This window comes from Phragmites australis, chromosome 23 (genome assembly GCF_958298935.1).
Source record: "Phragmites australis chromosome 23, lpPhrAust1.1, whole genome shotgun sequence".
In the NCBI taxonomy this organism is placed as follows: domain Eukaryota; kingdom Viridiplantae; phylum Streptophyta; class Magnoliopsida; order Poales; family Poaceae; genus Phragmites; species Phragmites australis.
Genome location: NC_084943.1, coordinates 20,559,398 through 20,702,041, shown reverse-complemented (window position 1 = coordinate 20,702,041; position 142,644 = coordinate 20,559,398). Strand labels below are relative to the sequence as shown.

Here is a 142,644-nt window from a genome sequence, read left to right as displayed (position 1 = left end):
AAATAAATAAAATAATAGCTAGAAAATTATATAGGCTGACCACGTAATGATGATGTTACTAGATCCATTATAAAAAATACATTCATAACGTATAACTCTTTCTATTTAAAATAATATCTTATATATATATTATTAGTCAAAATATTGTATTGAAGATCATATTAATATCTTAATGAACTTATATTTAGATCAGAGGGAGTAGCTCTCAAGGATTGTATACCTGCTTCAAATCAATAAAGCTCTTGTGATCTGCCTGCAAAAAAAAAAAAAAGATTTTGTTTGCCTCGGACGCCAGGTCAAAGTTCTCAAAGATTCATTCTCCAGACTCCAATTGTCCAACGCTGAAATGTCCATCAGCTTCGACTAAATTACATGTTAACCAAGAGATAACATATAGTAGGAAGGACATCAAATCTGCGTTCAAGAGCTATATATATACAGGCAGCATGCGTCGTGGAGTCGGACAGTGGTTACGAGTTCCTTCCCGTGATGAGCATGGAATCACGATGATCTCGTCATGCATGACCATTTTTTTTTTAACACTGATACCTCTTTCTTTAAAGATATCTTATAATAGGATGCGACGCCACAGTATCGATTCTAGATGGACTGGCTCCATAACAGGAGGCCAAGCCAGCCGAGCTACGCTAGCTTCGCAATGCATGACCACCCTAACGAACGCAGTATCCTAAGGAAGAAATGGAAAGAGATAGGCATACATGACAACGTTATATATGGCCTATGCATGGCTGGCGAATAAGCTCCGGCAACTGCAGCGTAGGCTCCTGCTCATGGCTTAAGAAAACTTTAAGAAAAAACGGACTGGAGAGTTATTTTCACACTGTTAAACGAAAGGTACTATAATCCTGGCGGCCTTAACTTGAACATGGAGTTTGTAATGATCTCAGCAACCATGGCATGCAAATGTAAAGTAGATTTTCTAAGATAAAGTTTGGTAGACAACTTTATTTACAAGAAAAATAGGCATGCACCAAACTTCGTGAAATAGTGATTTTAACCTTGGCGGTAGTAGGAGGGTACACTCACTCTCACCGACCGAGCTAAGATCATCCCAACCAATTTCTGTCAGGGTATAATCTCTTCACGAAGGGATTTTCGTTCCCTTCAGCGCTCTAACGGTTTTCTTTCACGGTTCCCGTCACGAAGGTATTCTCAAGATCATTCTTTTCAGAATGAGATTATCTCTTTTCCCTTCACAAATCACTTCGAAAAGAAGTTGTTGGAGATGAGAGAAAATAAAAGGAATGAGAATGAGAAGAGGAATCAGAAAGAGAATAAATAAAAAGAATATGTTTAGGATGGTGTAAGCTTAAAGCTTGCTCCCCGCACACATTCAGTGTGAACTAGGCAGAACGCACGCATCAGAAAGTTCAGGCTTGACACTGACAGTACGAGTGGAAAGTGCAGGCTTGACACTGACACTCCAGGAGGGTTGGAGTGTGGCGACCGGCCAGATCCGGAGACCGCGCGCCTCTGCAGTCTGCACACGAGCATTCATCAGCAGGCCCCTAGTGCTGCAAGCTCTTCCGGTAAATCGGATTAGGCGCCTTCTGTTCTTCCTCTCAAATAGAAATAATTCAGCTCGTACTCTAAAAGTTAATAAGGGGATTTCTCTGGTTGTAAAAAGAGAGAGCAAACAATCAACATAAAACAGTAATAATTTTTACGCGATAGTAGGGTTAACAAAACAGAGTACTACTGCAGATGTTCTATGCATAGGGTAACCGATACAGGGATGCAACTCTACAATAAGTTAAGGTTCAAATACTATTCTGGGCTAGAGTTTCTTACGCCAACATCACAGAAACACAAACAAACACTAAGTTTTAGATATTATTATCTAAACTTTATATTTTATATAAAAAATCTTAAAGTTTTTGCAACCCCTAAAGACGGTACCCCGCTCAATTTCATGGCTAGCTCCCGTATTAGAAGCTTGCACAGCAGCAGATACTCTCTTTGGCCTCGTTTCCCTGCAACATTATATTGACCAATGGCAAATTTTAACAAATTACCGATGATGGGTCCATCAACATTACATCCTGAAAACATGGCTGCCGCATTTCTTGTTTTCTGGAATGACCAAATCACATCAGCCAATCCAACTGCCACTAAGTATCTTCAAGTTTTGTCAGACTGCACTAGCCATGAACTGAATAGGAATAACTGATGCATATTCGTCGTCATAGTTCTAAAATCCAAAGCACACTCAACTACATTCTACACAAATCTGACAACGGGACAAGTAAACGACAGATGACCTGTGGTTTCAGCCGCCGAGCAAAGCGCATTTCTTCTTCTTTCGAGTCTCTCCGTGCAAGATTATCTTTGGTAAAGAAAATCTTAATCTTGAGAGGATATCTATAAATTAGTAACTGAGCTTTTTAAACTTCTACAGAGAGGCTAAACAATAACTTTTTAATCAGTTTCTCCCTCTAATCATAAATAATTGATGTTGTGGACAATTTATAATCAAACTTTTGAAACTTCAGTTATCAATGACTTTTAAAATATTTAATTTAGAAATATAAAAATTATATATGTATAGATAGCTTTTGAAAAATTATGTCATATCCAAAATGTCAAGTATTTGTGACTGAAGGGAGTATCAGCTTCGTGATACCGTAACAAAAGATTCACCCTACATAAATATTCTAGACCCAAATACAAGCACTCCCGTTTTCTTCCAAGGATGAAGCCTCAATAGCATTCCCTCTTTCTCTGGCACTAGATTATGGGCTTTCTACACCACTTACACAAAATCGCAACTGAGTTAATACGTATGTGTGATCTACCTAGTGTGTGAATAGATCTAAGCTGTTTTTAACCCAAGCCGATATAGCGTCTCTATCACACAGCTACAAATATTACCAACAGGTGATTGGTGCGACATAGTTAGATTTATACACTACTACATTTGTATATTACAACAACCCCTCGTTAATTCTCTTCGGGTAGGAGTAGGACCGAGATCACAATATCCAATTCCAACGCTTTGTGCATGCAGAAACCAAATTCTTGCCCGTCAAAAATGGCTACCGCATTGCGTTTATCCCATGGTTATTGGCCCACCCGTCTGTTGCAAATGTTCAAATTTTTTGTTATGGGCTACTTAAGAGCCGAGTCGAGCCGAGCCGAGCCTGAGTGATGATAAATGTAATTACGGGCCAAATCCTGAAGCTCAAAAGTGCTGTCCGATTTGAGGAAAGCTGGGCTTGCTGGCAGTTGGCACTACGAGAAGAGCGGTTGTGTTTGCTCATTATTCGCTTCCAACTAGGATTGTCAGGATTCAGGAAGAGGTGCAATATAGCAACGTCAAGCTCCTGCGGTATTTGCAGTGCTGCCGATGATATATGGAGCCATGCGCTCGTATCAATAGATGATGATTATTAGTGGAAAGAATGGACGACTAAGATAAGTACAAGCTCATGCGGTTTTGTATTTTCCCATGCTGCATGAATTGCACGATGGCAAGTGGGTCTTGGCTCTGATTGACGAGGAGCTTACAAGTTCGTGCTGGATTGAGGATTCCAATCGGTGGTTGTTCTTCATGATGCAAGGGAACGCTCCAGCATGGCTTGTTGGGCCATTTGGACTGCTCGCAGGCAGGAAAGCTATATATGACGCGGCGGCGGACCTCAACCGCCGCGTTGGCGGCGCTCCCCGGTTTCGTGGAGGCTCCAGCATGACTTGCTTTCTGGCTTGATAATAACATGAGAAAATATATTGAAATGCATTTTGGTTTATACATGACGAGTAATTATTAAGGTTATGGATATAGTTTGTCGAGTTTTATATTGTTTAGGATTGGTTTGAGTATTTTGATTATAAACTAACTGGAGTTGAAGTGGGAGAAATGTGTTTGCTTATCTTATAGTGTGTAGATGATGAATGTAATATGGCGGTCAACGGCGAGTGATCGGAGCTAAGCGGGTGTTTGGTGTCAGACGATAAAGGAGACCGTGCGGAGTCAAAGGTGATCCTAGCTGTACACGTAGAGGTCGAGTAAAGTATGAAACAAAGGATGGAGACGATGTGTTCGCAAAATCAAGCGAATGGGATGCCGATAAGGTGACAAGATGGTCCGAGAGATCGAAAGTAGAAGAGACTTGCCGGCGGTCAGGATTGCAAAACGGAGTACACTTGTCAACAACAGAGTGCTTGCTTAAGGTGTAAGTAAGTGGCGAGTCATGCTTTGAGAAGTGTGCAAAGAGTTTTATTGTTGGGCCTCAAAACTATGGAAGGATTGGAGGAGTATGTAGCACCATCGCGAAACTTGCGTCGAGACGAAACTAAGTTGTGAAGGCACCATGGTCGTTCGATAGACGGAGCAAAAAATTGACTAAAATATCTTTGGTATTCGATAGACGGAGCAAAAAATTGACTAAAATATCTTCGGTGGTAGGTAGGAGTATACTACAAGAGAGAGATATTTTAGTAACAAGCTAGAAAACTTAGAGGTAAGTTTTTTAAACCTATAAATAGAAGTATAAGACTATAGGAGAGGGTGAACTAGCCACTTGAGCCCCTTATGCCACCTATTTGAGAGTCTAGTGCTATAGTTTCAGAGGAGAGGAAGATGAGTGCTTAGACTATATAATAAGTGTGAGTTTTTGAGATCCTTATAATCTATTTAACATAGGATTGACCTCTTTGAGTAATGAAGTTTATGCTTTTTTCATATGCTTAAATTCCCCTCCTTGTAATCTCTATATTGGTTTCCTTGCAAGTTTATAAATTTTCTTTTTTCAGTTATGATTTTCGTTTTTTCCCTTTGAGCTGTGATTTTTCAACCTTGGAAAGTTGTTCTTCTTGTTACTAGAGGTATAAACGTTCATATACTCATGTATTTGAGAGGATCTTGAATCTACTTATCTCTAGACTATCAACTTGGAGATTTACTTCTTTCGGTGACTGCCTTTTTGCTCTTCGTTCAAGTTTCAAGCTTTTATGCTCAAAGACATATAAAATGATCTTGAATAGAGCCTATAGTTTATATTCCACCCGTGAAGTCACGTTGCTGTGGAACTTTCTTTCCCACTTGGTCTCTCTAAAATTTATGCTTCCATTTATACGTTTTTTAAGCGTTAAGTAAACAAGTAGTAGGTCATCTATTTTGCAAGAAATTTATAAGGTGCCTATTCACCCCTTAGTCGTTGTTCTCGATCTTACATGACCAAGCACGTGCAGCGTGTACTGCTGGAGGCGAAAGCAGCGAAGGAAGCCGGCGTCGATGATCACGCGATGCCACAACTTGCACATGGCCACTGCGTGGACGACACAGAGTGGCGAGCAGACACACAGGAGGACGAGCTCTAGGAGACCGTCGGTGATGTCGTGGATCTTGGTTGGCCCGGTCGGCACGGGCACACCTCCCCTGCGCTCCCTGCCGATCTTGCATGGTGGTGGACGACTCTTCTGGTCGTTTTCATGTGGGGAGGAAATCCCCCATTTGGTTTGAGGCAAAGATTTGAGCAGTCCCAAAAAATGTTCAAATTTTGGCCGGCCTAAAACTTTTTATAGCAAAGCTAGGTAAAATTTAGGTAGCCAAAATGGCGGCCCATTTTTGACCGGCCTTAATTTTGGTTTGGCCATGAACCAAGTGTAACTTTGTCGACCCCGATTTTAGTGTGACCAAATTTTGGTTTGGTTTATTGGGGTCATGAGACAAACAACCCTTATATTTCTAGAGGATGAATAGTAGGCGCCATTACAATTGATTTTCAAAAAAGGCTCTGCAGGGTTTTGCCATTTAACCTTTGGCTTTGAACTCGGTTGCGATCTTCTTGTTTCCAACTGCTTGAAATCTGTGCAATGGTAACTAAACTGATAGAACTACAAACTTCTTCAGTACTACGCTTTGTTTCACCTGAATTTACTTTGTTCCTTGCTTGCCATCATAGGCACAACGAAACAAAGATTTTCATCTGCTGTTTCCTCCGAACCACATTGTGCAAGTTGGATTCTAGCATCCTCTATCATGAGATATCTCCAACATGCTTTTTGTCGAGTCTGAAGAACTCGTACTTGTGCAGTTGAGTTGGGCCTCGCCTAGTAGGCGACTAGGCGTCACACCTTACCTTGGTCACCTGAGATGCTGCTGTTGAGCTGAGCCTAGTAGGAGACTAGGCGTCACACCTTACCCTCGGCTGCAGGTCCCGGCGCACTAACTGGACCCAAATGAGCCCAGAAAGGCCCCAATATTTGGTTGGGGCACTACAAGTTCTTCTGATTAAGTGCCTTAATTTGAGTGGCAGGGACAGCAAGGTGATGAGAAACCTCACGTCAGATATATTGCCTGCCCAACGTGCAGCACCAGCATCAGATAATTCCCTGCTTTGTGCTTCATCTGATCATCCGAGCAGGAGACAGATAAATCTGATGGACCAAGATTTGGTCTCCCAAAGCAGCAAATCTTGAAAGTTGTTGTCGAAGAGGCCAACCGTCCAGATTTCAGTTTGAAGCACTGTTTCCCTGATTGAAAGCAGGAAAGACATGCACTTGCTAGCAGCTGTGACGCTATTATTCCATTTTACCATCATTTTCTGAGCGACCACAGATCATGGCCACAACAACGCTACCTGCTGCAGTCATGTTTTTTTTTTCTATCAGGAATTCAGGTTGCTATCGGAAATGAGATCATGTTAGAATTATAGGGACCATATAATTTTAATAATTCTCAAAGACCTATATTATAGAGAGCCCATCTATGATGAGATCTATCTTCTATTAATATCATATTAATAATAGAGGTAGAGGTGAAGTTTTCTCTCTATATATATCTAAGTATCCCCTCATTAGAGTGAGAAGATAGACTACTAATAAGAGTAGCCCTCAATTTAGAAACACTCTTATTACGTGAGTCTATATAAGAATTAGAGTTTTTTTTTTCATCTTCCTCTCGTTGATTCGCTGTCACTATAGTCTACTCCATGCTGATATCGGCATGCATCGGCAATCGGGAGAGCAGATCTCTAAAACTTTAGCTCTTGAGATCTTGCACCAGGAGAGGGCGAATAAAGTTTTTGTGAAGCACTCCGTGCGACCGCTCAAACTCTTCACCACGGCTCGTCTGCCTGGTCGCTTGGGCGCCACCCGCTATCATCGTCAATAAATCCGACGTGTTGTCGGTAGGATCGATCGTGCCATCAACACGGTACAACTTACATCATCAATAATCTTCACAGCGCAGGATCGGTACGTAAAAACCATGTCTAGAGTGAGAAGATATACTACTAATAAGAGTATCCCTCAATTTAGAGTGACTGTCTAAGGATCTCCACCTCATTAGAGTGAGAAGATAGACTACTAATAAGAGTAGCTCTCAATTTAGAAACACTCTTATTACGTGAGTCTATATAACAATTAGGGTTTTTTTTTTATCTTCCTCTCGCTGTTGCGCTGTCACCGTAGTCTACTCCATCCTGACATCGGCATGCACCGGCAACCGGGAGAGCAGGTCTCTGAAACCCTCACTCTTGAGATCTTGCACCGGGAGAGGGAGAATAAAGTTTTCGGGAAGCACTCACCGTGACCGCTCAAGTTCTTCACCACGGCTCGTCTGCTTGGTTGCTTGGGCGCCGCCCGCTATCATCGTTAATAAATCCGGCGTGTCGTCGGTAGGATCGATCGTGCTGTCAACACGGTGCAACTTACATCATCAGCAATCTTTACAGCGCAGGATCGGTACGTAAAAACCATGTCACCCATTCTTTATTTTCTGCATTTCCTGATTTCGAGTATAGTAGATCTAGGCATATATAGTGCTATCATATACATGTCTAGATTCTACTATGATAATATGAATATATTAGTTTATCAGTTTATGTTTATGAATTATTTATGGATTAAATTAAACCTAAAAGGGTCTTATTTCCTAACAATCCAAAAACCTTATAATAAGTACTTTGGTTTATCAATGGATGGGTTTGTCGATGCACTGATGTCAGACAAATTTTCTGGTGTGCACTTTAAGAGATAGCAAGTCAAGGTCACTCTGTAGCTGGCGGCAATGAACAACTACTTGGTGGCTAATGGCAAGTCGGAAGGGACCCTTACTGCTGAGTAGAAAAAGGTGTTCACAGATGCCAATACACTCTTTGTAGGATGCATCCTTAGTGTTCTTGGTGACCGTCTTTATGATGTGTACATGTACATACAAAACGCGAAGGAGCTGTAAGATACACTAAATGCTAAATTTGGTGCATCAGATGCATGAAGTGAACTGTATATCATGAAGCAGTATCATGACTACAAGATGGTTGAAAACCGCTCTATAGTCGAGTAGGCTCATAAGATTCAATGCATCGTGAAGGAACTCGAACTCCTCAAGATTGATGTGCCCGACAAGTATGTGGCTGGAGATATCATTGCCAAGTTACCTCCTTCGTGGAGAAACTTTGCCACTGCTCTAAAGCACAAGAGACAAGAGATTACTGTTGAGAGTTTGATCGCGTCTCTTGATGTTGAGGAGAAAGCTCGGGCTAAGGATGCAAAAATAGGCGAGGGACATACTAGCGCCAATATGATGCAAAAGCCCTTCCACAACAAGAACAAAGGGAAAGATAATAAGTTAAACAAAACTACCACCTTCAAGAAGAAGAAGATGAACACACAAAACTACCTTGCTATGTGTGTGATGAGATTGGACACTTCGCCAAGGATTATTCAGACCGCAAGAGAAGAAAGGTTCCACAAAAGCAGAATTCAAAGACTGTCAATGTGGTGACCATTGGCGAAGCTAGAAACAAAGTTGCAGGGTATGGTAATTTACCTTCAGTGTTTTCAGTGTTTCAGTCTACTAATTGGTGGATTGATACAATGGTCAATGTTCATGTGTGTGCTGATATCTCAATGTTCTCTGCTTATCAGGTCGCCTAGTATTCTTTCATCCTAATGGGGAATGGGTCACAAGCTTCTGTTCGTAGTGTTGGCATAGTAGATCTGAAGTTTACTTCGAAAAAGATCGTGTAGTTGAAGAACGTGTAACGTATCCCTATAATAAACAAAAATCTAGTAGTGGCCCCCTTCTCTGTAGAGACAAGTTTAAGGTGGTGCTTGAGTCGAACAAAGTATTAGTGTCAAAGAATAGATAATTTGTTAGTAAAGGCTATAAGTATGGAGGCTTGTTCAATTTTTTCTTTCTGATTTCAGCAATAAGTCTATGGAACATATTTGTAGCAATGTTAATGATAATGCTAGTGTTTGGCATTCGTAGTTATGTAATTTAAATTTTGGTTCTATGTCTTGACTTTCCAGCATGAGTTTAATTCCGAATTTTTTTATGGTCAAAGGTTCTAAGTGGTATAGTTGTGTGCAATCAAAACAACCTTGTAAGCCTCACAAGTTAGCCGAGGAGAGAAATTTAACGCCTTTAGAACTCATACATTCAGATATGTGTAAAATAAATAGTGTATTAACAAAGGTTGGAAAGAAATACTTTATGACTTTAATTGATGATACGACTAGATTTTGCTATGTATACTTGTTAAAAACAAAAGATGCTCTAGATCACTTTAAAATCTATAAAGCAAAAGTTGAGCATCAACTAGAGAGAAAGATCAAAAGAATTAGATCAGATCATGGTGGAGAATATTTCTCTAGTGACTTCAATTTATTCTGTGATAAACATGAGATTATTCATGAGGGACGCCTCCCTATTCACCCAATCAAACAGGGCTGCCGAAAGGAAGAACCGCGCACTGACTGACTTGGTTAATACCATGTTAGACATTGCGGGATTATCTAAGGTGTAGTGGGGGGGGGGTTCTGTTGACTTCGTGTTATGTTATGAATAGAGTTCTTCTCAAGGATAAGTAGAAAACAACATATGAAGAATGACATATGCAAGCTTTTCGATCAATGAGGTAGATAAATATGTGTACTATAGTCATGGTAGGGGTGAGGGAGTTATATTGTGTTTGTATGTTGATGACATACTGATGGGACAAATCTTAACGTGGTTAATGAGGTTAAGTCTTTCTTGTCTCAAAGCTTTGATATGAAAGATCTGGGTGATGCTGATGTAATCTTAAATTCAAGCTAATCAAAGGAGAGAATGAGATTACTCATTCACAATCTCATTATGTTGAGAAGGTCTTGAACTGCTTTGGCTACCAGGACAACAAGCCTTCTCCAACACCTTATGACCCTAGTGTGATACTTCGAAAGAATAAGAAAAGTGGTAGGGACCAACTGAGATGCTCTCAGATTATTGGATCACTCATGTACTTAGCTGGTGCTACAAGGCCTGACATCTCATTTGCTGTGAGCAAATTGAGCTTGTTTACTTCTAACCCGCGCGATGAATATTGGCATGAGCTTGAGCGAGTCATGCGCTATTTGCTTGGTACTATGAATTACGGTCTTCACTATTCTGGGTACCCATCAATACTGGAGGGTTATAGTGATTCAAACTAGATATATGATGCTGATGAGATTTACACCACAAGTAGATATGTATTCACTCTAGGTGGTTCTGCTGTCTCATGGAGGTCATGCAAATAGACCATCTTGAGTCTTGACGAGATCAACTATGGAAGCAGAACTCATTGCATTAGACATAGCCACTGTTGAGGCAGAATGACTGCATGAGCTATTGATGGACTTGCCTGTGGTTGAGAAACCGGTACCGGTTATCCTTATGAACTGTGATAATCAGACGATTATTATCAAAGTAAACAATTCTAAGGATAATGATAAGTCTACAAGGTACGTAAATAGATGATTGAAGCGTGCCAGGAAATTGAGAAACTTCAGAGTGATAACCTTGGATTATACGCAAAACAGCTAAGAACCTGGCAGATCCCTTCACAAAGGGACTATCACGGAATGTGATAGAGAATGCATTGAGAGAGATGGGTATGAGACCCATGTGAGTTATACCATAGGGGTAACCCATCCTATATGATCAAAGATCCTGTGAATTAGGATCTAGGAAGAACAAGCTATTGATCTAACTCAAGGAGAGTACTTTACAACATACTTCAGTGAAGATAAAATACTCTCAGAGATCTGTAAGGCAAGTTGACTATTGTCTTAATGTGTTATGTTGCCTTTAATAAGCAAAGATGCTATCCTGCAGAGCATTCTTGAAACAACACACCTATATAAGCCCGAACGTTGGTCGCGGTCTATGAGATTTGGGTAATCTCTCTTAAGCTCATGAAGAGATCAAGGAGTATGACTTGTTATGAGAAACCATCCAAATAGTATTCTAATTAATCATCAAGAGGATCATTATTCGTAATCACAACCTCAATGATTAACCAGAATACCATCTCGGTAGTCCCGACACGTGTTTTGTGCCTAAGATCGGAACACATACCTTTCCAACATATAATATCACAATAAGGCTTAAGAAAGAGCGAGTAATTAACCTTATATTATAAGTTCTTAAGCATTCAACTATTTACAACAGTTTACACAAAAGATTAGATCAACTACGCAGCGAAAACAAAACTATAGACAACATAAGAAGAGTGGAGCCACATGCCCTTAGGATCAATCCCAAAAACTTCGCCACTTGAGAGTAGTTGCCTACTCAGGCCCGCTACAAACATCAGCGGGCATGAAGTAGCAAAAAACGAGCTCCTTCTCACTAGAAGTACCTAAAAGAGCAGCGTGAGTACGAAGGTACTCGCAAGACTTAATCTATATAGGGTACATATAGATAACCCGAGTTCAAGGATTATGTATTGAGCCATTAGCAAGAAGAAGGCCACAAGGTTAAGTAAATTCATATGCATAAGCAACTTAGACATATATGTGTAAGCACCTATACTTAAGCAAACAAATCTTTCTAAACCTATAAACAATATGAACGTAAATGTAAATGGAACCATCTCATGTAATCAACGAATATCGACAACCATGCCCAACAAAAACGTACCAACCATCCCACATTTGTGACTCTACGACATATGCAAATAGGCAGGGCATGCTCAAGACAGAGAGTACGGTAATTTGAATTGTTTTTACACCCTACAGGGGGTATAACTTTACCCACACGACATGAGGATCATACGGCTTGAGTGACCACACATGCCCACCCAAGGGGGTACCCGAGTCAACCTTCCTCATACTCAAAACCACCAACTTGCAATGCCCCTATGGCACTGGGGTTACCGCGAGCGTGTCCCGGACACATCTGGCTCCCCGCCACCTTGCTTCTCCTTTTTTTTCTCTTATACGTCATAGGGCCGCAAGGCAAGTGTCATCACGGCATATGATATTTAGCTTACCTTACCATCAGATCAGCATGTGGTTAGTACGGAAAGTACTAGAGCCAACTGCACCGATGAACAGTGCTTAAACGATGCAAGCGGTCTATGGTGTCTGGACTCCTCTCACAAACTATCCTGAGGAACTCCTCAGGGGCAGAACACACTTAGCACCGCCCACATCTCGCCTCAACCTCACCACTCATCTAACCATCAAAATCGTAATCAATATTTGAGAACAATAAGTAAGCCATAAGCTCGCAAATAACGGACGAACCATTGTTCAACTTCTACCAAGGACATATGTATTGCTAAGCATTTTAAACGACTCTTAAGTTAGACATCGACAATGTTATTAGGTCTGCATGGATATGGATAATAAAAAACTCAAGATAGAGATAATGCATTGACATAGATTCTACCCATAGACTCTCGACATCGACTCACTGTACATGTAAACTTAAATAAAACACAACTTATCAACTTAGACTCCACAATTCAATTAAAGGGTGTAATATGCTTAGATGCTTGCCTTGCTGCTCTAGGATTTGCCTGATACTTCCCGCACAACACTCGCAAAACTCTGGCTAGCAAAACATTTTTTCAAAAGATCGCTATGTGATTAGGGTTTCGAAGTTTGAAACCCCGGACAAGCTAACCTAAATGCACATAGCCTTGCTTGTAGAGAGTTTCAGCCTCTGGTGGTCAGACCACAGGCATACTGGCGGTCAGACCGGCCTTGGTCTGACCCCTGTATATGGTTTTTAACTCGGATTCTCTAGCCCTAGCTGGCAGTTAGACCGGCCCTATCGGCGGTCAGACCGACATACCTTGCCGGCAGTGCCTTTGCGGGGTCACGAGCGAGGAGTCCGGTGAAAACTCTGACGACAAAGGGTACCAAAATGCTCTATGGGACTAGTGGAGTGCCTCTAAAGTGATTTGGACAACATTCATCGAGCTAAACTTAAAATACCCTATTGATTGGATCTAGACTAGGTTGAACTTAGGTATAAATGATTTGAGGGTCGAATCGAGCTCGGAAACAACAGAAAAATGGTAGAGAATGCCTCACCTTAGTGTATAGCAGCTTCCTAGCGGATCAATCCACTCCGGAGAAGCTCCGGTTTAGAGATCGAGCTTCGGGGTGGCGTGCGGGCTTAAGGTTAGATGAGCGTGCCTCTGGCAATGGAGAAGAGGGAAGGAGCTTGGGGAAGTCCTTCGGAAGCTTGGGGAGTTTCCCACCGTTGATCTTCGATCGTTGTGGATGTCGAGGTGGAGCTCTCCTTCTCTGTCTAAGATGGAGTGGGGAAGAGAGTGAGGGAGTGAGTATGTGAGAGAGAGAGCAAGAGAGAGTGATCGATTCACTTAAGTTGAGCCTATGCGCTCTGGCGGTCAGACTGCTAATGCTCCCAGTCAGACTGCGATAAGTCCACGTGGTAAGCCCACGTAGCTGGACACCTGGCTGTTAGACCGCGGGTAAGCCCGGTCAGATCGCGAGGGTGGTTTTTGCTGAATTTTCCTAAGTGTCCCCTTATCTTCACTCTCCACATTTTTCTATGTATTTCGGGCTTCTCCAAAGTGCTCTAAACCATCTCTAAAATACTTGAAACACATTTTGACTCAATTTGATAAAAAAAAATATGTATAATTACATGCGATGATGATCATGCATGCTTCCTATTACATAATTAGCATTTTGGGATGTGACACTTATATGCTCCATCTGCAGGGTAGCCTACATGTAGCTAAGTATCAGTTATGACCTCTGATGAAACTTGTTTGCACACAACTCGTAATTCAAGGTGTAGTCCATTGTTTAAGTTGTGAATGAGTGTAACTTGTTGTTCTAGGTGGATGTTCAACTTAACAGTCTCCATTGAAACACTGGTATATCAAACAACAGTAGGAAACAGACAAATCTCTATAGGACTTTGAGATTTAGTGGGGGATTGTTAGAATTATAGGGGCCCACATAATTTTAATAATTCTCAATAAGTCTCAAAGGTGTATATTATAGAGAGGCCACCCATGATGAGGTCCACTTTCTATTAGTACTATATTGCTAATAGAGGTGGAGGTGAGAGATTTTTCTCCCTATATATATCTCTCTAACTACTCTCACCTTATTGGAGTGAGAAGATAGACTACTAATGATAGTAGTCCTTAATTTAGTAACACTCTTATTACATGAGTCTATATAAGAATTAGGGTTTTTTCGCCTCTTTCTCTCTCTGTTGCGCTGCCACTGTAGTCTACTCCATCCCGGTATCAACGTGCACTTACAACCGGAAGAGCATATCTATGAAACCCTCGCTCTTAAGATCTTACACGGGATAGGACGAATAAGGTTTTTGAAAAGCACTCCACGCGATTACTCAAGTTCTTTACCACAGTTCGTCTTCTTGGTCGCTTAGGCGCCGTCCGCTGCCATCGTTAACAAATTCGGCACGTCGTCAGCAGGATCGATCGTGCCATCAATACGGTGCAACCTACATCCTCAACAATCTTCACAGCGTAGGATCATTATGTAAAAACCATATGACTCATACTTTATTTTCTGCATTCCTGATTTCGAGTATAATAGATCTAGTTATATGTAGTGCTATCATACATATGTCTAGATTATACTCTGATAATATAAACATGTTAGTTTATCAGTTTACGCTCATGAATTATTTATGAATTAAATTAAAATTAATTTTTTTTTTCAACAAATCCCACCGGAGGTTTAGCATACCATGGAGTGTGTGTTTAACTGCTGACGCCGGCGCCCTCGTTTTTGATTTGGCTTCAGGTACAAGCCAGCGTGTTGGTTATCCTAAACTGCCTGCTACAACGCTTCGTGTTGATCACCTTTACTATCCTCTTACGTTTGCGTCCAAGATAGCGATGAATTGCAGCCTCTTTCATTTGATTCCTGCAGCTGCAAGGTTTGCCTGAGTTTTTTTTTTCTTCACTTTTGTACTTTCCTGAATCCTGGCTCCTACTCTCTTCTGATTTAACTTTGCTGTGACTCTTTCCTATTCTGTTGCTTTTATGCAAATACGCATGCTATTTCTGCCCTTTGCAGATTATTCGCCTTGCAAACGTGCATGTGACTTACTGTTAGAACACGACGTTGTTGATCTTGTCACCTTCGTGCCTCAGCAACATGGCCTCTTCATATGGCCTCTTCGTGGAATCTCCATATGGCCTCTTCTGAATTCTTCTGCTGAATCCAGTCCTTTTTGTTGTTGCTTTTGGCACGCGTGAATGCAAACCCTTTTCTTCTGCTAACCCAGAAAGTTCAATCACAACATCGATCATCAGAGACGACCTCCTTTTCCAAATTATGTTGTCTAATCAAAAGACCTGAATTCCATGGTGGAGACTCCACATCTATTGGCAATCAACTGTAACTTTTCACTATAAAAATTGTGCCCCCTTTTCCCTATTTACTTGGAGCATTCAGTAATCAGTATTCACTTTTGCATGCTTTCTAGTAGTTTCTCTGCACTATGCTCCTCTGCTTCTTTTTCAGTTTCACTTCTCATTGTTACCTTTTAGTAGTCTTTTAACTGCAACACCTTTTTTTTTTTCGTTTGAAACATGTAGACTTCTACTGCAACTCACTTTTTCATTGTAAGCTTGTGCCTTTGCATGCATCATGCATGAATGCAAGTATTGGGCACAGAATCTTGAAAAAGGCCAGATATATTACTCATCAATTAGCAACAGTCTGAACATTAATCAATCAGGATGCACTCATTAACATTTTGGGATCAGGATTAGAACTCAACCCTTCCCAGACTCCATTGGCGACCTAGGACAGAAGCAAAAAAAGAAAAGGAAAAAAAAATTGGAAGAACACTAGTGACTACTTCTTCTACAACACAACACAAGCTTAAGCTAGTACGCAGTGATGGATGGATGGATGACGAGCTGCATGTTCATGTCATCCTGAGGCTCAGGTACTGGTATTGCACCAGCCACGGCGCCTGCTGCCTCACCATCCCTTCCCCGAGGTCGAACGCCATCGCTCTCTGGCACGGCGGGGGCAGCGCGTGGATAGCCGCCGGTACATCGTCGGAGTAGTACTCTGCCGACGACGGCGACGGCGATAGGAGGCTCGCGCCGGAGCAGTCCGACGCGAAGGGGGAGGAGGCGCCTCCCGCGTTGTTGCGTTGTTCTTGCCTCCTCCTGCTGTTGCTGTTCCTGCGGGCGCCGCCACCGACGGCGAGCGTCAGCTCCAGCTCCGTGCCGGCGTCGTCCTCGTCGGCGCTGACGATGTACTCGTCCGCAGGGAGCTGCAGGTTCAGCGCCCGTCGCGGCTGCTTGCTGCGCCGGCGGGTGCTCATCAGCTCGACTCTGCTCAGGTCGCTCATCAGCTGCCTCTGGATGCGATACAGGCGGTGCAGCTCGTGGACCTGATCGGATGATTGCAAAGAGCAGGCGATCCATGATCAGTAACAGTTCATACTTCTCCAGCAGCATGGAAGAATTTGCAACAGGGAAGAACTGATAGAATGAGCTGAACGTGTGTCACCTGCTGCCTGAAGGTCTCTTCATGTTTGAGCATGGCCATCTTCATGACCTCCATGTCACATTGCTTCACAAGCTTGTCCATCATCATCTTCTTTACTCAGCCTATCACTGCCCTTCCCTGAAATTCATTATCCAGATTAACAAATTTTGTACCCTGCTTAAATTCGAAACAAAGATACGTACTTAAAACTACCGATCCATTTTGGACCCATCCTATACAGTGGTTCAGACTTCAGACAAGATGAACAGCACCAATCATACAACAATAAGCAAGACAGGTAACAGTTGAAGCACTCAACTCAGAGCAGCAGTTCTGATGCATGCCATCAGAACTACCAATCTCTAGACTCTAAGAAGGAAACAACATTTCAGGCAAGGATGCATGCCACCACAGAGAGAGAGAAGCAACTGACCTGCAGCTAAGATGCTCGTGTGTTGTCCCTTCTCTTGGCCTTCCTCACTAGTCACTAGCCTTGTTCAGACAGTTTCACACTCAAGCTTGGATGTGGCAAACAGGCTGCAGGAAGGAGGACACGGAGGAGCGAGCAGGTGTTGTGGTGGTTCTGAAGCTGGGGGTGGTGATTTATAAACGATACATCCAACGCCATGGGCGCCTCTCACTAGACACTAGGCCATCCCCTCCTTTTTGGTGTGCAAAGCAAGAGAGCAGGAGCCCCAGCTGCACCCTGGCCAATGGCTCATACATTGCCACTCACTAGCTTGCATGCAGATGCAGTGCCCCTCTCAGAGCAGACAGGCCTGCAGGAGTCTAGTTTAATCTTCTTCTCGTCCTCCCCCATGCATGCATGCGACATGGGACCCACCTGCAAGGAACCAAAGCAACTACAACTGCAACTTGTACTCTGCTATCCAGGAGGAGTGATTTCAAACAGTTCATACGCTTTGTGTGTGATGCAATGTACATGTGTGCCATGGTCACTGCACAAATGCACACAATGCATGCATGTATGTACCATTGCTTTGTGCAATTGTTTAGTGACAGTTTGGTTGGGTTTTGTGTGTGTGCAAGTAACCAATTCTCAGTAAGATGGAACTGTCAGCTTGTCACTGAAAACAAGAAAAGGGGCCGGCAAACGACCTGATGATAGATAGATAGATGAGCAATGAGGTTTCTGTCATTCTGTGCTAGCTGCTAGCTGCATTATTGCCACCACAGGCGAATGCATTGCGTGGATAATTGGATGCATCTATCCAAATGGATGAATCCAACAAAGTCCATATCTTGAGGGGATAAGGGGCCAATGGCAGGTTCTTGTCTGAGACTCGCTGCTGGTGCCTTCTGAAATATCTGAAGACTCTGGGCATTGCAGCGAAACCAAGTGAGCTGAGAAGGCAGCAAATGCTGGTGTATGGATGCAGACATATTTTTTTTTAGGACTTGCAGCTATCCCTTTGACAGGAAGCATCAGGCGCATGTCTGCAGCAACAATGTTGAGGCTGCGTTGCCATCGCTATTGCTTCATCAACCGAATTACAGCTGGTTAAGAATGTTAAGTGATTACTACTCAAGAATGCTGGAAGAATGCAGGAACTGCAGGTGAAATCTTTCAATAGTGAGGTTGCAGCCAGTTCAAATTTCTTCTCTGATGATAGATGAGGTTACAACAAAATTGAAAATAGAGATGGCACCAAACCTCTAAGCTTGCTAGGATGTTATATCTACGTGTCATTCGTTCGGTGTTAATTTTTCTTATTTGCAGCCATTCCTAGTTCTCTTTTTAGCTGTTGCTCTTTACCGATTTCACTCGTCAGTTTTTCTATTAGCGTAAAAACCTCTGTTTTTTAATGGATGGGTTACTGTTTCGAAAAAAAATCTTACAATAGTGATCAGGCCCCGGGGTGTAGTGATAAATAAAGTAATTAAAAAGCCTAAGCAAGGGGATGGATAGATAGGTAGTCCGAGAGACAAGACAGAGACGCACGCTTTGCCGGCGGAGGGAGGCGCAGCCGTACGCTGTGGTGGGCCCAGAGAGAGAGAGAGGGACTCCACTCCTGCTTTCTCGGCTTTTTTTTTTGGTCGTCTTCCGAGTGCAAAGTCCTTTTATGCATAAGAAAGATAAAGGGCGAATTCCCTTCGTGCCATAAAAAAAGCTTTTCTTTCTATGTCATTAAAATTTTTGAACTTTTTTATCTACCATCATTTTTATCTTTCGTTCCCTCTTTTTACTCCGTCGGCCCTCCCGCAGAACTCCAGTAGAAAATCATTGTACATGGGTATCGTTCGTAAAGCATATCCAAAGTACAAACCTGATGGCATATCCCGTTACTCCAAAAATCAGTGCTCGTCTATTTCTCCAAAAAATTTAGAATTTTTTTATGTATTTTATAATCCATGTGCAACCCATTTTAATTAGATTCACTCAAAAAATCTATATAGAAATTAAACTAAAATTATGCAAAAGATTACTTTTATAACTTCTAACAATTGATATGGACTCAAATAAAATCGTAAAAATCTTGTAAATTTCAATAATATTATTCTTATATGATGGACTAATTTTTAAAATTATTTTTAGCCATAAGTTATATGATTTTCGATAAGTTAGTGGCAAGGGGAAAGAAAGATGAAAACGATGGTAAATAAGTAAGTTAGAAATTTTTGATGAAATAGAGGGCAGAGTTATAGAGGGAATAAACAGCGTCCAATTCCCTCCAATTTCATCACTCTCACTAGTACATTTTGATTTTACGGATTGCTAGGGAAATAGTAGTAGGTAAACCCCACTAAGTCACTAACTGAGAAAAGATATACTACCAACTATTGTCTGTATTATTTTGACTGTCACTACTATACAATTAACAGTTAACTAAGTAGTAGCTGAAACCCTCAATGCAGCCTAATTCTTTTTAAATTATTCATGGCTTAAAGCCTTAAACCCAAAAGGAACATGTGAGGATGAAATAGTAGAAGCTTTGTAGATAGGGGAGAAAGGCATCTCTGACTTCGCATACTTCTAAAGCTAAAAGCCACTTCTGTCAGGGGTTTTAGGCTCTTTTTCCCCAATTACTCCATGATTTTCAGGGCAGGAAAGGAGGCCGGCCGGCTCCGCTCATCGATTGTTTGCTCAGAAAAGCAACTGGTCCATGCACGACGCAGTGGTCAGAGAACATTGCAGTCTAGTTGTACTATCTCAAAAACATACATGGCTAGCAAGACAGCATTTCTGTACTGAAGAAAAAGGGAGAAGCCTCTAGCTGCATACCTGCAGCAAGGTTATAACTCATTTATGAACTTGTTAGAGGAAAAAAGTTGTCATTCTAACGAGAACTTATAGTGCCTGAGATTATTTTCAATGCTATCTGATTCTTGCTATTAAGTGACAGTTGTTACAGTATACCAGCTGATGTTTGCCTCACAAAACCTTGTTTTCTGTACCCTGAGTATTATAAAGGTCAGGCCATTTTGGTCTGAATTATTGAAAACATCACCATGCATTCAGAGACTAGAACTCAGTAAAGTAAAAAACAATTAAAACTAAGTTGTTTAAGCATTGATGAACAAGCAAGAGATAATAAAATTAACCTGGTGCCAATGATAAAGTAATCAAGGAGAGAGCATGCATGCTGTCTGCATTCGCACGGGCTGAGGCGATAGCTAAAATTCAGTGCTGAGCTTTTCAGAGGGGAAAGTACCTCGGTCCCTGTAAAAATTCAGGCTGCAGCCTCCATTCTGTCTCCTCCTACACTGCTGCACGCACTCTCCTCAAAGTTGCGGCCTGCTCATCATTTCGGTTTCCTGGAAGCCTGTACCGTTCTAACAGATAGATTAGGATGAAGAAAGTAGTAGAGGGGGAAGGGGAAAATGGAACTGTTTGAAGAGGAGGTAAAGCTTATCATCATCATTGCGTAAGGGTGAGTGTGAGTCGACCTTTTTGTCAACACCTAAAAAAGTTGACGAAAGCCGTTGGAGATGTAAATGATGTGTTTTTAATTGATATACCTCCCTTTGATAATACAAGGCGTATTTTGTTTTGAAATAATCTTCAATGTTAGATTTTAACTATTATTTTATCATAAAATATATAGTTTATAGCTATAAAATTAATATAGTGTGGAAAATTTTTTAAAATATGAGTCTAGTTGTATAATTTTTATATACTAAATATACTTATAATTTAACTAATTATTGAACAAAATATATGAAGTTTGATTTTTTAAAACAAAATATGTTTTGTATTTTTGAACTGAGGGAGTAGTAAAATTGTTGAAAGAGCCCCTGAACTTAAACCCTGCTCCAGGAGAACTTGAGGCCCTACATAAATGCTGATGCTGAAACATAGCACGGCCAACAGTGAGAGTATTACGAAGTTATGTTACAAGCAAACAACTGCAACTCAAATCAAAATACCAAATGCAGATTAGCATAACTAATCAGCAGAAAATCAGAATTAAATAGAAGTCACCCTTGTTAAGGCAGTAAGAGCGTGGCTGGGAGCCGACAGGGTCGTCCGGCACGCACGCTCGCCACCTGAGCCGCTGAGCACCGAAAGAAGGAGCATGAGTGGTGAGAAAGGCAGAAGCTAAGCGCAGAAAAGAGGTGACAGGAGGGCCTGAAAAGACGAGTTTTGTGATGACCTCACACTAACATTTGTAGCCCTAAAGCGAGCGCATTCTCGAGGCCTCTTGTTCCCTGTTTCTCTCCCTCTCTCTCTTCCAGTTTTGTTATCCATGGAGTTTCTCGAGGCCTCAACACACACACACTCTCTCTCCTGGCTTTTCCCCTAGTTTTCTTGGAGCGTATGGATGACAGCGTGAAATAGTATGAATTGAGTTGAACATGTTTTGTTTGATTTTTTTTTTTTTTTGCCTTTGCGTTACCCTTTGTGTGGGAGAGAGAGCATGGACAGTTCTTTGCATACGTAATATGAAAGTGCACATGACAAAGCTCTTTTTTCACTCTTTTCTTTTCTTTTACAACCAGGAGTACACTACGATGCAGCTTTGATTGTTCCCCTTCCCCCTTTACCAGGACATATTTATGTCCTTTTCATGAAATTGAATAAAGCACTTTTTTACTGAATGTAATTGTAACACCTCTAGGACCACCATAAACCCTAACCTACCTACAATTCCGCCGAACAAAAAAATCAGCAGCAACTTCCCTATAACTAGAGATATAACTAACAAATACCATAGAACAAGAGGTAAAAATATCATCATACTAATAGTAGTAAGCATCCTAGACAGAGGAACAAACCTCGATCAAACTTCCATACACAACGAGGCAGACATACAACACAATAACTAAGGGGCATCAAACTGACATTACAACCAGAAAGTCAACATGTACAGGTGATCTATGCAAAAGTTATGCTGCTACCCATCTCGTATGCTCGACTGCATCTCAAGGCGCACCTGGAATGATAGCAATGGTGAGATTTGAAAATCTCATCAAGCGAATTGCTTCAACAAACTATTTAGCTATAGTTGATTAAAATTCATCTTTAACAAGGATAATAAGTTGAAATTTTTAACAATATCTTAAAAGCATGATTAACCTTGACGATACAACAACGACCACATATTGTCACCCGCTAGCTATGTTTCACCATAGCACTATCAACCAAAACAGTATTAAAGACTTCCTTGCAACATAAAAACAACATTGAAGCAATTAAAGTAAAGTCATCCATACGAAATACATATGTATGCATATGACATGCTCTTCCTCACCTTTACCCCACCTCAGGTAACGTAAGAGTGTGCACTGTACTGATCCACGGATAACATGTGGTATTGTACCACTATGGTCGCGGCTATAAGACGGTAACATAACTTCCAATGCATGAGATACATATGAATGACAAGTTTCATGCATAGCCAAACAACATAACTTCCAATATATACATAATACTTCAAGAATTGCATGTTGTAGTAAATGAACAACTTCTAAGCGAAAAATGTCACTTACTTCACATCTTAATTCAAGAATTCAAGTACATTCAGAAAGTAAATATTAAGACATCATGCATAATTGAAGAACATAGTTTTAACATAGGTATATAAGTCATGCTTCACATTCGAGGAATATAAACAACTGCAAGAGAGGGACATATCTCACTTCCTTTACCTCATAAACCAGCGAAAATATCAATTCTTCAGAAAGCAGAAAGTAAGTCACATGCACACATTTAATTTAATAAGTTATTAGTAAGTGTGGCAATTAAAAGATGGAGACAATCAAATAACAAGTTAAAGCGTAGCCATTCGCTACATTCACTTGCCATCACCAATGACGAAGGCGGGAACTAGCAGTGTCTCGAAACAGCACCACCTGAATAAGTGTATAAATTAGCACTAAAATGCCATAATAACAAAAGCAAAAATGAGACACGCTCCTAGGCCCAAAACCCTGCATAGAAGGTGATAACAAAACAACGGAGCAACATCTACCACTTGGCTAGCACGGCGACGAGTGAGATCCTCCTGTAGATAGGTCAAGGTCCGAAGACCCAAAACAAAAGCCTGAGCTAAAGCATATCGGACAACAACATTATTTATCAGTTACTCATAACCCGATCAACCAACATGAACAAGACCAATGCCATCGAAATGATGTCGACAAGACCTACGACCTTCATTTTTGTCTTATGGTTGAACTTAACACCGGCTTAACCACAATTTCCAATTTAAGTCGCTGCATAGACTAGATCAACCAACACACTAAACCGATGCTAGAAAATGACTGATCCTCACTAACCACAAGCTTCTAAGGACTATGAAGAGATCACCATTATAGCAAGATTATGAATCAACGGCGAAAATCCAATGAACTCGAGGGAATTCCTCTTCTTTTTCCCTTCTTCCTCTTCTTACTCCCCTTTCCTCTTTCTTCTTCCTCTTCTTCCTTCTTCTTTCTTATTCCTCTTCCTTCTCCTTCTTCTTCCTCTTATTTCCTTTTCTTTTCTCTTTCTTTCCACTTTCTCTTCTCCTTTCTTTCTTCTTTCCTTCTTTCTTTCCTTCTTTTCTTCCTGGCTAGCTGTCGGTGACATGGGAACCAAGGGTCCCTGAGTCCCGAGACCAGGACAGCAGAATGCCACGTGGCGCTTTCCCTCGGGGACCATCTCCCCGAAGGGTGAGAAGAGCGAGTTCCGGGAGGGGTGCTCGGGGCCATGAACAGTGGTCTCCGAGTACCCGTAGTTCCCTAAGGACCCGAGAAGGGCCAGTTCCGGGAGGGGTGCTCGGGGCCATGAACAGTGGTCCTCAAGTACTCGTAGTTCCCCGAGGACCCAAGAAGAGCCAGTTCCGGGAGGGTGCTCAGGGCTATGAACAGTGGTTCCTGAGTACCTGGAGTTCCCTAAAGACCGAGAAGAGACATATCCGAGAGAGGGCGCTCGGGGCTATGAACAGTGGTCCTCGAGCACCCAGAGTTCCCCGAGGACCTGAGAAGCCCCTTGCCGGTGGACCCCATAAGGGCTCAACGGTGAGGTGTCAGTTGGTGAGAGGTCCGATGCCGCATTTAAGAGGGAGCGTGACCTGTCACTTCCAACCACTCCCCCCCACGCCTGTCGTACTGAGTATGTCAGTCCCTGCCACCTCTTGGCAGGAAGGCGTGGGGACATTTAATGCGACGGGTTCCATCGCACGTTACCCTGCGGGGCCCATAAAGGAAATGGCTTGGAGATATCGTCGTTGTGCTCGAGGCATATCGCCTACCCCCTGCTGTGTCAGATCTACTCCGACCGAGAGGGCAAGCGGGGCAGTTCGGCGGCTGCCCGGTGGACCCCCCTGCGTCTGCTAAAGCTAGGCGTAATGGGCGACTGGACCGGCCGAAGGCGCATTTTCAACCCCTGTAACGTCAAACTGCAGCTCCATGACGGTTGCTTTCCATTTATGGCTCATGGGAACTCGTGCCCCCATTTCTGGGCACGCCGAGCCTCCCCCGATAGGATAAAAAGGGGGGTGCACTCCGGAGAAGAACAAGTCTTAGAGGTCTAACGGGTCTAAGAAGTTCTAGCACACAGCTGAAGGTCCGAGAAGTCAAGCCGGAAGCAAGGAGCAAGATCGGAGCTCAGGACTTAGACAAAAAACCTTGTAACACAGAGATCCAGAGAAAGGCATTCCAAGAGCATTAATAGTATACATACAGGAGTAGGGTATTACGCTCTGTTCGGCTCGAATCTGTCTAAAATCCCTTGAGCATTTACTCTCACTAGCCGACGATCATCCGTCCCACCTAGATCTCACATATTCGCATTAAATCCACGTACAAGGTAGATCCAGAATCAGCTCTCCGGTCGAATCTCAAAGGGGGTCCCTCAGGATCCCTGCTTGCGGTGTTCATCCACCGACACTAGCCGACCCTCCCTGCACCACACCACACCCCCTGCTCCCACAGACCCCCTGGCTTCGGCCTTTACTATCTGACGGTGCACGACGGTAGCCAGGTGAAAGTACTTGATGTCGACTAGAGGGGGATGAATAGTCGTTTCTGAAAATTAAAACTTTACAGCGGATCAGACAGTGTCTGGAAACTCTGGCTCAATCCAGATACTCCGGGTTCCAGAGTATCCGAGTTCACCCGAATTATCCGGACTATACAGGAACTCGAAATGAAAGTAAATCTAAGCAAGTCTAATTTGGTCTACGAGTTACCACAGGCTCTATAAGATGTATATACTCCTTTTCAACAACAACCTGCACTCAAATACTCACAAGCAACAATATTGAGGCAAATCCCCAAATATCAATTTGAACGAGTAAAGTGCAAGAAAGTAAATGGAGACAAGATTTGTTTCTGAAGTTCGGCCACCTCACAAAGAAGTGCCTACGTCTCCGTTGAGGAGCTCACAAAGAGTCGGATCTTTTTCAACCCTATCCTCACCCAAGTGACCACAAAGATCGAGCTAGGGTTCTTACTCAAATCACGGGTAATACAAACTTCCCGTGGGACTCCACAAAGATTGGGTGCCCTACAGGTGACTTCTTGCCGTCTAGAAGGACGAAGCTTTAAGAGTAAAGAATGCAAATCACAGCTTGGCAAGAACTCAAATGCTCAAAGATTTGCTTTTTGCTCTCTTGCTCTAGATTTCACTCTCCAAACCCTAACTCTCAAATCTTGCAAAGATCAAGCACTAGAGGGGTTTGGGAGGGCTACTGAATGCTCTTAAGAAGGTTTGTCCGTAGGTAGCTCAGCAGCATTGAATGGAGGGGGTGAAGAGGTATTTATACCCTTCCCCCAAAAACTAGCTGTTACAGTGCTTTTCAGACAGACCCGGAGTATCCGGGTTCACCCGGATACTCGGGGTAGCATAGAAACACACGCACATACCCTGTCAGAAACTAGCCATTACACTGACCCGGAGTATCCGGGTTCACTCGGAGACTCCAGGTAACACTTGAGAAAACGACCAAGAAATCAGTCCGGAGGATGCCCGGAGGGTCCGCAAGCATCAGGACCCGGAGACTCTGGACCAACTCGGAGACTCCGGCTTTAGCACCCTCGGCAGACATACTCTTTCTCGGAGTCTCCGAGACTCCGGGATACTGACAGCATTCGGAGTATCCAGGCTAACCTGGAAACTCCGAGCTCAGGCTTTTAAGCAAGACAAAGATTCTCACTCGGAGACTCCGGGACACTAACAAAGTCTGGAGTATTCGGGCTAACCCAGAGACTCCAGGCTCAGACTATAAGCCAGACAGAGACCTTCTCACGGAGTCTTACTTGGAGACTCCGGAAAACTAACAGAATCTGGAGTATCCGGGCTAACCCGGAGACTCCGGGCTCAGACAACTCTGCCCTTTTTCCCGATGTCCGTGAGTTATTGTGTCTCTCAGTTTTTGGTTCTAAAAAGATACTTTGAGCACTGAGACACTAGAAAGACTATCAAAATACATCTCTCTTAATAGTACGACATTCCTAAACTCAAAATCAAAAGTAAAATTAATTAAACCCTATTGAGTTTCTTCATGCCGCTTCTCTTTTCTTTTTGAGGGACGTCAACTTCTTTTAACCTTTTCATAAACTCGATAAACTCATTAGTCTCTTAATAATTTGTCATCAATTAGCTAAAATCTACAAGGGGCCTAGATGCACTTTCACCAGGGCACAGCATGGGGTGGCGTCGACGCCCGGGGCCCAGTGACGACGGCGGTTGGCTAGCGGTGAAAGGGTGACAACGAGATAGGGTTGGGAGGGGGCGGTGGTGTTGGGGCGGTTTGGGTCAGGATCGGGGTGGTGACCGATCCCACCCGCCCCTTATCATTCCTTTTTTTTTTCACGCAACAATTTAGATTTATTGGGCTCACTGTGAATCCACGAAGCATCCAAACGAGATGTTAGATAGCAAAATAGAATTGTCTTGACGAGATCTACGCATCAACGGTCTTCGATCTTTCATTCGAGCAACGGTTCAAAAGGTCAAAGTTTCGCACTCCTCCCGAGTCCCACAAACAACATTTGAATTTTGCATTTTGGGTTTTACATTCTCCCCTCCTTAAATGGATTCGTCCCCGAATCTACCCACTCTGAAACTATGATAAGAAAGGAGAACAAAGCAACGATACAATGACAGACAACAATTAATCCTCACCAGCTTCTAAGATCCAAGGGTACTTCTTTGAGTTCTTTCGCACTTGATCCTTTGGTTCTTGTACTTAGACTGATTCAGCTAAAGGGCCACCACATTGTAGCGAAAATTGGCCATATTAGGTCATAATTATGATTTTGGTGATTGTTGAGGGTTAGTCCCTAAAATGATTTCGGAGTATGCTGGACAGCGGGTGCTTGAACGGCATTTCAAGAATCGATGTGTGCGCGTACAATGGACTCAGGGACATAGGGAGTTATACAAGTTTAGGACTCCCAGAGGATAATAGCCCTACGTCCTGTGTGTTGTGTTATGGAGGATCTCAATTGGTTACAGAGGTAGTTCTAGCTGGCTGCCAGACTTGATCTTCCTTCTTTTACAAACGGGGTCCTCATCCCTTTATATAGTAGGGAGGATGAGAACTTACGTGTGGGTCCAAACAGAAGACCCTGCTCATCATAATATCTAACCCAAGCTATCATTACGGAGGACCATCCCCAACCATTTGCTTGATCGGACTACTGACAACGTCCCTCCGTCGTGGGACGCTGCGTCGACCTACAAAAGTCTCACTCATTAGCATTTAATGCTACGAGATGGGACAAGACAGCTCTGCACCGTCCATGACTTCGTCCACTGGAGTTGGTGCTTGGGGAAGAAAAACACTTGAGTGAATGTTAATAAATGCGATTGGACAGGTTGTGTGGAATCCGACCGTGTGACTAGTGAGGCTGATCGCGGCTTTATATGATGGTACAGGGAGACTGGTCGTGTATGTCTCATACTGGTCATGGGAACCATACCCTGGTCGCGCGATCCACCAGTTTTAGGAAATATACGCCTCTGACCGTTATATCCCTCGCGGGGCCTATTTGCCAGGGTACCCCTTTACTCTATACATCGACAGTGATTAATGACAACATAGTCATTGGGACTAACATTTTTATCAAGAATTTATGTTAGTAAGTCTCGTAGATGCAATACATGAAGAGACCATCGCAACTGGGACAAAGTTTGGTTGAATTGGACGAAGTCTCAGTAAAAATGTTCTCACTGGATAGTCCAGTGTTGAAAGAATTATACTTACTGGAGCAATTTTGTGTTCTATGCAGAAGTAAATTGACCTCACCGGATGGTCCGGTGATGGGAGCAAAAGCACACTGGAGTATTTAACAAAAGGGTTAATTTTTGAATGAAACTAAAGTTAAGTACACTGGATAATCTAGTGTTAAAGAGAGTGTGAACACCGGAGCATTTAACAAAATATTGGATTTTTCAGAGGAGAAGAAATTCAAGTCACCGCATGGTCTGATGTCGAGGAGTTCAACACACTGGAGCATTTTTCACTTGGTGACTTGGTGAAGTAGATATGAACTTACCAGATGATCTGGTGTAGTGATTTGAAGATCATCGGACTAATTGCATAGAGAAGAAGTGGCATAGTCAGGTTCAAGTCAACACACCGGATAGTCCGATGATGAAGTGAAGGTTACACCGGAACATCTGGTGTTCAAAAGAGTTGCTGAGTGGAGTTACAACAGCTAGTTGATGATGTTGTACTTGCCAGATGGTCTGATGCTTGTACTACTGTTATCACCGGATCATCCAGTGTTCACATTAAGTTTGAGCCATTGGAGCAACGGCTAGTCCGCGAGGTTGAGACTATAAATACCCCTCCACTCATTCATTTGAAGCTGCTGGAGTCCAGAGAAAGCTCATACACACTTGAGAAGATATCCAAGCCATACAAATGCTTAAAGTGTTTATCCAAGGTGATTAAGCACACCATTAGAGAGTGATTAGTGCCTATAGGCCTAGAGAGAAGTGTTACTAGGTGATGCAACCTAGAGAGTGGATCAAGGAGTGATCCAACCATATACAAAGAGGTACACTGACGTCTTAGAGTTTTGGTGACTCGCCAGTAACTTGTTGAGCCGACTCGGTGTGGAGCGCTGCAAGAAGATTGTGCGGGGATACGGAGGCCCTTGTCTTTGTGACTGAAGCTCCAAAGTGAAGACGACGTATAAGTGACCGGAAGAGAGGTTAGTGGTGAGACCTCGCCTTGGTGGCTTGGTGGCACATCATGCTTGAGGCATTGTCTTGGTGACTTGGTAACTCAAGAGCCATGACCGGAAGAGACTTTGCGACTAGGAGTATATCCTTTGTGGAGCTTCAACATGGACTAGGTGTTGCTTATGTGCCACCGATACCATGGGATAAAAATCTCTTATGCCGAGTTTGTCTTTCTACCTTATTTATGTTTTCGTATTTACATACTTGCAATTTACCTTAATAAAGTAGGTTGTAATCCTCTTAAGCGTTAAGTAGACACACTAGATAAACTTAGAGCATATTTAGATAGAAATTGAGATAGGTTTATCTTGTGAAGTGTCCTAATTCAACCCTCCCTCTTAGGACGTCACTGATCCCTACACACATACTTGATGATCTTCCTTCACATGACCCGCTTGGATGAGTCCAAGATACACACCAAACGACACTCCACGATCAAATCCTGCTCCACTGTGATGGACTCCAGATCGATCTTATGCTTAGGGTCACAAAGATACTTTTGTAGCATAGAGGCATGGAAAACACTTTGCACCCCTCTCATCGATTCTGGCAACTCCAAACAAAAGCCAAACCACCAACATGGGATGTGAACAAGAACATGCTAATGTACCTCAGAATAAGCCTTCCGGAGGTACCAAAATGCACAATGCCTTTGATTGGTGACACTATGAGAGAACCATGGTTGTGAACCACAAATCCTAGATCCCGACTCCGTTCATCCGCATAGGTCTTCTATCGACTCTAAGTGGCCAATAAATTTTGATGAAACTCCTGCACTTTCTCTGTGGTCCGCTAAACCAAGATTGGGTCAACCAAAGGCATCTCACCCACATCATCCCACCAAAGAGGAGAAACACACTTCCCGCCAAACAAAGCCTCCCAGAAGGCATCTTGATACTAGTATGATAACTGTTGTTATAAACAAACTCGGACAAAGCTAGTTGGTTCTTCTAACTGCCCTTCCAAGATGGAATACATGCACATAACATGTCCTCCAAGACCAGAATAAATCCGCTAACTGACCATCTGTGTGAGGATGGAAAACTGTGCTATGAGAGAGTTTCGTGCCCAAGACATTATGCAAACTCTGCTAAAATTGGGTCACACACTTGAAGTCATGATTCAAAACAATTGACTTCGGCACACCATGCAAACTCACCACTTCCCTGACATCAAGAAAACCACAACCTATGCCGAACTAGTTGTCTTCAACGAAAAGAAAGCATGGACTTAGCAAGCCCATCTACCGCAATCCAAACGACATCTTCCCCTCGAGGCAAGCGAGACAAACCAACCACACAGTTTTAACTCCAATCTGGAACCTTCAACAGTTGTAAGGCCATTTAAGCTCAACATAAAACTTCTCACAACAACCACATAATGCCAAAAAGCTGGGGACAACATCATGTCCTCTTTATCCTGTGGTAATCTTGCAACAGGATACCTTTCTTCACATCGATCTACCGTGACACAAAGAAGCCTTTTAAAATGTGCATCGTATAAACTGCCACATCTAAAGCTCGATAGAGCCACCTTCCAAAACCCATCTTCTGACCTCTTGAAGAAGATGATCATGTCATCCCGCTTTCTTCACACTATTAAAAGAGAAGATGAATCCAAGAACCTACGGCGTCTTTACTGGTATTATACCAGTGAAAGGACAATGATGTTGCCTAGAGGGGGGAATAATAGGCGTTTTAACAAAAGTTCGCCCCTTTTACTGTTTGGTCTAAACTTGTAGAGGAAATAAACAAATGGATTTTTTACAAGTGAAAAACCTAAATATGCTAGACTCAACTAGTGCACAATCACCCTAAACAAACGTGAATGTTACGATCCTAGTGTGTGACAAAGATTATCCAAATCTAGCAAGATAACTCTAATATGAAATTCTGAAATTACTGTTCATCAAAAATTCCAATACTGTTAATAGGAAGTTCCAATTTTTACTGTTTATCGGATATTCCAATTCCCAAAATCGAAAGTTCCAATCAGTTCAAAAAACAGATTTCAGAATCACGAAATGAACTCTATGCACATACAAATAAGTATACAAGCATGAATATCAAAGTAATGCACAAGAGTAAGTAAACATGAAGACATATAATTTATTACCGAAGTTTGGATATCTACTGATATCCTACGTCTCCGTTGAGAAAGCTCAGTCACACTTGAGATGGGTCTTTTTCAACCCTTTTCCTCACGATGTTGCACACATGCACTCCTCACCTCTACTATGGCCAACTCTTCCTCCACTCCGGAGATGGTGAGTTCTGCAACCATATTTGTATCTCCTTAAAATCTTCATTTGAGGAGATCTTCGGTAATTCACCACCGAGTCATCTAGGAGACAGTGGTTTTCAAGAGTAATAAACTCCTGAACTCGTGCACGATCAACGCCGAGTGTTCAACACACACAACTAATATGACAACAGTTTGCTACCAAAGCACCACCCTTCACACATCTCTCCCTCTATTCACTATAGAGAGGGAAAGGGCGCACTCAAAGGTAGAACACTAAGTTCAAACACCTCACACATGCAGTACAAAGTCAGCCAAGCAACCGGCCCCACTCAAGGAGGCCAAGAGGTATAAATACCCCACTCTGAAAAACTAGCCGTTGGACTCAAACTGAACATATCGGAACTTCCGATCCCATGAATCCCAAGGTCAAATCCAGACGAAACTCACTCCCAGACCTGGTAAAAACCACACATCAAAACTTCTGATTAAAAGCTAACTCCAAAATCGAGAGCACCAGATTTCTAAAACATCGGAATTTTCGATATCAGCACAGCTCACACTCTGAAAACAACGATAACTTCTGATCTCAAAGTCCGATTTCGATGATTTTGGACTCTGCGGAAAGCTTATTTAGAGGGATACACATCCTTACTGAATTTATGATATCAAACAAATTGGATCAAAGCTAGTAACACTCTGAAGATCTATTCGGATACTTCCTCTAATTTTCCAAAGCTTAATCCCCCAAGATTAAACTAGGAACCACATGGGACATGCTAAACACTACTAAGGCTTGGCTACAACCACTTTTCATCACTAAGACCAAAAACACAAAGGGTTAGATCTAAAACACCTTTTAGATACCCTGGACTCCTAAAGCGAACTCTCAACCCAAACCCATCAAGATGAATGAGCACTAAGCACACGGTTTGAGCACTCGACACAACAATCGAGCAACGCTTTTAGCAGCCACTCTTGATAGTATGGCTATCGATCCTATAACCCGCTCTCCCACCAAACTCCTTGAGATCGGTAAAACTAGAAAACCTATTCTAGTTATATCTTTACCTTGAGCAATCCAGTCGGACTTGACGAACACATCATCCAAGCCCCGATGCTTCTCATAGCTCTTCATGGAACATCATCAACTCCTCTTCTCTTGATGATGACGATCATCCTCACTTCCATCTTGATCTTCTCTTGACCTTCCGGAAGCTTGATGAAGTCTACTTGATTGCTTCCCATGCACCAAGAATGGAAGACTTCTTTCTTTTCATCATCTTCATCTGGTTCACTACTTAGGCATGGACCACAAGCATCAAGCACACAAATTGTTCACTAAGGTTGTCTTGATCTTGCTGTTCCAATTTGACATATTGAATATCTCAATTCAACTCATGTCATCTGATGGAATCTAATCCCAACTCACTCTTGAGCTAAAAGCACATGAGTTAGTACATAAAACTCAATTGACAACTATATACCTTAAGTCACTTAATCTCCACAAGTGACTTAGCTTTCACGCTTATCGTCAATCTTTTTGAGCTTGTTCTTCATCTCATGAGCATCACTTAGAGCTCATTCATCTTGATGCATCTATCTTGGTCACATGTCATTCCTCAATGAATCCATGCTTAATCTTCCATGCATCACCTATGGAACCACCTACCAACAATTCTCAATAACATTATTAGTCTATAGGTATTATCATTAATTATCAAAACCACAGCTAGATGCACTTTTAACCAGCAAGACACGAGACACTCTCTTCGACAAACTCCAGAACTAAGGCATTAGCTACTTATAAACACCCTCTTCAGTAGATGCAATTGCACCCAAAACATTGCTCAACTAACACCACAAATTTGAGTCAAACCTCGATAAGAACAAATGACTTTCTTTGCCGCATGCCTTCAAAGGAAGGATAGGCTTAGAACGCTTATGATTAGAACTAAGGGAACTTCAACACTTCTCTTCTTCCACCAACACTGCTAACTCCAACACATAAGTAGGGTATCTGCTCAAGGACGATCACAACCTTAAGGCAAAAACTTCCGCTGGTCACTCTTACATCGATGCATCACCGAGACTAGAAGGGTAAACCAGGAGGCTGCAACCACTTACCCAACTCAAACGTTCTGAGCACTCAATAGCTCATCCTTCAAAGTACAAGCTTATACATGTACTTCCCAACCCCCAAACAGTGAAAAACTTTCATCCTTAGAGAACCAGACCAAAGATTGGACCACGCAAGTTGACATGTCCGGACGATAACGAAAATGATGGAGCAACATCTACCACTTAACTAGCGCGATGATGGGTGGGATCTTCCTTTAGATAGGTCAAGGTCCGAATACCCGAAACAAAAGCCTAAGCTAAAGTGCATCGGACAACAACACTATTTATCAATTACTCCTAACCTGCTCAACCAACATGAACAAGACCAATGCCATCAGAATGATGTTGAAAAGACATACAACCTTCATTTTTGTCGTATGGTTGAACTCGACACCGCTAAACTGCAATTTCCAATTTAAGTCGCTGCACGGACTAGATCGACCAACACACTAAACTGACGACAAAAAATGATCAAGCAACACTAACCACAAGCATCTAAGGACTACGAAGAGATCTCCTTTGCAGTGAGATCACGAATCAACAGTGGAAATCTATGAGGAACCGTCCAAATTGAATTCTAATTAATCATTAAGTTGATCCTTTACATAATCATGACAACAATGATTAATCAAAATGCAAACCCGTTAGTCCCGACATGTGTTTTGTGCCCAAGATCGGAATACACACCTTCGCCACATATATCATCACAACAAAGCTTAATAAAGAGCAAATAATGAAATTATATTACAAGGCTTTAGAGGATTGTCATTTACAACAATTTGCAACACTCGAACACTAAGAGGATAAAAGAATAGTCTCACCTCCTAGCCACCTAGAGATACTACGCAGTGAAAAACAAAATCTATGGAAAACAAAAGACAGGTGAAGCCATTTGTCCTGAGGCACCACCCCAAAACCTCACCACTTGAGTAGTTTACACTACTCCCGCCCGTCACCTATATCGGCGAGCGTGAAGTAACCAAATACTAGCTCCTCCTTGCCACTCGAGTAGTTTGCACTACTTCTGCTCGTCACCTATATCGGCGGGTGTGAAGTAACCAAATACTAGCTCTTCCTCACTTGTAGCACCTGTAAAAGTAGCGTGAGTATGAATGTACTCGCAAGACTTAATACATAATGGGTACATATAATAGCCTAACTCTAAGGATTATGCATTTGGATGAGTTAGCAAGGAATCGACCACAAGGTTAAGTATATTCATATGCAAAAGCATTTTTTGACATAAAGGTATGAGCATCAACACTTAACCATATATACCCTTCTATCCTGAAATCACTAACATAAACATATCTGTAACAGAACCATCTTATCTCATCAATAGCCATCACCAAACATGTTCCAACATACCATACCATCATCCCACATCGGTACTCTACGACTGCTGCAAATGGACTCTGCATGCTCATGACCGAGAGCGCAGCAATTCAAATTATTCTTACACCCTGGAGGGGGTACTCCTGTACCCACAGGACATGACACCACCGCCCACACAACCCCTCAGTTGTGAGTAATGATTCACGTATCAGTCGTTCACGTACCCACCCAGAACCTTTGTTCCCATGCCGAGCCATGTGGAGGCCACCAAGATTCCGAGCATATGACAACTTACTGGCACAATCTCAGGCACCTCTAACAGCATTCTCGCTCACGTTTTGGCGTATGAGTCAAATGAACATGGTGACTTACGATACTTGATTTACCCATCCTATATCCAGGTATGTGGTAAGTATGGAAAGTGCTAGAGCCAACTGCAACAACGATCGGTGCTTAAATAATGTAAGCGGTCTATAGCATCCGGGTTCCTCTCCCGACCTACCCCTAGCACTGCCCACATCTGGCCTCATCCTAACAACTCATACTTCCCAATATCATAATTATCTTGGTGGACAATAAAATAATCCCTAAGATCGCAATCAATAGTTGAACCACTGCTCGACTTTTACCGATGATCTATGCATTGCTAAGCATTTCGGTCAACCTTTTCACTTAGGCATCAACAATATTCTACCCAGGCTACAAGGATACATATCATTAATAATTTAAGGTAGAGGTAATGCATCAACATAGGTTCTATCCATATAACCTCGCATAGATTTGCTAATATGCACAACATACATATTGCATAATTTATCATTTAGACTCAACATGATCCAAAATACAAGGTGGAATATACTTAGATGCTTGCCTTGCTGCTCCGACGCTTCACTCACGTGCAAATTCGGTTCGACGTCGATCTTGACCACTTGGACCGATGATGCATCACTCTCTAAACTAAATATGAATGCATCGAATAAACGAACGAACAATGGAATGCATGCAACATGTTTGATAAGAAAAGCACCATGTTTCAAAAGCAATTGTGAAAGATCGGCAACGAATGGGGTTAGAAAAGATTTGAACCTCAAATTGGACAACTAAATACTACAATGCACTGTGTAGCTGGCGGTCATATCGGAAGAAGTGGTGGTTAGACCATCGGCATGCAGAGAGTTTTGTGCTCTAGCAGTAAGACCGCACCCTTGGGCGGTCAGACCGTGTGGTCTGGCAGTTAGACCGGCTCTAGTGGTGGTCTGACTCCTGACTATGGAGTTTGACTGAGGTTTTGACTTACAACCGGCGGTCAAACTGGCATGAGCGACGGTCAGATTGTGAGTCCCTATCGACAACACCTTGGCAAGGTCGTCGGTGAAGGCTCTGACGATGCCTTCAACCGCGAAAGGTACCAAAATGCTCTAGGAGACTAGTGGAGTGCTTCTAGGGTGGTTTGGACAACATTCACCGAGCCAAACTTGGAAAGCTCCTTGTATGGGATCTAGGCTAGGGTGGAGCTTGGGTATAAATGGAATGGGGACCGATTAGGGCTCGGGAACAACAGAAAAATGGTAGGAGATGTCTCACCTTAGCGTAGGAAAGCTTTCTATTGGAGGGGATCACTCCGGAGAAGCTCCGATTCGGAGATTGAGCTCCGGGGTGGCGTATGGGTTTGAGGTGAATGAACGTGCGTAGAAACTCCTCCGACGAAAATGAGGAAGGGGATGAGCTCGAGAAAGCCTTTGGGAACCTTGGAGGAGCCTCTCCCATCGATCTTCGGTAGTCAGGGCCATCCTCTCCCTTCTCTCCCTCGGTTCGTGTGAAGAGAGCGAGTGAGCGAGAGAGAGAGAGAGAGAGAGAGGGGGGGGGGGTCGATGGCTTAAGTGGAAAGTCATTATGCACTGGGACAGAGGCCAAAATGGCTCTGCGCGTCTCTGGCGGTCAGACCGACGGTGGTGCAGTTGGACCGCCAAGGGAGGGTCTTTTTCGAATTTCTTCCTAAGGGTCTAGGATCTTCATAACCCTCTCCAAACTATTTCTACTAAAAAATAAACGATGGAAACGCGCATAGACTCAAGACACATATTTTCGAAATGTTTTTAAATACTTAAAACATGATTTTAAGACGTCATGATGATTATACATACTTAATTACGTAATTAACACCTTAGGATGTGATAAAATCTGACGAACTCGAGGGAATTCCCGTTCTTCTCCCTTGTTCCTCTTCTTTCTCCCCTTTCCTCTTTCTCCTTCCTCTTTCTTCCTTCTTCTTTCTTCTTCCCCTTCCTTCTTCTTCCTCTTCTTTCCTTTTCGTTTCTCTTTCCTTCCTCTTCTCCTTTCTTTCTTCTTTATTTCCTTCTTTCTTCCTGGCTGGCTAGCCCTCCCTACTCCACATCATGCCCCCCCCCTGCTCCCACCGACCCCCTAACTTCAGCCTCCACTGGCTAGAGGCACGCGTCGACGGCTGGGGCACAACATTGTGTCGGCAGTCGGGACCTAGCGTGGGGCGGCGTCGACAGTCGGGGCGTGCCAGGGTCGGACGACGGAAGGGCAACAACAGGCGACGACGACGCTAGGCCAGCGGCAGGCTAGTGTTAGAAGGAGGCAGTGGCATCTGGGCAATCTGGGCCAGGATCGGGGTGGTGACTGATCCCACGCGCCCTTATCATTTTTTTATATTTTTTCTCATCCAACGGTTTATATTTATTGAGCTCGCTACGGATTCACCGAGCGTCCAAACGATACGTTAGATAGCAAAACAGAATTGTCTCGACAAGATCTACGTATCCATGGTCTTCGATTATCCATCTGAGTAACGATTCAAAAGGTCAAAGTTTCGCACTACTCGCAGGTCCCACAGACAACATTTGAATTTCGCATTTTCAGGTATTACAGGTATACTTACTGTTACCCATCGTTGTCCTCCAAAAAAAGGAAGTGCAGAAAAAATAACATGATGTCAATGCCACATTGGCACTGCAAGTGTCCGAACAATACTTGGAACCTTCGACTTCGAATTCCCCGGCACGGCAGAATCAGATCATATCCATGCTTGACATACTCAGATTCGACGCTCAGTTACTGCACTAGTTATGTTCTAGTAATTCTGATTAAGTGACAGACCGATCGATCCCCTTGCTCTTTTGCACTCACATCCTCGGGCAAGTTCAGAGAAATCAGGTCAGATACCATGCATGGCCACTTCAGAATCATATCTTCATCTCTGCATATATTTTTTTGTTATCTATAGTGATTCTGACCTTGGGCTCAAGTTCATTTGTGTACTGTCCACAGTCTACCAGCAATCCCAATTTTCTCTACAAGGAGAACAAAAGATAGACTGGATAGAACGGAAGCGAATCAGACAAATGCATATAAAACTCAAAGCCTGCATCAAAGTGCATGTACATAGATTCAGGATGGCACCATATAGAAATCAAATCACCATGGAAGCATATTGAGATGTCGAGCGACGATCTATACAATTTTGTAGCTACATGCTGGTTCCCAATCTAGCTAGACTAGAGTATCAGACAGATCAAAAAAGGGAAAAAAAAAAGGTATAGATAGCACCTTAAACTCTGAAGCAACACTATCCAATGATCAGCAACAGTAACCAAGTAACAGGAATGCCTCTGCTCATGGTTCTTGCAAACACTGCTTCACGGTCAAGGGAAATAAGTTAACAAAGAATGCAGCCACAGACAAGAATAAAAGATACTCTTTTCGGCAGAGGAAAGCTAACGAATCCAAGTTATCCAACATCAACATATCCTACAAACAGAACCTGATTCTCTGTACATGCAGAACACGGTAATATTGGTCTATAAGGTGCGAAAAGAAGCCAAGACACATTGCCAGAATCTTCTTTTAATTATTTTTGTGAATAATCACAGGTAAATGAAGCTCACTGTCATGTACTGCATCCTAAGAAGTATCGCCCTGACCAGCCATGGGTACACTACCCAGCCCTACACTCAAACTAACCAACTGTAGTTTCTACAGCAGGATCAATGGTACCGCAATGTATTGCCTACACTTGTCCAACATAAGGTTTGCTAAAAATCAGCTGAAAACTAGCTGCCCTCATTTATCTGTTGAAGACATGAGAAGCAATCTTCTCACGTTGCCGAGAACATTCCAGTAACCGAGTATCGGATTGTACTGCTGTCCAAAGATCAAGCAAAGAAGCTTGGTAACAACAGCCTGATTCCAATGGAAGGCCATGATTCTGCCCAGCAGAAGCAGTACGCCCATTTGCTTGGCGCATCCTCGTGTTGTTTCCCCTTGCTTTCGCAACGCCTAAACAAGCCCTCAGCATCTGACTTATGTATGCATTCAACCCAGAGTTCAACACATCAGCACACTCTCTGGGTACGCTCAGACCTTGAGCCTTCAACTTATCCTCCAGCAGCTCTGACAGCGACTGAGAATCTGGCAATTCACCATTATTGTAGCACCTATCTTGAGAACAAGACGTCGAAAGCTGAGAATTCTGAGCCTTGGCAACTCCCAACGGAGCCCTGATCGGGCTTCGGCTCTGTACACACACCGGACTACCCCAGGCCTGGTCAACCTCTTCGCCGTCTTCCACCGAGATAACCTCCTGCAGAGCCTTGCTACCAGTTGACACAAACTCCCCAGCACCCGGATGGCCAAGAGGCGACTTCCCAAGTGGGCTTGTCTTGTCAGTAAACCTCCTCTCCCTGCTAGCCACCGGCTGCACCCTCCTCACAGGCAGCATGCCACCAGTCAGTGTCCCATTTGATACCGTGCTCGTCTGCGAGTTCCCGGTGGCTGCCTGCTTGCTCGGCGGCAACCCGACCGACATCCAGGCATTGCCCAGGATGGACCGGATCAGAGAATTATGAAGCTTGATGTTCTCCTTCCCCAATGCAGCCACGCAGATCTTATCAAACTCGTCCTTGCCGAGCTGACAACCCAGGAACCTCTTGAGGCTGCGGAAGTAGAGCTCGGCGCGCGGGTGTCCGAGCCGCTTGACGAGCTGCGCCTTGAGCTCCAGCGTGTCGACGCGAGCGAACTTGTTCGACGGCGGCTGCATCTCGGCGGCGCCAAATGTAGCTCCGCGCGCGAACTGGTCGAACAGCTCCAGGAAGAGCAAACCCTAGACGCCGCTGGCCGGCCAACCGCCCACTGCCCTGGACTCCAGCGATCCGCAGCTACCGAGCTCGCCGCAGGGACCTACAGAACCAGATCAAGAAGCAGCAATTCAGCGCAGAAAGAATCCCCTCCCGGCACGCGAGCTCGGGACACCGCTCCACGGCCGAATTCAGCAACGCGGCTCAAGAAATCGACCTCCAAGCAAGCCCCGGACGGCGAATCGCCGATCGGGAGCATGCCGACCGCAGATTTCGGAGAGCTCGGGCCGAATCGATTCGGAAACAGCGTGAATTCGGACAGGGAAACGAATTTGGGGGAAATGAAGCGGATTGTGGGGACGGCGGGGGACTCACCTCGATTAGGGTTTCGGAGAGATCGAGCCGCCGCCTAGTCAAAATTTGGTGGGGATTAGAGGTGAAAAAAAGCGGAAAAAATTATTACCTTTTTTGCGGGCGCCGCAATTGGAGTTTTTCCCCAAATTATTGGTTGGTGGCGACGAACAGTGGTTGTGCTATTTGGGGGCGCGTGCGCGATTACGCGTCCTCGCAGCGAGGCTAATGTCTCACTGACAGATGGGACCCACTGTCAGGGTGCGGTGTGTCTCACGTGAGACACTGGGTTGCTGCCTTGCTGGGGTCAGCTTGGCACGTGCGCACGTGCTGCAATATGGTGCCATATGATGATAGGGGGAACGAATTACTAGCTCTTGTTAAAGAGAATTCACACGTTATTGTTCAAAAAGAAATGTAAATTAAGACGCTGTTTGTCAAAGTTCTACTTTTCGGCTTCACATCAAATTCTAATGTTATAGATTATAATAAAATGATTTAAGTTACTATTTTTGTCTAAAATAAAAACAGGATATCTCATTAAAATACTATCAGTATATTTATAACTCTATAAATTTTTAAATGTAGAAATACCTAACTTAAACAGACCCTAACACAACGTTGACAAGGTGAATCAACACATGTTAGCAGTTATATTAAAAAAAAACACATGTTAGCAGTTTTTGTTTCCCCGTGAACGTACAATGCACGTGTTTCGCTAAGAAGAGAACAGAGTACACAACGACTTACAAGCAACTTCTAGAAAAAGCTAGGAACAAAATAAATCGTTTTCTACTACATGCATTAGTTAAAATGCAACGAAACAACAGCGCCTACTTGCATTGCTTATCCTATTTTGGCCAAACAACAACGCCAATGCAGTAGGCTAGACTAAACACTTCAGCAACTTTCTTTTTCTGAAGAATAGGATCACCTGGCGTTTCAAAAGGAGAAGAACAATAACCTCAACATTGTTTGCTGAAACTCCTATGTTTACAAACAGCCGTTTACTTTGACTTCACGATCCCATGTTTGGCCGTCATTTTTTTCATATATCTACGAGCAAATATTTAAAACCACATGTGTTCTTGAAGTTCTAATGAAACTTTTACTATTCTACTTAATAAAATGATTATAAAATAATTATTAGTCAATGTATAAATTAGAAGTCGAAAATAGTCAGGCCTTTGTAAACGACGAGAGCATAATTGTAGTAGCACACCATTTACAGTCACCTCAGTTCGCCCAGTTTGCAACTTTGCATCAAGTTCGCTACATTTTCGAATGGCAACGCTGATCCTTCTGAAGAAAATAGCTTGTTCAACCACGTGTTCTGAACTCTCAAGAAGGCGATGGCGACATGGCTGCTTGATTGGATCGGATTGTTATATATAAATCTTTATATCGTTTTCGTATAGTGCCAAGAGGTCGCACCTTATGTTGTTTCATGTACAGATCGGTGGAGTAGACAGAGACCTCGCGTAATCACCATCTTGATCTTTTTAGATGCCACTTTCATCGTCGAAACGTCAGGAAAAAAAACACCTTGCAAAGTATTCCAGAAACGTTCAGATGCGCAGAATCAAGTTGAAATAATCTGGCAGAAAACAGCCATGCCAAATTGAATGGCACATTGGCACTATTCATTCTTCAGATGTAATCAACTTCATGTAAGGAAAACATTTCTGGATAGTTACAGTACAAATTCTCCGGCACTTGACTGAAGTAAGAAGTAGACCGCAGTACAATTTATCTGTGCTTTGTTGAACAAACATGGCTTCTTCTAAGCCTGACTTCTCCCAGACTCCTACATTACACTCGAGAGTCAAAACAAAAATAACTTTGACGAGTTGAGATATGTTTCTTTCCTTCAAGGTTCAGACTTCAGTGGCAATTGGTGCGCAATTCTGAATTTCTATTGAAGACTATCTCCTGAACACCCTTCAGAATTCAGAGCTCACTGAATGGTGTACGGCCGAATGCATTGGGCGAAAAATGCTGTACAGTGAACGGCACACGGATTCGGGTTCATGTGTATGTGGAAATGCAAATCTTTTAAGCGCTACCCGACCTTGCTGCAACCTTCCTCGGCCGCCTCGTCGGCGAGCAGCACCAGCACGGCACGGACATCCTCGACGTTCATGCGCCGTGGTTGATCCATGGGAGCTGTCAGCTGGTGGCACCGGCGCCAAGAACTCGACCCATGCGTGCCTCTTGGCGTGCTCGACGCCGTAGTATAGCGCGACCCCGGCGACGGCGACGGCGGCGCTGACGACGAACGTCCTGGCCGACGCAAGGCACATGACGGTGGTGATGAGCGCGACGGGCGGGACGCACATGGCGGCGGCCCCCGCGGCGCTGACGGGTATCCGGTACGGCCTGGGGAGGTCTGGGTCCTTGACGCGCAGCTTGACGAAGGCTGCGAACACGACGAGCATGCCGAGCCCGTAGAGGAAGTTGAGGAACTCGATGATCTCCTGGAAGCTCATGAAGGAGAGGATCACCACCCCGGTCGCCGAGCACAGGATGCTGTACATCGGCGTCCCGTGCCTCGACCTGCATCACAATTCACAGAAGGATCAATTTCTTTGCTCAAATATTCGATTTTTTTTTGCTCGGAGATGGAGATTTCACCTGCGGGCGAAGATGGCTGGGATCATGCCCATCTCGGCCATGCCGAGGAGCTGGAAGGAGTCGCTGCTCATCTCGGCCTCGAAGAGGCCCATATTGGACATGGCGGCGGCGGCCTGGATCCACACGCGCAGCCAGGGCCCGCCGATCCTCTCTCCAACCTCAGAGAAGAAGCCGTCGGTCCACTCGGCCGCCGTCTCCGACGGAAGCGCGCCGGTGCCGGCCAGCAGCGGGATGAGGTACGCGCCGACGACGAGCCCCACCGCGCCGAACACCGCCTTGGGGAACGTCTTCCTCGGCTCCTCGACCTCGCCTGTGAGCGTGCTGGCCTTGTCCCAGTAGTTGAGGTTCCAGAACATGGAGTTGAAGTACCCACGCAGGTTGACGGCGCTGACGTTGGCGAGCCAACGGGACGGGCGAATCTTGGGGACGGCGAGCACGGTGAGCGCGAGGAACGGGGAGAGGGAGAAGCTGGAATCAGTCCTCGGGGTTTGCGCGGGTGAATTACAGCTGACAGTGGCCCACATGTCAGCCAAGTGCGAGTATTCACGTGCCTAATGATGTGATTACGTATAGATAACGTCACCGTTATCATTGTTTTTTGGTTATAAACTGAAAGGGAGTAAAAGCAGCATTGCATGTTTGTGTTTTTTTAAGTATAAAGTCCGATGCATACAAGCACAAACATCACAATCACACCTAGTACCCGTGGATATATCCAAATACATGTAACCTCGTATAACACAAGCACATGCTTCGATCACTAATCTAAATGAACAGATTGCACTGTAAAAATCTTAACCAACTGAATTTTACACTCGCTTCCATTGATCTCGTTATCGTTGTATCAAGTAAATGGGTATCTCGGTAAACAATAAGCGGATCATCTCTTAAAAATATTGATCGGTCGATGAGCTACCCCGATCAGTGTAAGGCCTGTAGCGATCTCGCTACACCTTCACATAAACTCACGACCAGCCCCCTTGATCGCGGGACTAGATTGGACACTCGCCTGAACGCTTCTCTTCACCATGCACCGGCCTCGACGAATAAAGTCATGAACGGTGCAGGGGGCATTGTCTCATCCCGTAGTATTAAAGGCTACGGAGTGAGATTTTACAGGTCAGCGCAGCACCATACAACAGATTGGATGTTGTGAGTCATCCAGCAGGGCAAGTGAACGGAGATAGCGTAGAGAGACAAGTGGATGGGGACGGCGCAGAAGCAAGTGGACGGGAACGACGCAGAGAGGCAAGCGGACGGACACGATGTAAAAGGGCATCGTTCCATCCTGTCGCAGTAAATGCAACAAGAAGCTGAGGTGTTAGGAGACCACGCACGAGAAGCTGGTATGCAGCTGCGTGGCGCAGAGGAGGAGCAGGCACGAGAAGCTGGTATGCAGCTGCGTGGCGCAGAGGAGGAGCAGGCCGGAGCGGCCGGCGGCGGCAACGTAGGGGTACCAGAGTTTGGTGGGGGCAGAGGAAATGCGGCGCGGCGCGGCACGGCGAGGACGGAGGCGCAAGGGAGGTCGTTAGAGGTCGACGGACATGTTGCGGTCCTCCTTCGTGTCCTCTGTGGCCACCACTTGGGGATTGCGGCCATGATGGCCCACCGCTCCTGCGCCGGAAGCTTGTACTAAACTATTCTCATATTTATGCATGTACTAAATATTTATAATGTAAAAGTTCACCATAGCATGACAAATAAAAAAAACAAGCGGTAGACACAAAAGTTAGACTAAACAACCGTTTAGTGTGAATTAATTGCAGAGTCAGGATATGGACAAAGGGCGGCTAAGATAAAATAATCTAAATCTATATTTTTAAACTAAAAAATATATATAATTGTTTATCTGAACACTCTCTGTGTATTCCTTCTCCAAGCCAAAAAGACACTCCTAGACCATTGAGTAATTTGGGGATTCAGGTAGGTGTGTCGTTGAGCGCAATAAGGTGCTCGCTGCTGGTCAGCATGACGTCTATCGTCCTCACGATCATCTTCTTTGTGCTAGGCTCATTACAAATTGGGGATTATTTGCTGGACCCTATGCTCCATCTTGAGTGTTTGTTTTATTTTCACTTTGCATTTCACGGGAAAACGTGGAGGTTCACGATGGATTCGCTTGTAGTGTTTGGGACAGGTATGGACTGTGGATCTTGCTTTTGTTAGCGGACTTTATTTAATCAAGCCAGCAAACTACTCCATGTGATCATAAACATTTATTTAGCAAAATCGTTTTCGATCCTTTTTCCGGATAAGTCCTAAAAATACAAAAATAATATGAAAATATAGAAAATGAATCAGAACAGGATGAGATTTATCCCATCCATTTTTATTCATAGCAGTGGAGACACTAGAGTGTCCAGCAGTGCATCACGATCATTCCGGCACTACTACAGAACAGTATATCACTGTCGGCTCTAAAACCTCTTTCACTGTCGGTTTTAGAGCCGGTAGTGAGTAATATGCAGTGATAATCCCCGACTATCACTGTCAGTTGGACGAACCGACAGTGAAAAGGGTATCACTACCAGCTAAAACCATCATCTGACAGTGATGCATGTGGTATCACTACCGGTAGGTGGTTTCATCCGGCAGTGATGTCCAGAGCATCACTACCAGCTGAAGCTTTTAGTAGCCAGTGTTTTGCCTCTCCTCTCTATTCTCCATGTCTCTCTCCTCCCTCAGTTTCTCTCCCTCTCAATATCTTTGTCTCTCTCCTCTCTATCCTCCCTCTCTCTCTCCCTCTCAATACATGCATACAATAAGACATATTTAATATAAATCAATAATAAAGACACATCATTAATACATATTAATTTATGTCCTTTATTAACATATAGTAATTAATAGCATTCATTAATATGGTGTCATTTGACGATATATAAGTAGTGTAACCCCCTAGTAGGTTTTCTCTTTGTCGCATACTCTCTACTAGAAGGTATGGTGTCATCTGAAAGTTTGTCCTGCATCGACGGCATGATGGTTCATGAGACTCGTCATTTGGGTTGATAACATGTTCCGGGAAGAATCCAACTATCTATTTTTAAAGGACATATATTTCTACAGATTGTAACACACATGTTCTTAGTTTGGAGCACTGCGTTTGAAGAATATAAAGAATTAGTCCTTCAACACATATATAAATTAAAAAGAAAACATCGATATGTAATTTCATACTTAAAGATCATTGTATCCCACTGATATGCTAATCAATCTCTGAACTTACAACAGCAATAATCTAGGGATTAAATTATAATAGGTAGTCCACTGCAGAGACAACTCAAGAAATATGTCTCGGTATACAAGTACAGACCAGTAAGGACCGAGGCAGCATCTATTTTATCATTTGAACACACAAAAAGACGACAAGCAGGATTTATTCTTATCATTTGAACACAAAAGCTCCACAACCAGCATTTGTTCTTATCATTCGAACACACAAAAGGATCGAGACAGCATATCTGTAGGGTGCTCCACCGCTGACTCCCTCGTCACCTAACATCGCCGCCGACGACAAGGAGAGCGAGTAGTCCTTACCCGACTCCCCAGTCCCCACCACGCGTCTACCCTAAAATATACCCAACCCAAACCACCCTACCACCCCATATCTGTAGGCCGAAATCCCCAATTCCCCTCTTCCCCCCTCATCCTCCCGCAGCAGGCGAGCACGAAGCCAGGATGTGAAGGCGGAGGGATGGAGTCAGACCAGGGCAAGCTCTTCATTGGTGGAATCTCGTGAGAGACAATGGAGGAGAAGTTGTGCGAGCACTTCTCCACCTACGGCGAGGTCACCTAGGCCATTGTCAAGCACGACAAGCTCACTAGCCGCCCCTGTGGTTTTGGCTTCGTCGTCTTCGCTGACCCCATCATCGTTAACCACACACTGTAGGACCATGATACCCTCGTCGGTCACACGATACCCTGGACCCTCCTCATCTCTCCTACCCGCGAAACCCTAGCCAAATATTCGCAATTCCAAGCGAATATTCACTTCGGTAGTGCTCCGATCTACCCCCACCGTGCGAGCTGGGTGCGTGCGTGCACCGAGGATTGCTCTCATGCGTGGCCACCTCTCTTGTGTTGTTGTTGTCTCAGGTCGATATGAAGCGGGCACTCTCATGGGAGGAGTAGCAGGCTTCCAAGGTGGCGAACCCTAGCATCATGAGGAACTCAGGTAGGTGGCGGAAGAGGTGGCGATGGGGATGTTGGTGGTGTTTGGACGAAGAAGATCTTCGTGGGTGGGCTGCCCTTCACTCTGGCAGAGGACGTGTTCCGGCGGTACTTCCAGACCTACAGGATCGTCACCGATGTTGTCATCATGTATGACCAAAACACACAGTGCCCGCAGGGGTTTGGGCTCATCACCTTTGACTCGGAGGATGCGGTTGACCGTGTGTTGCACAAGACCTTTCACGACCTAGGTGGGAAGATGGAGGTGAAGCATGCGCTGCCTAGGGAGGCAAACCCTGGCTCTGGCGGTGGACGTTCCATTGGAGGTGGGGGTTATCAGAGTAACAATGGTCATAACTCCAACTCTGGCAGCTATGATGGTAGAGGTGATGCTAGCATATATGGGCAGGCACAGCAGGGGAGCGATGGTTATCCGGGCTATGTTGCGGGAGGTTAGGGTGCTGGTGCAGCTGGTTACGGATACGACGCTAACCCTGGAGATGGATATGGAAATTACGGGGCAAGACGATATGAAGGTGTTCCTGCTGGGTATGGTGGACCTTACGGAAATCCAAGTGCTGATCCTGGTTACCAAGGTGGTCCTCCAGGCTCAAATAGAGATCCCTGGGGCAGTCAAGCTCCATCTGCTTACGGCGCTGGAAGTTATGGTGGCAATACATGCTATGGTACTTGGAACAACTGTTCTGGTGGTAGCATGTCAAATCTTTTAAATTTCCCATGACAACTCTTCTGTTCCACCAAAGCTTTTAAATTGCCGAGGGCAGCCATGTGTCAGTAAATATGTTGATGCTCAAGTGACGCTTTATGATATAATTTTATGTTGTTTCTCCTTTTGGAAATGTTGCTTAGTTAAGCTAACTAAACAACATCCTTATAGTTGCATTGCATCTACAATTCTAGACTGTTTTGTGCTTGCAATATTGCTCTGAGTTAACTTGGAACTCATGGCTGCATCTCACACTAATGTACAATTCTTCTGCCCATCATGCCAGTATGACACACTTGTTCTTAATTGGTCTTCTTGTTCATTTCTTCTGTATGTGTATTTCCAACTTTATTTGCATGTAGAAAATAAATATTCATGAACATTGTATTATTGTTATGAAAACATGTTGTATCCTGTAACATAGTACTATCAATATAATGCTTAATCATATGTTTGGCAGATTAACATGTAAAACTAAAAGTTGGTTACTTTCGGTCTTAATTTAGTGTTACCAAATTTCATATATAATGCCACTAGACATTCAATATTTATCTTTCGAATAGGTTGATGATGTTCATATCAATTTACTAGTAATGTCGATGTGATGTGATGTTCAATAAATAGCATGTTTGTAAAATTTATTACAGTTTTCAGCTTGAGCGGAGCAATCGAGCACTGCCTGCTTTTTAGCTTGTGATTTGTTGACTTTAAATTTAACATGGTTTGTCAATGGATATTAGCAGTAGCACGTCCCTATACCTAAAGATATGATCCTAGATTCGTCATCTCAGGTACCTCACGTCTGACGTCATCATAGGTACCCGTCCACCTCCACTAAAGTACTCTCCCCAAATCATGTCCTGGTTTCCTTACTGATCAAGACCTGTAGTCAGGGCATCTCCAATCCGATCCAACTCTACGTCCAGCCGTGGTGATCCACACACGGCCGATATTCCTCCTCTACCGCATCATACACACCATCAATTTCCTTTCCGATTGAGACCTGTAGTCAAGGAAATTCTACAATTTGATCAAACTCTTTGTCCAGCCACGATGATCTGTGCTCGGTTGACATTCCTCCTCTACCGCTTGTTCATACATCTCGCCACCATTTGCTCGCATCGCTCCCGCTTGGGTCGCCGCTCCGTTCACTCGCGTGCTTCGAACCTTCATCGCCCGCGCCAAGCCCTCTCCTCACTGTCTCCCGGTCTACACACGCCTCGGGAGCAATGCAATGTTATCGTGTACAAATTTTTGGCTCATATTGTAACGCACGGACATTCAACTAGTGATGAGCAAATTAAACTTATTAAAATGAGACTGGATAGATATACCTTCTGCCATGTGAATTATGCATAGATGTTCTTTGAGACGTAATTTATTAGCGAGGCTTTTCTTCATTTATAACGCCTTCAACTTCTTCCACAATGAGGTGACAGCCGTCTCGTTAATGACTTCACACATAATACATGTAGATAAACTAAGTTGCGCGACAGATATTGCTTTTTGATCCAATTCCTCCCATGCGCCGTCTAACATGTGTGCTGGTTTAGAACCTAATGTCTTTCGAACGCCAACTAGTGTAAGACCAACTTTTATCTGGACCTACCATATAGAGAAACTGATTTTACCAAGAAACTTCTCAATATCAAATTTAGCAAATAACATGATTAAGAAAAAATTACATATCAAAAAATAAGTAAAGACTAAATTTCGAGCGTACATGCATTTGTCATATAGCATGCACACTCGGATCAACCATGCGCTGGTCACACCTTTTTTGTTGCCCCACCACCCACCTCTCTCTCCACTCTCACCTTCTTCCTCCCCAATCCCCATCATCATCTCCCCATACCCATCCCCATCCCCTCCTCCACGTTTTGCATACCTCCCAAATCTTAGTCTCCTCTTCCCATTGCTCCTCTGTCGACTTTCCTTGCCGCCTCTGGCGATTGGCGACATCCCACTCCCATCTCCCTCTCTTTGACCCCGCGCCATTGCCACGAGCCCTCCGAGTCCCATAGCGATAGCGACATGGACGTTGGGTCTAGCCACGAGGGCTCCCCAAACCTCATATATTGCTTGTTGATCGCACGGGCCTCTTCCTACTGGCTTGGTGAGATTCGAGTGAGACTGGGGTGCACCTCTTCTGTGAGTGGGTCCACATGGCCACTCGTGACAACGACACCACTCCACCACCCTCCACGCCCACTGACCATGCGTGTAGGGATATCCTTGGCCACCAACTTGCTAGACTTGTTTTAATGTTCAAACAAATTTCTTTTGAATTTCATATGAATTTGCTTGTAAATAGAAACAAATGCGTTTTCTAATTTCGTATGCATTTACTTTTGTAAATGTAAATTGGAATAAATTTTCTCATCAGATTCAATGGTTGAAATTCAACAGAACCTCTGTTTTCTTTATTTAATCAAGCCAGCTAACTACTCCTTGTGATCCTAAACATTTATTTAGCAAAATCGTTTTCGATCTGTTTTCAGGTAAGTCCTAAAAATACAAAAATGACCCAAAAAAATATAGAAATGAACCAGAACAAAATGGGATTTATCTCATCCGTTTTTATCCATAGCGGCGAAGATGCTAGAGTGTCCTAGGTGGTGCACATGCACCCGGATGAAAGAAAAATTTACAAGTAATTTATTATTCATATTGACCATAGTAAATTTTATGTATTAGATATATTATGAAGCGGTGTATCACGGTCATTCCCGCGCTAGCATGGTCATTGGAAGAGAGAATGGTTGCACGGCGAAGTCAGAGACAAGGATGCGGCGATTTAAATTTGCATGGATGCACTCTTTCTCTCCCTCTATATGATTAAGCAGACGAAGACTCACGAGAGACACCGTCCTTTGGGTTCCTATTGGGTTTTTTTTCTTAGAAGTTAGAAGCTAAAATAAATAGTTTGTTTTTACTTAGTTTTTGAGAAATAAAAATAGTCTTTATTATTATAAAATTCTAAGAAGATAGACACACATCTAGATGTGCTTATATAGAAATAAATTTATAAAAAAGTCATAACTTGTAGAACCCCAAATAAATATGACCTTAGCCAACGAAAAGCATTGTCCTTTGGAATCCTTTCCGGCATCTAAACATAAATCCACGTTTCTAGCTCAGATCAACATTAGTCTTCAATCCGAGAACCAAGTATTAATTTGGGTATAGTGGAGGTGGTTATATCTAAAGTTTTGCTCATTATATATCGCACTAAGGTAGAATTTTTTCAGTAGTAAACCATGTATCTGTCAACAACGATGTGTGTACGGTGACTTCTTCAATCTCTAAGTTTTGTATATCCGGTTTTCAACAGATGTTGTAAGAGTAACGTGTGTCTGCTTGTTGTACTAGGTGTCTAAAAAACATTAAAAACGTAAATCATATCGCACGCTGACTGGACATCGGGCCGGGCCGGGCCGAAAGAGTATGCTGTACTAGATTGGCCGAAGACTTATGGGCCCCATTTTCTCGTGTTGGGTAAGCCCAACTTCGTTTTGGTCCAACAACACTTGTGCCCTCCGGCCACGTCAGCATTCTGGCAACAGGGCAGGAACCATCCGATGAGGACACGTGGCTTGATCGCAACCGCAGGAAACCTCCTCTCTCTCTCTCTCTCTAGCCTTCTTCCCAAACCCGCCGAAGCAACAGGGCGAGCTGGCGCCCCCTCCTCCCTTCCCCGCACGCGCGCGCCCCCGCCCCACGCGCGAGCCGGCATGAACCTGGTGCAGATTGCAGTCTGCATTCTTAGCCCACCGCCGCCGCCTATAACTAGGCTTTCCCCCGTTCCCCGCCCGCATACGCGGTTGCAGCAGCCCCACGCCCACCGACAGGGAGTAGCAGCGAAAGGAAGAAGAAACGGGAGGCGGGCGCGCGGGGACCCGTCGCCGGGCTCCGCGAAACCGCCGGATTTCGCCGCGGAGCCGCTGGATTGGGAGGGATTCGAGGTGGGTCTCTGCGCGCAATGCTGGGGGGTTCTTGGCTTGTTCGGTGCGGTTTCGTTCGGGGCTGGGGTCTTGGGAGGGTTGGTGATCCTAAAGCTCGTGAGGTTTTGTGCGGGATTCGATCGTATCGTGTCTCTGGGTTGGGAATTCGCGGAATGTGACGAGTGTTCTTGGAGTTCGTTGGATCTGCTTTGATCGCTAATCCGTTTCTTCTTGCGACCTTGGTTCAGCGATCAAGCCCTCGCCTTCGCTGAGCAACCTGAATGCGTCCCATCTGTTCTGCTCTCTCTCCTCACGCGGATTGACGAACCAAGGGCTCGGAAGCTTCCAGGTACGAATCCGATGCCCAATTCGCATAACTGCAATCTGTGGAGCAAGACAGTGCTTGGTTAATTCATGGTTGCTCCATCTAGCATTTAGCATCTCGCTATGTTCTTACTCCCTGAATCCCTGCTACCTTACAACGCATTCAGATATGGCAATCTTCTTGACCATTTCACAAGCTGTTGCAATTTGTAGTTGCGCAAGTGATTGTCTTCCTGAACTATCCCAGCAATGCTAATTCAGTGATTGCACGAATGCTTCAAAGAAGTATTAACCAGGGATTGTTTGGTTCATCTTTATGTTTCTGACTACTACGTTGTATATTGTAATGATTCGTCAGGTAGCTCTGTGTCAAGTGGTATCTTATTTTTACAGCTCGGTTTGTGGTAGCTGTTGGTGGTGTGAAATTTCTGAGATTTCGTGCAGAATTGGATCGAACTGTGTTCTGGGTTGGGAATTTGCGTAATGTGAAGAGTGTTCTTGAGTTCTTGGTTCTGCTTAGGCCACTAATTCGTTTCTTGTGACTTTGTTTCAGTGATCAAGGCCTCACCGTGTCCAACCCTTTGGTTCTCTCTTCTCACGCGAATTGACTTACCAAGAATTCAGAAGCTTCCAGGTACAAAAAGGGATGCTCATTTCACAAGTCACGTCAGTCGTAATCACGCAAGTCCTTGCCTTTGGCATGACTATTCAATCAAATGCTGTCTATGTGTTTGCACCAATGCTTCAAAGAAGCAGGTGCTAGTTAATTTATGTTTGCTACATCTTGCACTAGCATCTCACTGTGTTCTTGGTCCCTGATACATTGTAATCATTATTTGTGTTTGCACAAACGTTTCAAAAGAACAGTGCTAAGTTAGTCCATGATTGCTTCATCTAGCAGCTAGCAACTCACTGTGTTCTTACTTCTTAGTCCCTGATACCTTGCAACGAATTCAGATATGGCAACCCCCATGACCATTTCACATGTTGCAACTTGTAACTAGTTACTTGCGCAAGTAATTGTCTTCCTGGAATCACCCCATCAAATGCTAACTTAGTGCTTGCACAGATGCTTCAAAGAAGCAATAATTAGCGACTGTTCTGACTCATCTTTAAGTTTCTTACTACTACATTGCTATGATCCATCCAGTAGCTCTGTGTCAAGTAACATCTTATCTTTTTTTTTTTTCTGTACTATCTGATCAAATCCTAGCTGTGTTTGTACAATTGCTTCAAAGATGCAAGCAGTAGTGAGCTTATGATTGCTTCATCTTGCATTGATTCAGGTATGGAATCAGGAGGGCCTCATAAGCATTTGTGTAAAATCTGCGACAAGAGCTTCTCTTCAGGTAGGGCTCTTGGTGGCCACATGTCGTGCCACTGGCGCGGTGACAAGCAGCCGAAGAGCACACCTAGCCCACCCGCCATTGTTGTTGATCTGCATGTGTCACTGCTGGATCCCTGTGATGAGAAGCCTTCGCTACCATCTTTGGAAACTCAAGGCCTGCACTGCTCAAAGGTGTTCCCTACCTGCCAATCTCTGAGGGGGCACATGAGGATTCACGGTGAGAAGAAGGTGATGGCCAAGCCCGAGGAAGAACCAGCTGGGCTGATGGAACCTTCAGCCAATGCTGATGGTGACCGCAGGTACAATATGATGATCTTTTCTCCAGTGAAGCGTAAGCGATCAAAGAGGGGGATCCCAGTTCTCGATTCAGAGGAGATGGATGCTGCAGTTACTCTCCTGATGCTTGCAGACCATTCTGGCAAAACTTCTGCTTATGAGGATTTCTGTGGGGGAGATAAGGACGACTGCAGTTTGGCACCCAATTTGTTCAAGGAGGTGAAGCTCAATGCTTTTGATCATCAGCTGGTTCAGTTTGATGAGTTCATGGAGCCTAACACTGACAAGAATTCAGTTAATGATGATTTCTATGAACACTGTGAGAATGAAAGCAATTTCAATTTGGTTGCTGATGCCCCCAAGGTGCAACTGAATTCATTTGACCATGGACTGGATCAAGGTGCTGAGTTCATGAAGCCAGGGGCTGACAATTCAGTTGAGGAGTTGAAGTCCCACCTTTCAGCTGCAGTGAATGTCAAGAGCCACCAGTGCAATGTCTGTGGAAAGTCATTAAGATCAGGGCAGGCATTGGGAGGCCACATGAGGTACCATTATGTTCGAAGGTGCAATCGCCGTCAAGGGGTTGCTGATTGCCCTGATTCTACTATGATGGAACAGCAAAAGCAGAAGCTTGAATTGGACTCTGAGTTGCTCGATTCTAATCTCCCAGCTCTCATCGACGGAGACAACATTCACATGGGTGTGAAATCTTGAATCTGAGCCATAGTTTGTGATGAGTAGCCTTCAGTTGGCAGTTGGCAACGCCAGTTCTACATGTCTGAAACTGATACTGATTCAGTTGTCTATAGGTTCAGCAGTGGCCAGGGAGGAAAAGAACTCAATTTTCTCTGCTGTAGATAGTTAGGGGTTTTGATACTGACACTTCTCTTTGCCAATAAATTTCCTGGATGGGAAGGCCAGGATCTTAAGTCACTGCTTGGTCACAAAACAGTGCAGCAGTTCTGCTCTGTTGCATGTAATGCAATGCATGAGCTTGTGACTCTAGAACTAATGGTCTGTAGCTCCCAATCAATTTTGCTTGGATGTACACTTCTATACTTCTGTAAATACACCTCTATACAGAGCATATTCTTGAAATGATTGTTCAATAAAGATACGCTGATCAGAATTTGTGCGACCTTCTTGTTTCTTCTATTAGTTTGTCTTTTAGAGGTAGTATCAAGGCTTCATGTAGTGCTTTGAGTGTCATGGTACACTGCATATTATGTGCTTTTGTGACAGTTACTACACTGGTGGTTCCTTGTTAGAACTTGTACTATGGCAAAATTATACACATGATTTGTGTAGCTGATGGAAACATGGATATGTATGTCAACACACACACACACACACACACACTAGAATTGTTTGTCGATTGACAGACATGCATTTTGCTTTGCACCTGGTAGTTATCAAGAATTTCTCTAGTGAATCTTTGGAATGCACGTATTCAGTTCCAAATCAGGCAGTTGTTTTATGACTTTTCAAGAGTTTGGTCGGAATCTGTGCGTTCTTCTTGTCTCTTTTATTCAGTAGATAACATTCAATGCTTTAAATGTCATCATTGCCGTGGCATATTTCAGATTATGAGCTTTTGTGATAGTTTATGCTGTTGCTCTTTTTCTGTTTGGTGGTTCCCTGTTAGAACTTGGGTTTTGGCAAACTTGTACAAATGATTAGTGTGCAGCTGATCAAAACATGAGTGATGCTTCGTCTTGTTTATTACAGACCATGGGCTCAGGAATACAAAAAATCAGTAGCAAAGATTTGTCAGTTGACTAGTTGAGACACCTGCATTTTGTTCCTCATTAGCTGTTGTCAAGAATTTACTAGCCAGGCTTTAGAATGCACTTACCCTTATCCAAATCGGGCAGTTGTTCTACTGAGTGTGCAATGGCTTGTTCTGAACAGAGGCACTGATGCACTCGAGGAGAAGAACACCAACAGTTACGTTGGATCACCCCGAGAATCTGGAGCAGTTCAGGTGTAAAACACTTGCCTGAATACGGCCTTTTATAGAACGGAACTTTTTTTGAAATAATTATTTTATTAGAAAATTAAAAAATAATACCCAAAAACTGATATTTGCATAAATAGTTACATGTTGCCACGCGGAGTGCCGACTAGGAACCTGTCTGTACTACACGTGCCGATATGCTACGTGGCAGACGATATTAAAAAAAAAATCATAATTTTTTCATATAATCTCATATGAAGATGATCTTTATATAAAAATTGTACTTATCAATGATATCTATAACTTTATAATTAAGCACTTTGCTATTTGAATCTGTTTAGATAACCAAAAAATAACTAGAAATTACAGATCTAGTTTTTCAGATCTGAAATTTATAACTATTTTTAGGCATTTAATGGATTCATATTAAAAAGTGTTCAACTATAAAGTTGTAGATATGATCGATAGGTACAATTTTTATATAAAAATCATCTCCATCCAAGATTATATGAAAAAGTTATGATTTTTTTGTTAAATATCATCTGCAGGACACAAGAGTTGTCGGGTTTATACAAATATTGGATTTTGGATATTATTTTTGCATTTTTTAATAAAATAATATTATTTAAAAAATGGATAGAACATGTCTTGTTCTTCTTCGTACAGTAGATGAGATTGTCCTTCATCACCTGGGCTCAGCTCCTAGCCTCCTCGCGGTTGCCAATGGAGATGGCGCGACGGTAAGCCATTGGCAGCGGCATTGCCCGTGTGGCCTGGCGCGTGGGCGCTGCATCCGCCGGCATGCCGCTGGGCTGTCTGGATGAGAGATGGTCCTTAACCCGCAGCCCTCAAGTTGGATCAGAACAAACAAAGGATGTCACCTGAGCGATTTTTTTTCAAATTTAGCAATTTTAGGTGAATGTTTGAAAAAATAGCAACTATAGATGTTTGTCACCCGTATGAAAAAATTAGGCGGCTGTTTGTCTGTTGCATCACCATGTTCTCTTTCTCGATTCGCGTCAATGCACGGAGAAGATTTGTTAGTGTAATCCTTGTGTGTAGTTTAATCTTTTTGCTGTTGGTATTGTAGCAATTGTTAGATTCAATCTTACAAGAGGTGGGTTGTAAGAACACACGAGCACACACTGGACACAAAAGTTTTCTCGCTGTTAACAGCTTCTGATGTATTTAAAAAACATCTAAACCATACTCTAGGGGGGTCACCCATATATAAAGATACAAAACCGACCTATTATAGTTGCACTACCGACATACTATCGCTACAGTGCCCAACATACTGTTAGAAACCGACATACTGTTGCTACAATACCGATAGCAAAAAGATTAAACTACACACAAGGATTACACTAACACTACTCTCCCAAAGCCTTGTGTGTTTGATTAAGTTTAATTTTGATCATTCCAATCCTATCTCTAAGCTCCTGGAATCGAACTCGCTCTAATGCTTTTGTTAATATGTCCACGAGCTGGTCCTTTGTGCCAATAAAGTCTGCACTGACACTCTTGTTGTCCAAGCACTCCCTAATGAAGTGGTAGTGCATATCGGTCTACTTGCTGCGCTCATAGAACACATGGTTTTTGCTTAGTACTAGAGCTGATTGGTTGTCAACCTTGAGCTCGACAGTGTCGGCATGTTTCTCCTTGAAGTCACCGAGCAATCGAGTCAGCCACACACCTTGTGTAGCTGTAGTGGTGGTGACGACATACTCTGCTTTATAGGACAACATGGCCACCACCCTCTGTTCGAGAGAATGTCAGCTCACTATGCTGTCGTCGTAGAAGAATAGAGCGCCAGAAGTTCTGTTTTGCATATCAATGTTATCGGCGAGGTCTCTGTTGTAGCCAACCAACCGTCCCTCCTCTACTTTCCCATAGCGACAGCAGTAGTTGATCATCCTAGCAACATAGCGCAAGATCCTCTTCACGGCCGTCATATGCTCCTGAGTTGGCCGCTCCATGAAGCGGCTCACAAACCCAACGCTGAAGGCAAAATCTGGGCGCGTGTGGACGAGGTAGCAGAGGCTTCCGACAAGCTTCATGTACTCTGTCGTGTAAACTTATGTCGTCGTGCTCTCGCGGCTGAGTTTGAGTCGTTCCTCCATCGGGGTGTGAGCGAGATTGCAGTCTCTCATCCCTGCCATCTCCAGGATTCGAGCGGCACATTACGCTTAGCACAGCATGATGCCACCTCTACTGCTACTCTACTAGACCTCGATCCCAAGATAGAAGAAGAGCAAACTGAGGTTGCTCATCCTTAATTGAGTCTTCATTTTCACCTTGAATCAATCGATCTCCTCCTTTTCCTATCCTGTGATAATCAGATCATCCATGTAGACCACAAGGAGTAGCAGCGTGTTGCCAAGGTCGTGCCGGTACGTCGCATGTCCATAAAGTGATGTCAAGCTTTGCGTTCCATACGCACGGTGCTTGTCGCAGGTTATAGAGCGCCTTCCGCAGCCGCAAGATCTTGTGCTCTTCTCCGACAGCGACAAACCCTGACGGCTATGCAACATACACATCCATCTGATGGACCAGCCATTCCTTTTGGGTAGCTAGCACCAATAGCAGGTGCACGTACTCCAAACGAGCAACAGGTGTGAATACCTTGTTGAAGTCCACGCCTAGCTATTGCTGCACATAGTCCTTGGCGATGAGGTGGGTTTTGTGCTTGATCACAGCGCGTGGCAGCTCCGCTAGCGTCCATGTCCCGTTCTCCTCGGCATATTTCATCTCTTCCAGCTTTGCTACTCGCCACGCCGCGTCACGTTCCACCTCAACGAATGAGCTCGACTCTACTGTGCTCGCCAGGTGCAGCTCGATGTCGTCCAGGATGCGGGTAGTGTATCCCGCTGGAGCTCCCCCACCATCGAGCATCTTGTCGATGATGCGGTAGTGTATTGGGCTGTCGTCGTGGTGTGCGTTGAGCCTAATGCTGTCATTCGGCAGTGGCATGATGAAGTTTGCCTCCTTAGTAGATTCGCCGCTCGGCATTCTAGGCGACGCATCGGCCGCCGCTATACTTGGTGCAGGTGGTTCCGCCGTCAATGTTCCTCATCCGGCTGAGGTGGGCCCGTTAGTTGCTGGGAAATGGACTTGACTCACCATGAACTCCACAACAAAGTCGCTCGATGGAGCCATGCTCCCAGCTACATCCGCCTCCCAGCTCCATCTGGCGTCCTCATCGAAGTTCACATCTCGCGACATGCGGACACACTTGTTGCTCAGGTCATAGAGGTAGTACACCTTCACGCCACGCTCGTAGCCAATGAAGACACATGGCGTGCTCCTATCATCAAGATTCTGTAGATGTGGTAGTGCCTCCTTGATGTACGCCAAACATTTGAAGGTGCGTAAGAAGTTCATCATTGGCTTCCGGTCGTGCCACGCCTCGAACTATGTCATGCCATCTAGGCTCTTTGTCAGCGCATGATTGAGCAGGATGACGGTGGTGCTCACCACCTCTCCCTAAAACTCTGCCGGTATGCCCCTCTATTTTATGAGTGCGTGCATCATCGTGACGATTGACTGATTGCTCCTCTCCATCATGCCATTTTGTTGTGGGTTGTACGGCACGAGAAATGTCGCTAGACACCGCGATTCACGCAGCGGCGTGTGAATTCAATGGATGTGAATTCGCCACCGTTGTCAATGCGGAGGACGTGAAGCTTCTGACCACTCTCCACCTCCGCCTGGATCGCCTTGATCGCTACCGCCACGTCGATCTTTGTAGCTAGGATTAGTAGGAAGAAACGATGTCCACCTGGTGTCACCGGTGTAATGGGACCACAAAGATCTCCATGGATGAGGTCGAGCGCTCTTTCGTCTGATACTTGGCCTGTGACAAGAACGGAGCTCAGCGGTGCTTGGTGGTGATGCAAGTGTCGCACAACTGCTCGACATGCTCTAGCTGCGATAAGCCTTGCACCATCTCATGGCGCGCCAGCCATTGGAGTGCGTCGAAGCTTATATGGTCGTAGAACGCATGCCACCGCCAGGCATTCTCGTCGTGGCGCACTGCGCGATAGATGGGATGGACAATGTTAAGGCCCATGATGTACAACCGGTTGCGCCCACGATGAACTTTGGCGAGGAAGCGGCACTGGCGGTCCCAGATCCGCAAGATACCGTCCTCGATCAGCACCTGGGAGCCTCCCTCATCTAGCTGGCCCATGCTGATGATGTTGTTCTTCAGCCATGGAATGAAGTAGACACCGAAGAGTGCCTTGTGCTCTTTGTTCTTCTTGGTGAACAGGATGGTGCCACAACCGTGGATGTAGACCATCAAGCCATCTCCAAAACAGATAAATCCCACCATACCTCGATCAAGCTTTGCGAAGATATTGTGGTGACTCGTCATGTGGTTGGTGATGCCGTTGTTGAAGTACCAGTCCTCCAGGTGGCTGTCGTCGCTGGCACCAAGGTGGATTTGCGCGCGTGGCTTGTCGAGGTGGGCGTGGCTTGGTGGTAACTCCTGCGCATAACTGAGAGTGCACACTTACACCATTAGGAGTGCATGCTCATCTTCTTCCTTCTCGCCTTAGGCCAAATAAGACTGCTCCTTCTTGGGCGATCGGCGGCCCTAGGCCCAGTTGCCATAGCCACCGTAATTGTGGCACTTGTCGTGGGAGAAATCACGCGCGACCTTCTTGCCATCGGAGCCACCGGCTCTTCCTTTCTTTCACGATGCGCATGCACAACGATGGGCATTGTAGCTGCCCGATGACCCTTTGCCCTGCTTCTGCTCCTATATGCTCATGAGCCATTTCTCCTCGATGAGGAGGAGCTTTCCATCGGTGATAGTGGATTCTTCCTGATTGAGACGATCCTCCACTGCCTTTAGCCTCCCTATCACTTCCTCCAGTCTAAGCGTTGAGATCCAGAAGAGTCTCAATGGATAGAGAAATCTGTGAAAATTTCTTGGGGACCGCTCGCAGATATTTTTCTATCACCATCCGTTCGTCCATCGTTTCTCCGAGCATGGCGAGGTTGGTGACAAGGCCAGAGCGATGCGTCATGAAATCGTCGATTGTCTCCCTGTCACAGAACAAAATTGCCTCAAATTCCTTCCATAGCTCTTGTGTCGAGGCCTTATATACGTGATTGTCACCGACACACATCGATTTGATGGCGTCCTAGGCCTGCTTGCACTCGTTTTGACAACGAGCGTCCCGATCATCTCCTAGGGCATGGTGCGGAGGATGGCCTTTAATGCCATGTTGTCTTCCTGGAAATCTACATCGCCAAACTCCATTGCGTCCCAGAGGTCGCAAGCCTGCAGCATGACCTTGATGAGAAGGCTTTAGTTGACGTAATTGCTCCGTGTGACGATCGGGTACGACGCGCCACCAACCTCCTTGACCACACACTGGACGACCACATCGCATCCACCGACATCTCAGTGTCGCAATCATCATGGCGGCGACGCTGGGGAGCTGTGGCGGTTGAAGTGCCTCCGAGGACTCAGAGCCGCACCACTCGTGGGAGTTGACATCACCGTGGATCGATCAACCCTGGCTCTAGTACTAATTGTTGGAATCGATCCTGCGAGAGGTGGGTTGGAATCTCGCACACGTGAGCACACACTGGACACATGAGTTTTCTTGCTGTCAACCACTTCTGATGTTTATCCAAACATCCAAAAGCTTATAGCTGCTAACAGCTTCTAATTGGTGAAGCTTCCCACATCGTCTGAACTCTGAAGGTCTCGAATCATTTTTGCTTTGGCTGTACACTTATGGCATATTGAGTTTATAATTTAATAAGAAAATGTACATAGCATATCATGAAATGATTGGTATTCAACAACGAGGTGCTGGTCAGAATTTGTGCAAACAATCTTCTTGTTCCTTCTATCCAGTCGTCTTTCGGAGGTAGCATCATGGCAACGTTCATGCTGTGAGGTTTATCATTGTCATGGTACACTCCAGACGACGTGCTTTTGTGACACTAGTAACTACTAAATACTCCTATACTATAATAGAATGAGAACCATCATTCATGTCTTGACTAGCCGTACACAAATCATGTTTGCCGCGGCCCTAGTTTATACAAAGAACCACCAAAAAGGGAAAGAGACCAAGTCTTGTCGGTTGACAAACATGCATTTTTTTTAGAGTTTTAGGGACTACGCCCCAGTCTCATTGCATAGCAAATGGACCATAACATGTTTACAACGCATTGTGAAGGCTAAACAGCCATACATATAGCATCAACTCACAGAGCCACAAAGCAAAAATACTAGCTAGAGTACTGAAAGGAACTCATCTAGCTCATTCCTATCAGTACCCGACTACTACTACTAGATTTCCCCCACCTCCGAAAAGACAAGCTGACCAAGTCTGATCGGTCTGCACTATTCCACATCCGACACCACATCTAGGAAGTTGAACTTGTAGACATCCATCCCTTCTGGTTCAGGTCCCAGCTTGCTCTCCCTGGGCCAAGATGGCGCTCGCCCTCTCCCTCTGTGCCATTGATATCATGGGCCCACGTGCCAACATCGTTGTTCACCTCCACCTGAAGACATATGCACTATCCGACACCAAGACGATTTCCCACGCCCAAACCAGACCAAATCCGTGAGGGAATTCTTCCAAAAGCCCGGCTACAGGATAGGCACAGACTCCTCAACCGAATCCGACCTTATCTCTAATCCCCTTGTGTCGAGGATTTGTACTCGATTATCGGTAATATGTAGATGAAAATAGGAATACCTGCACATAGTCGTCATAGAGTATGGCAGAGAGACACATAGTTATACAGGTTCAGATCTCTGAGTTGGATAATACTCTATATTTTGTCTTTTCTTGGTTATTCTTATGATCATGATGTACAATTATGTATGTGAATGGATCTAACCTTAAGAACTAGGCAGATTTCTATGTATCTACTACTAAAGATATAGTCGTATAAGGAATGGTTACTGTCGTGGATCTTCAATTCTTCTATCTAACTAGACTCGAGGATGGGGTTCGCGATTTCAGAGATCTGAAGGCACGAGTTGATGAGGCTTGATTGCTCTACTTTTGCTTTGTTTCCTTTTGCTTTCGGTTGCCCTGGACGTACTCCTCTCCTCGCCTTATATAGTGAGGAAACCTAAGGTGTATCCTATTCAGACTCTTCCGGTCGTATCCTACTTGGATCGTTAGACTCTCGAATATCTAGGAATCATTTTCGAATAGAAGATAACTTTCGTATCTAGGATGATCAGCTTCGAAGTATATTGTCTCCAAACCTTACTGCATGGTGGCTACGTCTAAACCTGTACCGAGCAAGATACAAATTATCCTCATATACCTTTTTCAGATATACAATATTTAGGGAATATATTATATTAATTATATATCCTCGTCAAAAACAAATAATCCGAAGTTTCTTCAATGCAAATGGATCAAGAGATCAAATTACAAACTACCTCAATCTCTCAATCTCGACTCTCTAACTAATGATCTTTCGGAAGTGTTCTAAGGCATGAGCAGAGGGGGATTTGGATCTCTCATAAAACCCTAAACTCTGCCTGGTGGTGTGACGGTTGTTCTCCCCCCCCCCCCCCTTGCGACATGGCGGCAGACCACTTTATAGAAGTCATTCTGTTTGATGAGGCAGCGCTTTTGATGAGTGGTACAGTCAAGCGGTACGGTAAGTGGCGATCGCATCACACTCCTCCAAATCTCATGGTATTGATTCAGTCAGTGATTCCAAAATGGAAGTTGTTCCAAATTACGTCTTCTACGCATCTGTACTAAGTTTCGAGATTGACTCCAAATTTCCTACGTTTTACCCAACAAATACTTTTTTCGCATTACATAATTATAATAAAAATAACAAGCAATCAATAGGTTTGAAGATAAAATATGGAAAACATGATACACATTTTGAACTCACCAAAAGCGTTTCGGCCTTTTGTATCATGTGATGTATACAACCATTGTTCATTATCATATTAATTATCTTAACATATAGCTGAAAATTGAAGGGAAATAAAATAACATAAAGACCGCATGAATATGTAATCATCCAACATATCCAACATATTATTAAACCGTCACACATTTTTGACAAAAAAGTCCATGGTCACTATCGCCAAAGCTTGACAAGCCATGCGTATATCCTCTTTCCCGTTCTACTTGTACATCAATATCTAAAATCTTAATCAGTAGATGCCTAAAAAAATACCTACATAAAAAGGTTTTTGTTATAAATATAATATCGTTAACGCTTGCTTGCTGCTATATTTCTATGACCCACGTAGGGAGGAATGACGCATGGGTGAACCGTAATCCATCTATATATGCATATCTTCGAGTAACATTCCGTACGTGCCAGGCCAGGGAGAATTCCCACGCAATAACTTAGCGTTACCATCACCTCACAAGTGTCACGTGTGAATCGTGACATGCCATCTTCCACGTACATCTGATCATGTTAGATTCAAAAATCACAGAGGTAAACTCGTACCCTGGGTCAGCTCTAGGGGGCTCAGCTGAAAAGGAGTCAAATTTAATCGGAATAAAAAAGAAAAGAAAGAGAGGGAGAAGAGTAGTCAATTTTTGTGGGTTACATCATTATTCAAAAGAACCACCTCTATCTCTATGTGTATGTGTTCCTTGGCTGTGGATGCATGGAAACAGAGAGAGAGTGCTCCGTGACTGCCCATCCTCGACTTTTCACATCTCATGCAGTCGTGCAGGTGCACCCAACCACGCCAATGCGTTGAAATTCCATGCAGGTTCAGAACACGCTTCGTGCTGATTCCAATGCCAGCAAATTTTACACTGGCCGGTTTCCGTTAGGACTGCACATGACGTCAGTTTTCTAGCTTCGGAAAATGGTCATATTTTGTATTGTTATCGGGATGAGAACCAATCATTAGCTTGCGTGGTTAATAGGATGGTTGTAGTTTCTTATTCACCATAGATCAAATCTTATATTTATTTCTATTGGTTGATAAATTTTTTTATATGATAAGCGACAACCCGACATAACTGATGTCTTCGTCTATCCCCAATTTTTATAAATGATGTGTGAGGTGTATATATGTCTATATATTATACCGATATTTAAATAATAATAATAATTCGACTAAGGTCGTCGTGCTAAGTACTTACCTAACTGCCCAAGTGAAGATAATTTAGGGTGTGTTTATTTTAGTTTCAGATTGCGGCTTTCAGTTTTTACTATCTGAAACTGAAATAAATATACAATTTTTTATTATAACTTTTTATAATCCGTTTGTTGCATTATAGAAATCTGAGAAACTGTTTTCTCTTAGCTTTTTATAGATTGTGAAAGTCTATTTTACTAAATTATCTATAATTTTTTTAATCTATAATATAAAAGCTTTTCACAATCTAGCTTTTCACGATCTAATTTTTTACAATTCACAATCTACAAGTTATTTTTTAAATCTCTAGTTCAAACAAACAGACCATTATATTTGCTTCTAGTGTGGTTAAGATGAATTTTTCAATGATAAACAACAATTAGACGTACATGTCATCTTTGTCCATCTCCAAGTTTTATAGGCGGTGTGTGAGTAGGGTTTTACTTACTATTTTTGAAACAGTAACCGATCCCGAGTGGTAACCGAAAATGCGTGGTTATCGCGATAACCGCTTGAAATTCGGCTGAAATTCATACAAAATTCATTTACTAAAATTTAAAATTTGGACAAAAAAATTGCCAGATTCTCCGTTCGGTAACCGGTCGATTTTTTCTCGATTTATTAAGTGGTTTTCTCGAATTTTCCGCATTATCGGTAACCGCTCAGTTTTCTCGATTTATCGAGCGATTTTCTCAATTTTCAGTGAAGTTCAACAAAAAAAACCCCCAAAAATTGGCTCTATCTTGTAAAATCAATAACTAATTTATCTGAGCTTCAAATCAAGTGAAACAAATTTTGTTGGTTTCCATGTAACATAATCTACATGATAAAAGTATTTATACTTATAAAAAAGTTGATTTTGTCTGTGAGAAAATGCATTTGTTAAACCAAGTTAAATACATACTTTACTCTTTGCTAATCTAAAAATCATGAAACTAATTTTGTTAGTCTTCTTACATGATCCTATATCTTTTAAAAATACATTAACTCATGAATTAGTTATGGTAACATGCAGGATTGTGTAACTGTGTTGCAACTAGATTAATTCATAACTGACCAATCACACCTCCAAAATTATTGAGACCATTTTTATTAGTTTATTTATACTATGCTTTATGTAGGAAAAATAATGGTAGACATGAAAAAATTAATTACAGTGCTGTTTCTTAACATATTCACTTTATGCTTGTGGACTTTGTAAAAATCATGAAGAAATTAATAAAACTCTAAATGAAGTGAAATCAATTATAAAGATCCTCTGATACGTCATACACAAGGAAAAAATATGTGTTTGCATGTTAAGCTTTTTCTTAACATGAGTTAATAATTGAGCCACACGTTTCAACTTTTTTTTTTCAAACTTTCTCCTTATAGAATATGATGCAAACGATATTATTTTTGAAATTTTTTCACAGAAGATCTAAGACTTGTCTCTAGTTTTGTAAAAAAAAATTTGTTTTTTTTTTTTAATTTAAATTTAGTTACCGTTCGGTTTGAAAACCGAAGTAGAGATTTTCGATCGGTTATCATATATAAATTGAAGGCGAAATAGCCAAATTCGTCCCTCATCTTTCGCTCGAAGCTCAAATTTGTCCCTCAACTTTTAAAGCGGCCAATGTAGTCCCTCAACTTTCGTTTTGAGTTCAATTTTGTCCCTGGTCCAAGGTGGCAGTCCACCTGGCGTGCTGGCCTATGCCTGCTCAGCTGAGGAACGTTAGGGTTGTGATGTTGCATTTTGCACACATATGAAAGGACAATATTGCCCCTCAATGACACAGGCACCTGTTAGGAGTCACCAAGCCCGTTTCTCCGCTCACACACCCACACGCCTTCCACTTTCCGTTTCTTCGCTCGGCTCTGTTGTCGCACAGCCACTAGCACCGGATCCGCTCCCATGGCGAGAGGATCCATGGGCGCCGGATCCAGGCGAGGGAGGGGAAGAGGAACGGCAGGTCACGAGGAATCAGCTTTGAACGGCTTGGAGGTGGAGGTAAGGGGTCAAGTTGATGTAGGGTTTGGGAACCAACTTTTGCCCGAATTTAGCAAATGAGAGATTGGTTGTTGTCAAAATTGGTTCCTTTTTTGAGTAATTTGTTGAATTCTTCTTGGTTTTGATTGATTTTCACAGCTGGATCAATTGCTTGAAGAACACAGGGAGGGCATGGTCGTGAGGACAGGGCTGAGGTGCCGCCATGGCCTCTACCCGGTGCTAGATTGCAGCTGGTCTGATACGGATGTAGGCCGGAGGTTCTTGGCATGCTCCCAGGTCGAGGAGCCATGCGACTTCAAGTACTGGATTGACCAAAAATTTGATGGCAGAGCTAAAAGAGTGATTGAGGAACTTGTGTTTATGAATCAAAACCTGACGGAGCTGTATGTGCATTCAGCTAGGCAGTGGGATGAACTTTTTGTGTCCAGACAGAAGGCAAGGGAAACAATATGTGAATTGAGTGAAACAATTAGAGAACAACGAAGTTGCATTGTCATTTTGTTGTGTTTTACTGCTGTAATAGCTGGTGGCCTGTGGCTGGTGTTGTAATGACTTGTTCTCCAGAATTTTGTTAATGCTACAAGTTGGCCTGTGGCTGGTGTTGTAGATTTCAGGTTGATGTCAAGGAAAAGTGTAATGACTTGTTCTTCAGAATCTTGTTAATGCTATGACTTGTTCTCCAGAAAGGACTTATTGTCCAGAATATTGTTTCAGGCAAGGGAAACATGCTTGTGCTGAATATGACTTCTTCTCCAGAAATGACATGTTCCAATGTTCTCCAGATCTCCAGAAATGAACATATATTTGGCATAACATACACACAACAGGGTCCCCACATTTATCAAAACATAAGCACTAGATGTTCACACAAGCTCATAGGTTCAACATAAAAGTGACAGATCTAAGCAGAACATACACACACACAAGCTCATAGGTTCAACATAAAAGTGGCAGGTCTCATATTTGGCATAACAGAAGCACTAGATGTTCAAACAAGCTCCTAGGTTCAACATAAAAGTTACAGATCACTCTTGGAGAGGTACTACACGATGCTCTTCTCTGAAGGCACTAGTTGATTTCCAGATTTTTTTCTGAGAGGTCCTGCTTTGTCATAACGCTGTTCCACGTCCACTAGAAGGAGATTGGATATTTGCGCTCGCGCGGCCGCCTGTTATATTGATGGTTGCCTTTGCAGTTGAGCCAAGCCGACCAGCAGCACTTGTCTCAATGATAACAGAGGCACTCCCACAAGCGACTGCCTTTGCGGATGCTTGTGCAGTGGACTTAGACCTTCCGAAAGACACCAATCTCCTCTTATGGCCGGACTGGAAAAAAGTTTAAATTACTGCAGTGTAGTGGAATAATGCAACGATATTGGATTGATAAGTAAAATTTATTGACCTGAATGAAGGATGAACCAGTTCGCTCACTGTAGTACAATCCAAAGCCCTCAGGCATTTTGCTATTACTTGATTTAGTATTGGAAGTTGCTGCTGGACGCTTTCCTCTAGATTGCTTGGATTGTGCAGGTTCAATAGCTAGTGGCGTGGTATTTGCCTGACTTCGAGCAACCAATGCTTGTGAACTTTTTTCCTGTGGAGAAGATGCATCATGGGATGCCGATTGTGATGCCGATTGTTCCACCTGCTACACAACAAAAGTTAGTGTTCTATCAAGATAAGAAAACAATTACAGCAATAATAAAAATGAAAAAGAAACTGAAACACATAAACACCATTGAGCATGTCCTTGAGTTGTGACCCTTGCTATTGCAACGTCTACATTTGTTATTACTTCCAATCTTAGATGACTTAGTGCTCGATTTCTTTTGTTCTGAAGGATCCTTCCTTCTATTTTTCTTTGATCGATCTGGCATCTTCTTCACTCTTGGAGGTAAAGGTTTAGGATTTGGAGACACAGGCCATGCTGACTCGTGCTCAACTGGTTTCAGAACATGCTGATATGTCTTTTTGTATTGCTCAATAGAGAAACACATATCTATGTAGCTGTTTGGCTCTTCTGACATCTTGAACAGGGCAGCACAAGCATATTGACAAGGAATACCAGAAACTTGCCAATATCTGCAGGAGCATGTCTTCATTTTCAGATCAACTGTGAACCTCCATTTTTTCTCCCTTATTTCAAAACCAGCATCACCATTCCATAAGACATGACAAAATTGGGTAGCATACCTTATCTTTCTAACCTTTCTTAGAATGTTGGGACATATAGCCATTATCCACCTCTCACTATTGCTCCTATTCTCTTGGATCCTTCTGGTCACCTGGATCCTTATATCTTCTAGCATGGTTATGATAGGTTTGAACCTTGCTTCTATAATCCAGCTATTGAATGATTCACTCATATTGTTATCAATTGATTCACAATTGGATCCAAGCCTGAACCAAGCTCTGCACCAATGGATAGGATCTGTTTTGTTCAAATTCTCCCATCCTACGGGGGTTATGCTAGCTAACTTGTTCTTGTAGTGATTAAACAACATCACATTTGATGCCCTTGCAATTTTCCAAAATCTCTTTTGGTACTCTTGTAGCCTATGTCTTTTCCTCTAGTTGGCATAAATATGTCGTGCACACATCCTATGCTCGGCCATTGGAAATAGCTGGTTAACTACAGATAGTAGGCCCTTCAACAATGAATTAAATGTTAGGAACATCTTAAAATAAAGTACATCTTAATGCACTATTGTGATTCAAAATTACCTTTTGTTGATCTGTTAGGAACACCCACCCTTCACCACCATATGGGATATTTATATCTTTCTGAAGGTGTCCAAGAAACCATGCCCATGAATTTGCATTCTCATATTCCACAACTGCCCATGCTATGGGGTAAATTTGATTATTTGCATCCCTTCCAATAGCTGACAGTAGCTCTCCTTTCATAAGACCCTTCAGGAAGCAACCATCAAGCCCAATCACTCTCCTGCATCCTTCTAAGAATCCCCTTCGACACGCATCCAAGCAAATATAAATTCTTTGAAACACATGATCCTCTTCTTCTGGATCAAGAGCAACATGCACACTGCTACCTGGATTACTTCGCTGCAACTCAAGAGCATAGTCAAACAACCTTGAGTACTCCCCACTCTGAGAATCCAGTACCTTCTTGATAACCTTTGCTTTTGCTCTCTTAACCATTGTGATCGACACATCCACACCCATCTCTTCTTGTACTGTCTCCTTCAATGTTCTAGCCTTCCATGTTGGATTAGCCTTGATAGTACTCTCATACTTATCACATAGTCTATTTGTCGACAACCTTTTATTATTCAAGTCCGGGCAACATGCATGATTTGGATTATATGTTACAATTTGAAACCAATCACTCCTCGAGTTGTATGAAGCATGCAAAACCCAGGGACAACCTTTCCATCTGCAAACAGCCCTGAGCCTCTTTTTGTCATTCTTGACAAACCTGATATTAACCTTCATCTTCAATGTATACCTTTCTATTGCATCCTTCAACTGATCCCTGCCTCTAAAGCACATGTCCACGGCAAAGTGGGGAACCTCGGCCCGACTATCAAAGATTGGAAACCGACACTTCCTTCTCTTGGCACCACCATCACTGTCATCATCATACGATGCCTCCTCATCTGAATCAAAGTATGCAAGGCCATCTCCATTTTCATTACCTTGAGTCATGGTGTTTGGATCCAATGCAATTGGGGTGTCCAATGGAACATCTCCTCTCCTCTTCATTTTTGACATGAATTCTGTGTAATTACTTTTAATCTCCCTTGCTTCATCATCCTCGTCAGTCGTAAAGCCTGTCCTATCACAATCACTATCTGATTCTTCTTCTTGTTCACCTTGCTCATTTTGGTTACCATCTTCTACATTATCACCACTCGAAAGAGCAAGTGGAGCACCATCTTGTTCATTCTGACCATGCAAGAGACCAACTGCAGCATCTAAATCCATGATGTTATCATCTCGAAACAAGTCAAACACGTCTTCATCTCCATATTGTGTCTCTGTTTCATTAGTGCCACCCATGTCCACATCAATTAGTTCAGTGTATATGTCCACGGCGCCGACAGATCCTACCGCATCAACCATATCCAAACATGACTTGTCATCTACAAGCAACCTCATTCCACTATTCAATACAGCACCGGATGGCAACCAATACATCCTAACAGAAGTCTTAAAGGTTGTGTGGTCCATAAGATGGGCTTCAAGCTCTGGGATTGAAATTTTCAGCTTGTCTATGTGTGATACTCCCTCATCCCCATTAAAGTATTGCACTTTTGACCTATCAAGAACAAATTGCCCATTAAAATAAAACTTGACAGCCAATACCTCACAATCTCCCATCCTTTTTAAGCCCTACACGAACCACCCTATGGTCAAATCAAAGCAAAAACACCACAAAAAATCAATCAACAGGTAAAAGCCCCATCCAATTACCTTGTCCTGGTGTCTCACGGTGATTCCAGCTCCTCCCGCCGCCGTCGTTGTCGAACCTCCGCAACGTCGCCTTCCAGCAACTCCCTTCTCGCTCTTCTTCGGTAGCCCAATCTCCCAGATCAGCCACGCACCTCTACAACGCCGCCTTCCAGCAGCTCCTTTCCCCACCCCACGAACCCTACGGAAGGGGTGCAGCCGCCATGGCCAAGAAAACACGAACGAGAACCGGTTGCTTGCAGCCCGTGGAGAAAGAAAGGATGAGGGCAAAAGAGGTACTTCTCAGTAGATGACTTAGCCAAAAACTTTCCTCAGCTGAGCAGGCATAGGCCAGCACGCCAGGTGGACTGCCACCTCGGACCAGGGACAAAATTGAACTCAAAACGAAAGTTGAGGAACTACATTGGCCGCTTTAAAAGTTGAGGGACGAATTTGAGCTTCGAGCGAAAGATGAGGGACGAATTTGGCTATTTCGCCTAAATTGAACATATGTGTGAGAGTGGGCGTATGTCTACAATAATCCGACTAAGGTCATCGTGCTGCGTACTTACCCAACTACCCAGCGAAGATATTTTATTCATCTTCCCGTGACGACCGCTCGGTTCGAGTTTGACCCAACCCAACCAAACCACGCGGGAGTCCGAGTCCGACCCGGCCGACCTGACTCACTCGGGCTCGCTGCCGTGCCGCCCCGCCGTGTTCATCGGGTCAAATCCCTCGTCTCCCTCTCTCCCGTGCCGTGCCTCCTAATCCCCAATCCGCCTCGCTCCGCTCGCCGACGAGAAACCGAGATCAAACCCTCGCATTCCCATTCCTCCCGCGCGATCCACCCCCCCCCCCCCTTCTCGAGTTCTTGCCCGAAGAAGAACTGGGCGAGGAATCTGACCAGGGAGACAACAACCCTGGTTTCTTGATTCGGGCTGGGCGAGCAGCGGAAAGGAAATCGAGGACGCGGCAGGGGGGGGGGGGCGGATTAGGAGGTGAGAAGGCGCGAAGAGCCGATCGATCGTTTCTTGAGGCTGTCGGCTTCTCTCGCGCCAATGCCGGATCCGGCCGGCGGCGCCTCCAGCCCCCTCGGCGCCGGGCTGCGATGCCCCCTCTGAGCCGCCCCGCGGGCCGCCGCGGCTCCCGATGCTTGCAAGATTCTTGGGATTCGAAGAGGGAGCAGCGACCGTGGGCGGCGAGCGAGGATGCAGATCCGGCTGTCGCCGAGCTTGAGGAGCATCACCATCTCCACTAGCCATGGCCTGCTAGACTTGATGAGGCTCAAGGCCGCCGCGCGCCACTTCTCCTACCGCACCATCTTCCACACCGTCCTCATCCTCGCCTTCCTCCTGCCCTTCGTCTTCATACTCACCGCAGTCATGACCCTCGAGGGCTTCAACAAGTGCTCCTCCCTGGGTACGTACGTAGGGGCGTCCGCACGTGCTGCCGCTTCCCTTCTTGAAATGATGTGTGCTGCTATTTGCATTTTCCTGGAATGAAGCGTGCTGCTACTTTCATTCCTGAAATGATGTGATGTAGCACAATGTTAGTTCCAAAAGAGTTTAGATAATGTACTGCTTGCCTAGAGGTGCTCAATGTGCATGCGATAGCATGAATTACGATTGGTCGGTCAATAACAGGAAGGCGGTTGATAAATTTGTCATTTTTAACCTGAATTCTTGTAACGTAGCGCACACATGTAACTAAATTGGCCGTGGCTAGCGTGACTTGCCCATTTGCTGTTGCTAGAATCTAGTGCCTCTTTGGGCAGTTTATTGGTTGCATATGTGCTTAGTTGGCTGATTAATAACTGCCAAAGTGCCAACTTGGTTTGCTCAAGCTTCCAAAAACTGCTTATGTTGGCCTATCTAAATAGAAGGTAACTCGAGAGGACATTTGCCGCTTATGTGGCAGATTAAGTAGTTGCTAAGATCACTTCCGGAACACGTGTGGCTTTTGTTCCTGCTACGTGATGGTCATGATGTATTTCATGGTTCATTGAGAAATTAGGTGCATTTTATTGGCAGAACAACTTAACGTTTTATGCCAGAATGCTATGCCCAAATGAACCATTGGTCTACAAGCTATGTACAGTAGAATTTTGAGATCTATTTGCTAGGGTTAGTAAATCATAATCTACACATTTATAAAGAAGGGCCTCCCTTTGTCATCTATGTCTACTTACTGTCACAGGATCAGTTAAATACTTTAAATCTTGTAAAGAAAGAGGTGTCTATTATTGTTGCTGCACCGTGGCAATATGCAACTCAGCATGGGGTGGGTTTCCATTATTTAGTTTTTGGTGCAACATGCTTTTTACTCAATGCTGAAATTTGCTAAAAAAAATCAATTGTATAATATGTCTGGTCAACCATTCGTTACTAATCACCAGCTGCTATTATCAGATTGTCTGGGAAGGCGATTAGGTCCACGCCTTCTTGGTAGGGGCAACGATGGTTCCATGGTACTAAGTACTAACATGTGCTTTAGTCTTTTATTTCTTTTCATTTTGAGGTTTATTTATTGGACCTATGTATTCTAATATGCAGAGGCTTGTGAGGGATTTGTATGCGATGCTTGACGAAATAAATCCTGAGGAAGTTCCTATCGATTTAAAAGTGCCAGAATCTTTTGATGAATTTATCTGGGATATGAAGAATAATGATTATGATTTAAGGTCATTTGCTTTTAAGTTGAAAGCAACGGTAAGCTAGCTTCTTTATTTCCCCCTTCTTTTAAACACTGAAAGTATTGTACAGCCTCCTTTTTCTGTCCAAGCACTTGAATTTTGGCAGTAATTGAAGCATATCACAAGTATATTTCAAATCTGAAGGTTTACAAGTTAATTGAGTTCCGTCCAATGGCTACAGTTTTAAAGGTGATGTGGCATAATGAGTATGCTGCATTAGGAATCAATTTTAGAGTAAAGAAGGATTACTAGCCTCCATCTAGCTGACTCTAAATCTCAAGTTATTTTATTGCAAATCAGCATGGCTTGGAAAGTAAATACATATCTTGCTTAGATATCGTTAACCTTTTTGGTACTTACACCAACTCACACAATGCTAATGCACTTAGTGCCAGTGGCCACCATCCTCAAGTTTTATTATATCAGCTAGTGTGTCATCTATTCAACTTTCTCTGCTTCCCTTGTGTCAGCAAGTTGCAATTTTTATACTCATTTTCTACACAATGCCATGCAGATGGAGAGCATGGATAAGGAATTGAGATCATCAAGATTATCAGAGCAGTTAAACAAACACTATGCTGCAATTGTTATTCCTAAAGGCCTTTATTGCCTTTCATTGCGTTTAACCGATGAATACTCCTCAAATGCCCTTGCAAGGAAACAACTGCCACCCCCTGAGTTGGTGCCGCACCTTTCCGACAACTCCTATTACCATTTTGTTTTAGCATCAGATAACATCCTTGCAGCCTCAGTTGTTGTCAGATCGACAATTGGATCATCGCTGAAGCCTGAGAGGATAGTCTTCCATGTTATTACTGACAAAAAGACCTATCCTGCCATGCATTCATGGTTTGCTTTGAATTCTCATTACCCTGCTATTGTTGAGGTGAAAGGTGTTCACCAATTTGATTGGTTAACAAAAGAAAATGTTCCCGTTCTTGAAGCTATAGAAACTCAACGCGCTGTCAGAGATCTTTACCATGGAAATCACCTTGCAAGGGCCAGTGCTAGTGACAGTCCAAGGGTTTTTGCAGCCAAGCTGCAGGCAGGAAGTCCAACATATACTTGCGTGCTCAATCATATTCGAATATACTTGCCTGAGGTAGAAGAATTTTCTTCTGACTATACTTACAGTCTTACTTCTTAGTATAGTTTTGTTAGCTCTGGCATATTTGATGAACAAGTAATCATGCATAGTATGTGATGGAAGAATGAGCTGAAACAATAAAAAAAATGCAAAAGAATTGAAAGTATTTTAGTTTCTTACTCTGTGAAACTAGCCACTGTGAACCTATTGTACTTAGCTGATCGTTTTGTGGTTAAGAGGCAATAAATACATTTCCTCCCTTCTTTGAGTTATTTGGACTTCTATCTAACTATAGATGAAAAAAAAATCTATAATGGTGCTGACTTGTTCAAAATGCAGTTATGGTTGTTAACCTACCTCTTTTTTGCTGAAAGTTACGCAATGACGTAATAACACTTGTAATCTGTGAAAGCAGTTGTTCCCAAACCTCAACAAGGTCGTATTTCTTGATGACGACATTGTTGTCCAGCATGACCTGTCATCACTTTGGGATATTGATCTAGCTGGGAAGGTTAATGGTGCTGTTGAGACTTGCAGAGGTGGAGACAGTTGGGTGATGTCTAAGAGGTTCAGGAATTATTTTAACTTTTCTCATCCCCTCATCGTGAATAACTTTGACCCTTCAGAGTGTGCTTGGGCATATGGCATGAATATATTTGATCTGAATGCATGGAGGAAGACAACAATTAAAGATAAGTACCATCATTGGGTCAAGGAGGTAAGCATAGATATTTTTTTGTCGTTTCATAGTAAACAACTGAATATATACAACTATTGGAAGTCTAATATGGCCTTTGAACTTAACTGCCCCTTTCTTGTAGCAAAGTTCTAAAGGACACCAAATAAAAAAAAATCCATACATGTCTGCTGATTTGCTTAAAAGATTGGGAGATTTTCATGTGATTGCTTGAAAATCATATGATGTTACTTTGTAGCGAGCGATGCTGAATTCCATTTTATCAGCATTACTTTCCAGTTTAGTGATTGTTGAAGCTTTCCGTAATCTATATTTTTACATTTGAAAGTACAGGTTGATGAGCTTCCACTCTTACTCTTTTGCATGCAGAATCTGAAGTCAAACTTCACACTTTGGAGGCTTGGCACATTACCACCAGGCCTTATAGCATTTAAAGGCCATGTTCATCCAATTGATCCATCGTGGCATCTGTTAGGCTTGGGTTATCAAGAAAAGACAGATATCAGTAGTGTTCGACAAGCAGCAGTTATACATTATAACGGACAGAGTAAACCATGGCTGGAGATTGGTTTTAAACATCTGCAACCATTTTGGACAAGACATGTGAACTACTCGAATGAATTCATAAGAAATTGCCATATAATGGAACCTCAGTTGTAGATTGGTGTGACAAAAATAAATAAAGGCATATATTAAGTGAAATTAAATTCATTATTTTGGAGACAAATATCAGAGTTTGTGAAGGGTAACCGGGGAATGCTCTCTGCTCAGCAATCCCACAGGTACATGTGCTGATGGAAATATTTAATGGGCAGAAAGGAAATGTTTTTTCCCATTTACTATAGGATCCCTTTTTAATTTATTCCATTTGTATCATAGCTCATGAAATTACAATATTGTTTAGGATGGTTCTTTTGTATTTGATGGAGCAGTATAAGTTGCCTGATTTGGCAGAATTGATGGTAGCCCCATCACTCTTGTAATTGATGAAGAGTATACACAGTTCACCATGTGAAAAGCATGGGAATTTTGATTTTTGCAAAGCAAACCCTGTACACTTGCTCCTTATTTTTGTAATGTCTGTTTGTGATCATCTCAAAAGATTACTTATCTCTTTGTATCATTGAACTGTCTATCTGGACTCTCAGTTGCTGTATGCATTCATTTGGTTATATATTGTTTACAGAAGAAACAACTTCAACTAATTTTGGTCAGTGGCCGGTGGGGAGATCAATGCAGCTCTAAACACACACAAAAAGAGACTCACATCTGCAAATTGTAACGCACAATTTTCTCTGGAATTTGATTTAAGATCAGGCGAAAGCTGAAGATTTGTTCCCTTTTTTTTTCTCTCCCTGGAGATGTTGATGTATTGAACATCGAGGAATTACACGTGAATTTGTATGTTCGTATGGACCTTATATACAGGTTGAGGAGAGTTATATTTGATGAAAAGAAGAGTGTTTAGTAGATTATATCTATCTGAACATGCTAAATTGAGTTATATTTGTTGAAAAGCAGAATATGAGACTATATGAGCGAATATAAGAGTTGACTGTAATTGATTGCCCGTATGAAAATAATTTTGTGACACTAACAAATCTGTCTATATGAGCAAATACAAGAGCCTATATCCGATGGGCTAAGCTGCAGAGGAAAGCTCTTGAACCAAGCTGCAAACGGATATTACATTCACCAAGTTAGACTAGAACAGAACATGCAAGCAACCAAACGCTCATCTCTCTACGATTATATGCATATGTTGAACCAGCATCCATCTGTATGGGCAATCAATCACATCCAACGCTCATCTCTCTTAGATTATACGCATCTATCGAGCCAGCATCTATATGTATGAGTAACCAATCACACCCTATTTAAAGAACGTAGATGGTCCAATTGGAGCATAGATCAAATAACTAAAACACAAATCTTTACAATGTACGTATTCTTAACAGCTCTATCGTAACAGAAAACCTCATGATATTCTATCTATAGTTGATAATTGTGGACAACCAATCGCACCCAACGCTCCTATATGAAGAACCATCGAGCTAGAAGTTGAGCATCTATCGACAAAAGTTGAGCATCTGTCAAACCAACATCCATCTGTGCGGGCAACCAATCACACCCAAAGCTTATCTCTCTAAAATTATACACATCTATCGAGCCAATATCCATATATGTGGACAACCAATCACAGTCTATATGAAGAATAGATGGCCCAATTGGGGCACAAATCAGAAAACTAAAATATAAATCTTTACAGTGTACGTATTCTTAAGAACAGCTATATCATAGCAGAAAACCTCGTGATATTCTATCTACAGTTGATCATTGGCCGCAAGCTTCAGCCTCGAAATCCGGGAAGACGACAAACGCAATGGAGAGAGGAGCAACATAGATTGGTGAGTTAACCGAAACTTGCATCGGATACAATGGAGGGATGGAACCATCTTCAGTGAGCTCAAGAGGATCTCCATTCAGCAGCATGGTCCGGGTGAAAACGTTCCCATCTTTCGCTGTCAGATGGTACTCTTCCCTCTTTGCCAGCCCATCTGAAGCTTTGCTCCCGACCCAGGAGACCGTCCTTTTCAGGCCATGGACAAAGGCATTGTCCCTTCTGATCCCTTGCCCCCCTACGAGGTCTACATTGAGGTCATTCCTGACTGAAACCATGAATCCCATGTTTCGGTGCAGGTTGAGCAAGAGGAGAGCGACACCGCCCTGTAATAAGAACATTTTGAGAGCTAAGGCATCGGCATCTGTTCATTGGAAATCTCAGAAAGCTATGTTTTCTTAACAGGCTGACATGAGTGTGCAATAAAACTTCAAAACTTAGGTTCTTTCAGTTTCGTGAACACGAATGGTTGATTAATCAAAGTCTTGGGGTTGAATCATACCTTTTGCTTTCCACAATGCGCATAGGCACGCAAGTACGAAGAACCACTGATGTCTATGGAAAGGACGCCCTTCCCCATGATCCGATGCCACAGCAAGGCGCTGAACAGATACCGTGGTTTAATCCAAGGCATATGCAAGTAGTAGAGCATGTTTGTGGAAGTACGTTCAGTATAGAGACTTGCCTGTAGTAATCAGGGTTCGGCACGAAGGTGTCGGTGTCAAGAAGCCCATAGTTGCCTCCAATCAAAGTCTGTCTGCAGTAAACCTTGGTGTCATACTTTGCTGACTGGCCAAGTTGATCGAGATACCTAGTTGAAACAGCAAACGTGAGAACGAAACGAGAAAACAACCATGGTGAAGACAGGAATATTTGTATATCTGACAAGCAATCACCAGAAGCTATTCAGGAAAGTATTGGAGACGAGACGGCTGCCACTGTTATATGCACCACCAGCTTCCCCAACCCATGGAGCAGACCATGGTCCATGGCGTTGTATTGTGAGTTGGAGATCTCTGAATGTATCGGAAGCCCGGCTCAAATATTGTGGGTCCAAAATTCTATTTGGAACTTGTGGATCATTACCTAATCAAGATTGAAGTTACCATAATTGTGTCATCATACAACAGAAAACAAAGATTACTCAATGACTAGTGCCAGCATTATATCTGAAAAGTACTCACCAGCACCAAGATTGTAAATATGATGAGTCATTGCATTGAGAACATTTGGCCCAGAGACCTCAAGAAGTTGAGCAAACCATTTTTGGTCAAAGAATCCTCCCGGGGCTACCACTAGCGGTTTCGTGGAATTTCCATATAACTGGTTGATGATGGTTTGGAGTTCAACTATGTCCTTTCCATATTGTTCAGCTCCCACACTTGCACCAATTCCACTTCCACTCAATTCATTACCTGTGACATGAGTACATCATCTTATATAAGTATTGTAGGAATGGAAGATATTCCCAGCTCAAGAGCAGCAAATAAAGAATTTTATCACATTGCATTACCAAATTCCCAAGAATCTATAGGATAGTTCATTGAAACTGTGTATTCCATGAACTCTCGAGCATTGCTAGAATCCCAAGCACCTCCCCAGACTCCTCTGCGTATCTGCTGTCGCCCTTGAAGAGCATTAAGACCAAACGTGACAACTGCACTGAAGGGATCAAAGAAAATAGGTTTAGGGAACAGCTGTATGAAGTAATATACTATTCCAAAGGAACATAATAAGGATATTCTTACTGCATGTACTGTTATCATATAATAATATCCAAGATGTGGCATATTCGACAGTCCATGCTAAAATATATCCCTTGAAGAAAATGCAGAGGGCAATAAACGACTAGAGAAGGAAGGCCTCACCCAGTGTTCAGGAACAGATCGTTAATAGCATCCCATCTTTCCATGGTTATGCATCCTTGAGAAAATCCAAATAGGCCACCTGAAATCTTTGTAAATGGGCTGCATGGAGATCCTAAATTTGGTGTGCCATATAACACTTGATCTTGTAAGGAGCCTCCGACTCTTACTCGCAGTGGGCTAAAGGCTACAAGAACAAAAGTGGAAGGAATAAATGTATGATGGGAAATATGCTGAAGTGTCATCTAGAAGGCAAACTAGATTTGAGAAGACTATCTCTACACAGATTTTTTGTGGCTTGGTAAAATAAAGATGGCATAGGTACCGAATGGTACATTTAAGAACAAGATCAATTATACATTAGATGTTAGGGTCTACTCTACCATTCAGCATGAATTGTTATCTTCTTCCCAGTGATGTTTTAGGTAGTGTAAGAAATAAACCTCCATATGGGAGTCCACAGCTGAATAATGTTAGAAAATCATTCGATGAGTTAGGAATTTAGAATCTTTACCTTGGATAGCTTTAGCCAACAAGGGATTAGTCAAGTCCTGAGAAAATTCACGAAAGGACCAAAAATTAGTTCTTTCGCGATACACCAAATACCACATGATAAAAGGGCGTATTATTGGGAACTTACCAAATTTAAGACAGATGCCCTTCCCCATGGGCATTGGTCGTAGTTACACTTCTCTGGAGGCCACCAATCAATGGTGGCACAAACAAACTCATCGCTGGTTGAAGCGATCGTCTCAGAGCCTCGAACAATAACAGTTACATCGCCATAATCCTCTGATCGAATCAGTGTAGGCAGACAGAGAAGAGGAAGGAGGAACCACAACCTCATGCTTTCACCTGCAATGGTATTGTCAACCAAAAAGACAACTAGAACGGTTCAGACTTATTATAATGCTCTTTAAATAAGGGGGATAGTTGGTAGAAGATCTAAATTTCTACACAATTAGCACAGCTGGAAGCCTGAAAGTGACTCCTGCCGTTTTAATTTTGTTCTATTATGTAATCTTTTTTTAACAGGTCATAATTCAGTACGTGGAATTGTTCAGCTTCCTTCATTTAAGCAGACCACTTTGTCAATGTCTCAATCATGAAACTATGATTTGCTCTTTGGCACTTAGGCACCTCGAAATATCTCTTTTTTAACATTGGGGCAAGAAAACATCCTTCAACTAAGACTAGAGCAACAGAAGGCAGAAAAGCTAAGCTCCTCTACTTCTTCAAGTAGAGAGAACTTTTTATGAGAAATGAGAAACTTCATCTGTTGAAGAGGAAATCAACGAAATGCTCGTCTCGAATTGGCAAATAAGGCCCCGTGGTAGTGAAGAAACGACACCCCTTCACATGAAAATCATTAGCAAACCTATATATTATCTTCCCTAATCTAACGAAACCTTTTTTAAAGACTCAAATCGAAGGAAACTGAACAACTAGGTTTATCCCACAGAGAAACAAATTGAGCAAAACCTAAGAAAACCCCAGCTGAATCTGAACCTCGAATCAACAAAGTACACTATAATTGATTCATGGAACCACACGACACCAGCTCCCCTCGTAACAATCATCTAAGCAACATCGGATCACGAACTGAACCCAGTGCGGCGGCGGCCATGGCCTCAACCAACCTAGTCGCAAGGCAATTTGCTGCAGAATTTTCTACTAAACCGAAGCGAGAATAAGCTGAATTCAAGATATTTCAAGCTGAGGCCATTACCTCGACGCCGCGCCCAACCCAAGACCGCCCGCAAGTCGGCTGAGCTACCCCCAGGAATGTTCGACCTTCTCTTCTCCCAATGCAGCCGCAAATGAAGAAAAGCTCGAGTCTTTCGCCGAAATCTCTGCAGCCCTCAGCTCCAGCCACCCCCGAATCGAGCCCAGAGAAAATGACCGGGAGGATTTTTAAGATTGAGCTCTCAGATAGAGAGATTCTCGAGGAAGAATAGGGTGGTGGTTGCCGCTTCCTTCTCTTTGTACTCCTCCAATCTCCCTTCCAAGCTACTCCCGTGGAGTAGAAAGATGTGTCGCTCCAAATAAATTAAATAGCGGCAGTGCTAAACACGGATAAACAGTGATGGTTTTGTCGAGGGCAATCATGGGCGGACCCATGATGCATGGGTATTCAATTGAATACCTAACTTTTTTGCAAAAAAATTGAGTATATAGCACCTATACTACGTATATATATCTTTGTTGCTTCAATCCATCAGACCACTCAGCAAATCGTAAACTAATTATTTTAGTAAACTAATAAAAGTGGTTTCACTAATTTTGGGGGTGTTATGGATTAGTTATGAATTAATCTATCTGCAACACATTTACTCAATCCTGCACGTTACAGTAACTATTTCAAGATTTCATGTATTTTTACAAGATAGAGGAGCATGTAAGAAGACTAAAAAAATTTGTTTCATAATTTTTGGATTAGTAAATAATTAACTATGCATTTAACTCGAATTAATAAATGAGTTGCATGTTTTTCTTTTTTTTCAAACTTACTCTCCATGTAATATGATGCAAAGGATATTATTTTTGAAAACAAATTTCACAAAAGGTCTTATAATTGTCTCTAGTTTTTTTTAGAATTTTTTGTGATTTTTTTAAATTTTTTAAATTTTTGGGCGTGTTTTTGCAACAAAATCAAACCTTTGGGGTTTTTTTTGCAACAAAATAATTTTTGGAGGGGAAAGTTAAAATCCAAGTGACTTTTGGGAGGGTTTTGCATTTTTATCTAACTGAAAAGAGCCCACATAGCAACAAACATCAGGTATTTATGATCTTTATGTTGTGACTGTCCAGTTCGACAATCAGCAGTTGAACGTGAATTTTTTATGCAAATTAAGGATAGTGACATCATTAAACGCTTCTAAGCTATAAAGGAACACAAAGTTAAATTGTAATTTTCTTTAAATGCTTTGTAATTTCTTTTAATTAGTTGAAACTTCTCTACTATGAACAATTTATACTTTAAAATTTACGCTACTATGGACTTCTCGTATTTTGGATTGAATATTTTTTTTAATATTGAATACCCAATCGCTAAATCCTGGGTCCGCCACTGAGGGCAATTTTAGTGGGGTAGATAGTAGGCAGTTCTTATTAATGTAATATAAAGATAAAAGGGAAGTGGACGAGGGTGGAGATAAAAAATGATATGGATGAAAATCTTATTTATGTGAAAAGGAATCTTATAGAGTTAATTTTTAAAGTAGAGAAAATAAGAGATAGTTAGTATTATGAAGTATGAATAATTAGGAACAAAATTTTTTAAGAAATATAATGAGAAAATAAAAGATAGCATGTAGAAATAACCACGGGCCCTCAATTGTGTCCTGAAAAGTCACTGCTCAGGTTTCTTTATTCCATTTGATGCAGTGCTCTGCTCAGTTGTTTTTGTAGTCAAAGGGAATCTCACCTAAATCTGATGGCAACAGTAAAAAGATGAGGATCAATTGGCTAAACAATCACTGTGTCTAACTGGCAACTGCTCCTATCAAAAACATGGCCCTGATTCCTGGCCCTGCATGCTGTGTGAGTGCACACTGCACAGATGAGGACTACAAGGTTTCAAATGTCAATTCTTTTCTTTCTTGAAATATGAAAATACTTGTTCTTGGTATTATGAAATTTGTAGAAACTGTTCTGCTGATGTGAGCATTAATCTTTTACAATTGCATTGGACTCTCTCGTCTATATTTGTTTTTGAGACGGAGATTTTCTCATCTATCAAGATGAGGAGTGCGGGTCAATAGTGGCCGACTGGCAGGATACAAAGCGAAGTTGGCAAGTGATTAGTGACAGACATGTGGGTCTCAGGACCGAAGAGGTAGCATGACGCGGAAGGAAATTCTAGCAAATTCGGTCTTATAGAAAAATTTACTTCTGTATATATTATGTGTCTCTTTTCTTTCTCTCAGTTACACATGATAACTGTTAAATCAGAAAAGAACAGTATAGATTAAAATTTTATAGGAGTTTTTCGATAAAAAGTGTCGTAAAATTTCCTTTCGCATGACGCTAGTGTTGTCAGCGTAGAACATGGGCCAATTTGTGGGAAACTATTTTGTTGCCATACGCAAGCATGTTTCCACTCCATGACGCAGAGAAAGAAAGAGCACGTGAGGTGAGAGGACGGCTTGAAGAAAGAGGCAGGAATGGAGGCCGAGGTCCAACAAGTCTCACGTTTTGCTTTGGAATGGAGAAGATGGGGCACCAAGATCAATCAAATCCACATCACCATTTTTTCAATGCCAGAGCCAAAGCGAGCGAGCGAGAGAGAGAGAGAGAGCGTGCGCTTTCTATCCACTTTCCTCGAGGCTCGAGCACCCAGAACACTTGTCCAGTGGGTCTCTCACATCAAATCATTGGTGTTTAAATGATCCAAGTGGTAATACTATTCGCTAATCTATCATGATTTGTGCTATTGGATAACTTCAAGGGCATCTTTATTTGATAGTCTCCACGTGAGTATTAATAGCCACTATTGCCAAAGGAGTTGCTAATGTTACGAATGTGAAGTTTATCTATTACCAATTCTAAAGGGCAAGATATATAGTATGAAGGATACAAATTTAGAGAAGAAAAAAAACATTTTTACCTTTAATATCTCCCTCAAATATAAGACGAATATAATAGCATTGTTTTTGAAGAGGGTACGACATTAAACACTAGATAAATTTTTAAAGACCGAGTCTCCACTATTGCCGTAACTTGCAAATCTTAAAAACCTCGCCAAACCGAAGATGCATGAAGAGAAACACAAAGGTAGGACGTCACGATGATAAAAAAAAAATACCTCTAGTCAAGAGTCACAATAAAAACGACAAAGAATAGCAATGGACTGATCATGCATGAGTCCGGATGAGTGCTGAGAGGACTTTTCATCCATGCCTTGAAGAAAGAGGCAGGAATGGAGGCTGAGGTCCAACGAGTCTCACGTTTTGCATTGGAGTTTAGAGGATGTTGGGCCGAATGAAGTCAAAGATCAACCAAATCAACAGCACCATTATCAATGCGACAGAGAGCTTTCTATCCACTTTCCTCTTGGTGCAACTTGCAACTTGAAAAGCAATAGCTTGCAATTGTTTAGTGGATATGCTTTGGACGCGCAAAGTTTCCCAAGCATCCAGGACATTTGTCCAGTTGGTCTCTCATATCAAATCATTGGTGTTTAGATGATGCAAGTGGCAATACTATGATTTGTGCTATTGGATAACTGCACGGCATCTTTATTTGATAGTCTTCACGTGAGTATTACTAGCCACTAATGCGAAAGGAGTTGCTAATACCTTATGGCTGAAGTTGATAGACTGCCAAACCAAATTAAAATGTGTATTGATTTATAAGTGATAAATGATTAATAAGGTTGTTGATTTGGTTTGTCAAGTTTTAGATTGTTTGAGCTTAGTTTAAGTATTTTGATTATAGACTAATCGGAGTTGAAGTTAGATAAATGTGTTTGCTTGTCTCATGATGTGCAGGTGACGGATGTAACTTGGTGGTCGCTGATGGGTGATTGAGACTAAGCGGGTGCTTGGTGTCGAACGATCAAAGAGACCGAGCGGAGTCAAGAGTGATCCTAACTGTACATGTGGAGGTTACGCAAATCATAAAATGGAGTATGAAGACGGGTGTTAATAAAGTTAAGCTAAAAGGATACCTGTGCAAGTGACAAGGTGGCCCAAAGGATCGAGAGCGGGAGAGACTTGTCGACGGTCAAGATCGCAAGACGGAGTACACGTGTTGATATCAGAGTGCTTGCTTAAGATGTAAGTAAGTGGTGAGTCACGCTTTTAGAAGCGTGCAGAAGGTTTTATGGTTGTGCCTCAAACCCGTGGGAAGATTGAAGGAGTATGTGACACCATCGCGAAGCTGTGTCGAGACAAAGCTAAGACATAAAGGCACTATAACCATTCGATGATGGAGCAAGAAATAGACCAAAATATACTCGATGGTAAGTAGGAGTGTATTATAAGAGAGATGTATTTTGGTAACAAGCTGGGAAACTTAGAGGTCAAGTTTTTTAGCCTATAAATAGAGGGGTATGGCTATAAGAGAGTTGAAACCAACCACTTGAGCCACTTGCACCACCCATTTAAGAGTCTAGTGCTAGCGTTTTAGAAGAGAGAAAGATGAGTGCTTAGCCTATGTAATATGTGAGAGTTTTTAAGAGAAAATTTCTTATAATCCATCTAAATAGGGATGATCTCTTTGAGTAATAAAGTTTATGTTTTTACATATGCTTGAATTCCCCCATTCTAGTCTCTCTCTATTGGTTCCCTTGCAAGTTTGCAAGTTTTCCTTTTTCGGTTGTGATTTTCTTGTTGATTTTTGTTTTTGTCTTTGAGTTACATTTTTTCAACTTTAGGAAGTTATTTTTCTTGTTACTAGAGGTATAAACGTTCATATACTCATGTATTTGAGAGGGTCTTGAATTTTCTTGTCTCTAGACCATCAACTTAGAGAGTTGCTTCTTTCGGTAACTGTCTTTTTCTTTGCTTTTCGTTCAAATTTTAAGCTTTTATGCTCAAAGACATATGGAATGGTCTTGAATAGAGTCTATAATTTATATTCTATCTGTGAAGTCATGTTATCTTAAAACTTTCTTTCTCATTTTATCTTTCTAAAATTTATGCTTCTATTTGTGTGTTTTTAAGGAGCGTTAGGTGAACAAGGAGTAGGTTATCTATTTTGCAAGAAATTTGTAAGGCGCCTATTCACCCCCTCTAGTCGTCGTTCTCGGTCCTACAATTGGTATTAGAGCCAGTTTGATCACTTGTTGATCTTAACTGGTTTTGTGATCCATATGTGACATAGAGAGAACTAGGAAGATTTTGTTGTTCGATAGAAGAGACTTTCTATACTAGAAGGTGAAGCTAAGGAAGTGTAATATGAGATGTAGTTGATTCTAACTATGAGATCCCTGCTACTCTTATGACTCAGGTTCAAATCGAACAGTATGATGTCAATAATAAGGTCAGAAATTTTTTGTTCACTAGCCTGAGTTAGAATAAGTTGACAGGGTTCAGCACCTCCATACTGCCCGGGAGATCTAGATTACTCTGAGTGTCTTCAATGAAAGCACTAATCAGATTAAGGTCAAATGCCAAAGCACTTACAATCAAGAATACCAAATATTTGTGCAAGGTTCTGGTGAATCTTTGGATGCTATGTTTGCTAGTTTTGATAGAATTGTGAGCAACCTTAGATTCACTGGTATTTTGCCTTACTCTGACCATGAGAGGGCGATCAAGCTTCTCTATTCTCTTGACCGTAGTATATGAGAAGTGAAGATCTCGAGCATTGAAGAGTAATCAAGTTACGATACATTTACTTGTGATGAACTCTTCAGTAAGCTCAAGTCCACCAAAATAGCTAAGATAACTTAGATTGGCCTCAAAAACCCCCTGTCTCAGAACATAGCGTTGGTTTCCGGACCAAATGGTAGCAATCAGGCTGGAGCTAGCTTTTCTTATGCTAACACCTCACCAAGTGGTTTTGCTTTGTCTTCCTTGGTTTCTATCACAGAGGAGCAGGTGGATGCACTGGATGATGAGGACCTTGCTCTCATCATGAAGAAGTTCTCTCGCTTCTACAATAACAGGAGAGACCAGAGGAGAGGGGGTTCTTGTGCTTGTTTTGAGTGTGGTGATACCACTCATATCAAGACGGACTGCCCCAAACTCAAGAAGAGGGAGGACAATGACCACGACTACAATAAGCACAATAAGAAGAATAAAAAAAACCCTTCTTCAAGAAGAACCATGATAAGATGGCCGAGATGGCTTCTAGGGCATTTGTGGCAACTCTCAGCGACATCGACACCTCATCAAGCAAGGAGGAGAGCTCGAAGGAAGAGGAACCACAAGTGAAGAACAAGAAAAAGGCCAAGGACTTCACCGACCTCTGCTTCATGGCGGACGACAACGACACTGAGCTTGATCCCTCCGAGGTACTACCTTCCTATGATCAGCTTTTCTTCCAAGTTGATATCTTGAATGATACTCTCGTTAGCCAGGATATGTTACTTTAAAAAGTTGTGTGTGAGTTGAAAAAGCTTAGGCCTAAGTATGAGTCTATTTCTTCTGAGCTTGAGTGGCTTAGGTGTAGGGCCAATGTTGAGGATGGGGATTGTGAGAGTTGCTTGGTTGTCATGAGTGAGCTTGCCGAGCTTCAAACTGTGCATGCTCAAGTCCCCAGTCAGCTTAAGAATGCCGAGAAGAAGCTCCTTGAGGAGGAGTCTAGACCTACTCTCTTAGATGCTTGCAAGAATTGCCCTTTGCTTTTAAAGGATGCTGAAGTAAAAGACAAGCGCATAAAAGTGCTAGAGTCTAGATTGGAGAGTGCTGAGGGTTCTATGGATGTGTAGGCTAAGTGTCCCACCTACATGATCCTTAAGAAGAAGCTCAGCTGAGTTAGAGGGCAAGTTAAAAAGCTCATGACTGAGAATGAGTACCTCATTTCTCTTGTGGAGAAGTGCTCAGAAGGCAAGGAAAAATGGATTTGATCTTGGCCAAGACCAAGATGCGTGCTGATAAGATTGGGTTAGCTTCGAATTTAGGCTTTGAGAGAGTTGTTTACACCAGTTTTTGCAAGACTGTATTTACCCCACCCACCACCCTAGAGTTGGAGAAAACTAAGATCAATGCCTCATAATTCATGCCAGAAAAGAACAAGCCTACACCTCAACCTACAAAGAAGAAACCCACACCCAAGAGAGTTCCATAGCCTATGATGAGGGTATTTGTAAGAGAGACTAGAGTGACTAGCAGTCGAGTTTCTCAGAGACGTTATTACTGCACCTAGTGCCAGAGAGAGAGTAACCTTGTTGGGTTTTGCTTTCATCGTAGGAGAGATGAGAGGCGTGAGTGAGAGTGGAGTACCCAGGACATGTATCGCCCTTCTGTTGGTGTACTGAGCGATTCGCCTACTATTATTCTCATATGTAGGTGATAGGCGGAGGCCTGGAGAACAAATAGCTCATTGACTCCGGTTGTTCGTGTCATATGACCGGAGATGCATCAAGGTTCTCCAGTCGCACCCCTGTGAAGAGACACGTGTACATCACTTTCGGAGATGATCGGAAAGAAAGAGTAAAAGCCAAAGGTATAATAAGGGTGAATGAGAGTTTCACTTTCAAGGATATGACTTTGGTAGAGCATATGTGATATAACATTCTCTTTACATCTCAGTTGTTGGATGAGGACTTGGAAGTGCGTTTCAAACGCTATATTTCTCAAGTTCTTGATTCTTCTAGCTATTTGATTTGTAAGATTTCTCAAGTTGTGAGAGTTTTTGGAGCTGATTTTTCTAAGTCTCTTGGTTCTTCTCATTATTTTAATGCTCAACCTTCTTCTAAGCATTGGATGTGGCATAGGAGACTAGGACGCATGAGTTTTGATTTGCTTACTCTTTTGAGTGCCCTAGGCTTGATCCGAGAATTGCCCAAGCCTGAATTTGAGAAGAACCTTATTTGTGCTTCTTGTCAGTATGGCAAGATGGTTGCCGCCTCCCATCCACCTTGATCCGATGAGCGTTGAGTGAACAAGGAGTAGACCATATTTTGCAAGAAATTTGTAGGGCACTTATTCACCCCCCCTCTAGTCGCCGTTCTCGATCCTACACAGACATCACTTGACATCATCACTATCTGTGTTGTGCAAATGTGACTACTGGAGATTTTCACAGTGATGGAAAGAAGACTAGATCTGAACTGATAAGGTCAAACTACATACACCTCATTTGGAACATTAAAAAACTTTGTAAAACTCCTATATAATTAAATTGTTCCCTATAAAATTCTTGCATAATTCTTTTGAAATTTTTATTTTCCAAACAGGGCCTTAGCAAGGCATCCAGATTCAGCTCTGCGACCTGGTCGCTGGGCATACGGTTCTAATCCCTTCGGTAAGTTTTGGGCACGAGGCGACAAGGAAGAGGAAGATGAAGATGAAGATGAAGGTGGCTATTCAGAGGAGGGGGAGATGGACATGCCATCAACGGAGGAGTTCGTGCAAATTGCGGCCAAGGCAGGGTTCACGTTGGACGATCTTCTCAGGATAGAAGAGGAGCTGATACAGGAAAATCACACACGACAGAGGCAATACCATCAGATTCTCTTGCAGGTACATGTCAATGGTGTTCTTTGGTGACAAAAATCATTGATGCAGTGGTGCGGCACTGATCCAAGACATGGAGTGGACCGCCGCCGCCACCTCGAATCTCTCCTCCAAGGAAACTAGGTGATGCCAAAGTCAGGGATTTACGCTCAAAGAAATGAGGTTTGCATTATGCGCCTCCGTTTGTTAAAGCGATCTCAGGAGTCATTGGCGACAAGCATGGCATTGGTGCGGCTGCAACGGCCATGACGATCGGCCGGTTGGAGATGACGGTGGAACTGTTGTTTCAAATTTAAAAAGAAGTGGTAATTGTGAATCAAACTGCAAGCAAATTTACGAGATCAACTTTGTCAGCCAAACCGAGTTGATCGGCTTTGGCTCGACAAGGCTCTAACTACCACATGCTCTAATTTGGAAGAGATTGACACTCGGGTTGGTTTGGTAACACACTAGTACTACAGAAAGGCACATCATATCAGTGCCGGTTCAAAAACATCATCAGTGCAGATTTTGAACCGACACTGATTATTTTTGAACCGACACTATCAGTGCCAGGTCTAGAACCGATACTAAAAACTCTTTTCACTGCCGGTTGGAGGCTCGAACTGGTACTGAAAAGGTTACGGGAGCCAAAATAATAAATGAGCTGGCTCGAGAACTCTTGAGCCATCTCAGTTGCTGCTTCTATCTCCGGCGGTGCCATCGCCGCAACATGCTCAAATCAAACACATCTCATAATCAAATTCAATACAACAACACGGGAATCTACTTATCTCATCCATACAACACATCTCACAATCAAATTCAACACAACAATGCAAAGAACAACGCATGCACCCGCATAAAAACGCAATCAAGAAAGCAAATCTACCTAGCTACAAGTCCTTCGTGCCCACCACTCCTCCCAATCTTCTTGGCTGCAACTTGGCTACCTAGATACCAAGAAATCAAAGCTACCTCCAGCTATAAAAACGCATGTTGTACAAATCCTCCGCTACCTAACTACTAAGAAAGTAAAGCCACCTCCACCACCGCATAAAAATGCATGATGTATAGATCCTCCACGCCATGGACGAGCTCACCACGGTGGACACCCGCGCCGTGGATGAGCTCGTCGTGGTGAACGCCCACGCTGTGGACGAGCTCGCCATGGCGGACTCCCGCTCTATGGATGAGCTTGCGGTGGTGGACGCTCGTGCCGTGGACGAGCTCGCCGGCGTGGATGAGCACGACGTGAACTGGAGGAGTAGCACGGCGTGAATCCGGCCGCCTCCTCTGTGGATCATGCGAGCACGAACGGATCCAAGCGGTCAAAGGAGGAGCAGTGAAGAGTGAGGGAGGGAGAGAGAGGAAGAGATAAGGTGGAGAGGGAGAGAGAGGGGGGGGGGGGGCGAGCCAAAGAGATAAGGAGTAGATGGAGTATGTGAAGTTAGAGCCGAAAAGATAAGGAGCGGACGAACATGGACGGTTAGAGCCATAACATGATTGAAGAGATATTTTGGGTACATCCACATCGGTGCCGGTTCGTGGCATGACTCGGCACTGAAATGGTCTATTAGTGCCGGTTCGTGGCTAGAACCAGCACTGATGTATCAATGCTGGTTCTAGCCACGAACCGACACTGATAGTCCTTTTCAGTGCCGGTTCTTAGCGACTCACTCATTTTTTATACGCGGGAGATTAAGAACCGATGTTGATACATCTTCAATTGTGGTTTTTGCACAACCCGCAGTAATAGGACGCTACTTATGGTATGTTCTGTAGTAGTGACACAAGCACAACCGAATTCGATCGATACTAGCTTGAGTTTTGTGGAGTGTATTATCGGTTGCCGGAAGGGTTAGATTATCTATTCGCTCGGTCTAGTATGAGAAAACCTAAATCACATCTTGCTTCCTCACGATGATCATACGCAGATGTTGTTCATTCTAGAAAGAGAGTTGACGACGGTGTTCAGCAGGGAGACATGATGAACCATGGCCGATTTGGCATCTCGGGCGGTGCACCACCCCCGCGGTGGAGGTCAAGCTTCAGGGAACCACGAACACAATAGTGGAGTCGACTAGGGCTTTGGAGCGGCGCCACCACCGGGAGGTGGTCGTGGATCGGGGCAAGAGTCGGGCAAGGGATACACGCCACCAAAACATGGGTACATGATACTATTAAAATATAAGTGAATTGTCTATATTTCTCTATCTTTTTGAGTTATTAGATGAGTTAGTCGATACATACACTTTAATATGATATCATGGCCAAAAATCTTAAGCTCGTGTGCGCTCGGTTCGGGATAACCAAGCACCGGCTCCTACCGCTGCCCCCACATGCTCAAGCTTTGGCTCCTGTGCGATCTACGCATGTGCCCGCTCCAGTTGCTTCTTCACACGTTCAGTCTACAGCAACTGTGCGGCCTGCCATGGCAACCGTTGTAGCTCATCAGGTGCACTCGAACACAACAGCTACAGACTCGATTCAAGCAGGGACAAGCCGGGTAATCAAGCCAATGGCAGCAGCAGTTCCGCTAGGAACCGTGTTAGCACCAGTGGTGTTGCCGGGTGCCGGTGCCAGCACCTTTTTGCCTAATGTTGCTGGAGGGGTGATCATATATTCATATGCTATAGCTGAATCTTGTAATAATGAACAGTTGAGTGTGTGTTTTATAACAAAAACATTTCTTTATCTAATAAAAGAACAGGAGAATTTTCATACAGGAATTGAATTGTTTCCCATGAAACTTGGACTCCAAATCAACCCTAAATAAACGAAATGCCAAGAACATGTAAGATGACAGGTGAGCTCTGGATTTTTTAGAGATATCGATGAGCTTTCGATGGAGTTTCCTTGCAAGAACTCCTAACGATCTTGTTAAGATCAGCTTGTTCTGACACGCTTGAGGTTTGGGTCCAAATGGAGACCATGCCACGTAATGTAAGACATGCTCATCCAACAAATATGCTACGCTGATCCACTTTGAATTTTGGATGGCTCCACTCAACCACTCCAAATCATGACCTGGTTATCTGTTGGAATTCTCTGGCTGGCTGCTTCCCTCAAATGTTGACTCTGAATTTTCGTGAATTCCATTTCGTCCATCAAACAAATCCAAATTTGGGACGGACACATTCTAATAACTGTTCATCCTTACATGATCAGTAGCAGCAGCCTTCAGAACGGTTTGACCTGGTCAACTAATTCATCTGGCGTTGACCCGATCTCTAGTCAACGGTCCAGCCAAGCCAGCAAGAATGGTAAAAAACTAAAAATGCTCTTGATTGAACACAACGCATGGAAAACTACGACTGTTTGAGCTGCGCTGACCTTGCAGATTGTAATTAGGAAACAAGAGCTGGAGATTCTAAGGTAATGGTGAATAAATTTACGGAAATAACTGCACGTAATATGACCACTGACATGTCGTGCACTTAGGTCACATAAACCGCTTCCCAAATTTATCAACTTACGCATAGTTGAAAATAAAATGTCTCCAAGATTAGTATCCTGTTTAGGGAAAGCCACTGAAACAAAGTTTAATGTGCTACTTTTTTTACTTTCTGCGACAAAATAGTTTAGCAGGACATCATCGCAGTAACTTTTTTCCAAATCATCAATGCCAAGCCTTGAACAAACACAAACCAACGCAATGACTCTCGTTTGATCGATCATGGAACACAATAACTGCCACGAAAAACCTCAAACGTGCAAAACCCGTTTTCCTTTTCCAGGAATGTACAGGAAAGTATTATTGCATCGTTAGGAAGACAAGCATGCAAACCTCAAGAGAGGGGAGGGGAAATTTCAATAGGTTATGCTGACGTATAACTTGTTAAGTCTGTTTATTAACGTTAAGATTTGTATTGGAGCGACAAGTCAAAAATTATAAGGTAGTTGACAGATGATTATCAAATTTGTATTGTATTGTGAAGACGGTTTAAGGGATGGATGACCAGGATAAGCTATACATACATAAATACATGCGGAGTTGTATTTCAGCTCAAAAGAGTCATAGTTAGGCCTTGTTTGTCTCGAGGCGCCGCACCTGGCACAACCAATTTCATTGAGATTTGTGTTGAAAGTGCAGTTGAAAAAAATCATAAGGTAATTAAGAAAATCAATGGATGAATAATTATCAGAAGAGAGAGATGTACAATCGAGATAGACCATACATGCACAAGGTCATGCGGAGTTGCATCTCCGCGCTCAAGAGAACCATAGTTAGGGCTTATTTGGCTCGAGGCGCCACACCTGGCACGACCGACAATGGTGGTGGGGCATCCTCCTGTAGAGAGATTATGCTCTCAAATGCGTCGATGAGCGCCTTCCTTGTTCTGCCTCGTCTCGGTGACGAACTGACAAACCAAGTGAAAATATGTCTTAGTTTATATGTGATGAGTGATTGATAAATGTGTTGATTTGGTTTGATAATTTTTGGATTGTATGAGCGTGTATATGTACTGCAATTATGATCATGACTAACCAAAGTTGTAGAGAAAATAGAGTTGTTATTTTTTACTAAGTTCAGAAAAATTGTACACACCGGATGATCCGGTATTCATATGCGGTACACGTCAGAGCATTCCAACGAAGAAGCAAAAATTGAAGTACACGCCAAATAGTCCATCGTTTCAACGAAGTACATGCATCAGTGACCACCGAAGCTTTTCTTGCAGAGAAGTTGCAAATTGGCTCTAGTGGACTTGTACTCGTCGAATGGTCCAACGCTTAAACGGATGAACACCGGATGCTTCGCTGGAGAAATTCTTGCATAGAGGTTACAAACTGGGCTGACTGATGAGTTGATCACACCGGATGATCTGGCGCTTAGAAGGAGTATACATCGGATCATCTGGCGTTCACTTTTTCACTGAGAAGTGCTTTTAACAAAGGATTTGTTTTTGACTAATCCATAATGGTGTTGGAGATACATGTTTGCTTGTCTTGTGTTGTGTAGGTGATGTATGTACTTTAGCGACCGATGGCAGGATGATCGGGGTCAAGCAGGGTGCTTGGTGCCGGACGATCGAGGAGGTCGTGCAGAGTCAAGAGTGATCGTAGCTGTGCATGTGGAGATCAAGCAAAGCATGAGAAGATGGATGAAGAAGACGTGTTGATAAAGTCAAGCGAATGAGATGTTGGTGTAAATGATAATGTGATCTGAGGTATCGAGAGCAGGAGAGACTTGTCGGCAGTCAAGATCGCAGGATGAAGTACATACGTCGATATCAGGATGCTTGCTTAAGGCTTAAGCAAATGACAGTAAGTCACATTTTGAGAAGCGTGCTAGACGGTTTCACAGTTTGATCCCAAAACAGTGGAAGGAGTGAGTGCATGTGGCATCATCGCGAAACTTGCATTGAAGCGAAGCTAAATCATGAAGAAGTCATGACCGTTCGATGAAAGGAGCGAAAATTGAATCAAAATGTATGATGCAATTGGAAGAGAGAGGTATTTTAAGAACAATGAAGGTTAAGGTCTAAATAATCTCTCTAGACCTATAAATAGAGGGGTAGAGCTATAGGAGAGGAGTGAGTCTTTCACTTATATTTGTGTGCAAGGGTTTTAGAGGAAAAAGATAGGAGAACTTAGCCTTTGTAATATGTGAGAACTTTTGTGAGAAAATTATCTTCTAATGTGCCTAAAGTAGAGTTGACCTCTTGAAGAAATAAAGTGCATGTTTTCTCTAATGCTCGTGTTCATCTTCTTCTAGTTTACTTCTATTGGCTCATTTGTTTTGTTGCAAATTTTTTATGAGATTTTCATTTTGTTTTTGAGCTTAATTTCTCTCATCTTGTGAAGCTATTCTCCTTATTATTAAAGACATAAAATTTATATACAAATATATATAAGTGAGTTTTGAATTCTATTGTATCCTACTGGTGATTTTTTTCTTTGAAGGTTTTTTTTTTCAAATTACTATCTTTTTTTTCAATAGAACCTAGCTTTCATATATATATCTACTAGAGCCATGCATTTTTTTAAATATTTTGTTAACAATTTGATTCTTTTTGTTATGCTTCTACTATTAATTTTTGAGGTACATTGATGATAAAAGTAGAATGTCACCCGTTTTGAAAAAAAAATTGTTAAGACGTTTATTAACTCTACGCTATTCTCAAGACTTCTTGCCGTCTCCTCGATCACGTTGTTGAACAGAAACAGCCCCTGCTGCTGCCTCTTCCCGTCCCCGCCGCCGTCCTGCCGCCGCCGCAGGACCACGACCTCGGCTCGTGCCGTGCCTGCGTCTCTCTCCCCTGCAGCGCTGCTGCCAATCCTCCTTCCGGTGGTGACTCTGCCGCTTCTGCTCCTGCCGGTCGCGTCTGTGGCGGCCATGGCAGGCCTGAACCGGAGCCGCCTCGGGGCTGTGCTGCTGCTGTCGTCGGGGTTCATCACCTTGCCGCGCCGGAACGTCAGCTTGCGAGGCGGCGGCTGTGTCGCGGTGCTCGTGAGGATGATGGGTGCAAGCTTTGGTCTCCTTGTGGTTGCAGTTCTTGGAGGGCCAGGTTTTTCTGTGGGATGGGAGCCGAAAAATTGTCATCCTCGTGCAGTGCAAATATGTAATTTACATCGGAAAAAAGAATCGCCGGTATTTAAAACTTGGAGTATATGTTTTCTTCAGAACAATTATTTAAACCAAAAATATCAGATTACAATTTACCAAAGAAGAAAACAGATGCACAGCGCTGCATATTTGTACAATGAATAATTTGTTTTGTTGCACACGCTGCAAAAATAAACTTTTAACACTGGCATTATGAACTAACGTGTGAAAATTATAAATTACTACAAATGCAAATTAAGCAACTCATGATATAGGAAGCAATCAGAGATGCCGATTTACCATTGCGAGGTCTGCTCTCTTCGTTGTTAACCTCTAGTTTTCGCACTTTCGGTGAAGCTGTCTTCAAAACTCTCTTTAGCATCCTTAGCATCAGCAGCATAGTTTTCGGTTCCGGAAACTTTCTTACTGCTCTTGATCGGGGAGCAATTTTTTCTTTCCTGACTGCTCTCAACTTTACGCTCGAGATAGACTTGGCAGGCATGTTTACAGAATGAGACAGTTTCACTGGACCTGTCATTACCTTCTCTTCTCCCTTGTTTTGCAAAATTTGAGCATTCTTGACAACATCCTTCACTGTCTTCTTTCTGTCAGTCTGTTCCCTGAAGAAAGCTATGGAGATGGAGATCTTTTCGCTGTTGAAGCCTTCAGGTTTGCCAACCTAGCAGGTTTAGCAGATGAATCCGTTGCATTAGATGGTGATGTTACTTTGATCTCGTTAACTTTTGGCATAGTTGATGCATTAGTAGAACTGAATTTCTTCACTGGGTTACTGAACTTAGTAGTAGCAGTAGCATCTGCATTTTTTGTCATTGTCATGGGCCTAGTGAAGCTTTGAACTGCTGTACCTGCATCCTTCTGAAGCGATGTTCTTCCGCTTCTCAGGCCTGAGGTAGTTTTTCTGGTTACACTCGATATCGCTTGCGCCTTTGTTTTTACGAACTCCTTACATGAACCCTCTGATTTAGGCCCAACCTCAGCGTGTTCATGCTTCTCTGAGGCCATCACGGCCAGAAGAGTCGTCTTGTCTGAACTTGCACACTCATTTGCCGATTGATCAAGCACATGATCCACAACTGACTGGTCCCCGACTTCACATACATTGTTGTTAGTGGGAAGAATGGAATCATCAATGTGTTCGTCAGATTCATCACTGTCCTCGATGGCTAATGGCATCTCCAGCTCAATGCTTACAGCTCCATCAGATGACTCTCCATCTCCGAAGTCTGATGCATCATCATGAGAGATGATGCAGCATTCTGCATCAGCTGCCAAGGTTTCAGCCACAACAGGTTCAGATGCTTCCGCTGGCAACTCTTTTAGACAGGGACAGGGAGTGATTTCAGGATGATCAGATAACATCTCCAATGGTGCCTTGGGATCGGTGCATTCAGGCATAGCAGGTGCACTAACACTGCCATCTTTTACACGATAAATTTTTAGCTTCTGATCCTTCTTTCTTGGCCTGTCTCTTTGTGGTAGTATGATGTCAGCCCGGTTGCGTTCTACATTCCCGGTGCTCGCACGACGCAATTGTGCGCAACGAATAGGCCAGTATTTCTTGGATTCAGAGGAGTGTTGGATCCCAAATCTGCAGTTGTCATGGCAAGAACTAGTGGATGCTCTTCTTCTTAAGAACAGGTGGCACGCTGTTGCCATCCATAATAACTGGAGAGTTTATCAGGCTGTCTTCACATTAGCCTTCAGCTGAAGCAATAGTTGAGGTGATGACCTCTTTGATCACTTCTCCAGTCATTAGAACCACAGAGCTGCAATTGCAGATACAGGTGTGGTGAGCACACATGCAGAAAAAAAAATGAAATAGCGATACCAAACACAAGCACATAACGGCGCAAAGTGCGAGGTGCGAACTAAGCCAGTCCTACTTTCACATCAGAATTGTTGAAAATATTTTCCCTATTCTATTTTGTTACCGAATACACCTTTTCAAGATCTTCATCACCTAATAGTAAGAAATTGTTTAAGAAATACTCAAGCATTCATGGAGCTATTATTTTCGCTTCAGTTCAACTAATTCTCACCAAACCAAAATGTTACAATATTTCTCCAACTTGGTACCAAAAGGCCATAAAACATTTGCGTCTTACTCATTGATGCAAGTCAACCAATACAATGACACAACTCCAAACCATATGGTAGAACATAGACGACCAAAAATAGTTCAAACTCCAGAAATTTGTACCCATGTCTCTGTGATAACATCCCCACCTCCTACCCAAAGAAAAAATATCTCTATTGTTATGCAATAGAGTGAAATCTGGCTAATCATGCAGTGATACGTTCTCTTTGAACTCTTTCCTTTTTCTATCGATGCCATGTAAAGTTTGCAATCAGATTCTTGAAAAATGTATAGCAAATTATGAGAAACTAAGTTGAAATAGACATTGGTTTATATATAATGATTGATTGACAATGTTGTTAATTTGGTTTTGATGATTTGAGATTGCATGAGCATGTCTATGTATTACAATTATGATTATGACCAACCTAAGTTGCAGAGAAACATAGAGTTGACGTATTTATCTCTGAGTCCAGGAAAAATGTACTCACTGGATGATCTGATGCTGGAGATTATGTACACTCCGGATGGTCTAGGGATGAGACATTGTGCACTTCGGAGCGAGGCGGAGTTCAGGAGTTCAATACGCCGGATGGTCCGGCGCTCAAGAATATTACACGCCAAAGGGTTTTGACTTAGTAGAGAAAATCCATTGCAACACTAGATGGTCAGCAGTGCACGTCGGACTAATTTTTTCAAAGAGGTTGCAAAGTATGCCTGGTGTGATTCTATACGCCAAATGGCCTGGTGATGGAAGATGTGCATGCCGGACTAATTTTTCTAGAGAGGATGCAAAGCTTATTTAGTGAGAATGTACACGCCAGATCGATTGAAGGTGTGCACACCGGAGGGTTTTTCAGGAGTGTGTCAGTGAAGGAAGTATTGTACACGCTGGATTATCCAGTGATCAGAGGGAAATACACGCCAGATCATTCGGTGTTCACGATTTTTCTAGGATGCACTTGGCGGTGAAATTCTGATTTTGGACTAACTTGAGATGAAATTGGAGATATGTTTGTGCTTATCTTATCATGTGCACGTGATGGATACGACTTGGCGGTCGACGGCGGGATAATCGGGGCTAAGCGCGGTGCATGGTGTCGTACGATCAAGGAGGTTGAGCGGAGTCAAGAGTGATCCTAGCTATGCATATGGAGATCAAGCAAAGCGTAAAAAGGTGGATGCAGACAGCATATTGACAAAGTCAAGCGAAAGGGATGTCGGTGCAAATGACAAGATGGCATAAGGGATTAGGAGTGAGAGAGACTTGTCGATGGTCAAGATCGCAAGACGGAATACACGTGTCGGTATCGGGATCCTTGCTTTAGGTAAAAGCAAGTGGCGATGAGTCACGCTTTGAGAAGCACACAAGGCAGTTTCGCGGTTTGGTCTCAAAACTGTGGAAGGATGGAGTGCACGTGGTATCATTGTGAAGCTTGCGTTGAAGTGAAGCTTGCTGGGGAACGGATTGGCTACGCTAGCCTAAAACAAAATTTCTCTACCGTATTCACCTAAGAAACTATGCAAGCAGGAGATCATAGATCGTTGCCACTTGTCACACAGTGCAATGGAAGAAGAGTTGGAGTAGACCGATCCAACGTCGTGCACATCAGAACTCCTGAAACAGCTTCTCAATCAGGTCCGTGACCAGTCCCGCGCAGGTGATCACGCTCCTCGACCAACTCCGAGCAGGTGGTCGTACTCCTCGACCAGTTCCTCGACCAGCCACCGAGCAAATATGTCGTGTCCTCAACCAGCTCTGGGTGGTCGCGCCGCGCTCCACGACCAGCACCGAGCAAGAATATCGACCAGCCGAGTAGGTGTGTTAAGATCTACATGCTAAGGAGATCAGCGCTACAATAGTAATAACGCCTCTACGGTATCCAAACGTACTGGACGGAATCACCGAACGCTGATGTGCTAGCACCGCACACGCGGCTAGAGCTTTAGGAAATCGTGTGAAGGGCTATGACTAGGGTTTCAGAGTGGCTCTTTTTCTTCCCTCACGGCCCACCCCACGCCTCTCCTTATATAAAGCTCGCTAATGTGGGCTCCCATGTTGGAAGCTCTTTAGGACTCTAACACATCATGGATCACAATCCAATCAAACCCATATAAAAATCCAATTCGCATGTTTTGTTCCAACCCATTAAGTGTGTGACCCGTTAGGTTCATGTACAAACGGTTACGACTCGAAAACCCTTTCCGAACCGAAATCAATAGCGGTTCCTAGCAGGACATGTTGACTCCCGAGTATACATAAAGATCATATCGGCTGAATCTTGATATACACATGCACCGATCACTTCGTCTCACGATACAAGTCAAGCTCAAGGCGAGATACGTGCCACCCTTGTGATAGCTCGAACATTCACTCGATCAAATAGTAGATTCATCATAATTAACTTTTTAATCATAGTAACATGGTCATGCACTTTCTCAATCCAACTACTTCGAAGGGCCTAGAGATATCTCTCTCGTTATCAAAGAGGGGCAAATTTCATCTTGATCACTTACACCCTATGACATGTTTCATGATAAACCCGAAAACTATCTTTATGACTATCTAGTTACGGAATAGCGTTTGGTAGTCCCAAAGTATATCGCTACAGATTCTAGGAATCAATGACGATCTCAGTTATAAGGATCCTACAAGTACACCATTTGAGATAACAACTGATGACACATCATAATAACAATCCCAGAAGTATCTCAAAGTGAGTCTATCTAACATCATGTTCTCTAACATGAATACCCACATTATCGATTCGGTATCTCTATACCTATGATTCGTGAAACGTAATCATCAATCAATACATGTGATGGTCTTATGAATCATCCCAATGATATATGACTAGAGATCAAATCAGAATAACATCATGATATAAGCGAAGAGTTCCATAAATAAGTCACATACTTGCTAATCAATGTAAATGATAGTCATCCAAAAAATAATACATTATTCAGAAGTATATGAATATAGTACTTGCTAATCAATGTAAATGATAGTCATCCAAAAAATAACACAATATTCAGAAGTACATGAACATAGACGTATAATACAATCATCCCTATGATTGCCTCTAGAGCATATTACTTTCAAAGCTAAGTCATGAAGGTACCACGATCGTTCGTAGGACGGAGAAAATATTGGACCAAAATACCCCCAGTGGTAGGTAGGAATGCATTAGAAGTTAGAGGTATTTTAGGAAAAAAAAAACTTAAGGGCTAAACAATCTCCTTAGGCCTATAAATAGAGGGGTAAGACGATATGAGAGGTTTGAGCCAGTCATTTGAGAGCCTTATGCTAGAGTTTATAGGAGAGTGAGAGTATAGCTTAGCCTATGTATAGGTAAGAGCTTTTTGTGAGTAAAATGCATATAATTTGCCCAAAATAGGGTTGTCCTTTGCAGGAAATATACTTTATATTTGCCCTCATGCTTGAGTTTATTTATTTCTAGTCTACTTCTATTGGCTCATTTGCTTTGTCGTGAGTTTTTAGTTTTTTCGTTGTGATTTTCGTTTTGCTTAAGAGCTGAAAATTTTCAATCACCTCGAAGTTGTTTTTCTTGTTGCTAGAGGCAAGTTGGTCTTGAATCTTCCTTGATTCTAGTTTATCAACTTGAAGAATTTCTTCACTCGGTGCCTAGATCTAAGTGCTTCATATCTCAAGTTGCAAGTTTTATGGCTATGAATCTTAGAATGATGTGCTATGAAATTTAGGGTGCGTTTGGTTGGATGGATGAATCTATCCAGGAGATGGCCATCCAGTTTTTATGATGTTTAATTCGTTGAATGGGTTGGATGGGGTGGCCACTAGATGCGTCGTGGCCACGTCCAGCGCCGCCGCGGGTGGGCGGTCCTCCATGCCCACGGTTTCCAGCATTCACCAAAGAGCCGCTGCTGCGAAGAGCTTGCCTGTTCTCAAAATTCAACAACTGAGAGTATAGATCCATCATGGTGATGGGTTCTACCCTTGCCACTAATGCAAAGATAACAGGTTCAAAATCATCATCTAAACCATTCAATATATAAGCCACCAAATCTTCTTCATCTATTGGCTTGCCAGATGCAACGATTTCATCTCCGAGGGACCTCATCTTTCCAAAGTATTCGGAGACAGTCATGTTACCTTTGCGTGTCGTCGTGAGGGAGAGACGAACATTGAGAGAACGTGCGCGCGTCTGAGATGCGAACGTGCCTTTTATAGCGCACCAGGCTTCGACCACCGTCCTTGATGCGGCGACCTAAGTGAGTACCTCTCGCAACAATGATGAGAAGAGGAAGCCAAGGACCTGTTGGTCCGTGGCAAACCACTCCTGGTAGACTGGATTAGGGATCATTGTCACCTTGTTGTCTTCCTTCTGCTCGATCTCTACTGCTGGAGCCACGATTGTGCCGTTGATGTGGCCGTCCAATCTTGCGCCGCATATAGCAGCGAGTACCTGCGCACTCCATAGCGTATGGTTTTGCTTATCCAGCTTCTCTAAGATCTGGAAGCCGAGAAGGGGATTGGAGATGGTGATGGCGGAGGAACTGGCCATGTTGAAGATCGATCTTAATCTCAGATAGGCTCTGGTACCATATAGAAAATCAGAGGATGAAAGCTAGATGGAAGGAACGCCGTCAGCGGATACGTGTTGATTTGGCCACACATAAGGCAAGAGTACAAAAGTGTATATATAGAGAAAATAACGTGGTCGGCCATCCTAATACAAAGGAAACAAACCTTAACATTCTATCTATACTGCACGCCACCACCTTCCTCGCCAACACTCTCCTCCGCGCCTACGCGCTGAACTCCCTTCCGCACGCCGCGCTCGCCGCCGCCAGCGTCGCGCCTGTCCGCGCGGTGCACTCGCGCGTCGTCAAGCTGGGGTCCGTCGAGGACACCTTCGTCGGCAACGCTCTGATCGTTGCCTACTCCAAGAACGGCGGGTTCGCGGACGCCAGGAAGGCGTTCGACGAAATGCCGATGCGGGACGTCGTGTCCTGGAACACGGCCATGGCCGCGATGGTGCGGCACGGGAAGGTGGCCGGCGCGAGGAGGATGTTTGACGAGATGCCCGAGAGGGACACGGTGAGCTGGAACACGATGCTGGACGGGTACGCCAAGGCCGAGGAGGCAGATGAGGCCTTCGAGCTGCTCCAGTAGCCAGCGCATGCTGGAGAGGAATGTGGTGTCGTGGTCGACGGTGGTGCCGGCCTATTGTAAGAAGGGCGACATGGAGATGGCACGGGTGATCTTCGATAAGATGCCGACCAAGAACTTGGTGACGTGGACTATAATGGTGTCAGCATGCGTGCAGAAGGGGCTTGTCGAGGAGGCAGGGAGGTTGTTTACTCGGATGAAGGAGGCTGCTGTGGAACTTGATGTAGCTGCGGTTGTGAGTATCCTGGCTGCATGCGCTGAGTCTGGCTCGCTTGCCCTCGGGAAGAGGATCCACTGGCACGTGCGCAGAGGAAGCTGGGCAGATCAACCCTTGCATGCAATGCCCTGATGGACATGTTTTGCAAGTGTGGATGTGTGAACAGAGCCGATTACATCTTTGACACTGAGATGGTCGATTAGGATTCGGTATCGTGGAACACCATAATTGGAGGTTTTGCAATGCATGGGCATGGAGATAAGGCGCTGGATCTGTTTGCTCAAATGAAGCAGCAAGGGTTGCACCCTGATGCTGTGACGCTGATCAACGTTCTCAGCGCTTGCACATACATGGGGTTTGTGGAAGAAGGGCAGCGGTACTTCTCCAACATGGAGACGGACTATGGTATCATGCCCCAGATAGAGCATTATGGTTGCATGGTCGACCTTCTTGGCCGAGGAGGGCTCATCAAGGAGGCCGTCGACCTGATCAAAAGCATGCTTTGGGAGCCTAATGAGGTCATATGGGGGTCCCTTCTGAGTGCATGCCGTCTGCATAAGAACGTGGAGTATGCAGAACTAGCAGTGAACGAGCTGAGCAAGCTGCAGCCCTCAAATGCATGGAACTATGCTGTCCTGTCGAACATCTACGCGGAGGCTGGGCAATGGAGCGACATGGCGAAGGCGAGGATACAGATTAAAGGAACAGGGTCTCAGAAAACAGCAGGCTCAAGTTCGATAGAACACGATGAGGCATTCCATGAGTTCACAGTTGGGGACAGAAAGCACCCAGAGTCAGATCAGGTACCCGAGATGGTTGATAGGCTGAGTTCGCATGTTAAGCGTGTTGGCTGCGTTCCAGCAGGTCGTGAGCTGCTTGTGCGATGAGTCAGTTGCCAAGGGCATGCTTGTGATTACATTGCAAACGTGAATGTTCCACAAGGTGATATGCATTGCAGGTCATGTAATCTGAATACTACAAGTCAGTAAAAGAACATATGCATTGCAGGTCAGTAAAAGAAGCACCAACTCCAATGAAACCATGGCACTGCCTGCAATCAAGAAGATGCTGCGACATGGTACATGAGTTTGCATGATGGATCTGAATGGTCAGAGATGTGTTCAACCATTTCTCAGCATCTGCGCTTCTGCCATCAGCTTTGCTCTGTTAATCTGCTACTGTGACGCAATCTGGTGACGGATGGGACTGTCAAAATACTGGCATTACAGTGATAGGTTGATGAAATAGTTGATAGCCCAGTACTTTCAATGCCTCAGTTGATTTATAGAAGATTTAGAATTAGGGTCTGCTCCAAATACATAGAATAAAGGTGAAAAGACCGTAGATTCAGCAAAACCAATTTTGTCTTTCCATTGTAACAGCATATATAGTGATTATTCAACGTTGGAAGATGAATTAGTTATGGGTGTTTGACTACTGTTGGCTCCAAATTTTGACATGTGCCATCTTTGTAACATATCTATGAATGAGAGGGTGCAGATCTTTCGTAAGTTTTAATACAGCATCTGGATTATGTGCTTGAATTGAAATCAAACGCGCTGCTTGTCCATAACAGATATGAAAACATACATTTCACTGTTTTGGTCTTTTTGTTCTCTTTCACGTTTTAACTCTTTGGGATTTGTTGTTTCAGTGCTAAGAATATTTAAAAGCCCAATTTAGGTTTCTGTGTTGTTTATGTTAAGTGCACAACACGATATTCGTTTTGCAAACATCTGTGTCAATCATTAGTTTTAGTAGGCATCTTTGAGTCTAACCTGTATCTTAAGTTATCTACTGGAATTTTTGGAACTCTAATAAACATTTCAGCAGATTCAGACTGTCCCAAGTTTCTGTTTGTGAGAAAATCACTCTGATAGAAAAAAGCGAAAGAAATAACTTAGCTAAATTTTGTATAACTTCAAATATGTTAATATATATATTTATCTAAAAATGTAAATCTGTAGTATTATAATTTAGTTTAAATACCATGCCATTGCTTTATGACTTGAGGGAGTAATTACATTGGTTTTTTATGACTCCAGTCAGACTTCCACGGGAGGAGCACCAGATCAGCCACAGCAAAGAAGCATATAGAATTCCTGGGCGCAGAAGATCAGTGGGGATCTCAGGTTCTTGGTCGGCATAAAGAAAAGGCGGAAATGCCCTCGGCAGATCTCAGAAGCTGTCCTTTTCCTGCTCACCATCTTCTGAAACTGAAAGAGAAAACCGGCTCTGCTGACGGTGATTTTTTTGTTTCCTTAGCATGTCTTCAGTCTTTTTTCTGCTATCAAAGAAGGTCAATCTTGTTGCTTACCGTGTCTACTAGTATTTTAGGAATACTTGTCTCTTCTTTAACCTTTAGAAGGTAAATCATAGATGCATTCAGAAAAAGTGGCGTGGAAATTGTTCTGATTTCTTTTAGTGGTCACTTGAGTACTTGTGCTAGGAGGATAGGTAATGCACAAATGAGGTCTATTTTGCCCCTGTTAATTGGTGAAGCTAGTTCATTAGCCAGTGTCTTCTTATCACTAATATTTCTTCATTTTTTGTTAAGACCGACTCCACATGTAAAGTAGACTTGTCATGAAGAAGAGAAGGGCAGTAGAGGTCATTTTGGATTATTTGTGTCTCCTAATCAGAAGAGAAACCGTGTAATTTTAATGGTCAGGGTGTATCCTAACGAAGCCCAACAAAATTAGATATCGTACAGCCTAACTAATGCTAGAATAGGTCCATACCCCTCAACCCACCACCAAAAAATCTTGCTTGAATATGAAAATGTATCCAAAACTCCAAAATTGGACATCCAGCACCCTTGACTTTATCAAAATTCTACAAACATAAACTTTTGCTATTAAAAAAGGTGTGATTTTGGCTGATCAGAAGTAGAAATATATGAAGTTGAACCATATTAACTATGCATAAAAGTATTAAGAATAACAACTTGTATTTAATAATAGTCATAATCAAATAATATATAAAGTACATGGGAGTATAAAGAAATAACTACGTAAAGAATAATGACTTTATATTTTTAATTGAAAGATCTTAAATTGGATGGCAAAGTAGGAGGTCCAGCCTTTACCACACTGGTCAAGATCGGTGTCAAACAATTGGTTTTGGAAGTAGGTTTGGTTACTTAGAGTTGAGGTGTTTAGACTTTAGCTACACTCATTTCAAACTATTTCATTTTATATTTATCATAAATTTAACTGTTCAGTAGTCAACTTTGTCCAAGAAATGGAACAAGAATCTTCTTCGCGAATCCCCATGGAGAGCTGTGTGCTGTGGCCGCACCTTTTTCCAAGCCCTAGTGGCCATTTGTCTGTTCACTCTGGCGACCTGCTGGCTGCTGCATGCTCAGACAGGCTTATCACCATCCTGCAAGCCTTGCAACGATGCTTGTTCAATCGACAGATTACTCGCAGGAGCATCCGTGTTGGTTGGTTGGTTAGATGCATCACTGATTTGTGTGACATGAACAGCAACAACACAAATCCAGAGAATCTTTCCTTTTTTATTTTTATTTTTCTTAAAAAAGGAAAACGAATTCACCTAAATTAGGACATGGGTCATGCCATTTCTACTGGAGTAAAAAGTGTACAAAAGAGCATGCTGGTCCTTCTTCCTCTTCCACAAATCCATTGGAGGAAACGAATAAGAAAAACACAAATAGAAATGGAGTTAAATACTCCATGATGCTACTAGCCCCCAAGGTTTTCTTTTGGATAATAGAAACACGACCAACCCGGTTATGATTTAGAAAGGGCGGGAACGAGTACATGTAATGACGGAAAAAAATTAGTCCTACTTTTAAATATAGCAAAATAAACATTTTACATCGCATTATGTGAATAAGAGTTTAATAAAAAAGAGAGTTGAACATGAGTACTAGGTACTTTCAAATAATCCAATTATCGTAACCCTTGATAAATGTTTGTCCTTGGCTGGAAGAATTGATCGGTACAGGTAGCCACGAGTGCATTTGGAATCTTCGAAATCCAGCACCAGAAAATGACATAATGCCTCATTAAACCATCCATTACGCGTCCGTAGAAACAAATAAATTGAAGAAACGGCCATGCCGGTGACCTGCCTTTGACTCCTATTATAGATTCTTTTTTATGTATTATTATACCTCATAAATCCTAATCCAAGATTAGAGAAAAAAACTCTTGACATGTCTATACCAACAAGATGATGCATCGCTTTCAACTGTACTAACAACATCCACATAGTGCTTGAAAATACCATGTGATTAGTTGTGCATTTGTCACCTGTCAGGATCAGCTAGGGACAAGAATTGTGGTGTTGTGGTTTGTTGTGTGCATGTAGCAGTGGTGCTACATTTAAGATCTTTCTGCTTTTCCTTTCTTTACACTCCAATCCAGAGGTAGAAGAGGAGAGAGAAAGGTATGAGAGAGAGAATCTCTCAGGTCTGATTGTCCAAAAGACTGAACTCACACAGGAAAAAAGCAAGAGAGGAATGGAAAAGGCACATAGAAGCCCCAAATTTATGGCTTTTCGCCCCCAAAAACCAATGCAAAGTGATGATGTTTAATGCCTTCTCCTGTCCACCCACCCACCAAACCGGCGGAAGAAAACCAAGAAAAACAAGTATAGCAGAGTAATACAAGTGGAGGCAGAGAATAAGAAGACCAGAAGTTGACAAACTTTTCCTGTTCTTCGAGAAGCTCTTTTTTTCTCATTCAGTTCTCTTCTTTTCTGCTAGAGAGAGGGGGGAAGCTGAGAGGGAAGAGAAAGAAGGAACGAATGAGATATTTCCCCCTTATCATCCTCTCTCTGCCAATCTAGTCCCTGGTCTGCATCTAGGTCTCCTCCCTTCCTTGCGTGGCTTGGTGAGGAAGGATTATACCTTTGTCCATGTGGATGGAGATAAAGTAGTATTGTTTAGAGCTGTTGCTGTTTGTTTGGTTGGTCTTGTCTCCTTGTTTGAGGAAGTGGGGAAAGGTGGAATCTTTGGTTGGATCATGGTGGTTCCAAGGCGGCCGGTGGGCTTCTCCTTGTGACATGGTGAGCTGAAAATTCTCTCCTGTTCTTGACCGCTTCTCTCTGTTTCGGTCGCCATTGTTTCAGTGGAGGATGTCGGTGGCCTTGTTTTTGGATGTTTCCCCTCTGCTGAGTCATGCGTTCTTATGCCAAGATTTTGCTTCTGCAAAAAAATCTTCTCCTTTTCCTTTTCTTGGTTTTGGCTGTGCTTTTTGGTTGGACATTGCCAGAAAGGAGGTAACTTTGATCGTTCTGATGTGCTTTTCTTGCTAATCCTGCCTTGCCCCTCTTGTTTCTTGGATTTGGTTCCTGTTTGATTATTCTCGCAGTGTGATTTTAAGAATTGTTTTGGAAAGCTCTGATATTTTTTAGCATTTTAATGTTCGGAATCCTTCTTCTCCATGATCTCCTGCAGTTTGTGATATTGTCTTCAATTTTGTTATCTCTTGCATTTATTTTCCTTTTTTTCTCGTCCCATGCCCTTACGTGCTGCAAATGCCAAATTACAAGTCTCCTCTTGGTGACGCAACGCAACCTGGACTTTTCTTCTGCTGATGATAAAGATGAACTGAAACAGTTGGCACTCATAACTCGGTTTCTTGGGAGCAATATAGAGGCTCGGTTTGCAGAATCTACCACCCACCGTTGTTTTACAACCGAGCACTTCGTAAGTAGGAGATTCTGTTGTTGTGATTTTCTAAACTAATGCTTGATTTACCCTTTTTTTTCTTTAGAGAAGATGCTTGTTTTACTTGTTGATAAGAATTACTTACGTGTCTATAAAAAAAGGCAGCTTTGCATCTGAAATAAGTGATGTTTCCTATATGCGCTTCTTGTGATATGGTTCGAGGGTTTCACTCGTGTGCTATTTCATTCACTTTGGGGTACCTGCCCTTCTATCCTGCATTTTCTTTCATGGATTAGATCGCTGGCACTTTGATTTATTTCCCATCTAACCTCATTTTCGGTTGATTCTTGCTTTCTTGCTTAACTCTCATTGCAATTATAAGAAATTGTGATATGGCTCATAGTCAGAGTTTGCAGAAAACAAAATTAGGGCCCCTCCTTCCTTGTTTTTTTTTGTCTACTTACCTGCTGCGATTGCCAATTTGTAGGTCTCTTCCAGGTGCATTTTCCTCTGCTGCAAAAGGAATAGCTGAAGAAACCGGCTGAACAATCCAGTTGTTCTTGGAACTACATAGACTTGATCTGCAGATTCTTCCATCCAGCACTGCTTCACATCCTTTGTAAGTAGGAGATATCTTCACACTCCAAAATATAATGCTTGTTTCATTTCTTGCATAATTATCTGGATGTATGCCAATTATGAAATTCATTATAACAAAATTACTGATGCTAGCAAACTCAAAACATATGTATTCGAACAGTGAAGGTGAGGCAAGAGCCTGAAGGGCTTCAGTTAAATATTGTATTTGTATCCTGAAGGTGTGGCAGAAGCCTGAAGGGCTTCAGTTAAATACCGTTTGAGCAGCGTTTGGGTGGTGGTTACCCTCTTTTGCATGAAGAAAACTAGTTATGGTTGACGATATTTTCCCCATATCTGGCTTGAAGGAAACTAATGATTTGATATTAGTTATTTATTTGTGATTGATCCTCTATGTCGGTCATTTAGTAAGGAGCTATAATAGATCATCCTCAATTGTTTGCTGAAAACAACAACCAGGGTCTAGACATTGCAAAATTAAGTGTAGACTGCAGAGTACAGATTTATGTGTTTTCGTTCCACATTCGATGATAGATGATGTTTTATTCTGTTGGTTATTTATGTCCTAGTGTTGAAGTGCATATGGTGTTTGTGATTATGCCCGAAATAACTGTCAGTGTGTATATAAACTTTATAGACTATTGTTGCTCTATTGACTTATTTCTGCTATTGATGAAATATGGCATGCTAATTGGATCTGATCTTTCTGGACCACTGCTATTTGGGCTAGAAAACATTCAGAGAATAGTGTTTCATTTTTATCAGTTTAGTAATTTACGAGTTTAATCTGTTACTGTGGATAATTCTTTTTGTAGAATAGTTTTTGTTTACGGTTAGCTGATGAGTTCTAATGAATAAAAGATTTTTTGTAACTTCTTGCCCCATGCAAAGATCACATTACTACTGTATATCATTTACCTATAGGATGGGCTTTGTATGTTTAATAACATTCTCCGTTTGGCCATTTCAGCATGTTTTCCTTTTTTCATTTTTTCCCCGAGTGAAATCCAAAAAGAAAGGCTGTGCATATGGACAATTTTGTACCAATTTGCTGTGTTCCTCTCCAAAAGAAACACTGAAAAAATCATCAGTGTGTTTTGGCCCACTTAGACCTATGCATGAGATGGGTTTGGACAGGTCAGGGTTGGGGAGGGATTTATTAATTGTGATGATTTAGTACAAATATGAAATCATACATACCATAGCAAACATCATTGCATAATCCACAAAACTGTCTGAATGCTCTGAGTTAACGGATACTGAGATCATGCATTTTTGATTCAGTGTGTCTTTCTCGGTATGGTACATGCGAATGATCTCTCGATAACCTAGAATTTCTGTCAATACCTGTCAGGAATGGGAACAAAAGTTGAGGGCAAGACCTATATTCCAGGATACTTTGACACGGCAAACTCTAGTGTGAACTCTAACGGCAATGTGTTGCCGTACCACGAGGAGAACAAACCAAGTGTGCATCTTAGTGACAAGTTCACAATGATATCTGCCAATGGATCTGTACATTATGACAAGGAAATGCTAAAGCGGACAATGCTTGTACATGAAGCAACATTTCGGAAACAGGTATTTTTTATGACGCCATGGGCTTTTATTGTTGATATAGGAAGAAAGAATTCCTTATAGTGCTGGTATTGTTTTCTTGTCTAAAGTTGCAATCGTTATCTTATTTCCTTTACCATTTTGATGTCTATATAGGTGTATGAACTTCACCGTCTGTACAAAATTCAGAAGGACTTAATGGCACATTTCCAAAGAGAAGAGTTCAATGGTTATCCTAGATATGCAGATACAATACAGCCAAGGTCCTATGCATCACAGGCACCACCTGGGGATGTTAAAGGAGTGTGGCAAACCAGAAATCCTATGTTTGGACATGATCTTAAGCAATCATCCATACAATTCATGAACGAAAGTAGTTCACAATATAGTGTGAGTGGAGCTTCTTTGAGGCATAACAATATTACGTCTAGAAAGAAAATGTTGGACCTTCAGCTTCCGGCAGATGTATATGCTGATGACGATGACGATGTGGAGATACTGGGTGAGAAGCCTTTGAAAAGTTTGCCAGGGGCTAATGGTTCTGTTCTTGGTGGTGTCAAGCCTAACGTTGGAAATAGTGAGGGCTCTTCACATGTGAAGAAAAGTTGGAGCATTGATATACAGCCACATCACAACTCAGCTGTGCATATATTGAACAAACCAGTCGAAGAATCATCTGATACGAAAATAATGGATTTTCTTGGTTTCGGAATCTCTGCTTCTCAGAACAAGCATTATATGTCACGGGGAGTGAACTTGAACCTCCTAAGCTTCGAAGGCAACTTAAAAGAAAAGTATGTTGGTAAAGTATCTGGTTCAAGGTCCTTTGGTTCAAATGAGGAAATAAGGCATAACAATTCATTCAGACAGAGAAAGGATGGTAAGATTTCTAGACCTGTTCGTTCCGGCAAGTTTTATAGCTGTGTTAAAATCATTTTCTAGCCATCAGTGCGCACTGAGCATATTTCTCTTCTTTTTTCAGACCCAAACGCCAGCATGGCATGGTTAAAATACAAACAAAATTGTTCTGATTCCTCAAAGGGGCATTACTTGTCCAGTACTAGCACCTTCAATCATTTAATCCTTGCACCTCCTGGCTTCAATCATGCACTGAATTCTCCGTGGCAAAGCAACAATATAAATTACTTGACTGAGAGACGTTATGATACTGCTGAAACGTCCATTGCTAAGAATGCTCTCTCCAATGGTATGTTGATGGACTCTACTCCAAATACACCATATCATCATTCACTGAAGATTCGTGGAGAGCCACAATATCAAAACGTTCCCCCACTCCATGATTACCTGAAGGATATAAATCTGAATGATGTGCCAGCAGATAACACTGCAACTTGGGAACAGGGATGTGAGAATTCTGTGGCTGATTTCTCTTGCCTCAGAAAGAAATGGGTAAACCTGATGAAGTCACAAGTCCCATCAAGTTGTGCAAATGGCCATTCCCAGACTTTTGTCAGCTCTACATCATATTCAGAAGATAGAACTCCCACAAGAATCCCCGGTGTCCCCATCAGTGTTGATGCTGAAAAAGATTCTCGGTGCTCACCCACTCTACATTGTGACATAAACGTTGCACCATCGATTAAGTGTGAAGCTGACATGGAAGTGCAACCCCAAAGCAAGAATGCTGACACAAGTATTAGGAATCTCATTGACCTGAATGAAGCATTGCCGATCATGGATGATCCAGAGATGGATGTTCGTGAATCAGAAGGTGACATTGTTCCTCATGAAACAGAGACGGATATTTGTGAATCAGAAGATGACATTGCTCCTCATGAACCCGATAATCCTTCAAGGGATTCTCTTGTCATAACTGCAGCAGAGAGTCTGGTGGCAATGTGTAACGATGTCGTTCAGCCAGGATCTCCTCAACTTGACACTCTGCATTGGTTCGCTGACCTAGCTTCATCGAAGGAGAACACAATGCTCGACAATGACAGCGATGATGACTTTGAGGCTTTGACACTGAAGCTGCAAGAAACCAAAAGTTACGAGTACCATCCAATACCAAGAACCCAGGAGGGTAACAGCAACGATGGACGGTGCTCTGCAGCTTCACTGCTTATCACAAGGCCTCGGAGAGGCAAGGCACGAGGACGCCCTCAGAAGAAAGACTTTCAGAAGGACGTTCTGCCTGGTCTCGCATTGTTGCCAAAGCACGAGGTGTCAGAGGATCTTTGTACCCTTGGAAGGTCAAAGCTAGTCACCCCGACAAAGCGAGGAGGCCGGAATGGGCAGCAACCGAGGGGGAGGCGCCGAGCGAGAAGCGTGGCTGTCACCGTGGAGGAAGCTGAGGTCAGCCCGCCACCAGTGCCACCACCGCTTGTTCCTGCTGATTTGGATGCTGATGCGCAGGGGATAACCAAGTGGGGAAGGACAACCAGGCGTTGTCGAAGGCCAAGATGCCCACCAGCAAGCAATGCCTCATTGCCTATAGCTTGAGAAAAGTTTTTAGGTGTCTTAGTTGATGAGAATTGATCAGAAACTGTGTTTTTTTTTTTTTTTGTGTGACGGAGTTGGAGATAAATTCAGGAACTCTTAGGTTCAAAGTAATCAATCAAAATTGTACATGCTTCTCAGCACTAATTTGGGCTCCAGAAACCTGCTTTGGATCGTAACATTGTACACCGCTTTAAAATGAACTCTAATTCTAGAAAGAAAAGCACCTGAGAGTGTTTGCCTTTCTATCATTATATGTTGGAATTTCAGTTTCAGTAATTGCATTTGGATATTGATCAATCTGAATGTCAGTGTGATATCAGGTTTAGAGAATAGTAAGGCACATGTTGGATAAGCAGCATGATTTACTATATATATATATTTTTATATTGATGATGTCAAGTAATCATTCCAAGTACTTTCAGCCAAACATGTCGTCAGTTTGTTGGAGGTGGTGGAAAGTCTTGTACTCTTGTTAGTTTTGACCATAAAGTAGTTGAACTAAACATATTTGTTAGTTTTTTAATATTCAAATTCTTTTCACATTTGGGCAATTCTTTTTCTTATTTTTATTTTGGTAGAGGCGCATGATCATTTTCTATACAGGTGAAAGCATACCATGTTCGTGTGTTTCCACATAAAAATTATATTTGATGGCCTGCCAACCAATTGTCCAGCCCAGCCTTGGTTGGGCCATTACCTTGGAAAATAAACCCAGCCCGTTATGACTGTCACCAGTGTTTTCAGTTTTCGCTGGGAAAACAGAAAGTAAATCTCAGTTATGTACTTTCTCACTATTTCTCATTCTTTTCAATTTACTTATCCTCTGATCCGATTTACTCATCATTAAGGGCATTGATACAATCTCCAATGCAAACATTTGACCAGTACCTTTTCTAAGCACATGTTACCAAATTTTATTAATAAATAATAGTGTCATTGAAGTATTTTTATGATTAATTTATCATTATTATTTTCATGTGGCAAAATCAACACTTTTATTTAAAGTAATTGTTAGTTATGAAAAATTGACTTCACATGTTCAAGGACTACATATATTTTTGACCGAAGGTAGCGTTATCTTACATGAAACAACTACTTGCACATGGATTATTTGACATGCAACTACCAATTGCATCGGACTTAAGACTTGCCCTAAATTTGGCCCGATAATATGAGAAACGGTGAACAAATCAGGTTACTATATATAAAAGTCTGTCAAAGTTTATCGAGAAGAAGTTTGTCCAATGACCAAGGTTAAGTGGTATGAATGCCACAACCACATGCCTGTGCTGAATACAGCAGGAGCATTGCCTTTTGCTGCCATCCTTGTGCTACACTGATTGCAGCATCCATGAACACACACGGCTTGTGATTAACCAAGGATTTTAAGCAAGATGGTAGTACAAAGTACATTGGTGGGGCCCGGGGAAAGAGAGCAAAGGCATAGGAGTGCTAGGGCATGCATGTTGCATCATGTCTTCCCAATCAAGTCTTGTGTATTCTTCCTTCTTTGATCAGTGAAAAGACAGGTTAGGAAAGCGAACAGCATCCGAAAAATCTTTTGGACCCATTTATAGTTTTTTTGCCATTTATTTCTCGACTGATTGAGCTTGAGGCAATGAGACGGAGATGAGATGGCGAAGGCATCTGACTTTGGCTCCAGTGGTCCAGCGCCTAGCTGTACAACCCTCTAAACCTAAGGAATTCATGGCAAGTTTGAGATGAGGAAGTAGTTAGTAGCTTGGTGCGGATGCCATCGAGATCGTTGTTTGAGCCTGGGTGCTCTACCTCTTCTCGTGCCACTGGAGATGTTGAGGAGGTTAACGGGTGGACACTGGTGGTGTTACATCGGGCTGCCAAATTCAAGGTCGATCCTTTGCATGACATTCGTTCTGCTGGATCAAGGCCTCGGTTTTGGCCGATCGCGGATGAGGAAGACTCCGAGGATGATGATGATCATGAGTCGATAACTTCGTCCAGTCTTTTGCATTCGACTACAGAGGCAAGGTTCATGGCGGCTGAAGTTTTGAAGGCAGAGGTGGATCTGGAGACTTCATGTGACATGACCAATGTTGCTTCGATGGAGTCTCCAGAGTGCATCAAACCTCAGGTCTCTCAGGCACGGAAGGTCATTTCAGCTGTTATCCAACATCGTTCACATGGAGGTAAGCCATGGCGAGGTTCCTTCCACCAGTCTGGTAGAAAGCCGGCAACGATGGGTGATGTGGTCATTAATGACCGCCGTTTGATCACTTGCTCCCTGCCATCAGCAAGACTCAGGGACTTGGTACCTCGTGCAACGATATTCAATTCAGCCATGGCGCAATCCAAGGAAGAAGATGATATTCAAATTTCAAAAGTACATGCAGCTTCATCAGATCCTGTTTTCGCGGTAATTAACAGAGATGGGCCCATTCCATCTGTGCTTGTTCACAGTGGGCCCAAACCAATTTTTTTCTGCTGCTCTTCGACCCTGGGTCAGCTATACTCGCGCAAGGGGGTGCTTCCTAGGGTTTACAAGGAGCAGGCGACAGGTGCACGGATCGCACACCTGAGTCAATCGAGTGCGCGCTCCTCGTCTCGGCCGATGTACACAGAGGTCGTTCTCTATGTCATGGCTTTGGGAGGCAATTATGGAGGTGCTGGAGGAGGTTTCATGGGTGACAGAGGAGGTTTTGGCGGCCGCCATGGCGGTGGTCATGGTGACCACGGAGGGTTCAGTTTCGACTATAATCAAGGAGGCTTTGAAGGCGATGATTATGGATGCGGTGGTGGTGATGATGGCAATGGCTATGGATACGATGGTAGTGGTGATGGCTATGGTTACGGAGGCGGCAGAGATTGGGGGCAGTTCGGCGGACAAGGTTTTAACCTAGGTTACGGTCTGAGGTATGGCAGCGATTAGCGTGGCGCCTCCAGGGGTCGCGGCCGATAGGGTTTCGCACCGCACCGTGGAATAGGTGGTCGCCATTACCAGGGCCGTGGTCTGGGATGTGGCCACGGTGTGCCATTCCATGGCGGCATGCCACACGCCGGACCTCCGACCCCTATGGCAAATTAGGTAGCATCGGCGACTTCAACATAGTAGCATCAACCGCCTCTTATGGCTCCTCAGGATGGAGCTATGGCTGCTGTCATACCTGCTACTTTTGCTGCACCTAATGCAACATCGGCTGAGGTTGCGGCATCTAACGTGGAGGTGGCTCGATCTACGGCCCAAGCACATGTTCCTGCTCGGGCTGGTGGTTTGACGACTGCTACGACCAATGTGGCGCTGGTTCTTGCTCCTGTTGGAACCATTGGGTTGGTTCTTGCACCAACAGACTTATCAACCAAGCAGCAAGTGAGCATGGAGGCTATTCAAGGGCATAATGCAAGTGGGGCCAAAGGACAGAAGCTTATAGGACATAAGCATGTGTTTCTGCGCTCGGGTAACCTTAAGATGGATAATGTTAAGGCACCAAGTGTTGAAGCGGGTAACTCGATGACTTCAAGAAAATCGAAGAAAATTTATTGTTTCAAGCCAAGGGCCACCAGTCCATAGATTGTTCTACAGTTCTTCTTTGTAATATCTGTGAAGGTGAGGGCCATGTTGCTCAAAGATGCTTGGTGCTTAAAGAACCACGTATGATTGCTCAGTCGGTGGGTTATGCTGATGAGGGTCTTGGGTTTTATTACATTCCTCATGCTCCTATTCCAGATATTAAGAATGATCATAAGACTGCATTAATCAAGGTGCTTGGGGAAAAGATTAGTTTAGAACAGCTTATCACTCACCTTCAGTTACTGATGCTAGGGAAATGGATTTGGGAAGTTCAAGAACAAGATGAAAGCTCTTTTGTGGTTCATTTTCCTTGAAATGCGGAGCTGTAGAGGACCATGGCATATTGAGGTGTAGAGATTTAAAACTTGGGGGTTCAGCTAAAATTTGAGGAGTTTGCTGCGGTATAGGAGGGTACTGTTTTGCCCAAGGTTTGGATGAGGGTTTGAAAGTGCATCTAGCCCCTAGGTGTGATTTTAGTAATTAATGATAATATATATAGACTAACAATATTGTTAAGAATTGTTAGTATGTTGTTTCATATGTGATGGATGGAGAAGAGATATACATCCAGATGAATGAGCTCTAAGTGATGCTTAGGTAAGTCAATGATAATACCTAGGGACCAATAATTATATTGAGAATTGTTATTAGGTTATTTCATAGGAGATGCATAAATGATGAAGCATAGATTAGTTGAAAAATGCCACGGCTTCAAAGAATTGCATCAAAGTTATTGAGATCTTAGTGATGCTCACAAGAAGAAAGAAAAGCTCATTGAAGATTGGTGATAAGCATGAATGCTAAGTTACTTGTGAAAATCAAGTAACTAAAGGTATACCATTGTCAATTGAGTTTATAGACTAACCCACGTGTTTTGTGCTTGAGAGTGAGTTGGGGTTAAGATCTAAAAGAAGGCATAAGTTGAATTAAAATCATATATGCCAAGAGTGAAAAACAAGATTAGACTTCATATATGATAAAATAAATTTATTAAAGATGTCGGATACAAAATGGTTTTCTATGGCAAGACGGTGAAGGGAAAGTAAGACTCGACTGCGATAGACCATCCGGTGGTGAAAGGCAAGCAAATGGCTTGGCGCCGAAGGACCAAGGCGGTGGTAAAGAGCGAGTGAAGGCTTTGCGCCAATACCGTGCAAGGACATGGGAAGCTACGGGTGATTCACATCAATCACATGAAGAATCAAGAAGAGATGGAGTGACGATGATATAAAAGTCGACAACCCTCTAAAGTTTGAAGGAAAGAAGCGGTACTTGAAGGCATTCAAAGACTCAAAGTGGTTCAGATGTGTTTATCTTTGAAGTTGAGTATAGATATGCTGCAATATTAAGAGGGATGCAACATTGAACAACCTGTCGTGTCCCAGTTGCTCCCAGCCACGTCCCAGGTGTCTAGCAGCGGTTCCCCGGCAGGAGGATCGTGCTTGGCTGGTCGCTGCTGCTTGCCTGCGGCACGCTAGCCTGGCCTTGTGGTTGAGCGCGGCAGGCGTGAGGGCTTTGGCCTGCCAGCTAGGCAATTGGGTAGCTCAGCTGGTGGGTCAGTTTAGACGGAGCACAAGGCTACAAGATGCACCAAGTGAAAAGGCGGTATGAAGGCATCTTCAGCTCCAGTGAGCCTGATGACTACACCACTAAAATGAAGCAAGCGAAGGGCTAAAACTTTGCATGAGGATATGGTGCAACGTGTTGCACGTCTGGTGGCGAAAAAGAACTTGGAATTTGATGAGGGTATGAAATCTAATTCTATCCTTTCTTTCTCCCATAAGCGTATAGCTAATAATATTAGAAGTATTAGGATGTTGATGGGGCATAATATGGATGAATCAGTTGTGCTTATTAAGGGAGTGGAGGCTGCTAGATTAGTTTCTATGCCACAGAAGGTTGATAAGATAAATAATTCTGTCGAGGATGTCTTTTCAGATGAGGAAGATCGTGATGTTGATAACCTGGTTCTTGGTCATCTTTGCGGTGGCTTGATGGAAGAGGTTATGGATGAGCACAGGCCTAATTGTAGTAGTGGATGTGGAGACATCCCTAGCAAGAAGACAAGTAATTCTTTGAAGGGAAAAAAATCTCTCAAAAGAAATAGCACTAAAAAACAAATTAAGTTCTAAATGAAAGGCATGTTTGGAATAGTAGAGGCCTCAGATTTCATTGCAGTTCTTGAAACCAACAGAAAGAAATTTCCGGATGACTGTCTTGATGCTTTTTGTGGTGAGAGAGAATTTTTTTGGCATTGGATGGAACCCCATGGTAGATCAGGAGGCATGTTGCTAGGTGTTAATCTAGAGGTATTTGATATTAGAGGTTTGTGTTTTGGTGACTTTTACATCAAGTTTACACTAAGAAATAAAGTCGATGGCTTTCAGTGGGTTTTGGTGGCTGTTTTACGGTGCAACACAACCAGAATACAAAGAGAGCTTCTTTGACTGAGTTAGTGCACTCTTGTAGTTTAGAAAATTTACCGTTGCTAGTGGATGGGGACTTTAATATCATTATAAACCCTTCCGAAAAGAGCAATGGCAAATTTGATAGTAGAATTCCTATCTTATTCAATGCTATAATAAATGCCTTGGATTTAAGGGAATGTGATCTATCTAGTCGAAAGTTCACCGGGGTGAATAATAGACAAGTCCTTACCTATGAGAAATTAGATCTTATTTTATTTAGTATAGACTAGGAGCAAAAGTAAACTTTAACAACTTTGCATGCTCTTACTAGAGAAATTTCATATCACACACCGTTTTTACTAAACATAGGAGAACCTAATTATAGTAGCAATCAACCACTGTTCAAATTTGAATTACGTTGGTTAACTATGGAAGGTTTTCATGATATGGTTGCTTAGGTGTGGAGGTATGAGAATAAAGGGTCAACACCTTTAGAGTGGTGGCAGTCTAAGATTAGGAAAATGAGACATTATTTGAGAGATTGGGCTAGAAATCACTTGGGTGCTTATAGAAAGGAGAAGGAGTTGTTACATAACATTGATGTCTTAGAAAAGAAAAAAGAAACGTCACCGTTGTCACCACAAGAATTGGAAATTAAAAATTGTCTGACATCTAGACTTGTTCATTTGTTGAGAGAAGAAGAGATCAAGTGGCTCCAACCTTCTAAATGTGATAAGTTGTTGCATGGGGATGATAACACTAAATATTTCTAGTTGGTAGCTAACAAACGGCATAGAAAAACTTTTTTTTTTAAATTAGAACGAGAGGAGGGAGTTATAGAGGGTACAAAGAATTTGAAAAATTACATTACCCAATTTTAGCAAGGTTTGTTTGGTCCATCTGAGAAGAATCAATTTTCCATGGATGAAACATGCCGAGATGACATCCCTCAAGTTTCTAATTTAGAAAATGATATTCTATCTGCTCCGTTCTCCGAAGAAGAAGTGAAAGCAGCAATTGTCCAGATGGAGCTTAATAAATCACCAGACCCTGATGGATTCCCAGCTGAGTTTTATCAAACTTTATGGGACATCCTAAAGGCAGATTTGATGGCTTTGTTTAGTGAGCTCCATTTGTGAGACTTGCATCTTTTTAGCTTAAACTTCACAATAATCACTCTGCTGCCAAAACATAAGGAGTTTATTCAAAATCAGCAGTACATGCCTATGTCTTTTGAATGTTAGCTTTAAGATTTCACCAAAGAAGTGACAAATAGAATTACTCTAGTGGCTCAGAAAGTAATTGGACCAACACAAACGACCTTTTTACCACGATGATATATTATGAAAGGTGTTGTAGTTTTATATGAAACCATTCATGAGATGCATAGGAAGAAGTTAGATAGGGTTATTCTCAAATTAGACTTCGAGAAAGCTTATGATAAGGTAAGATGGTCATTTTTACAACAAACTTTACGTATGAAAGGTTTCTCTCTAAAATGGTGTGAATGGATAGATAAGGTTGTACGCGAAGGTAGTGTAGGGATCAAAGTGAATGATGATATAGGGAACTACTTCTAGATACACAAGGGTCTGAGGCTAGGTAATCCCTTATCTCCAATCTTGTTCAATATGATTGTGGACATATTGGCCATTCACATTGAACGAGCTAAAAAGGAGGGGCAAGTCACGGGTGTTATTCCAAACCTTGTCGATAATGGGCTATCAATCTTGCAATACACTGATGACACTATTATTTTTATGGATCATAATGTAGAGCAAGCAAAGAACTTGAAATTGCTACTTTGTGCTTTTGAGCAGTTATCATGCTTGAAAAATAATTTCCATAAAAGTGAGTTGTTTAGCTACGACAAAGCTAAAGATTGTGAAGCCACTTACTCCCAAAATTTTGGATGTGAATCTGGATCTTTTCTGTTTAGATACTTGGGTATTCCTATGCACCATTGGAAACTTTTGAATAGATATTAGAAGGAAATTGAGGAGAGATTCCAGCGAAAGTTGAGCTGCTAGAAAGGAAAACATCTTTCTTATGGGAATCTGTTAGTTCTTACAAAATTTTGTGTTAAGCAGCCTAGCTATGTTTATGCTTTCCTTCTTTCAAGTGCCTAAAGGGATCCTAAAGAAATTAGATTATTATCGGTTTCGTTTCTTTTGGTAATGTGATGGACACAAGAGGAAGTATAGACTTGCGAAATAGAGCATTCTGTATATGCCTAGGGATCAAGGAGGCATGGGAAACTTCAACTTACAGTTGCAGAATAAGTGTATGTTTAGCAAGTGGCTGTTTAAATTAGTAAATGAATATGGGGTATGGCAAAACCTTTTAAGAAAGAAATATCTAAGAAATAGAACAATTGCTGAGATAGAGCATAAGTTAGGGGATTCGCAATTTTGGACTAGTCTAATGGTAGTCAAATAAGACTTCTTAAGGCTTGGTTCTTTTAGATAAGATTTTGGGAGGATGTGTGGATTGGACAAAATAGTTTAAAACAGCAATACCCTTCTTTATATAACATTGCTCATAGAAGGAATGCTACAGTGGAATATGTTTTTAGAACATGACCCTTAAATATTTCTTTCCGAAGAGCACTGGTAGGAGATAATCTCTTAGCATGGAATGAGTTAATCTTTAAGTTAGCATTCATCCATCTCAATGATAATCAAGATTTGTTTCAATGGTCGTTACATCAATATGGATAATTTTCAATCCATTTAATGTATAGAGTATTGATTAGTGAACATGTTATCCTGCTAATACTTACATTTGGAAGTTGAAGCTACCTTTAAAGATCAAGGTTTTCATGTGGTTCCTTTTTAATGGAAAGATTCTAACCAAAGATAATTTAGCAAAGACACGGTGGGAAGGTAGTACTAAGTATTGCTATTGTAGAAAGGAAGAAATAATGCAACATCTATTTTTGACGGTTAATTTGCTAAATTTATTTGGTGAGTGGTTTAGGTAACTTTTGGCTTTAATCCACCAACAAGTGTCTTCAATCTGTTTGGGAGCTGGCTTAATGGGTTAAGTCAAAAATTTAATACCACGTTTTAGTTGAAGCTAGTGCTTTTTATTGGGCTATCTGGTTAAGTCATAATGGCATGGTTTTAACAAGGTAATACGTCAAACTGCTATGCATGTTTTTTTCAGGGGACGTACTGGATACGCTTTTGGTCTATGAGTGAAATATTTTTGAATTTTCAAATATTTAGACAAAGACAATTCCAAAGTTCTGGTATGGCATTATGGCAAAGGATGGTGCTTCTTGGCATATGTTCAGTGCTAGAGTTGCATACTAAAACTGCAGCGTGTCGACAGGGATCTCAATTCGCTGCAGCCAAAAGAGGAGCAGCATGATCAATCATATCTTTGCATCAAAGGTAGCATGGAAGATACGTGAGCACCAAAGCATGGCAGAAAGCAGGAAAAGATCCTACATATATCTCCATGCAATTGCCCATGGATCCACACTGCACACAGAGCTTGCTCAGGAAGACACAAGTGCTTCATTCTGAATCTTTTTTAAGCAGACAACTGGACCCCACCATCATGTGCAACTTAACAGGGCCCATTTGTCAGACATTGTTGATTGTTCATTAGTACTACTGCTCCCTAAGAAAACAGTGTGCTTAGAGCAAAAACACCAGGCACGTAACACAAACCACAAAGGAGGAGACCTCCTCAAAAGGATTGCCAAACCTCTGGCTACAATGAGTGGACTTTTCTCTTGTTAAATCAAATTTCTTTTCTCTTCTATGGGACACCTGCTACTTTTTTGTGATAAATTTTGAATGGGTCAGTCCCTCTGTGGTCCTATGCACAACTCTCTATGACAGTGGGTCCATTTACTTTGTACCCTTTTGGGAGGCATATATAGAACGGGGACAATATGGTAAGTGGTAGTCAAGCACAAAGAAATTCCTTTCTACAGAAAGAATGAACTGCCTGGGTAGCTAACCAGCCGGGTTCATAAATGTGAGGTCAGGTAAAAATGCGAGGGTTGCCAAATTTGTGAATATCATGACTATTGAGAAATGTGACCCAAAATTCGAAAAAATGGAACAAATTAGTGCAGTCAAACTTGGTTGACCGAGGCAAAATCCGCTTGAATAGACAGATCGATATTCGACCGCATTCAGTGTTAATCTAACAGAAAATCACACCGATATGCGGTCGCATTCTTCTCATTTTTGTGCATTTTGCGCAGTCCTCACATTTCGGTCAAATTACGTCAAAATTCGGTCGAATTATACGATACGTCGAGAGTATTTGTAAAAACTCAAAAATATAGCTCAACCTTGTAAAATCGATAACTAATTCATATGAGTTTCAAATCAAGTGAAACAAACTTTTTTTAGTTTCCTTGTAACATGATCGACATGATAAAAGTATTATACTCATAAATTTTTTAAATATTTTCTGTGAAAAAATATATTTGCTAAACCTAGTTAAATGCATAGTTAATTCTTTGCTAATCCAAAAATCATGAAACTAATTTTGTTAGTCTTCTTACATGATCCTATGTCTTTTAAAAATACACAAACTCATGAGATAGTTATTGTAACATGCAGGATTGTGTAAATATGTTGCAACTAGATTAATTCATAACTAAGTCATCACACCTCCAAAATAATTGAAACCACTTTTATTAGTTTACTTATACTATTATTTAAGTAGGAAAAATAATGGTAGATATGAAAAGGTTAATTGCAGTGTTGTTTCTTAACATGTTCACTTTATGCTTATGAACTTTGTAAAAATCATGGAGAAATTAATAAAACTCTAAATGAAGTAACACTAATTTTAAAGATTCTCTTAAGGTATGTCCTAAAAAAACAATATGTGTTAAGATTTTCTTTAATGTGATGGGCCAATTATCCTGTTCATACGGCCTATTTTAGTATTTTTCTTTTTTTAAAACTTAATTCATATAAAATATGATGCATCGATATTATTTTTTTAAAAAATCACATAAGGTCTTAAATTGTCTCTAGTATTTTTAGAATTTTTGTGAATTATTTTTTATTTTTTATTTTGAATTTAAATTCAAAATTCGGTCACATTAAGAAATCGAGCCGCTCTCATTCCTCGAATTTTGCAAAATGCGACCTCATTTCATCTCATTTTGGAACCCTGCTAACCAAACATGCAAGCACTGTCCTTGTAATGTATTGGTCATAATTCATACCTAGTTGGGGTGAGCACTGTGTTGAGCTTCCCATAAATTTCAAATCTCATTTTGAATATAGAAGTCATAAAAAAAAACATGGAAAAACGTGCATTCACTTTGAGAATATCACATTACAAACTGTGCCTCAACTTTTCTTTTTTTCTCGTGTGCCATATATTTCTATACACATGCTGACATTGTTATTTTTGCAACTAAAATTTTGAAACGATACATGGTTCGATGAACAAAAGGGCATATATGCCAAACAAAATTGCTTGTGGAATTGATAGGAGATAGAAAGCGACAGCCTAACATTTTCATTTTTGTAGGTGCACACACTTCAAATTCAGAGGTATACATTCATGATTACAAGGAAATACAAGGTACAAATTGCATAGTCATCAAACACAAACATAATTGCACCAGAAAAATTTGGATCTGAACTTAATTGTGCATTGAAAAATTTTGCTCCAAAACATGGTGCATTGAACAATGGTCCCTATCATAGACATATTTACCAAATACCAACAACTACAATAGTCAAACATTCTCTCCCATATATCCCTTTCTCATGCATTGGATTGGTGGGGCATCAACATAGTGGACATATATCCTTTTCTCCAGACATGATAAAAGGAAAAAAAGAGTGGCCAAAGTGTTAGATCACCACTTTCTTCTTCTTTGGAGTTATTTTGTTAACCACATGATGCCATGTTTCTTCCAATCAAACCACCTTTGTTCCTCTGCTAATCTTTGCATGAACAACATCATCACAAATAGCACTAACCCATTAACAATAAGTATTTTAGTCAAAATATTTAAAAGAGAGAGAGAGAGAGAGAGAGAGAGAGAGAGAGAGAGAGAGAGAGAGAGAGAGAGAGAGAGAGAGAGGTGGCTGGGTTTTAAATAGAAACGGCTAGTACTAGTGCCATAACTATAATCACATGAACATTTCCCGCCCAAAGCCAGGACACCACGTTCCTATGCTTGACACGCATCAATTCCTTTGCTCATGTACCCTCTCCCAAAACAAATGTTTTCTTTGACCAATGCAACCACACATCACAAATCTTTTTTATTTTATTTTTTTACTCTACAATTCCACGACACAAACAACAATAGCAACAACAAGAGCAGAAATCACATAAAAAATGCATGCATGAAGAAAAAAAATATTCTTTTTGGATCAGTTGCACCAGTTCTTGCTTGCTCCCTCCCTCTCTCTCAGAGGTTGTTGCACTGACTTAACCAGAGGCGCCTCTCATGCTCATGATCTCATCTCCTCTCACCACCTTTAGGCTATCTATCTTTAGGCTTTACCAGCAGGCCATTACAGAGTATAATCAATCACCAGGATTGCACTTCTTCCTCCCCCAGCTCAAGACCAGCACAGGAATTAAAGCGAAAGGCAGGACAGACAGATTGAGGCATTGATCCTAGAGCAGCCGAGCACCAATTAAAGGCAGCTGCAGCAATTGGCCTTGGTGGTGGTGCCTGCCGTCTCCTATCTTTAGGCAGCTGCTTGTGTTCTGCCGAGGCAGAGAAAACAGGGGAGGAGGAGGAGGGTGGGGGCTGCGGGGGAGACGGAGCAGAGGATCCCTCCCCTGTTTCTTGCTCCTCCTCTGTTTCTTGGGTTGGTGGAGAGGGAGGCGGAGGAGGGGGGAGGAAAGGGTTGGCCCGCCGCTCCGGCGTCCGCGGCGGGGCGGCGGAGGAGGACGGGGAGCCATGGGGTGCGCGGCGTCGAGGTCCGGGGCGGTGGCTTCGCCGGCGTACGAGGTGTCTTCGTCCTCGTACGAGGTGTCCAGGAGCGCGTCGGCGTCGGTGTCGGCGGAGCTGGGGTCGGCGTCGATATGGAGCCGGCCGGTACGGCTGGAGGCGTTCGAGCTCGGCGGGGCCGACGAGGAGGAGCGCCGCCGCCCGGGGGAGGCGCGGTTGGGGGGCTTCCGGCGGTACATCGAGGGCGAGCAGGCTGCCGCCGGGTGGCCGTCGTGGCTGAGCGCCGTGGCCGCCGAGGCCGTGCAGGGGTGGGTGCCCCTTAAGGCCGAGAGCTTCGAGAAGCTGGAGAAGATCGGGCAGGGGACGTACAGCAGCGTGTTCCGGGCGCGGGAGCTGGCGACGGGGCGGCTGGTGGCGCTCAAGAAGGTGCGGTTTGACAGCGTGGAGCCCGAGAGCGTGCGGTTCATGGCGCGGGAGATCCTCATCCTCCGCCGGCTGCAGCGCCACCCCAACGTAGTCGGGCTCGAGGGCCTCATCACCTCGCGCTCCTCCTGCGCCATCTACCTCGTCTTCGAGTACATGGAGCACGACCTCGCCGGACTCAACTCCGATCCCGACGTCGCCTTCTCCGAGCCCCAGGTACCCCACACACACCTACCACTTCCGCGCTGCAGGAAAAGTTCCTTATTTGCCTTCGCTGCAAGTTGTCAGGATCGCGATACGTTCATACGTATTATAGGATTTCACGACACTATGATCGCGGGATCACGGTTAAGTGATCTACGCCTTATATGCATCACACCTCCTAAATTTAATTTAGGAGACGCGATTACGTGACGGGTTAGCGGCAGCGGGGTTAGGGTTTTAGAGTTGACAGTGGTAGCTTCTTGATAGTTGATAGGTTTAGAGAAAGTTCGACGGAGGATGGCCAATGGGTGGTGCTAAGGCGGGGACAAGCAGAGATGGTCTGATGAAATTGGGTTAGTGTGGCGTCGACGGATCTGACGCAGGAGCACCACCTGAGATGGGGGAGCGGAGCGGGCGGCGGGAGGCCAAGACGTCATAAGGTTAAAAGACGGTTGTGAGCCTTAGAAAAAAAAATATGAATGCAAAATGGCCATCACACCTAGCGCTTTGTATGGCCATCACACTGACAACGTGATGCGTGCAGATCAAGTGCTACATGCGGCAGCTGCTGGAGGGCCTGGCGCACTGCCACGCGCGCGGGGTGATGCACCGAGACATCAAGTGCGCTAACCTGCTGGTGAGCAACGCCGGCGAGCTCAAGGTCGCGGACTTCGGCCTCGCCAACCTCTTCACACCCTCGACGGCGGCGCCGCTGACCAGCCGCGTCGTCACGCTCTGGTACCGTCCGCCCGAGCTCCTCCTCGGCGCCACCGCGTACGAGCCCTCCGTCGACCTCTGGAGCGCCGGCTGCGTCTTCGGCGAGATGCACGCGCGCCGCCCCGTCCTACAAGGCCGCACCGAGGTCGAGCAGATCCACAAGATCTTCAAGCTCTGCGGCTCACCGCCGGATGACTTCTGGCGCCGCTCCGGGGTCGCCCACGCCGCCGTCTTCCGCCCGCACCACCCTTACCCGAGCCGCCTCAGGGACACATTCGCCTCCTCCATGCCCGAGCCCGCGTTCCGCCTCCTCGCCACACTCCTCTCCCTCGACCCCACCGCCCGCGGCACCGCCGCCACTGCCCTCGATTCCGACGTATGTATCGTCCATGCCATGCTATCTCAGACTGGGTATGTCTGAATCTTCTTCGTGCTGATGCTCATGCCAATTGCCATGCATTGCTGCTTGATCAGTACTTCAGGACGCCGCCGTACGCGTGCGAGCCGTCGAGCCTGCCAAAGTACGCGCCCAACAAGGAGATGGACGCGAAGTTTCGAGAAGATTCTAGAAGGTACTCAGCCATTGCCCATCTAGTCCCAACTGTTCGTTGCCTTCTTGGAGCACTGCACCTGGCCTGTGCTGCAGCATTGAAGTGGCATGCCATTTCCAGGAGGAGCAACGGCAGGAGCCACGGTGGCGATGCGGCGAAGCGGCTGTCGAGGGCGCACAAGAGCATGCAGCTGCCGGACACGAACCAGAGGCACGGCAATGGCCATGTCCACGCCGAGGTGCGCCGCCGTCAGACGAGCCGTCACAAATCCCAGTCACGGTGCGTGTTCAGAGCTGACCTGACCGCTGCTGCTGGTTCCACCCGCAGGAATCGCTGCCCGGGGCCGACGACAACGCGGCGGCGAGGAAGGACGGCGAGACCCGGCTGTTCGTCGACCTACAGCCCGTGCCGACGATCAGCAAGCAGCACGGCGACGGCGACGACGCGGCGCCGCGCGCCAGGACCATGTCCAGCAGCTACAAGGAGGCGCCCCGGCTCGCGGGCCGCCTCCCGCTCTCCGGCCCCGTGCAGCTCGCCGCGTCCACCGGCTTTGCCTGGGCCAAGAAGCCCCGGCCGGACGCCGCGGCGGCGGCGATGACGAAGAGGAGCAGCTCCAAGGGGCCAAGGACCAACAACAATGGAGGAGGAGACGCCGCAAGAACCACCACCACGGTACCATACGAGGTGGAGAAGCAGGAGATGATCAAGCAGTGGGCACGAGTTGCTGAGGCCTTCGGCACCTCTGAAGCTTACAACAACAGGTTGAGACAGACACTGGATGCCAAGCAGCTCAAGACTGGAAAGGTCTCACCACTCACACTTGGGTCACAAAGAAATGCGAAACCACGTGTACAAGCGACCGCTTGTACTATCCTAGCTGTTGGAATGGCTTTGAGATTCATGCCGGAGCGAAATCATCTCCCTACCTCACCTGACAAAGCTCCAGAGAGAATCTCAAAGCCAATTCGACAGTATGGAAAACGGTCGCTTGCACAAATGGGAAGCATTGCATTGCTTTGTTGTGTTCTGATAGTTTCAGTTGCTGAATTTCGCTTCTGTTGCGTGACCTGGGAATGGGTTTTTCAGAAGTACAAGGGGAAGGTGGACAGGGTGGACTTCTCAGGTCCGCTGCTGTCGCAGCCCCGGCGCATCGACGAGCTCTTGCAGAACCACGAGCGGCAGATACGGCGAGCCGGTCGCCGGTCATGGTTCAAGAAAGGTGACCTTCTATCCCTGCTCATGCATGCTGGTCTAATTTCTCTGAAACTACCATGACTTACTGCCATTGCATTGCTTCCTTCTTGACAGGCAGCAAAAGGGAGCAGCATTGACAGAGGCATGGCATGATCACAATCACACAGCAGAACACCATCAGATTGTATGTACTTACCAAGGAAATAAAGATGCTGCAAGCAAATCGAAGGGTTTAAGGAAATTTAAATCATGAGTTCTCTTGATGAGCAGTTGTTTTTTCAGGGTTGGACAGTCGGCCTCATGCCATCAAAGAAAGAGCTCAGATGGGTTTCCTTAAAAAAGAGGAGCTCAGATGGAAACTGTTGTAGTATTTTTCAGTTATAATGCAACCAAATCTGCTCTACTTGAACTGAACAACACTGTTGTTGTACAAGATCTTTTTTTGTGCTCACTTCTGATAAAATGAATGGGAGGTTCCAAAATGTGATTTCCATGTTCTGTATAGAAAGAGGTTATAGAGTTGCCAATCATAATGCCTGTAGTAGTATCATCCACTTGTCACCTCAATTTCTTATCTTCTTCCATCATTAGCTCACTTTTTTTTATAGAAAAACTGGAGGGACTGGTCCCTACAGATTATATATTAATTTAAGAAAGTAAAGGGAGAGTACAACAGAAGCAGATTAGGAGGGGGGGGGGGGGGACAAGGTAGAGCCAAAGAAGTTACAAATTGGAGTCTATCCATTAACAAAGCTGATCTAAGCAATTTCCTTTCACCCTATGCTAGTCTTGCATCTCGAAACGGTTGTGTCAATCTAATTGAAAATCTAGTCATTCCAAATTGTCCAAATGCTTCAACACATGAGGATAATAATGGTCCAAATATCCAACACATGACACCATTTAGCCTCTCAAATGATGCCATGTCAATCTCCACCGACGTCAATTTTTCGTGCTTAGAAATGCAACTCGTGTCAGATCGGTAGCTTTTAAGAGAAGAATCCCAAAACAATGTAGGATCTGCTAACCAGTAATCAATTGTGATATGATGTAGTTGATCACGTCAACAAATGATGAGGACTTAAGCCTGTATATATGACGTGTGAATTTATCTTATCAGATTTGTTCATAGTGACAGAAATGTAATTTTATAATAAAATAATATAAAGTAAGTATGATTTTATACAAATAGGAGGTGAAAAGTGTAGTTTTATAATAATTAAACTAAATAAAGTGCAGTTTTATGATAAAATGATGCAAAATAAATATAATTTTATAAAATAGGAGAGGAAAATTGTAGTTTTATTATAGTTTTGATGATTATAATGTAGTTTTGCAAAATTTACTCCTGATAGATTGATAAGACAGTCTTGATGGCATGCTCAGTTCCTGATCCGCAAATCAACTTTCAATATAATTCGACTCGCAAAACCAGATGCCAAATAACATGACTATATACGCAGGCTTTTACAGAGAAACACAGCAGTGCTGTTAATCTGGCGTAGCGAAACCACCATGCATCCTCCCTTCTGAGACCAAGCAGCGCGACCAGCGAGCCGAGCTCAAGCTTCAAGGGACTGAACTTGCGAGTGAATATGACAGGTCTTGACCAAAACAACAGTTCCAGTTAACTTGATGCTAGTTCAATTGTCAGTCGTCGTCACAAGGCAAGAGCGTCGGTATTTGCCCATTATCAAGAAAATCAATTTTGTTTAGCCTTACACTGCACAATACATGTTCGGGAAGCTCCTCCTGCTTCTGGGCCTGTGTAAATTGCTCAATATGTTCAGCTCATCAAGAAATTAGTCTGCATCTGTAACTTGACAGGATGAAAAATGTTGCATACTATACAAGGATCGCTATTTATGATTTACTATACTTGAACAAACAATTTCCAGATAAGTGGTACATTTTGAGGGTTCTCATCACATTTCAAGATGATCTGTTAAGGAAAAAAACTAAACTTATTCTAAAATTCAGAAATATTCAGCAGTCCAAGCTTCTACAAGATATAATCCTAAGACAAGCAACTCTAGTCTTTAGGTCAGTTTCATGCCCAGATATTCTTAAGAACTTTCCCGAGGACATCGAATTGGCAGATAACATTTTTTGTGGTATTGAGTTGCATATAATGAATAAAGAGAGCAGAATGGATCGTCATTCTACCTGTATGGTTAGACCGAGATCAATTACACCATGCTTCAATCGTTCTCGGAACGCTTCGAGCCCTTTCCTTGAGATGAAGCTAAATCGGTGCACATCAAGGTCTATCTCCAAGTAATTTGATCCCTGCATCGACCCACATGTCTTTTAAGAGTTGGTATGAAAGAAAGGAAAAACAGAACCATATCAAGAGAAGCAACATACCACATAAAAGCTGTGTTGAGGCCTTGAAAGGACTGGCTTTTCATTGTAAGCCTGCACAAGCTTCCTCTCCGCAGAACTCAGATTCATGTCATCTGGGTTAACCAACCCTGCCAATATTTTCAATCTTTCTCTGTAAGGGACTGTTGAGTCTAATGGGAAACCCTTCACCTTTTCTATCTCATCATTTACAAGTCTCTGAAAATGAACCAAGAGACAGAAATTCAGTACAGTCCAGCTACGGATTCGTAGGCATCAGCTATCTGTGGAAAGAGACAGCATCCAACAATCGAGAAATTTACCTTGATGCTGTCATGAAACTGAGGAGAAATCTCTTTCTCGAAGTTATCATTCAGTTTGAAATAAAGCACTAGATTGATCCCTTCCCCGTCACTATCACCAAGGAACATAGCAGCAGGATATGTAGGCATCTGTATGGAACAAATATTTGTAATCATTGGAATAATTAACATGTTAAATCTCAAGGCAGGAATTCTGGTGATCATACCTGAATGTTTACGATAAGTAGGGAAGGAATTTTCTCATTTGACTTTACAGATGGAAGTTCAATATGCTGAGCAATGTGGTGTATTTTCCTTGGGGACATGAATATGTCGACACCAATTGGAGTGTATGGAGAACTACCTGGAGCTGGAGACTTCTTTTTGTCCCTGCAAGTAACTCCAAGTTACAAAAATCAAATTCACAAGATATTAAACGCATTTGTGCAGCAATTCTTACTTAAAAAAGCTTTCCCCGCGCAGTTTGAAGGTGGAAGGCTCAAGCACAGACCAACAACCTTCTGAACTTTTCTCATTGGCTTGAGGAACCAATAATCCAGCTCTTGGACGGATCAAGTACCTCCTAGAGGAACCTGCAAGTAGAAAGTTAACCTCAATCATGTTTCTTAATCCTAGCTACCTCACTTCACTGCAAAACAAATGGTGCACATATCTGAGCAAAACCTACATATTTCAGTAGTTTGCTCTCCTTCAAAAGATTGCCTCTTGAAAGAAAGCCTTACAACTGCTGATTTCTTCTTTTGGCCCCGCGGACTTGCTACTGCCAACGGCTGGACTTTGTTAGCGTGACGAGGCGTGCACACTGGTGTCAAACTTTTGAAGATGCTTTCATGAGCTTTTTCTCCATCTTTGAAAGATTTCAAGGTACTACATGGATCCTCGCCTTTTCTAAGTTTTGTAAGAATTTTTATACCCTCATTTCTTGTCTTCCCGTCCTCAACCTTTCCACTAGAGACATCACATGCTTCCGGGCTTGCAATTTTAGGCCTATCTCCATCTTGAACATCAGCTTGCCTTGATCTATCCATTTTGTTTGAATCTCTTTTCAGGTACTGTCCAACAGCTTGAGCAACACTAGAACCGTCAAAAATCCACTCAAGCTTCTGGATGGCATCAGCGATGGATGAAGCATCTTCACACTGCATTAATTGTGTGCCTGCTGAATTTGACATAGCAGGGAGGTCTGCAAGAAAAAAATCAAGCCTGAATATATATGGCCCTTTCAAAGAAAAAAGAATGTCTGAATATAGGGCGTCAAGTCAGCACTTTTAGTAACAATCAAAATGGCTGAAAAGCATACAAACCTCCATTGACGCTACTGAAGTCTTCATCAGAGTCAGACCCCAAAATACTGACAGAATCGAACCATGCTTCTTCTTGACACACAACTGGACCAATTAGGAAAAATACTTAAGATTTAACCCAGCTCTCTGAATCTAAGACTTTGCATTTCTTAGAACATATGCAAGTAACAAAAAAAAAAAAATCCAATTACCATTTCCATTCTCTGTGTCCAGCTCACTGTGATGCCACTGCAATTGTGTGAGGTGGAATGTAACGTTCGAGCCATCGGATCTCCGCCGAGTGGCTGCAGAAGTTCCTACATGGACAACTTCTCCAGAAGCAGTGAAGTTCTCCACATCGCTGGCGCGTACTATAGGCGCATTGCTTAAAACCTTTCCGCGGTAACGCCTATATATACAGCACAATCTTTGCGATCTCCGCTTTTTGCTTGAAGATACGCAGGCACCCATAGTTGTTGTAAGCTGAATTTATTCAGCACAAGACGATTTCTTCTTCACAGCATTTGACCAGAATGTAGATTTCAATAAGCTGCAAAACAGAAATGCCAAAGAGATTAGCTGAGCCTAACTAGAATGCTTTCATAAATGAACTAAGAAACCAAAAGACATCGATTAATGCTTCTTGTATTCTAATAATAGCACCTATTAAAGTATGACTAATACTGAAGATGAAAAGAGTACTAAATACAGAACTTGAAACCAAGGGGAAATCCAGCAAAATACTGCACGCAGTGATATGACAAAAAAAAGATGTATAACAAAAAGAAACATAACATTGGAAGAAAATGTAGATCTGTTTATGTGACGCTAGAAGCTATAAATCATATGAGGACTACATGGAACTCGAAATAACTGATGATAAATTGGGCAAATAAGCCCAGGAGAGATGATATTATTGGTGGCCTACTAATCACCAACGAGGGTTCCACTCCTTATGACAGCCTGCACAGAAATCCATTTTCTGACAATAGAAATCATGCATCTATGCTCATAACATGAGCAGTTCTTCTGCACAGAATACAGCTGCAAAAAAGAATCTAAAAAATAAACTAAAAAGTATAAGAATGAAAATACTTTGAAAGTTTTCAGAAACAACTAGTACTCCAGATAAAACAATGAATACTAAATATAAAGATTCTGCAAAGTTTTAATTGCTCCTTGAACTCTTCAGCTCAACAAGTTGACTTAATGGCCACTAACAAAAACTGTTTAAACTTTTAAGAGGCAAAGAGCACAGAAACCCACACTGGAGATTAAAATAATCGGACCCAAACTACCACAAGACCTGGATCTTAGTCTTCATCTCAGCCAAGAAGATTTCAAAGAAGTTTTTATAAAAAAGAAAATCAAAACGAAGAAAAAATGAATAGGCACAGCACGAATCCGAAAGACTTGGATTCACGTCCGCACTAATTCCACGCATGACAGCAAAAAGGATCCTTACTGAAGAAGAGAATACAAACAACAAATTACTGGAAAACATGGCATTTTCTCTGCAGCGAAGTACTAACCCGATCAAAGGGGCCTCCTTAGCAGCAGAAGGAACCGAAAAGTTGCATCAGAATCCCAGCCTGATGCCAAAGCCCAAAGGCTCCGCCTTTAATCGCCCAAACAACTAGTAGATGTTTGGCATTACAGCGACCCAGGGAAAAACACAAATTTTGCCAAAAGAAATCCAACCATGACAGGTACACACAACCTGTCTCTACCAAGAAGCCAAGCTTGCCGGCTGTATCCAAAAACCAACAAAAATTAGGCAGACAAAAAAAAAACAAGCCGAGCCAAACCGACACGCCAAGACCGGCAAAATCGCTTCATTTACAGCCAAGAACACGCTCCACCATCAAACTCGCCCCAAAACTCCCAGAAAAGCCAAAACTTTCCCATTATAGGTCCATTCCTGGTCACAAACTCGCCGGTCGCCGGCCGCCGCCGGCGGCGAACGCTGAACAAGCAAACGTCTCCCCCCTAAAAAGAATATAAGCAAGTAGGCAACACACCGCACACCGCAAGGCTGAAGCATTACGTGAAGGGTACCCGAGGCGCGGGCGGCCAGCCCGGCCGGCGGCGAGGTGGCGGTTGCGCTAGTGGCCGGAGCGGAGCAGTGCAGAACTAGAGGAAGGGGAGGAAGTCGCCGAGGTGGTTCATGTGCTTGCGCGTGTGCGTCTACGTATATGTATTATACTCCACGTGGGGGAGGAGATTGAGAAGGTTCAGAGTGGGGAAGGAAGGTGGATGGACAGGGGAAGACGGAGGAGGCTGCAAGGTTGCAGCAGCCTTTCTTTGGTCTCTCTTTCGTGCATTGTTGCTCTTTTTATTAGAGGTTTTCAGTTTCTTTCTTTTTTATCGGTTTGGACTTTGGAGTATCAGTAGATTTTGTTTTATGGTATGGTCTTTGGTGAGAAAAAAAAAAGTGTGTTCCAGCCATCTAGGTGATGTCGACTTCAATTTCTTTCCTTTTTACCTCAAAAAATGTTTCTTTATTTGCTTCTTTGGTGTGTGTCAGTGGGGCAGGTCTGTCTGACATTGGTGTTGTACTAATGGGTTTTGTTCTGTTCAGGCATAAATTTGTTGGTTGTGAATTTGGCCAAAGTTTGGTGGCCAGAGCGGGGAACAGTTCATGCTGTCATGCACAGCTAATAAACTCTCGCTCAAACTCTGTCAAACTGCAGGAGACCTTTTTTGGCAAGAAAAATAAAATCCAGCAAACATTTGCATGTGTGGCTTGACATGAAAATGGGCATAGGTTGAGGTTAGACTTGGATTACATAAGTCACTTTAGGTAATATTTGGTTGGTGAGAGGGGATGGGACTGAGCGGATCCATCTCGTTTTGAGCTGTTTGAATGAAGAACAATAAAATAGAATAGTTCAGAATCAGATAATATTCTTTAAAGATTCGGGACGGACCTATTACAAAAATAATAGAATGTAGTTATCCTATTTTAAACGTGACACTGACGATGAATCCAAAATACTAAAATAGACTTGTTTCACCTCACCAACCAAACAAACATATATATATATATATATATATATATATATTATCTCAAATATACGAATAAAATTATCCTATCTTACGACTCTTACCAAACGCTACATTAGATATTGCTATAGTTTCAATATCTATAGGAGTTTGGAACTAAAATATATCTATAAAAAATGCATAGATAGATACGAGTACGAGCTTGTTGTACCTAAATATGAATTCTACATTAGGAGCGTTTATCCGTCCAGCTAAATCTTTTTTCTTGCAAGGACCATCCAGCTAAATATGCACCGAATTAGCCAAAACAAATTTGTGCATTTCGGTTCCACAATCGCGCAGTGTTCTCATCGTACTGTACATGCTCGCATATACTCCTACTTAACACTAATGCCCTCCAAGCATCGATGTATTGCGTAAAATTTGGCAAAAACGTCCTCCGAATTAACTGTCAAATGAAATCCAGACAAATTCGCCAAAATTTTTGCTGTCCTCTGTTGTTTGTTTTCCCTTGGCGTCAAATTATGCAAAGGGCATTCGCCAAAAAAAAAAAAAAAATTCGTTTGGCTGGCTGCTTTGCCCGAGAGAAGATGCTGGCAACTATTCAGATTTCAGAGCTCGCTATCATGACTGATGACAAAACGTTGCTGAATCCAATAAGGCGCGCAGCACCAAAAATGTCGCTCCCCGTTCTCTATGCTAGGTGCCTATGTACTCCCTGCTGCTCATGATGTTGCTCTGCATCCAAAGGAAAATGATGTCACCCTACACAGAGTACTTTCAGCCTTTCAAAACTTCAAACATCACGAGCTAATTTAGATTTGTCGCACAACAATAATATTAGGATTCATACAATTGTGCCTTTGAAATTTATACTAACATATATTGACGAAATCTAGTTAAATCTGGGAGGGTGTGTTATACAGTACTACTCAGATCTCTTTTAATATAGTTTTAGTATTCGGCACATAAAATAATATTATAATAAATTCTTTTATTATTATATGTTTACTTTTCTCAATTTCTTCCACTTTAAAGTAATAGCATATAAGCCATCAATTATCACACTCATTCAATTGAAATTTCACTTTTTAATAACCTTTAATATTAACACTTTAGTACAACACCGCATTGAAAACTAAAACAACATATATTTGAGAATAAATCAATGTCCTAAAATGACATCTTTTTTTAGAACGGAAGTAATACTACTGTAAACGAAGAAACTAAAGAGTTTTTATCAAGAATTTGAATGAAAATCTGATAAAACCCATTGAGCAAAGAAATAAATCTAGACTTATGGAAAATGCTCTTGTGTTATTTCTCTCCGAATTCTTGTATTCTTGTGTTTTTCCTACATTGCACACATATGGTCAATCTTGCAATTTTATTTTGTTTCCCAATATATTCGTTGCACTTGATTTCAACTTAATATCTATGTTTTCCTCTTTTACTGTGCCTTTACATTCCTTTGTTGAGGGAGAATAAATATCAGAGTTAGCATAATACACTGTTGTCCTTGCAAGTCACATAATGGACGTTTTGGACATCAGCGCAGTCTCTAAAGTGTTACCACTATTATTTTATTGTAATATTTACACAACGTAGCAAAATTATAATAGACCAAAGTACTTTTCACTTTGATCGTTTTCAAATATTATTCAATCTTGATGTAAAAAGAACATATTGATGGTAAAAAGTTAAATAGTATGACAAACACATCTTTTTATTAGATGGACTACAACAAAGATTTTACTTATTAAGCTAATCCAAAATGGATGTGCAGATATGTATAGTTTGTTAAGTTAAGGTACATATTACCGTGTACAATAGAAGAACAAGAGCATTTAGAAGGAACTAGGTATAAAAGAAGAGTGACTAGTTTTCAAATGCTTAAAACTATATTTTCTTAAAATCACTATCTTAGACTCTTAAATCAATGATCACCACTGTAACGCTGTCACACCTAGTTTTCAAGGAACAAACCAGATATGTATTCCATATGTATATCACGATCAAATTTCCATACACATGGTGACTTCATAAGTGATAACATAACTGTGTCATTAGATAAAGATAAGATTCATTACAAAAGGACCCGTAGGTCTTAAAGAAAACACTATGATAACTTTCAGCAATAGCGGGTCTTCCATCCAACCACAGGCATTGTTCGGAGAGCGCCAGCCTACGATAAGGTCTTCAGGTCGACGTCTTCTTTCGCCTAGAACTCAGCTCCATCGGCCGGGATGTCCTCAAAATCCTCACCTTCTGAGCAGCATCAAGAGGTTGGGAGAAAACAAGCGTGAATACATGGAGTACTCAACAAGTGTGGGAAAACATGACATGGAGGATTAAAACAAGGAAGGCTTGACTCAGGTTGACTGCATCTATGCCAATCTAATTTAGGACTCAAAAGACATATCAATCCTATTTACTATGTGTGATGACACTAACATTAAAGGGACAGCTCATCAGATTCCATCCGACTACCAAACTCACTAGATATCCCATATCCGGCTACCAACTCATCGCGGTTCCACCACCCTATTACCCAAAACCAACCATCCAAGATCTCCACTAATTATGAAGAAGTCCAAGCCCGCTCTTGACCATGAGCACGGCTAATCGATCAGTTTTATACTATGCAGAGTTTGCACACTTTACCCACGAGTCGTGATTCCCGTTTTGCTTCACACTTCTGGGGTGTAGAGTCGAGGTGTCACTACAAGGCCTTTACAAAGCGCCTCCAAATCCATATGCACCCACTAAGGTTTCACCGCTAACAGGGATTTCATCCGCTGCAGAGGCCCCCTCTTGTGCCGCTCAACCGTCCACTAGTGCATATAGAATAAGGAGGACATCTAAGTAATTGGACATGTCATACCCATATAATTCTCGTGGTTGCACTGTTATACCGAGTTACAGGCTTCACAAACTGGTCCTTAGGATCTACAGCAGGTACTTGCACATCACTCAATGCGCAAACAATAGCCATACCAATCAAACCAACCTGCCTAGATCCCTATGATCAAAGTTGCTACAAAAATTACCCAAACTGGTTCATGTTGCATAGAACATTATTCAGATTAATATTTAACTCACTCGACTTGACAACACAACTAAGCATTTCTACCCTTGACACTCAAACTATGACACATGCGACAAGGACAATAGAAAAAATACTAGTAAACTCTAAACATGGGATTCATATTGACAAGCATGCATCTAGAAAAATAAAAGATACACTTTCCTATAATGGGATCAATGTGATCAAGGACACTTCCCTGCAACGGCGGGTTGTTCAAACTCCTTGAACGTCCGGTCTTGCAAGTTCACAAACCGCTCGTCTCATATTGCAATCGCGCACACCGGAAACCAAAAAACACAAATATCTAAGAACAATACACAAAACAGTAGCAAGGCACTATAAAAAGGTTACTAACGGATAGTACTCGCTGCTACGATCGCGAGAGCGCAAGAATCGTCTAAATCGGAGCTCGTATGAAAAAGTTATGAGAGTTTTAAGCTACATGGGCTTTTCTGAAAAAGTACAAGAGCTAACTTGTAAAAACAGAAAGTTCCATGGACTTATTTATAAAATTTTAGGGACCTATATGCATATAAATAAACTACAAGGGGCTAAAAGTAAAATTGCAAGGCTAAAAAGGGTATTTTTTGAAAATAGAAAAGTTTGGGGGCCTATATGTAAAATTACCTATTTAAAAGAATTAACAGATTAATTTTTATTTAGAAAACCTAATTATGACTTCAGCTTGACGTTAGCACGCTGACGTGGTTGCTAAATCGAATCGGTTGGCTGACTGGGACTGCCATGTCAGACAAAATGATGGCGTTGTGGCTACGTGGGTGCTGACTGGGTCTATGGTCCCGTGGACCAGCTGAGGAGGCATGGTCCACCGGTCCATGGTGGATCGAAGGGGTATGGTTTTCGCTTGATCTAATCTGGGCCATCCACGTGAGATCGTACGGCTGAGGGTGGTTGGGGGGAAATGGGTGGTCGTCGGTGACAGAAAACAGCGGTGATAGGGGTTACGGGATACTAAATTTAACGATAAACAGCGCAATAGGACGAGATGGTGACGCGGAGTCTCACCAAGGGCTTTACCGCAGTCGGCGGGGTTTCGACGATGGTCGACGGTGAAGGGAAGTGGCGGCGGGGTCGGAGCTCGACGGGGACCTGGCTACGGTGGCGAATGCGCGAAATTGGGGGTCGGGGAAGCCTCCTCAGGGTCCTACGGTGCCAAAGAACCGGTTAGCCGACCTCAAGATGCAACGAAGAAGGTGGGCGACGGAGAGGTGCAGCGAGACTCACCGGAGTTCAACGAGATGGACCATGCAGCGGTGGGATGGCGTCGAGGAGCGGCGGAAGGGACTCCTTGTGCTTCGACGAAGCTGAAGACAGCCTCAGATGCATCGGGGGAAGCTCAATCGCGGTGGACGGCGTTCAGTGGAGCTCGACGCTGGCAATGGTGGCTCTACTAGGGTGTGCAGCGGGCGGAATTGTGGGCGAACAAGAGGGCGGCAGGCTAGGCGGCATATATAGGCGTGCGTGCAGCGGCTGTGGGATTCGCGGATGCGGATAAGGGCGCCGGTGATCTCGGGCGGCCGTTGCAGCGCTACGCCGAATGCGGGAGTGAGCACGGCGCGGATGGAGGGGAAAGATCTGACGAGTGGGGCCGAGCTATCAGAGAGAGAAAGAGAGAGAGAGAGAGAGAGAGAGAGAGAGAGAGAGAGAGAGAGAGAGAGAGAGAGAGAGAGAGAGCAGATGGGCTGGGTTGCACTCTCGGGGAGAAACGGGCCGGGCTGTCAAAAGGGGCATCACAAATGCCCATAAGTCATTGGATGTGTTGATCCAAGTGTTAGGATGTTGATTGAAAACTAAGTTGATTTGAAGCACTTGAAAAATACCAAAACTAATGAAGAAAAAGTAAACATACATATTTAGTGCAAGAGAAAACTTATGGTTTTTTAATAATAGAATATAAATCATATCCTGCCTCTCAATCCGGAGACGTTATGCAACCAACTAGAGAACTAAAGCCTCCTTTGTATTGTAGGATTTTTATAGGAATTTTGGAGGATTTCGATCTTTAGGAAATTTTCTTATAAAGATCATTTGGAACAAAGGAATGTGTTTGTCAATTTCCTA

At 42.9% G+C, this 142,644-nt stretch overlaps 8 protein-coding genes, 1 long non-coding RNA gene, 1 other non-coding gene and 4 pseudogenes across 16 annotated transcripts; 7 read left to right on the top strand and 7 right to left on the bottom strand.

Annotated features, from left to right (window-relative positions):
* Positions 1–15,926: 15,926 nt before the first annotated feature.
* Positions 15,927–17,590, bottom strand: LOC133906406 (uncharacterized). Its single transcript, XM_062348296.1, has 3 exons — positions 17,180–17,590; positions 16,768–16,884; positions 15,927–16,648 (listed from the first exon to the last, which is right to left on the bottom strand). The coding sequence occupies exons 2-3, from the start codon at positions 16,852–16,854 to the stop codon at positions 16,172–16,174; spliced, it is 564 nt and encodes a 187-aa protein (XP_062204280.1). The 5' UTR covers positions 16,855–16,884; positions 17,180–17,590; the 3' UTR covers positions 15,927–16,171.
* A 21,350-nt stretch (positions 17,591–38,940) lies between these two features.
* Positions 38,941–40,778, bottom strand: LOC133906322 (uncharacterized). 2 transcript variants are annotated; one of them, XM_062348190.1, is made up of 2 exons: positions 40,649–40,778; positions 38,941–40,288 (listed from the first exon to the last, which is right to left on the bottom strand). In XM_062348190.1, exon 2 carries the CDS (start codon positions 40,146–40,148, stop codon positions 39,177–39,179), a length of 972 nt encoding a protein of 323 aa, XP_062204174.1. In that variant the 5' UTR covers positions 40,149–40,288; positions 40,649–40,778; the 3' UTR covers positions 38,941–39,176. The 2 variants fall into 2 exon arrangements, with proteins under 2 accessions (XP_062204174.1, XP_062204172.1); XM_062348188.1 differs by having other exon boundaries at positions 40,561–40,761.
* Positions 40,779–42,373: 1,595 nt separating this feature from the next.
* On the bottom strand, positions 42,374–43,694 carry LOC133906064 (probable polyamine transporter At3g19553; annotated as a pseudogene).
* Positions 43,695–46,864: 3,170 nt separating this feature from the next.
* LOC133906063 (heterogeneous nuclear ribonucleoprotein 1-like) lies at positions 46,865–48,082 on the top strand (annotated as a pseudogene).
* A 3,642-nt stretch (positions 48,083–51,724) lies between these two features.
* LOC133905802 (uncharacterized) lies at positions 51,725–52,907 on the top strand. Its single transcript, XR_009907696.1, has 3 exons — positions 51,725–52,032; positions 52,260–52,360; positions 52,889–52,907. It is a non-coding gene; the product is annotated as an uncharacterized LOC133905802 (long non-coding RNA).
* LOC133905801 (uncharacterized) lies at positions 52,904–55,091 on the top strand. Its single transcript, XM_062347569.1, has 2 exons — positions 52,904–52,969; positions 53,622–55,091. The coding sequence occupies exon 2, from the start codon at positions 53,624–53,626 to the stop codon at positions 54,671–54,673; it is 1,050 nt and encodes a 349-aa protein (XP_062203553.1). The 5' UTR covers positions 52,904–52,969; positions 53,622–53,623; the 3' UTR covers positions 54,674–55,091.
* Positions 55,092–72,080: 16,989 nt separating this feature from the next.
* On the top strand, positions 72,081–77,044 carry LOC133906160 (probable galacturonosyltransferase 13). 2 transcript variants are annotated; one of them, XM_062347964.1, is made up of 6 exons: positions 72,081–72,864; positions 73,854–73,912; positions 73,998–74,153; positions 74,652–75,239; positions 75,640–75,942; positions 76,291–77,044. In XM_062347964.1, the coding sequence occupies exons 1-6, from the start codon at positions 72,654–72,656 to the stop codon at positions 76,579–76,581; spliced, it is 1,608 nt and encodes a 535-aa protein (XP_062203948.1). In that variant the 5' UTR covers positions 72,081–72,653; the 3' UTR covers positions 76,582–77,044. The 2 variants fall into 2 exon arrangements, with proteins under 2 accessions (XP_062203948.1, XP_062203950.1); XM_062347966.1 differs by lacking the exon at positions 73,854–73,912 and having other exon boundaries at positions 72,724–72,864.
* Positions 77,045–78,130: 1,086 nt separating this feature from the next.
* LOC133906324 (heparanase-like protein 1) lies at positions 78,131–82,242 on the bottom strand. The gene is made up of 10 exons (XM_062348193.1): positions 81,917–82,242; positions 80,828–81,042; positions 80,702–80,738; positions 80,191–80,374; positions 79,836–79,984; positions 79,507–79,737; positions 79,219–79,408; positions 79,008–79,133; positions 78,825–78,924; positions 78,131–78,648 (listed from the first exon to the last, which is right to left on the bottom strand). The coding sequence occupies exons 2-10, from the start codon at positions 81,032–81,034 to the stop codon at positions 78,256–78,258; spliced, it is 1,617 nt and encodes a 538-aa protein (XP_062204177.1). The 5' UTR covers positions 81,035–81,042; positions 81,917–82,242; the 3' UTR covers positions 78,131–78,255.
* Positions 82,243–94,320: 12,078 nt separating this feature from the next.
* On the bottom strand, positions 94,321–98,623 carry LOC133906062 (uncharacterized; annotated as a pseudogene).
* Positions 98,624–102,869: 4,246 nt separating this feature from the next.
* On the bottom strand, positions 102,870–103,008 carry LOC133906846 (small nucleolar RNA Z247). Its single transcript, XR_009907855.1, has one exon. It is a non-coding gene; the product is annotated as a small nucleolar RNA Z247 (small nucleolar RNA).
* Positions 103,009–103,547: 539 nt separating this feature from the next.
* Positions 103,548–105,788, top strand: LOC133906061 (pentatricopeptide repeat-containing protein At3g29230-like; annotated as a pseudogene).
* Positions 105,789–108,685: 2,897 nt separating this feature from the next.
* LOC133906183 (uncharacterized) lies at positions 108,686–114,850 on the top strand. 2 transcript variants are annotated; one of them, XM_062347989.1, is made up of 6 exons: positions 108,686–109,353; positions 109,840–109,996; positions 110,445–110,576; positions 111,909–112,135; positions 112,268–112,991; positions 113,094–114,850. In XM_062347989.1, the coding sequence occupies exons 4-6, from the start codon at positions 111,911–111,913 to the stop codon at positions 114,572–114,574; spliced, it is 2,430 nt and encodes an 809-aa protein (XP_062203973.1). In that variant the 5' UTR covers positions 108,686–109,353; positions 109,840–109,996; positions 110,445–110,576; positions 111,909–111,910; the 3' UTR covers positions 114,575–114,850. The 2 variants fall into 2 exon arrangements, with proteins under 2 accessions (XP_062203973.1, XP_062203974.1); XM_062347990.1 differs by lacking the exon at positions 109,840–109,996.
* A 12,589-nt stretch (positions 114,851–127,439) lies between these two features.
* Positions 127,440–130,986, top strand: LOC133906306 (protein IMPAIRED IN BABA-INDUCED STERILITY 1-like). 2 transcript variants are annotated; one of them, XM_062348173.1, is made up of 7 exons: positions 127,440–128,069; positions 128,602–129,150; positions 129,249–129,346; positions 129,446–129,563; positions 129,653–130,129; positions 130,412–130,544; positions 130,634–130,986. In XM_062348173.1, exons 1-7 carry the CDS (start codon positions 127,440–127,442, stop codon positions 130,654–130,656), a joined length of 2,028 nt encoding a protein of 675 aa, XP_062204157.1. In that variant the 3' UTR covers positions 130,657–130,986. The 2 variants fall into 2 exon arrangements, with proteins under 2 accessions (XP_062204157.1, XP_062204156.1); XM_062348172.1 differs by lacking the exon at positions 130,634–130,986 and having other exon boundaries at positions 130,412–130,600.
* Positions 130,987–131,851: 865 nt separating this feature from the next.
* On the bottom strand, positions 131,852–136,807 carry LOC133906307 (uncharacterized). 3 transcript variants are annotated; one of them, XM_062348176.1, is made up of 10 exons: positions 136,527–136,807; positions 134,681–135,018; positions 134,490–134,573; positions 133,853–134,368; positions 133,625–133,757; positions 133,392–133,554; positions 133,186–133,314; positions 132,887–133,081; positions 132,686–132,808; positions 131,852–132,283 (listed from the first exon to the last, which is right to left on the bottom strand). In XM_062348176.1, exons 2-10 carry the CDS (start codon positions 134,937–134,939, stop codon positions 132,170–132,172), a joined length of 1,716 nt encoding a protein of 571 aa, XP_062204160.1. In that variant the 5' UTR covers positions 134,940–135,018; positions 136,527–136,807; the 3' UTR covers positions 131,852–132,169. The 3 variants fall into 3 exon arrangements, with proteins under 3 accessions (XP_062204160.1, XP_062204159.1, XP_062204158.1); XM_062348175.1 differs by having other exon boundaries at positions 131,853–132,283; positions 136,001–136,807; XM_062348174.1 differs by having other exon boundaries at positions 131,853–132,283; positions 136,516–136,807.
* Positions 136,808–142,644: the final 5,837 nt, after the last annotated feature.

Excerpts from the sequence above, each read along its gene's own strand:
- LOC133906306 (XM_062348172.1), top strand. The coding sequence starts at position 127,440 with ATGGGGTGCGCGGCGTCGAGGTCCGGGGCGGTGGCTTCGCCGGCGTAC. Across the intron at positions 129,151-129,248 it reads CCACTGCCCTCGATTCCGAC|TACTTCAGGACGCCGCCGTA; the intron begins GTATGTATCGTC and ends CTGCTTGATCAG. Across the intron at positions 129,347-129,445 it reads TTTCGAGAAGATTCTAGAAG|GAGGAGCAACGGCAGGAGCC; the intron begins GTACTCAGCCAT and ends TGCCATTTCCAG.
- LOC133906307 (XM_062348176.1), bottom strand. The coding sequence starts at position 134,939 with ATGGGTGCCTGCGTATCTTCAAGCAAAAAGCGGAGATCGCAAAGATTG. Across the intron at positions 133,315-133,391 it reads TACTTATCGTAAACATTCAG|ATGCCTACATATCCTGCTGC; the intron begins GTATGATCACCA and ends TGTTCCATACAG. Across the intron at positions 132,809-132,886 it reads CTCAACACAGCTTTTATGTG|GGATCAAATTACTTGGAGAT; the intron begins GTATGTTGCTTC and ends GGGTCGATGCAG.
- LOC133906406 (XM_062348296.1), bottom strand. The coding sequence starts at position 16,854 with ATGATGATGGACAAGCTTGTGAAGCAATGTGACATGGAGGTCATGAAG. Across the intron at positions 16,649-16,767 it reads AAGAGACCTTCAGGCAGCAG|GTCCACGAGCTGCACCGCCT; the intron begins GTGACACACGTT and ends TCATCCGATCAG.
- LOC133905801 (XM_062347569.1), top strand. The coding sequence starts at position 53,624 with ATGGAATCAGGAGGGCCTCATAAGCATTTGTGTAAAATCTGCGACAAG.
- LOC133906324 (XM_062348193.1), bottom strand. The coding sequence starts at position 81,034 with ATGAGGTTGTGGTTCCTCCTTCCTCTTCTCTGTCTGCCTACACTGATT. Across the intron at positions 79,985-80,190 it reads GATCTGTTCCTGAACACTGG|TGCAGTTGTCACGTTTGGTC; the intron begins GTGAGGCCTTCC and ends TGATCCCTTCAG. Across the intron at positions 78,649-78,824 it reads CGCATTGTGGAAAGCAAAAG|GGCGGTGTCGCTCTCCTCTT; the intron begins GTATGATTCAAC and ends TTCTTATTACAG.
- LOC133906183 (XM_062347990.1), top strand. The coding sequence starts at position 111,911 with ATGGGAACAAAAGTTGAGGGCAAGACCTATATTCCAGGATACTTTGAC. Across the intron at positions 112,136-112,267 it reads AAGCAACATTTCGGAAACAG|GTGTATGAACTTCACCGTCT; the intron begins GTATTTTTTATG and ends ATGTCTATATAG. Across the intron at positions 112,992-113,093 it reads ATTCAGACAGAGAAAGGATG|ACCCAAACGCCAGCATGGCA; the intron begins GTAAGATTTCTA and ends TTCTTTTTTCAG.
- LOC133906322 (XM_062348190.1), bottom strand. The coding sequence starts at position 40,148 with ATGCAGCCGCCGTCGAACAAGTTCGCTCGCGTCGACACGCTGGAGCTC.
- LOC133906160 (XM_062347964.1), top strand. The coding sequence starts at position 72,654 with ATGCAGATCCGGCTGTCGCCGAGCTTGAGGAGCATCACCATCTCCACT. Across the intron at positions 72,865-73,853 it reads CAACAAGTGCTCCTCCCTGG|ATTGTCTGGGAAGGCGATTA; the intron begins GTACGTACGTAG and ends TGCTATTATCAG. Across the intron at positions 73,913-73,997 it reads GGGGCAACGATGGTTCCATG|AGGCTTGTGAGGGATTTGTA; the intron begins GTACTAAGTACT and ends TCTAATATGCAG.